The 144,179-nt window shown below is 39.6% G+C and overlaps 2 protein-coding genes, 1 long non-coding RNA gene and 1 pseudogene across 6 annotated transcripts; 3 read left to right on the forward strand and 1 right to left on the reverse strand.

Annotated features, from left to right (window-relative positions):
• Positions 1-3,897: 3,897 nt before the first annotated feature.
• Positions 3,898-15,308, forward strand: LOC114302339 (uncharacterized). Of its 3 annotated transcripts, XM_082899829.1 has the most exons (11): positions 3,898-5,861; positions 7,027-7,115; positions 11,266-11,566; positions 11,664-11,693; positions 11,782-12,038; positions 12,113-12,319; positions 12,399-12,488; positions 12,584-12,670; positions 12,767-13,107; positions 13,205-13,288; positions 15,066-15,308. In XM_082899829.1, the coding sequence occupies exons 3-9, from the start codon at positions 11,272-11,274 to the stop codon at positions 12,845-12,847; spliced, it is 1,047 nt and encodes a 348-aa protein (XP_082755955.1). In that variant the 5' UTR covers positions 3,898-5,861; positions 7,027-7,115; positions 11,266-11,271; the 3' UTR covers positions 12,848-13,107; positions 13,205-13,288; positions 15,066-15,308. The 3 variants fall into 3 exon arrangements, with proteins under 3 accessions (XP_082755955.1, XP_082755957.1, XP_082755956.1); XM_082899830.1 differs by lacking the exon at positions 3,898-5,861 and having other exon boundaries at positions 6,982-7,115; XM_082899831.1 differs by lacking the exons at positions 13,205-13,288; positions 15,066-15,308 and having other exon boundaries at positions 12,584-12,832.
• A 7,955-nt stretch (positions 15,309-23,263) lies between these two features.
• On the reverse strand, positions 23,264-103,984 carry LOC114302343 (linoleate 13S-lipoxygenase 2-1, chloroplastic-like; annotated as a pseudogene). Its single transcript, XR_014345577.1, has 10 exons — positions 103,939-103,984; positions 102,786-102,938; positions 30,619-30,887; positions 28,418-28,666; positions 27,821-28,141; positions 25,984-26,069; positions 25,502-25,601; positions 25,004-25,305; positions 24,538-24,799; positions 23,264-24,431 (listed from the first exon to the last, which is right to left on the reverse strand). The product of XR_014345577.1 is annotated as a linoleate 13S-lipoxygenase 2-1, chloroplastic-like (transcript).
• On the forward strand, positions 31,656-35,685 carry LOC114302344 (ERBB-3 BINDING PROTEIN 1). Its single transcript, XM_082898036.1, is given in 10 exon segments — positions 31,656-31,975; positions 32,101-32,212; positions 32,489-32,573; positions 32,715-32,864; positions 32,959-33,112; positions 34,135-34,350; positions 34,436-34,578; positions 34,796-34,926; positions 35,402-35,538; positions 35,680-35,685. Coding segments are annotated over 9 exon segments (1,113 nt in total). The 5' UTR covers positions 31,656-31,975; positions 32,101-32,121.
• A 36,318-nt stretch (positions 103,985-140,302) lies between the features above and the next one.
• On the forward strand, positions 140,303-142,076 carry LOC114302337 (uncharacterized). Its single transcript, XR_014345902.1, has 2 exons — positions 140,303-140,405; positions 141,850-142,076. It is a non-coding gene; the product is annotated as an uncharacterized LOC114302337 (long non-coding RNA).
• The last annotated feature ends 2,103 nt before the right edge of the window (positions 142,077-144,179 follow it).

Consider the following 144,179-nt stretch of genomic DNA (forward strand, 5'->3'; position numbering starts at 1 on the left):
TCCTCTACTTCTTTTTTTATTTTATTTATTTATTTTTTTATTATATCCTCCCTAGTTTGTTAACGTGTAGCGGTGGCTTGGGCCAATGCTAAAGCTTGTTGTTAACGTCTTTGTAGTGGGAGTTTGAATTATGGAAACACTCCCCAAAAATAAAAGTAAAGTTGTTTTATGCTAATGTAAAGGGATTTGCACTCTGTTAGATCTTCCGATAACAATAATTTGGTATTTGAAACCTCACATCTCTATTACCTTTACAGCTTTTCTTATATGACAAACACATGCTTCTGATTTCACCAGTGATGTAATATGAACAAATAAAAATAATAATCTTAAAATGAATACAAAAAATGATGTAATAAAAATGCAAGTCTTATCACTTGGAAACAAAAAAAAATCCCAATAAGATGATTTGTATTTAAAAAACATCATGATTATTTTGGTGCCAAATTTTGCAAAAATAAATTATTTTTAATCAAAGATGCAAGAATGAAACTATCAAGAATCCTTTATTTATAAAAAATACTATGAATCTTTATAATAATAATTTTGGATTTTTTTTAATTTTAAATTTTTGTATGTAAAGGATACACAACCAATAAAAAAAATTTTTAAAAAAAAGAGAAGAGATGGTGTGACTTTCCTTTTCAATCACCTAAAGTAGACCACGTAGAAGAGGCACATATTCCTTTTCTTTTACAAAGACTAGCATACAACTATGGAACACACATTTTCTAAGGTCTTAATTAAAAGTGTTCAATTGAAATAAATTATTTAAAAGTAATGTATCAATTGTTTTTAAATGTATAGATTGATTATAAAATTTTGCAAATTATACCGGTTATAATTTTCTTTGGAGAAATATATATATATATATATATTTTAAACTTTTTAATCGAATATTACCTTCAATCAATCATATCACAAGAAAAATTGAATAAATTAGTAATGCGATCTAATATAAAAAAAAAGGTGGAAGATAAGATAAATTATATAAGTGCAACTAATAATTTTGAACCTAAACATGAGTGAAAAATAATATTTAAGTGATAATTTGAAATAGTTGATTTAATTTTTATTTAGTATAATTAGATTTTGTTTGGTATTTTATTTTTACTTGGTAATTTATATAGGCAAATTTTATGTAAAAACTAATGGATAGAAAATGGTAAATTACACTAACCTTCTTCAAAGTTAGAAAAAAATACATAAAATCTTATAAATTTGATATAATTGTATTGTGTTTTCTAAATATTTTAATTCACATAACATAAAACTCGCTTTCCATCAATTATTTGTTAGTTATATAAATAAAAAAATATTGTCAAATCACTTACACTAAAATGTATATGTTACTTTTGATTATTTTTATATGTATTACTTCAATTTGATTTTGCTTTCTTAAAGGAAGTTGGTGTATTATGTAAAATTGGTTTTATTGTATTTCTTTTGAATTTCAAGAGTCATCAATGTAATTTACCCATAAAAATTGTGAACATTTATATTTTAATATTTTTTCCCTGTGATTATATACAAAAAGTCTCATTTTGAAAGTTCGCTTAGGGCCTTAAAAATCTCATGATCTGCCCTGTAAATCAAATTTGATTTTTAACATGAATAATTTGTCTAATAAATCATGCAAATAAACAATTTAAATCATCAAAGTAGCAAGGTGAGCCCACCAAGCTCAACAAAACCACAATAGTTGAAAGTTCAATCAGAGATAATATGTTTCTTTTTAAAAAGTAGACATTAAGAAGAATAAAAAATTATTGTGAAATAAATTAAAAACAACAAAGGGTGTTTAGATTCTTCTTTTTTCTAGACCACTTAATAACAATTGAACAATCATTTCCTATCTATTTTTGTCAATTTTTTTTTTGAACGCATCTATTGTTGTCACTTGAATTGCATTATTCTTCTTAAATAACATAAGCATAAGCACAAAACAAGAAGCCAATAACAATGATGTTTGTGTTTTTGGAATAAAGTTACACTCCAAATCTAGCCCACTGATAGATTCTTATTCTAATCAAACGTAAGCACCATTATTGGTGAAGAAAGAGGAAGCTAAGCTAGCTCTATTTAAGGTCTTGAATGAGCAGAGATGGACTCAGAAGTGAGGTGTTAGAAGCTTATTTTTCTACTGTTAGAGACATGGTTGTTAGTGGTGCAATGGGAGACGCCGAGTTGGCTCCGTTATAGGAGTAAAGTCCGGCGTCGTCATTGCACCACCGACAGCTATGCCTTGTTTCTGAATAAAGAGATGTGCATAGTAGATGAGTGAGGTGAGGTGAAGAGTTGTGCAAGGTTTTAGAAAATCAAGATTTTAAATACTTACAGTTACATATTAGGATTTTAAATTTTTGATAGCTATATTTAATAGTATTTTAGTCAATTCTATCCGATATTGGCTAATATATGACTCTATTGGAAGAAAATGCATGTAAAATTATGGGTAAGCCTAGTCTTTTATAGGAAAGATAGCATCACAATCCAATCTAATTTAGTCCAATGATTTAGATTTTATTCAAATATTTATGGTTTTATGAAGATTCTATTTTAGTAATTTGAATTGAACTTGTATGGGATAGTTTTTTCTTTTTTTTGGTACATCATATAGGATGGTTAACATGGGCTGTAAATCAATAAACATCAAGATCCTTCGTCTAAAAAATATTACATGGGTTTAGAACAATAATAGTTTGTGGTTTGTTCATCATGTTCATTTTTTTGTTTTTTGTTTTTTTGGAAACTATGCCAACAGTAGGAATTTTTATTTTTGTTATTTTTTTATCTCTTTGTACAAAAACGCTCGCAATAAATATAAATTTTTGGGATAGAGAAATAAAAAAAATTTAGGACATAATTATCTCTGTGCCATCAATAAAAAAAAAGTAAACAAGTTTTATCTTTTGTGAAATTGTAACCAACAAAATAAAAACTGCCAAAAATAGATTGCCAAAATCGTTCATTCAATATATCCATCCACCTTCCTCCTAACCAAGCGGAGAGAGTTCTTTCTCCCTCCCTCTTTCCTTCATTTTACTTTTTTATTTTTATTTTTTCTTTTTGAAAGACTTACGTGAAGGTTTACGTAAAAATGACTTCACGTATACCCTTTTTATTTGCCTTTACACTCTTTTTCACTATTGTATTCTTTACATTCTCAACATCGATGGCAACTGCCACCACGAAGGTGGCAGATATACGGCGGAGCAACATGGAGGAAGACGTGGCAAAGGATTTGGCTGCCTATGTTGCCAATTTATCAAATGAATATATCAAAGAGACAAATAAATTTACTATTGCGGTGGTCGCTTCGGTTCTCTAATACATACACTAAGGTAACAAATCACCTTGATCGACTTTTCAATTTTTTTTTAGGGTTAAATTATAAAAATAATCTTTAAAATTTATTTAAAACACGAATTATTCTTTGTAATTTCGGAAAATATATTTCATCCTTTCAAGTTTCTAATAACATAACAAATGAATGATTTGATTAATAAATTATTAAGTCAATTAATAATTTTTAATGATATCAGAAATATATTTTAATTAACAATTCATATAATTTTCTTTTGCGTCAGAGTTATAAATTTTATTTTTATTTTTTGCTAATTCGGCTAAATAAACAATTATGATAAGAGAGGATAATTCGTATTTTATAACTCTTATAATTTACTTTTTTTTTTTTCTAAAAGAAAAACAAATTTGGTAAAAAAATAAAGTAAACACTTGTAACACTATATTTGGTTTCGATTTCAAAATAAGTTTTCTATTATTATTGTTATTATTATTTTTAAATAGAAATCAGATTGGCTAAAATAAATACTAAAAATATATATTCTTTTTATATTATTATTGAGTTGTTACAAAATTATTTTTATTTTTATTTTTTGTATATCAATCTATTTCAGGAAATTACTTGAATAACCATATCTTCATTCGGTGAATTGGAGCAAATGGCACGTGTTCTGCGCAGACGAGAGATATGTTTCTAAAGTTATGTTTGGCAATGGATTTTTTGGCTAAAAAAACACAAAAGATAAAATTGACTACATAAGTCAATAAGATAAAATGTTACATCTAAATCATAATTATTATACTTTTTCTTTCACAAAATTTAAAAAAATCAAAAATAAGAACTAAACGAGACTAAAAAAATCATCTTAAAATAATAAAAAAATAAAGCTATTTTAATTCTTTCCAAAGGAACACTATGAGACTAATATCAGAAAGTAATTATTAGCTCGCCCACGACCGTTTCCTCTCCAGGGTAGTATAAAAATTATAGATAAATTCTACTTTGCGCTTCATATTTGATCATTTTTTCACTTTAATCCTTAAAATTTATTTTTTCTCACTTTAATTTTGTTATATTTCAAACTTTTCTTAATTTATTGTTAAAGTTAATTTTGATTCAAAATTAGACAAAAAATACCACTATAATTGTCACATAATATAAAAAATATATTATTACATTGCCAATTGTACTCGTGTTAGAGACGTGAGTTATATATAATAATTTTCTTATACCATGTGACTGTCAATGTGATATTTTTTTTTATCTAATTTTGAAAATATATTAATTTTAAGAATAAAATGGAAAAAATTTGAAACATGAAGGGTCAAAGTGATAAAATAACCAAACATAAAGGGGCAAAAGTGTTGCTAATTAAATTATTTTTTTGGATAAATTACAGTAAATCTTCTTAAATTATTATCCATTTGTATTTTGTCTCTCTTAAGCTTTAAAACTCAGTAGATCATCTTGTTACCATTTACTCTTTTTGTTAAGATACTGTTGGGGACTTGCACAAAATCAGATTATATGAAAAGTATATAACATGTTTATTGAATTTTTAAGGCAATAACGTCATTATCTAGTGATCTCGTTTGCACTTTGCTACTAAAATAAGGGAGACAAACTGCAAATGAGATCATACAAAAAAGGGTGTTATTATGTTAAAAAAAATCAATACCGGGTATTACTATCTTAAAAACTTAATAAGCGTGTCATGTGTTTCATACATGACTTGATTTTGTTTAAATCTTAACATAATCTTAATGAAAAGTATTAAGTATAACAAATAATAGCTTGAGGTGGTCAAGTGTTGAGTTTTAAAATTTAAAAGACAAAGTGCAAGCGAGTTATAATTTAAAGGGGTATACTGTAATTTAACCTTATTTCACTACAAGAAAAGGAGGCAAAAAACACGGAAGCTTTTGCGACGGCTCGTTTCCCGTCGCAAAAAAAGACCTTTCGCGACGGCAGATTAACCCGTCGCTAAAAAGGTCTTTAGCGACGGAAGTTTTACCGTCGGCAATAAACTATACGGGGAGTGTCATAATACGGGAGTATTAGCGACGGTGTTACACCGTCGCAAAAAAAGAAATTTTTTGAGATGGCAGAATGTTGCTGTCGCAAATATTTAGTCATTTGCGACGGCAAATGTCCGTCGCAAAAAAAAAAAAATATCAAAATGACGCCGGTTTTAGCAATACGTATTTACCATTTGCGACGGTTTAAAATTTACTGTCGCAAAAAAAGTAATAACAAAACCTTTGCCTGCTCTCCCCAAATTTTTGGCGCTCGGTCATTTCGATAGAAATCCCTAATTCTTTGAAATCCCTAAATCTATTTGGATCGATTTCCCCAAACTTTTGCCTCGCTCTCCCCAAACTATGAATAATTTGGATCGAAATCCTTAAATCTTCGACTTCGCCTATCAACCGCCGCCAGCCATCTTCGACCCAGCTTTCAGAGCTTCTTCTCTGGCGAAGTTCTTCGGTTTCGGCGACCCCTCGACCTAGCCATCTTCGACCCAGTCATCTTCGTTCAACTTCACTTCGTTCAGGTATCTGTTCTTCGGCTTCGGTTGAACTCATTTTTTTTTATTACCTGTGTTTTATATCATGATCCCTTATTGATATGAAGAGAAGATGAAGCTCACTGTATATTAATCCTCCATAATTTTTTTTTCTTTTTTCAAAGTTTCGTTGTTATTTATTTTATTTATTTATTTTTAATTCTTCTTTCTAATACTTTTACTATTCTTTTGTTTTTGTATTTTTGTGTTTTTTTTAACTTCAACCTACAGTATGTTCTAAGGGTTGGGTTGTTTCGCCCATTAAAGTGGTGCGTGAGTTGGGTTCATAACATCATAAGATAGTTTAGTCTAAAGTTTTATTACTCTTTACAGACAACATAAGAAAAATCACAAGAAATCTTTACCAATGGTGTGAATGTATGAAAATCAAAGTATATATGTATATATTCTTTAAATTTACACCTATATATTTTTGTATGCCATTACACTGAATTTTAAATGAGTAACAGAGACCAATCGGTTGAATGCATTAGACTACATAGATGGGTTTGACTTTTGTTGGTTTCAATATTAGTGATTGAGTTTTTATGCTTATATTATTTTTTATTTAAATATTTTAAAATTAAAGTAGGTATATATATATTTTTCGTATAACATAACACAATTCTAAATAAGTTGTAGGGACGAACTAACTGGATATACATTTAATTGTAACAAGGACATGTTAATAGAGTACATGTGAGAAGTTCTAAATCTGTCGCAAATAGTTAGTAATGATCTTTGAATGTTGTTTATCTGACTTGTATGTTTGGAAATGGTGAATGTTTGTATGTTGGGATATGGAGGCCACGTTGAGGCCATAAGGGCATTGATGTTTATTTTGATAGGATACATTTTAACTAATTTTTTTTTAATTTTATTTGAGAATTTCTGGTGGGACCTTCTTGTATAATCGTTTACGAATACTTCAAGCTTTTCAAAAGATGATCTATACTAGTACTCTTCTTTAGCTTGTAGCATAGCTCAAAGCTTTGATGTCATTCCCTTGTAAGGTGAATTGGGTGAAAAATATGTCACTAGCACTATTTATTTATTTTTTTCAATGTGATGCCTCATGTCTCGTAATGATGTTGTAATATTTCCATCTAAAATTGAAATTTACATGTAACTCATTTCTGGTGCATTTGCGCAGACATTCTGTTGGAAGACTAGCCCCAGCTAGATCCCTTGATTTGAAATCATCAGCTTTTGATCATCAGATTACTGCCCATTGGTTTTTAGGTTAGCTACAAGATACATATACTTCCATCGTACTTTTTAAAGTTCATTTGCATGTGTCCATGCTTCTCTGTTGGTATTGAAGACATTAAAACTCAAGAAGATCCAATCTTCTTGAGTTGAGCTACAGGATTTTCTCTGTTGGTCTTGAAGACATTAAAGGCCATCTGTAATATCTGTGTATTATTTAAGTTCATTTTAAAATTGATTAACATACTTAATTGACTAAGCATAAAAGAAAGTATTATGTAATAGGTAGTTTCAGAACCTAATAAAAAAAATGAGTTAATATTTTTTTTCTTAATTGATATTTATATTCCGTTTCAAATCAATTCATTTTAGATCCTTAAAATTTAATGAATAGCTATATTCATTGCTATGGAATGGAAGTGTACTACTTGTTTTGAGAGATGAGGGTGTAATACGTAGGTATTATATTTAGAGTTACTTTGATGAGATATTTTTGTGGATGTGTACAAATGATGGATAAGAGTTGGATTGATTTGCCAAATAGGATGTCGAGCAAATACATTAATAGGATTGATGAATTCCTTGTGTTTGCCTACACCAATAGGGTTGAAGGTTCGATGATCAGTTGTCCGTGTAGGAAGTGTGAGAATCGATATTATTTTGTACGAGAGGGTGTACGGGAGCATCTGATTTTGAATGGTTTTTTAAAAAAATACAAACATTGGATTAACATGGGGAATCTTACGTATCTCTGCATGGTAATCGAGAGAATGAAACATTAGCTAATTTAGACATTGGGGATGATATGATTGGAATGATACAAGGGGCTATGGGAAATCCACATGCCGGTACAAGTGTTGAGGGTGATGAACCACAGGGGCCTGATCCTCATGCATCTGAACCCCAGCTCGGTCCAAATGCAGATACTGCAAAGTATTTCAAACTTCTTCAAGATGCACAAAGTGAATTGTATCCGGGTTGTCAGAAGTTCACATCTTTGTCATTCATTGTTAGATTTCTACATTTGAAGGTGCTTAATCAGTGGACAGACAAGTCTGTTGACATGTTGCTTGAGTTATTGAATGAGGCGTTCCCGTTGGGTGTGAAACTCCCGGACTCATATTATAAAACTCAAAAGGTCACAACAGATTTGGGCTTCACGTATGAGACGTGGGATGCATGTCCCAACAGTTGCATGTTGTTTCGAAACGAGGACGCCAATCTTGATTAATGTGTCATATGCAACAGTTCTAGATGGAAATTAAATGGTGATGGTGGTTCAAATGGTTTTAACAAAGGTGGCAAACAAATAGCTGTAAAACAAATGAGATATTTTCCTTTAAAGCCAAGGTTGCAGAGGTTGTTTATGTCATTCAAGACGGCCAAGTTCATGAGATGGTATGCAGAGGAACGAACTGATGATGGTGTCTTTAGGCATCCTGCTGACTCCCTTGCATGGAAAGATTTTGACCGTCGGAATATTGACTTTAGTAATGATTGCCGAAGTGTAAGGCTTGGCTTAGCATCTGATGGTTTTAACCCATTCAGGACGATGAACATAGTTCATAGCACTTAGCCTGTTGTGCTCATTCCATACAACTTACCGCCATGGATGTGCATGAAGCAACCATTTCTAATTTTATCTGTGCTTATTGACGGTCCGAAAGGACCTGGTGACAAGATTGATGTGTATATGCAACCGTTGATTGAGGAGTTGAAAGAATTATGGAATGATGGTGTGTCAACATTTGATACATCAACAAATCAAATGTTTCAAATGCATGCAGCTTTACTGTGGACAATTAGTGATTTTCCTGCATACGCAAACTTGTCAGGATGGAGCACTAAAGGTGAATATGCATGTCCTTGTTGTAATAAGGATACTACATCGTGTTGGTTGAAGCATAGTAGGAAACAATCATACTTGGGTCATCGCAGATTTTTACCTACTGGCCATAAATTTCAGAAGGATAAATTATCATTTGATGGTAGTCGGGAAGTCAGACTCAAACCAAAATTGTTGTCTGGAACTGAGATGTTGCTACAATTAGAATCTGAGGGTATTTTAACCCAATACAAAAGGGATGACCTTAAGGAAAGGCATAGGAGAGAGGTAGAGAAAGAGAAAGTTAGACATCACACTCATAGTTGGAAGAAAAAGAGTATCTTTTATGAATTGCCATATTGGGAGCACAATCTAATAAGACACAACCTCGATGTGATGTATATAGAGAAGAATGTTTGTGACAATGTGTTGTGGACAATATTAGGGGTTGTAGGAAAATCGAAGGATGGTGTTAATGCTCGGCGTGATTTACAAGATATGAATATTAGAAAACCCCTACATTTGCAGTTAAGAGGGTCGAATAAAGCCTATTTACCACCAGCACAATTCACGATGACCATGGATGAAAAGGATTTGTTCTTGATAGTGTTGAAGGAAGTAAGAGTTCTCGACGAGTATTCATCCAATATATCACGTCGTGTGCGCTCACATGATAGAAGTATTGGGGGTCCTAAGAGCCACGATAGTCATATTCTGATGCAACAACTTATTCCATTGGCTATTCGAAGATCGTTACTGAAGAATGTAATTGAACCCTTGATTGAATTAAGCAATTTCTTTAGACAATTGTGTTCGAAAGTGAATTGTGCGACGGATTTGCAATATATTGAAGATCGTATCGCTGTAACACTTTGTCATCTAGAGAAAATATTTCCTCCGAGTTTTTTTGATATAATGGAGCACTTGCCTATACATCTAGCTGATGAAGCCTTATTGGATGGAGCGATTCAGTTTCGATGGATGTATCCAATTGAGAGGTATCTTCTTACTTTGAAGCAATATGTGCGTAATAGAGCTCATCCTGAAGGATCAATTGCTAAAGGATAGCTTATGGAAGAATGCATGAATTTTTGTGCACAATATCTCAATGATGTGGAAACCAAATCTAGTCGACCCGTGAGGAACTATAGTGGTGCTGATAATTTGGGTCATGCTATTGGTGAAAACACAAGCTTTTATCTTGATAACACTTATTGGGTACAAGCTCATCGGTACATCTTATTCAATACAAGCGCGGTTCAACCATTCATAAAGTAGGTTAAGTCACTCACTCAATATTTTATTATGTTTTATTGAATTTTCAACAAAATTTTTTGTGTTGCTAAAATTTCAATCTACACAGCAAGCACCTTGAAGTACTTAAGCTCAAAATGCCTCGTGTCGACGATCATCAGCTTCGGCGTGAACATTTTGAAACTTTTCACATTTGGTTCAAGGAACATGTATGTATTTAACTCTATAGATTCTAGTTACTTAAGTCGATCTACATTTTAAATTTTACATTTTCGTATTAAATAGGTCCAAACTTTGCGAAGGACTACTGATGTCATATTTTTTGAAGAGATTATTCTATTGGTAAATGGTCCTCATAACCTGACAAGGAGGTTCAACGGGTATATACTGAATGGGTTTCAGTATCAAGTAAAGGCCATGGATGATCGTCGAGCCACACAAAATTGTGGTATAGCTTTGAAGGTAGATACCATAAGTTATGCCAGTCGAAAAGACAAGAATCCTCGTGTGGGGTCTGTGTACTATTATGGACAATTGACAGATATTGTTGAGATTCGATATTCCAATGAGAAGAAACATGTGTTGTTTAAGTGTGATTGGATTGACAACATTCACGGAAAGAAATAAGATGTCTTCAATTTCACGTTGGTGAACTTCAATCATTTGTTGTACCGAGATGATCGAATTACCAATGAACCTTTTATTTTGGCGTCCCAAGCAGAGCAAGTTTGGTATGTTGCAGACCCGTTACAACCAGACTGGCAAGTCGTGGTGAAGATGTCTCAAAGAGGTTTATTTGATATGAGTTTGACTGATCCACAAATCGAGCCATACATGAGCCAACAATTGGAAGAAAATATAATGCTTCGTGATGAAGAAGTTGGTTGGGTAAGGGAAGCCGCAGAAGGGGAAACAGTTGATGTTCAAATAGGTTGATATTTAATCAACATTAGTAATTCAATTAAGGCCAAGGTTGTAGTTAATCATTAATTTCTTAATTTACTTTGTCTTTGTAATTATATTAGTTCAATTAATGTCATACTATAGTTAATGACAAACCATTGTCTATGTTTCTAATGTCAATTAATATTATATTGCTTGCAGATTATTATGGGAAGGAAGAGAAAGCCTGATCATCCCCAGCGTATGATGTCTGATGTGCTACATAATAGGACATCAGTAGCACCACCATCAGAGGAGGCATCACATCGGCCACCATCGGAGGGGCCATTAGTGCCACCACCATCTGAGGGGCCATTAGTACCACCGCATCGACCACCATCAGTGGCACCACAGCAGCTACCATGTACTCAGCCTCCATGCCTACCATCGGTGCGTCCACCATCAGTGGCACCACAGCAGCTATCATCCCGACTAGAGTCATCAGCTTATGAGCCATCCGCAGGTATATAAATTTGCTTTGATTTGTATGAAAATTATTTAAACATACATTTATTTATGCTCATCATATATAACTTGTTTATTCTCGTTGTATTTTGCAGACCCTTCGACTTCTTCACAGCCTACATCAGGTATAAGAATTTGATTTGTATTCACATTATTTAAATTTGCATTTGTTTATTACTATTGCATATTGTTTATTGTTTTTGTATCTCGCAGGTCATGTTAATTCTTCATTAACCTCGACTAGGCGTGGTAGAGGATGTGCTAAGGGCATAAAAGAGTGGGGTACTGGTAAAAAGCTGGACATACAATTTGATGAAAATTACTGCCCAATAGGGGATAACGTCGCTAAGTTAACTACTCAACTTGGCATCATTGTGCGGAATGGTAACATTGTTCCTCTTACTTTTCTTGACTGGAACAATGTGTCTGATGATATTGTTGATGCTATCTGGAAGGATGTGAAGATAAAAGTATATTTTTGTCCACAAATTCGAATTCCAAAATTGTGTTATTATTATTTACATTTTGAAATTGTGTTTTATAGGACAATTTGAATATATGTCCAGAAGAGTACAAGCCAATCTGCATGAAAAACTGCAACAACATATGGAAGGATCACAAGAACAAGATTAAGGCTAAGTATTTCAATCCTAGAAGTTCTGATTCTAATATGAAGGATGATGTTCCTTTGCACATTGTGCCAAGCCAGTGGGAAGAACTTGTGGAGTATTGGCGTACTTCCGATGCTGAGGTATACAAATAAGTTATATTTATGATATGCAAACATACAAATCATATTTACATACTTACATTTGTTGAACCTGTTATAGAAAATTGCAAGTAAGAACGCTAAAAATCGGCAAGCTCACGGCATAGCTCATACCACAAGGCGTACTACTTTCTCTCAGATACGGCATGAGGTTTACATTTTATTATTTTATTTTTGTATATAAATAAATATTGTATATTTGCAAATTATTTGGATTCTAATTTTCATTTTTCTAAAAAAATGTAGATGACCAATAAGGGGGAGTCTACTGATAAGATGAATGTTTGGCTTATGACACGTAGAGCAGATGACCCAGAGGCTATCCAGACCTTGGTAGTTTCCAAACACCTTTGATTGTATTTAAAGTTTATTTTTTGTGTGTCAACCATCTTAATTTGGCATATACTTGTATGTCTTATTCAATACAAGATGAGTTTAATCGTCAACTCTCTATGCTACCTGAGGATGGTCGGACTTTGGAGGCTAGGAATGCCATTTTTCATGAGTTGATAGGTCATGACGGACATGGATATTGTCGCACATACGGGAGAATTGTGCCTCGGAGAGCGGTGTATAAAGATGGTGCTGGGCCATCACAGTCAACACCCCAGCCATCGACTATTAATCAGACCACGTAGCAGGTTCGTGCAGAGCTAAGGGATGAGTTGAGGGAGGAGCTGCGAGCAGAGTTCTCTACACATTTACAGCAGATGAGAGCTGAGATGATGGCCTTTGTGTCACAGGGGGCGAGTGTGGATCCCAACAGACAGGTTCGATATACATTAAATTGTTTGATAGTTCAATTTTCACACAAGATTATGTATAAAATTCGAATATGATTAACACATTATGCATTGACTATCATAGGTTCTTGATGCATCGAGTGGCCATCGGGCATTTAGGGAATCTGCAGAAGACGAGAATTCATATACACCACCACCAGAAGATCAGGTATAAAATGTATCTTTGCATTCTAAGCTAAAATGTATCTTTGCATTCTTTATATTGTAAGTTAAGAGATTTGTGGGAAAAGACGAGACTCAAATCGGGTTCCCAGATTGGGAGTTAGAGCCGGATTTAGCACGAAAGTTGGCACACACGACCGCCTAGTTACGAGAGACTTGTGTGGGAGAAGACGGGACTCGAATCGGGTTCCCGGTTTGGGAGTTAGAGTCGGATTTCACTTTAGGCAAATTAGTTCCTTAAGAAACTTGAATTCGAGGTGTTAACGCCCCAAAATCATCAAACGACGTCGGTTTAGCACGAAACTTAGCACACACGACCGCCTAGGCACGAGAGACTTGTGGGAGAAGACGGGGCTCGAATCGGGTTCCTAGTTTGGGAGTTAGAGCCGAATTTCACTTTAGGCAAACTAGTTTCTTAAGAAACTTGAATTCGAGGTGTTAACGCCCCAAAATCACCAAACGACGCCGGTTTAGCACGAAACTTGGCACACACGACCGCCTAGGCACGAGAGACTTGTGGGAGAAGACGGGGCTCAAATCGGGTTCCCGGTTTGGGAGTTAGAACCGGATTTCACTTTAGGCAAACTAGTTCCTTAAGAAACTTGAATTCGAGTTGTTATTATCCCAAAATCACCAAACGGCGTCGATTTAGCACGAAACTTGGCATACACGACCGCCTAGGCACGAGGGACTTGTGGGAGAAGACGGGGCTCGAATCGGGTTCCCGGTTTGGGAGTTAGAGCCGAATTTCACTTTAAGCAAACTAGTTCCTTAAGAAACTTGAATTTGAGGTGTGAACGCCCCAAAATCACCAAACGGTGTCGGTTTAGCACAAAACTTGGCACACACGACCGCTTAGGCACGAGAGACTTGTGGGACAAGACGGGGCTCGAATCGGGTTCTCGGTTTGGGAGTTAGAGCCGGATTTCACTTTAGGCAAACTAGTTCTTTAAGAAACTTGAATTCGAGGTGTTAACGTCCCAAAATCACCAAACAACGTCGGTTTAGCACGAAACTTGGCACACATAACCACCTAGGCACGAGAGACTTGTGGGAGAAGACGGGGCTCGAATCGGGTTCCCGGTTTGGGAGTTAGAGTCGGATTTCACTTTAGGCAAACTAGTTCATTAAGAAACTTGAATTCGAGGTGTTAATGCCCCAAAATCACCAAACGGCGTCGGTTTAGCACGAAACTTGGCACACACGACCGCCTAGGCATGAGTGACTTGTGGGAGAAGATGGGGCTCGAATCGGGTTCCCGGTTTGGGAGTTAGAGCCGGATTTCATTTTAGGCAAACTAGTTCCTTAAGAAACTTGAATTCGAGGTGTTAATACCCCAAAATCACCAAACGGCGTCGGTTTAGCACGAAACTTGGCACACACGACCGACTAGGCATGAGTGACTTGTGGGAGAAGACGGGGCTCGAATCGGGTTCTCGGTTTGGGAGTTAGAGTCGGATTTCACTTTAGACAAACTAGTTTCTTAAGAAACTTGAATTTTAATGCCCCAAAATCACCAAACGGCGTCGGTTTAGCATGAAACTTGGCACACATGACCGCCTAGGCACGATAGACTTGTAGGAGAAAACGAGGCTCGAATCAGGTTCCTAGTTTGGGAGTTAGAGTCGGATTTCGGTTTAGTCAAAATTATTTACTAAACTATCTTTGTAATTATATAGTAGTTAATTTTTTTATATTTTTCTGTAATTAAAATATTAACACCATTATATTGTTATTAATTATTTTTATTTTGTTTTTTTCAGATATTTCCTGAGTAGCAGTTTGCTTCTTGTAAAATGCGGGTGTGTAAAGATTATGACCAACTTTTATTTTTGTAACCCACGAAAGAATCAAGACGAAAACTTTTGGTTTTGATTTATGTTATTTAAATTTGTGAACAACATTATGTATGTATTATGCGACATTATGTAGTGGCATAATTTTTATTGTTATGAATTTTTATTTATGTATTGTTATGAATGGAACAATATTATGAATGTTCATTATGTGCCAACTTTTGTTTATGTATGTATTTATATTATTATGTAATTTTTAGATTTTTTTTAGTTATTTTTCATTTAATACAGGTTATTTTTATATTTTTAATAATTTTAATACAGGGTTTTTTTTTTAAATTTTTTTTTGAGACGACAGAGCACCCCGTCACAAAAAGAAAATGGTAGCAAGCTTTTTGCGACGGCACCAATACTGTTGCAAAAGGTAGGAATTAAATTGAAAATAAGGCCTTTAGCGATGGCTCAGGTTGCTGTCGACAATAGTCATTAGCGACAACACTTTTAGTGACGGGATTTTGGCCGTCGCAAAAACCTCTTTTAGCGACGGCAATACTGTACCGTTGCAAAAAAATCCAGATTTTCGTGGATCATTGGCGACAGAAATTTGCCGTCGCAAAAAAAAAATTTTCCCGTCGCAAAAACAATGGCGACGGCAAAGCCCTTTTGCAACCCCTTTTGTTGCGACCTCCACTTACCGTCGCAAAAAACCATTTTACTGTCGCAAAAACCTTTAGTGATGGCGTTTGGGGTATTTGCGACGGCGTTTGGCCGTCGCAAAAAACAAATTTTTTTGTAGTGTTTTTATATGCATTTCTTAAGAAGAATAAATAAAATTTATTGCATATGTATGCATAGCATAAATATTTTGTTTATGTTTTTCTATCTGTGTGTATATTTTCCAAAGCCAATACATAAAATGGGTCGGGCCATGTAAGTGAAACGGGCCAAAGACGGTTCTATTGCATTTGCATTTGCATTTGGTAGACATTACCTAAGTAGTGAATGAACAAATAAAATAATTTTTTTTTAAAAAAAGTAAGTAGTGAATGGAATTATAATTAAGGTGATTGTTGAATTAGAGATATTTTTGCCAAATTCAAGTTGTTTTAAAATAAAATACTCAAATCTTACCTAGTTTTCAAAAATTTTGAAAATTTATTATCACCTTTGCATTTTATGAGTATTGCAGAATACTTAATTGGGATAACTCTGAATTTTATATAAGAAAATAATATTTTACTAACTCTTTATTTCATTAGTATGATTTCTAATTTTTTTTACATGTTAATTAATAATATCAATTTATGTAAGTCAATCTTATTATTAATAGAAAAAAAATATCACTTTTTTTATAAAAAAAAATAAAAAAATATATATTTTGAGTAATGTTAGAAAATTTTAAAATATTACCTCTAAATTTATCGACAAGCTTAAAAACTGTTTTTTGAAAATAATTGTTAAAAGAATATATTTGTTTTCTTTTTTCATAGGTACCCATTCCTTCCAGCATCATTCAGTGAACACCACATTGAAAACAGTAGAAGAGGTTGTTGACGATTATAAGGCTCAAATCATTACATTGATGGACAACAAGATAGTTGATTTTGCCAATAATCGGTTTCCCATATTAATTAGTAGATCTAATTCTAATGGGTATGGGTATAGACAGACATGTGACTTCTCTGTTCCCAAGAAGTACACTTCTCCGAGAGAAACATAGGTTGATCGTCGCTGTGATTGACGCACCGGGGATTCCCAAAGAGAGGGTTACTCTCGCATTTCCAACCATCAACGCCGCCGCTAATGTTGGTTTTGTGATCACTGCTAGTCCTTTTCCGACAGTGATTGGCAAACAATTAGTAGAAACAGTGCAAATGGGAATCCAAGGTGGTTGTGGTGGTGTAAAAATCAATCACTGCTTTTAGTTTGAATTTTTTGAATTAAATTTTTTGAAAATTGATTTTTTTGATCTTTGTGTTTTTTTATTTTTAGTGAATATTTTTTAAATTTTAAACATTTTTTTTACTTTTTTAAATGCACCTTACTTAGATGTATCTAAAAAGTAAAAAATTTATGAAAAAATATTTTAAAAAATTAATAATTACATAAAAATACAAAAAATGTACTGAATTCTTGTATTTTTGGTATTTAGTAAATTTTTAAAAGGTTTTTTTTATACAAATTTTTTACTTTTTAAATGTATTTATGTTAGGTGTGTCTAAAAAGTAAAAAAATTGTTTAAAACATTAAAAAAATTCAGTAAAAACAAAAAAACATGAAAAATATAGGAAACTAGAATTTTCTGAAAAGTGTTTTGGAAAACTGGAAACCAAGCGAGGTGAATATTATTTGTTACCTGTTCAACTAATTTCACTCCAAAAACAAATCATCTGGTTCTTGGACAAGCCAACCGCCGCAAAGGTTTAACAATACAGAAACTGATCACATCTCTTTCATAGGTGTGAGATTCATAAAAAAGTGAGATTTACCTTATGTGAGAGGATTGTGTTTAAATTGGCGATCATTTTTTATCTTTTTAAACCCTTCGGCCTCGTTTGGGAACATGCTAATTTAGTAACTTTTTGGCTATTTGGCTAAAATATGAGCTAAAAAAAATTAGTATGTTTGGGATGATTTTTTAGCTTTTTACGAAAAGATATGCAAAAAGTAGAGAGAAAAAAGAATCTTTAACTTTTTGATATGAGTTATTGATTTTTAATTTTTTTTAGTGACTTTTTGATTAAAAAAATCACTTACCAAACGAGACCTAACATTCATATCATTTAATTGTGAGTTCGACTTTTATTGTGAGTAGAGGATATAAGTTGGGTATGTCCACTACTATTTATTTTCGGAAAATGTTTGGTAGCTCAAATTTTTGTGGCTCAAATGGCTCAAATCTGTCAAAACGACGTCGTTTTACACTCAAAATCTGTCAAAACGACGTCGTTTTGACAGATTTGAGCCATTTGAGCCACAAAATTTTGAGCTACCTAGTATTGTCGTTTATTTTCAAGTGTTGTAATTGGGAGGTGTATTTTGAAGAAGGAATGAAGGAAAGATTGAAATAATATTCTCTCTATTGTTTTGCTAACATGTGTTTGAATGACATAAAAAAAAAAAAATGATAAAAAGTGAAAATTACAACTTATATGAGACTTTTAACTAATTTAAAAATATTTTTAAATGAGTTTAAAATTATTATTTTTGAATATTTTACTATTTTAAAAGCATCGTTTACACAAATTGTAATTATATTTGTGATTTATTTATTTATTTATTTTTAACATGTAGCACAAATACCAAACCAAACCGGTGCCCATTTGGATTGGGCCTATTTGTCAATCACGCTAATCTTTAAGCGGATCAAATTATTCAAATGTGAAATCAAACTTTGTAACTTCGGCCTAAATTTTCAACAAAATGGCAAGGCATTTCATAAGTATGTTAAATTTGTGATAATTTGGACAATTTACACTCACATCTCCTCCTGAAATTTTTTAAAAATATTGTTAATTCCACACTCTGGGGTCATACTCGCGGGTTCTCCAAGAGATTTATCCGATTCATATGGAATGGGCACTTTATATGAGTCTCTGGATTAGTCAAGTTATGCGTAAGTTGGCCTAGACATCCCGTCATTAAAAAAAGAGAATATATATATATATTTTTTTTTTCATTCATACTACTAATGAATGATTAATGAAAAATGATATAATTAATTATGTAACTTAAGACCTTAAAGAATGTTAGTATAATTATGTAAAAAATGTAAGGCTAATTTTTGTTTTAAAAAAATTTCAATGAGGTAAGTATAATTTATTGTAATTTATTGTAACCTTTTTATTATAAAAAATTGTAAATTACAATAAATCTATTTAAATTATGACTCATTTGTATTTTGTCTATTTAAATTTCAAAATTCAATAGTTAACCACTTCAAAATATTTTCTTATTATAATTAATCCATTCCATTAGGAATTTGTTAGAAATTTATACAAAATCATGTTATGTATGAAGCACAGGACACACTAATTAAAATTTTATGATAATAATATTCTTATTTAGAAATTTCGTTTATATTTTCTCACTAAGATGAGAAAGACAAAGTAAAAGTAAAATCATCAAATAAAAATATTATTATTCTTAAAAATCAATAAGTGTATCATACCCTTTATATATGAACTGTCATGTCCCAACAATTTAGTGTAATAAGATAACATTTGAAATGATTTACTGTTGAGTTTTAAAATTTAAGAAAATGAAATATAAATTAATCTAATTTAAGGGGTTAAATGTAATTTATCCTGTAGAAAATTCAAAGGAGGTTATTGCAAATAACCCTTAATTTTACTAGGAGTTGAGTGCAATAGATTTATACACAGAATACAGACTACACAGACTGCGGAGCCAATCAACAAATATCTCTTAACGCTCTCTCTCTCTCTCTCTCTCTCTCTCTCATCCATCTTCTGTTTCATCTGCCTTTGCGCACTTTTGGGAGAGGAGGGTCTCTCTCTCTCTCACTTCTTTATCAGACGAACCAACCCTCAATTTCTTGTAATCTTTCTTCTGATTCTTGATCTGGGTTTTGAACACTTTCACATCAGATCATAGCTCTTCTTGTTTAAATCTTTCTTTGCTTCTTTTAAACTTTCCAAAACCATCTATAAAAATACAAAAAATCCATCTGGGTCTTGGTTCTGATTGACTCTCTCTTCTCATGCTTTTAACAGATTTGCACTCATGGTTCTTCTGATGCCTCACCTGGTTAGTTTAATTCCTATCTTTTTCTTTTTCTCTCTATAATTGTTTTTTTATTGTACTGTCCGTCGATTTTGTTGTTGATAGTTGTTGGTGTTGCAGGTGAGAAAAGCTAACTGTTATCAGTTTAATTAATTAATTAATTTATTTCTTTTATTTAGTTCGATTTAGTTCATCGTTGCTTGGATCTAAACTTGCATTCATCTGTGGCTTTTCTATGCCCTGTTATAGATCTTATTGGGTATATGTCAGATTGGGTTTTTTCTTTTTCTTTTTCTTTTTCTTTTTCTTTTTTGGTTTGTTTTTTAATCTGAGTTTTTCTTGGGATAATACCAGTATTGCTTTGATTATCAAGTTGTCTTTGATTCAAATTAGTTTAATTTCAGACTGTACAAGGAGGAATTGGGTAGTGTTCTGATTATCAAGTTGTCTTTGATTCAAATTAGTGTAATTTCAAACTGTATAAGGTGGAATTGGGTATTTTTCTTTTTATTTTTTGGTTTATTTGTTAATCTAAGCCTTTATTGGGATAATACCAGTATTGTTCTTGCTACTTATCAGAAAAAAAATTCCAGTATTGTTATGGTTATCATCGTCAAGTTATCTTTTGTTCAAATTGGTGTAGTTTCGAACTGTTTAAGGAGTAATTGGTATAATTTTGATATACATGAATGGAATTTTGTTATCTGTAGTTGATTTTTAATTGGCTTTTGGCACATATATAAGTTTCTTCTTATCTTCAAGGTCTTTGGGGGAGGGTTTTGGAGGCTGCAGTGGGGAAGGGTTTTGGGCGGATTCTTATTTCCAGTTGCTATTTCAATTCTTGCTTTTGCTGTTGATTTGATCTGGTTATATTTATGCATCTCATAAAAATTGAACCAGTCCTCTTTGTCTTCTTAGCACAGTCTAAGCAAGATAATGAAGAAAATGAAGTTTTTAGGTAAATAAATATAGCCCTAATCTGTTTGAAACCATTATGTCAAACTAATATCCAATGTCTCTAATAAACCAAAGTCATCATTGTTTAATACCTATTTTACTTCAATTTTCTGTGGAAGACTATGTCAGTACTTCGTTCATTCTTCTTTTTGTTTTTTGTTTTTTGATATTGTTACACTCCATGCATGTTTCCAGTAGACCTTGTACAAATTGAGCTAATTGTGCTGTTCAACTTGCAACGTTTAGTGTGAAAGTTGAAAACCAAATACAATGATTTTATTGTCCCAGGATGTTGAAAGACTTAAAAAACATGCCATAATTATTTTGTTCCTACAAAACATCTTTTTTGATTTTTCAACTACCCTCTATCTTTTGAGTTCTGTTGAGTATTACTGAAAGCAGCACAACTAATTCAAGTCTTAAGGTGTTTTTTTGTTTGTTTTGCAGAAATCTTCATTTGTTGTGTGAACTTTTCTCTGTTAAGGTTCTATGATAATGGGTAGAGGTAGGGGAAAGGGAAAAAAGTTTTCAGCTGCTAATCATGAAGATGCTGGAAGTGGTGAAGAAGAAAAAATTCCGGTACAGAAGAAAAGGGGAAGGCCACAAAAACCATTGAAGGATGAGATTGACGAAGAAGAATTTGAAAAAGTTGAAGAGGAAGACAGTGAGAATACAAAAAATGGTGTCTTGAGCAAAGAGACGAAAAGTTCAGTAGCAGCAGAGAATGGAAAGAAGAGGAAGCGGAATTTGCAGGCAAAAGAGAAGCCAGATTCAATCAAAGTGGAAAACGGTGTTGGAACGAGATCAAGCACTGATGACTCGACAAAGTCCAATGGTTTTCGTCATAATGGAAGCAGGCGGAAAAGTAAGCCTCGCCGAGCAGCCGAAGCAGGTGTTGAGTGCAAGTAATATGATTGATGGCTAGCATTTGCAGTTGATTTCGTCCTTTTTGCGTGTTGGACAAATCATGGGATGAGTGAAGCGCCTAGTGAATCTCTAGTTTCGTTTTGTTGTTTCGTTGTTGCTCCTCGTTTTGGTAATTCCTTTTTTTGAATTCCTTCTTGATTTTAGTTGGAAGGTCTGGAAATGATCATACTGGTTGCAGTCTTCCTTGATCTATTATATTTGATACTTTCACTAGTCTCTTGTATTACATTTTTTACATGCCATGCTTATGCAGTTTCTTTAACTTTCATCCTTCTTGAAGTTCGCATTCTGTTATATTCCAGTATGACTACTAAATTTTAATATTCGACAGAACCCTCTACAGTGATGTGCAAACTATAACTCTGCTGATAGCCACATAACATCACATCTTCCCTGCAGTTATGACATCCTTGCTTCACATTTGCATTTCCGTCTGGACTGGAATGAAAAGATAATTTCAATGAATATGATAGACACTTTGTTTTGTTGTTAAGGGGCTCTGTGTCGAAGGGGAGTTTCAAGGATTCTTGGTAATTATCATTTTTCCTTGTTGTGTCAAGGATTCCTGGTTAGTGTTGAGGAAATTTTGGCACGGGCCCAAGATGATATGACACGAACATGACCAACCTGACATAATTCTCCCATCTTAGTTGTTTCCTTTTGGTCTTTTGTGAGGATTGAGTACAATTGCATGCTGAGGCATTTTAGTAACTAGGGCTAGGAAAGAGAGCATCATGTCATTAATGACAACTATGAATTGGTGTTATATTTTGGTTCATGAATGTATGTTCAAAATATTTGCAAAATACGAAAAGTACAATGAAGGACCGAGATGAGAAGAAAGGTTGGAGATTTGCCTTGCATATGCAGATGATAAGAAGATTTTCAGGTAACACCCACGATGTCTTCCCTTAGCCTTTAAGATTTAAAGATTATTGATGGATACTACTTGCAGAATTTAGGGCTGGAACAAGTTGATATGTTTTGTTGTGAATTTTAGGAAGATTGTATGTTTAAGGTTTGCATGCAGCTCTGTAGAATTCAGTTGCAGGTTTATTTAGGTGGTCAAGTGATCTAAATTTTTTTGATAAATTCCAATGCAAAACTTGAATGATCACCTTGAGATTGGACAGCCTTGGATAACTTTGAACAGTACTGCCTACAACTGGTACTGGTTCTAGTTCTTGGAAAATTACCTTTATTATCCTTTTGTTTTTTTTTTTTTTTTGTTTTTTTTTTTTTTTTTTTTATCTCTTCGTGAAGTACAGTATATCTATAGCTTACTCTTAAAGGTATGAGGAAGGGAGTTGCTATGTGGTGAGGACAGGTGAATCTGCAACAGGTGGCATAGATAGGGACTAATGAAGCTCGGATTAGGGTTGATTTGGCTGATGGATAGGGTTTTGAGATTGAAAGAGGGTCTATTCGAGCTTCTAGGGTTGTGAATAGTAACTTGTATTTTCTTGTGAAGCAGGATGAGACGAAGAATTTGAAGAGCTTCACCCTTGCAAGTTTTAGGAAAAACCAAATTAACATTAATCTATAAAATTCTCATAAACTCGACTTTATTGAATAACAAGATTACATTGATATCACTACACTGTCATATTTCAAATATTAACATTAATCTAAAAGTTCTTATAAACTCGACTTTATTGAATAACAAGATTACATTGATATAAAAAAACTGCCAAATTTCAAATATTAACATTGATCTAAAAATTCTCATAAACTAAACTTTATTGAATACCAAGATTACATTGACATCAGTACACTCTCATATTTCAAATAGTAATTCTTTTATCTTAGTCTTGCAAAATGATTGATTGTAATTCTCAGTGTCAATCTCTTAGCCCGCTTCCTCATCTGCTCAAAATGCCTCATTTTAGCTATAGGTTACATCCAAACCAATTAGTTGTTCTCAACTCCGTTGATGAGTTCTCAAATTGAGATGCTATTAGGAACTCCCTTTCCTGTCACTCCAGGCTCCGAAAATGGCTTCAGAAGCTCATAAGGCACCACCCCAGCTCCAACCCTATTCTTCAAACTCATGTTTGCATTTCTATCATCAATCACTCCTTCAAGCTCCTTCAACTTCCCATTAAACCTCTCAAATGCTGCCTTCAAAACCAGATTCTCAGTCCATGCTGGCTCCATCTCTTTCCCTATATACTCCTCGTCTACCGAAAGATTTGACAAAACATCCAAAACTGCCATAACTTTGGTAGCTTGAATCTGCGAAGGAAATCAACAGTTCTACCTCCGGCTTGTTCAGGAAATTCTTCAACTCTTGCTCCGATGGATCTTCTGTTGGCATTTTCCGCGTGGCAATGCTTGGCCTGTTTGGGCAATAACCTGCGAAAGCGTATTTTCCAAAGTTGACTGCAGAGTGGTGACCGGAGGCTACCCAGATCATGGTTGTGAGAATGCCGATGAGGTCCTCAGGGGTTTTCAAAGCCGGCCACCATGGATCGTCCTTTTTGTCTTGGTGACTGACTATTCGGATCTCAGTCCACCATGATTGAAGCTCTTCGTCGGAGTTTATGAAGCTTGGATCTGGGTAATAGTGTTTGACATAGTCTGTAACCTATTGTTTGATGGCATCCCAGAGAACAAGACCATCATTGGCAAAAGGGTAGTCCTCTATTGTTAGCTTTAGGCCATGAGGAGAGGTTGGATCATCCACAGCCATTCCCTAACATTCTAGCAAAACAAAAAAGTTAGCAGAAGATTTCGGCCCCTATTGGGGATGTATTGGAATCAAAATACTAAAAATTTGATGTAATGAAACAACTCTGTTTTTAGTTACGTAAAGTAAATTACCTGCTAATTAAGTCAGCTGGAAGAGCCTGGAGGTCAAACCACCATTGTTGGTCGTAGGCAACAGAGCTAACCTCCATGCAGTACTTGGCAGGGGAGAAAGATGTCTCGATGATTCCGTTGGCATTGATGAGAGCTTCACGAGCAAGAGCATTGATCTCCATCGTGTACCGGAAATGAGGGTGCAGTAGTCTTTAAATAGGGTGCATCGCGCTCAGCTGCCTGTTTCTGTCGCACAGTTTGTTCTTAACCTGCAAAACTCAATTGCAATGAATACAATACTACCAACACATCTGCAGATATGCATACTACTCCACATATTACTGTAAGATTGTGTTCAATTCAAGAATTCAAGAGGAGATTTGTGGAAGAAAAGAAAAAAAGAAAAAAAAGATGTAATATAGATGGTGCAAGACTGAATCAGAATTGAGAAATAGGTAGTGGAGTTTACTAACCAGTGACTGACAAGCTGGTGATAGCCAGAATCATGAACAAGAACATGAGTCTTAGCAAGCCTCCACAGCCAGCAACCAGTAGCATCCCATGTTGGAGTGAACACTTGCTTCCACTCAGCCTTACCATCCATGGGCGGCTGAGTTAACTCAATCGCTAACGGCCTCAACGTGCCGTTTGGTGTCAGGAAGAACAATGTCCTAGATCCATAGAGTGTAGTCCCTTCTATCTTTCTCACTTTCTTCACATATGGCATGAGCAAGTCATGGTAATCCAGCATGAATAGCTTCTTTTCTTGCAATGCCTGCACACATACATTCATTCATATCATCAAATTTGACACCTTAAAAAAAAAAAATAGATAAAAAAAAAAATCATGAAAAAAAATTATGTGACTACGTTATGAATTTGCAGGGGTGCATTTATAATTTACTCAATTAAGAATTATATATGTATTTTTTTTGGGTGAATTTGCACGGCATTATTATTAATAGTAATACCTCTTCAAGGGTGATCATGCCTCTGATTTCTCGCTCAATAAATAGCAGATTCGGGAGTCCCATAGATCTTAGGGTCGAGTTTACTCCTCAATGGCCATTCCTGCATTTAATCAAATCAAATCAAATACATACCTAATTCTTTGGAAAAATTACCACACATGATACTGTCAAAACTTATTACAATTTCATGGTAAAAATAATTATTTTAATAATTAATATTTATTAAATTTATCATTTATTTATAATTATTTTTTGGACTTTAAACTGAATTGTAATTTTCCCTAATTCTTTTAGCATTGGGTTGCCTTGGAAGGTGCCATAGGCCCCAAATTTTCTATCAAATATCTCACATGGACGTGAATTCACAAAATTGCGGATCCCACACTTATGTGAAACATTTGATCATTTATCTGGAAGAAAATTTGGTGTCCTTAGCATTACCCGGTTGCCTTTTGTTAAATACTGTTAAAACATCATCATACCTTGACCAATTGTATGCTATATGGGTTCAGACCAGCCAACGTCTGTCGTGAGAATTCCTCATCCCTAAACCATGAAAATTTGTCTTCTGCAATTCCGAATAATAATATTAAATAAAACAAAGAGAAATTTTGTTAGATTTTTTTATATCAACTTATTTATATATATTTAAATTTTGGATTTCAGATAAACACAATTGGACAATAAATACATATGAATAAATAAGATTTTATATATTAGTACGGTCTATTTGAAAAAAATAATAATAATATTGGTTTATATAATTTTGAATTTGATTTTCTAATCGGTTTATGGCGTTGTTTGACATCCAGTTAAAAGAAACCACTTTTTTTATAAACTTTTTGCTTATAGTGGCCTCGTTTGAGAAGTGACTATTTTAGTAGGCTATTTGATTTTTTGACTATTTTAGTAGGCTATTTAAGGGCTGGTTTGGGATGTCGTAAAAAGTGCACTTTTTGTCTTTTTGGACTAAAAAAGTTGAGAAAAAAATATGAAGGTTTGGGTTAACTTTTTGGATTTTTATGAAAAAATGTGTATTAAAAAATTGTATAAAAAAAATGTGTAAGAGATGATTAGAGAATGGTGGGCGCCAGCCGTACACAATGCAGCCGTGTATTGGGGTTGGAAATTATTGGCTAATTTTTGTACAAAACATTGGACGGTTTTGTTTGGCCCATGGGGGTCATCACGGGTCCCATTTTAATAATCTGAACCGTTCAATGTGTGTAACTCGTCGAACACTATGTACCTACAAAAAATCATGTTAATCGGATATCGATAGCTATCTGATTAGATTTATTTATGTTTCAATTATTAATTATAACACCATCCATTTGTTGTACATAACTGATTTGATCATATAGTTATCGATATCCGATTAATGTGATTTTTGGCAGACATATATTACTCGACGATTTCTACATATTGAACGGTTCAGATTATCAAAACGGGACTCGTGATGGCCCCATGGGACGAACAACGGTGTGTATAAAAATCACACCCAATCATTTCTTTTGCTCTGCACTGCCGCACACAGCCGCTAACTATTTGTCAATTCCGTGTGTACCTGTTTTGAAAGAAATTAATTTTTTAATTTTTTTTTTGGATGAATAGTGATATCTTTTTGGATTTTGGAGTAATTTTTTGACTTTTTGGCTGATTCAGGTTACCCCAAACCAGCCCTTAGTTTTGTGTTTGGGAAGGTGAGATGAATTTTTAGTTGAGTTGTTGTATTGGAAAGTGTGTTGAAATGATGTTTAAATTTAAAATGACAAATTTATTCCTAAAAATATGTTTTTTTAAATTGATATCAAGGGGTAAAATCGTAATTTACTTATTGATGGAACAAGTGCTATAGCTGACAGTGTAGGCTGTGCCTACACTGTCGGCTGTGCAACCTATATTTTTTTTTTTTTTGGAAAAGCATCCAACAGCGTTGTTTTTGGGTTTTTTTCTCAAAATAGGCTATAATAGCCTCGTTTCTGACTTTCCAAACGGCGCCAGTGATTTTTTTTTTATTATTTAAAAAAGTGTTGAATTATTATTTTTGAATCTAAAAATTTAAAAATAAATCAAAAAATTCAAGACAAAAGAAAATTGTTTTTTATTTTGTTTTGTCTTTAAAAACTTTCTTTCCTTTTTATTTATTTATTTACTTTTACTTTTTCTGATTTATCTAATTGAGCAGTAGTTCTAAAAGTTTAAAATAATTCACTTTTAAAAAAAATAAATCCCAAATCACTTGTTCATACAACATCGATATGTATTCTAATACCGTTATTAATTAATAAAAAAACATGCTTGATTGTAGGTTCTTACTTTCTACGAGTGCAGGGGTCTCAAAGCGCAAGATGTCTTCTTGAGAATCATTAATGAACTTGACAAGCCTGGGAAGCAGATCTTTCAAAAATCCATTCTTGTGGAGTGGTGGAAGGTTTACTCCTTCATTGGACAGTGAATCTAGAGTTGTGAAGTATGGAAATCCGAGGTTTGTGTCAACAATGGCGGTCTCCAGAGACGGTACCAGTGCGTGCAACACTGAGTATACAGTTTTTGCTGAGAATGTAAGTTGTTTCACCTCTGAGAACGACTCCTCCCTCGGCACATAAATGGTTGAACTTCTTGACACTCATAATGAGTCTATAGAGGTTGACGATTAGAGACGATATGAGATATTTTAATAGACTGTTATCTTATTGGGTTTGGAAAGTGAATATAACTTTTAGACTAGAATAGCACTATGCACTCTATTGAAAATGATATATGAAAATGATATTTTTTGTCCAATTTTCTTCTATAAGTAGATACAAAGATAGTGAATAAGACTCGTGATGAAATTCTATTGACACAGAATTGTACTAAAAAATTAATGAAATGAATATATTCTCCTTTAATTAATGGCTACATCATTTGTACCTGTCTTGCATTGAGGTCGACTTGTTCTGTAACGTCTAGGGTGTGAATGTTCTTTACCACCAAGTACGGGTCTCTTCAATTCAAGATTACTGTCTGAATCATTAATATCATTATAAATATCGTAATCGTAAATCCTATCATGTGTCATGCGCTCTCCTCGCCATCCTTGTAGATTTTCTAACTCTTTCTTTCTAACTCTTTCTTTCTAAGCCTCTTCAATCCACTTGGTGTTTGGCCTGGCAGGTATGACTGCTCTTATAAAACACAAAAATTGAGTTACAAAACACTTCCATGAATATATATATATATATATATAAATAGATAATTTAAAAAAAGTCTTACTAATAAATTCTATAAAATCTTATTCGTTTATATATGTTTGTGTCTAATTTTGCCTGTGTTTGGCAAGTGGGTTTGTAGGCTTTTTTGGCTATTTTAGCCACAAAAAACAAAATAGGCTATTTTAGCCATAACAAACAAAACATCACATCTAACCCATAATCATTACATTCTTCTCTCACAAAAAAACTCAAAAAAGCCAAAAAGCCAAAAAGTTCTTCCCAAACCAAGCTTTTAAGCCCAGGCTAAAATAGCCAAAAAAGCCAAAAAACCAAAAAGCTAACCCACTTCCCAAACGGAGGCTTTATAAGCTCAATTTCTTTTTTTTTCTTCTTCTTAAGAATGTGAATAAATGGAGCCGAATTGAAGAGCAAGTTATTCAAGTTTAACTTGAAAACTTAATTGTTGGATTTCAAAACATGTTTTAATTTGTCTTGTTTATTTTTTGAGCTAATGTTTAACAAACTTTTATCTAAGTCAAATTCGTGTCATTTGATTTTTTATAATATATATTCCGAGTTAATCAAATAACTTGGTTCATTTTTTAGGTTTGGCTAATGAACATTATTTAGGATTTGATATGCTTGTTAAAAATGTCACGTAGACAGAAATGTCAAAATTGAAAATTAGAAAATCTATGTATAATTCATAATAATAATAAAGAGTAAATATGACTCTTATATTATTATTTATTTATTTATTTATTTATTTTTGATGAGACTCTTACATTGATTATTCTATATAAATTTTAGGATAAATTACAAATATAACTCTTGAAATTTGATTAAAATACGAATTGCCTTTATAGTTTTGAAAATTACATTCTATCTCCTAAGATTTCTAATTTTATAATAAATCTTCCCTTTTATTAATAGATCATTAAGTAAATTAATAATTTTTAATAATATTAAAAATATGTTTCAATCAATAATATAGGTAATTTTATTCATGTATAGGAGAGTAATTATGAATTTTATTTTTCTAATTAATTCTGTTAAATAAAAAATTTTAACAATGAAATATTTGTAATTTTTTAAATTACAAGAAGTAATATATACTTTAAATAAATCTCAGAGACATATTTATAATTTATCTTAAATTTTATGATTTTTTTTTTGGTTGTACATGCAGTAATCAGTGGATGCCACGTGGAGATGAGAGCGCGATGTCAATTCGAAAATGAAATATGGATAAAAATAAACTTTGGACCACCTACAAATTGTATCTTACAATGGAACCGTACGATAATGGCGGTAATATTGGTATGGACCGTCAACATCAACGTCAACAACGCTTGGATTAGTGGTTTTTGTTCAATAATTAGTCAATAGATATATATGTATATATATATTTTGGATTTCGGTGGTAATGTTGACAAATAATATTTAAGAAAATTAAAAAAAATAAAAATAAATAAAGGTTCGACTTTTGTAATAAAATGAATGTTGAATTTTTAATTTTATTAATTTAAACTAAGGGGTTTATAATATTTTGATTGGTTTTTAATCTAATTCATTTGTTAACTTTGTTAAGTATAACTGATGGAAAAATAATATTTTAAATATTTTATGTATACTTATATTGAGTTTAATAGTTAATTTTTTTTGTCAGTTTATTTAACAAAAATAGACAAATGATTTGGATTGAAAATAAATTAATAAAATAAAAAATTAAAAAAATTATTTGATTACAAGGGTGAAACCCTAATTTATTTATTTATTTTTGTAATTTCTCCTAATATCTACTTCAATTTTAATTGGAACAGTTAGATTATAAACTTTATTAATGCTGACTTGCTATGATAAAAAAGGAACGCAAAACAAAATTATAACGGAGAAACTAAACTCGGGTGTGTTATTAACCTTGTTGGTGAAGAAAATTCTCTTTCTCAGGATTATCAAACTTTGAAGCAACCCATGAATTGCATGTAACACAAACAGGACCATTAGGGAACCCATCAAGGCTATGTTCTTGAGGTACATCTCATTGTGATGTTCATTCTCAACTAACACAGCTCCAATCTCTCCAAACTCTTCTGCAACTTCAAAATTCCATTTGTATTTCACTTCATTCTCATCTTGGCTCATCCGACGCGCATACCCTTTAATTGTTTCTTTCTCTAATCCAGTCTCTGATCAAGATCATATGAGTAAAACATGTTGTTTAAATTGGGTAATTGAAACAAAATAAATAAATTCATGCTTTATTAAATTAACTAAAAGAATATCAAATAAAACCATACTTGATAAATTACATCATAGAGCATAAACATGAAACAAGACTAATATAAGAACATATTTAATTTGAATATGAAAACAGGAAATCAAACTAAATTCTGTGTGATACTACAGTGTCTTTAAAACAGATTAGCCGCCTCACTGTGGGTGCTAGAGGAACGTCGACTTCTGTCATTACAACAAAATGCACCTTTGGCGACTAAAAAAAATTTAGTCGCCAAAAGTTGTGGAATTGGCGACTAAAATTTTTTTAGTCGGCAAAAGTACAATATTTAGCTACTAAATTTTTTTAGTCGGGGTATATTTACTATTGGCGACTAAAAAAAAATTTAGTCGCTAAAAATACCACAATTGGCGACCAAAAAAAAACTTAGTCGCTGTATATTGACTTTTGACTACTAAAATATTTAGTCGCCGAATGAAAAATAAAAATATTATTTTTTCTTTTTGGCGACTAAAATTAGTTGCCAAAAACTTACTTTCAGTGACAAAATTATTTAGTTGCCGTATATTGATTTTTGGCGACTAAAATATTTAGTCGCCGAATGAAAAATAAAAAAATTATTTTTTTCTTTGGCAAAAACTTACTTTCAGCGACAAAACATTGTTTTAGTCACCGATTATTATTATTATTATTTTTTTACCTTTCAATGACTAAAATTTAGTCGGCAGATGTCTTCAAAATTTTACTGGAAAACATTTGATATTGGCGCCTAAATTTTTGCCCAAATCTATTCACACGGTTCTCTCTCTCTTGCTCTCCCTCTGATCAGTACACCAAACCAGATGTACGCTCAGTGACGGTCACCACCTCACCGTCACACGTTGCCACCGCTGCACGTCGCTACCTCCACTGCTGCAAATCACAGGTTCTTGTCCCTCTCTCTCTGTCGCTCTCGGTCCTCTCCCTCTCTGTTGATCTGGATCTCTCTCTCTCTCTCTCTCTCTCTCTTTATACAATCCATACCTTGCAAGTTTTGTGGTGAGTAATTTTTGTTTTGCTCTATTCAATTTGTCTATCATTTTCAATTTTGGGTATGATTTGAGCTAGTTTTTTTGGATTTTTTTTTTTAAAATTGTAATTATTTTTAATCATCGGAGTCTTAGGTGTTTGTTAAGTTCGCGTCGATGTCGGAAGATGAAAGAGAAGAGAAGGAGTTGGATGTCTACTCTCCTGAAGTTGTCACCAAATACAAGAGCGCTGCTGAGATCATTAACAGTTATTCTCTCTCTCTCTCTCTCTCTCTATATATATATATATATATGTATGTATGTGTGTGTATGTATCTATGATTCTGTGTTTCTATATACGTAGCTTAAAAGTAACGCCTTTTGTTCGAGGACGAAAGAGAAACCAAAAAAAAAAAAAAAAACTGGGAATTGAAATGTGGTTTTTGGTGGGTATTCATTAAATGTTGTGTTTGATTATGCATGTATGCATTGTTTTTTGATGACCCAGTTCTACAAATTTATGGAACAAATTGAAAATATGCAGAGGCTTTGCAATTAGTACTGTCAGAATGCAAACCAAAGGCTAAGATTGTTGATATTTGTGAGAAAGGTGATTCATTTATCAGAGAGTAAGTTATCTCTCTCTCTCTCTCTCTATATATATATATATATGTATATATATGATTGTGTATATACATGGGTTTGAGTTTACATTTTAAATTTTAGGGTTCTTTTGATTCTAAGTAGTTGCAAATATGTGTAATATACAGTCAATTTGGGGATATGTACAAGAATGTCAAGAAGAAGATTGAAAGAGGGGTTGCATTCCCCAATTGTGTTTCTGTGAACAACACTCTTTGTCATTTCTCTCCACTTGCCAGCAATGAGGTAGTGCTGGAAGAAGGTGATATGGTGAAGATGTAAGTTTTATTTGAGCACCATCTATCTATATACCATGAGAGGAGCTAATGTTACTGTTTGTGAATAATGACGTACTTTTATGTTTAGATGCAGTGACATGGGGTGTCACATAGATGGTTTCATTGCTGTTGTAGCACACACCCATGTCCTTCAGGGAGGACCAGTGACTGGTAGCCAAGCTGATGTTATTGCCGCAGCAAATACTGCAGCAGAGGTTGCCTTGAGGCTTCTAAGGCCGAGAAGAAAGGTAAAAATATATTAGGCTTGCATTTTAATTTTGTCTTAACCTAATATGAATCATATGATACCATTTTGAGTTGTAATTGTTGAATGCTTAGAGTGAGTAATGGCTTCTGTTTTTTTCTTTTTGTATCATAGACATTTGCCTTAATTTTTTTGGCCAACAATATCTACAACCTTGCAATAAAAAAAATAGATGATTGATTGTTTTGTGGATGGTTTGGAAAAAAATATATGAAAGCTTTTTATTGTTTGTGTGGTTGTGCCTTGGTGTGACTTGTTATGCCAGCTCAGAAATCCTTCTAGCTTCCCCTAAATGAGGAATATTCTGAATAAGCTATGGATTAACATCCAGATGAAGCTTTTGTCATAGTTACTCTGATAGGGGATATTGCTTTTATGCAAGTTAAATAAATTCTTTAATATCTTATTTTAATTTCTAAAAACATGTTGAATCTTTTTCTCTATTTTTTTCCTTTGTAGAGCCACATGATCTGTATTGGGTGTACTTAGCATTCTCCTTGTATGTTGTCACAAGACACAAATTTTATAGAATATTTTGAGATCAGATAAACTATCTATAGAATAGTAATATAACTGCGTACACAATCTATGAAGAAGGCAACTTTGCTGAGGTGATCAATCCGTTGTTGATTCCTTGTTTTCTCTGTTGCCTATATTGTACTATGCCATACTTGGGATGCTGTGGGTTGATTTGTTGCTGATGCTTACAATTCTTGGAGGCAAAATCTTTTTAATCAACAAAAAAAACTTATGTAGAGTTGTTCTAGACCTTTAGGATTTAGCTTGGTCACTTCAATGGGTATGGCAATTACTTTTCTTTTTCACCAAGTTGCCTTATTTGGTTATATTGGATCACATACTAACTGTATTGGATATGCTTTTGAATTTTACAAATGCTGAAATTGAATTGTATACTTCACCTGAGTTATGATTTATATTCATGAAGAAGATAGCCAAAGGCTATTGGTTTATCTCTGTATAGCTGAATCTCTTTCTTTATGGCAGAATAAAGATGTAACAGAAGCAATTCAGAAGGTTGCTGCTGCCTATGACTGCAAAATCGTTGAAGGTGTCCTTAGTCACCAGCTGAAGCAGTTTGTGATTGATGGAAACAAGGTTGTATTAAGTGTCTTGAGTCCTGAGACTAGAGTTGATGATGCAGAGTTTGAGGAGAATGAAGTTTATACAATTGATATAGTCACAAGCACAGGTGAAGGCAAGGTAATTATGCTTGCCATGTAGACCTACCTCGATATTATCTATTCTTGTTTTATTTCTGCTCATATTTTTGGTGTCAAATTTGCAGCCTAAGCTATTAGATGAGTAATAGACAACTATTTACAAAAGAGCTGTTCACAAGAACTATCATTTGAAGATGAAAACGTCAAGGTTCATATTCGGACTCATAGAGGGATTGGTTAGCAGGCCTGGGGTAGAGTATTTATGCTGGTGATTTTGCTTTAGGTTTATGCGGACATTACTTGTTTTTGCTATACAATCTTTTATACCATTTCCTAATTGCATGTTTCCATACCCATTTAGGCTTTAGTTATTTTAAACTTTGTGTCAATCACTTCTACACCTATATAAGCTCATATTAAACAATCTAAATTTTTTTATATGGTTGGGATTGTTTGTCTTATTTTTGGTTGAATTTGGATTGAAGGCTTACCGAGCATGATAGCAATAGGGACTTCAACATGCAATGGTTTCATGACAAAAGGAAATCTGCTCGAAAGGTTGAAGACTTTGTGAATCTTGTTTTATCCTCTTATGATGATAAAGAAGCCTTGAGAAGTAAGTTGATGATGCCACTTATGATTATAAAGATGCCTTCCAAAAATGATATTGATTTTTCCTTTTAGTCTTTTTGTTTGTGATTATAGCCTTCTTGATGTAAAAGCAGTTGTGATTTATTATGTTCTGTAGTCATTGGGAAGTCAGCTTTTATTTCACATATTTATGATGATAAATCTTTTAAAATGTTGTGGAATTTTTTGGAGGTTGGAAAATGACTGCACTGATGGAGAATGCATATGCTTCATTTTATCTCATTTTCCCTTTTCCTGAACTCTGATCTCCCCATGTTGCTTATTGTTTGATTTCTTTGGAGAACATGCATATACTTCATTTTATCTCATTGCTTTGAAGTTCAAAAATGTCAGCTTCTCTCTTATAGTTTTTAGGTGGATTGCTGCCACATGTTGAATAAGCTTGCTATACTCTTATTTCTTAACTTCTTTTATTTGTGGTTTGCTCAATATCATTCCAGGCATGTACAAGCAAGAGTTCATTTTCTGTGTGCACATGAAGGAGAGGTTGCATAGTTCAGATGATTATCAGGCATTCTTGAAGTGTCTTCATATTTACAGCACAGAGATAATCACAAAAAAATATTTACAAAGTTTGGTATGTGAGATCCTTGCTATCTATCCTAGTGGCAATTTTATTCTTTTGCATCTATAGAACTACTAACTGTTCCATTACAAACAAGAACTTGGGTTAATAACCCTTATTGAATTTGCACTATTGATTTCATATGGTGTTCAGTTGTAAGTTTTTAGGTCGATGTTTTTAGTGTTTTCACTAGGAATGCAATGTTGTTATCATGGCTTTTCAGCACTTAATGTTAGACTCATTTTTTAAACATAATGATATGACACTTTATTAAAATATCTAAATTAATTTTCTCTTATTTATTCTTAAATCATCAATCAATCATCTTACTTACACATCAGTAGACATAAAAAGTAGATCTAAAAAGTAGATTTGTATATCATTTTTCTTAGACATTCTTGAAACATCAAATGTGTTTTAGTAAAAATTTAGTGAATGTAGTATTGCTCTCATATTTTTGTCATGTAAATGCTTGATTAACCTCTCAACCAACACTACAATAAATTAAGGTTTTAGAGGAGGGAAAAATACAAAATAGCCACCGAACCACCGCATGGACGTCACAACCAGTTTCCTTACGTCAAATAAAACTTGTGATAACAGACGGAATGACATTAGCACTTGTAGGTTGAGAGTTAGAGCTGAAAATGGCTTAAACTTAACCGAAAAAGGGCGTTAAGGGGGTGAAAATGCAAAACAGTCCTCGAATCACCGAACGGACGTCACAACCAATTTTCTCACTTCAAATAGGGCCTGTGACAATAAACGAAATGTCATTAGCACGTGTAGGTTGGGAGTTAGAGTTGGAAACAACTTAAACTTAACTTAAAAAGGGCGTTAAGAGGGCGAAAATGCAAAACACCCCCGAACCACCGTATGAACATCACAACCAGTTTCCTCATGTCAAATAGGACCTATGACAAGAGACGGAATGTCATTAGCACGTGTAGGTTGGGAGTTAGAGCCGAAAACGGTTTAAACTAAACCGAAAAAGTGCGTTAAGGGGGTGAAAATGCAAAACAGACCTCGAATCACCGTACGGATGTTACAACCACTTTTCTCATGTCAAATAGGACTTGTGACATCAGACGGAATGTCATTAGCACGTGTAGGTTGGGAGTTAGAGCCGAAAACAGCTTAAACTTAATTGAAAAAGGGCATTAAGGGGGCGAAAATGCAAAACAACCCCTGAACCACCGTACGAACATCATAACCAGTTTCCCCACGTGAAATAGGACCTGTGACAACAGATGAAATGTCATTACCATGTGTAGGTTGGGAGTTAGAGCCGAACACGTCTTAAACTTAACTGAAAAAGGGCGTTAAGGGGGTGAAAATGCAAAACAACCCTCGAATCACCGTACGGACATCCCAACTAGTTTTCTCACGTCAAATAGGACCTGTGACAGTAGATGCAATGTCATTAGCACATGCAGGTTGGGAGTTAGAATTGGAAACGACTTAAATTTAGTTGAAAACTTTGTCAAAAAATGGCGTTTCGGGGGCGAAAATTCAAAACAGCCCCCGAACCACCGTGTGGCCGACACGGGCAGCTTCCCCATGCCAAATATGACTTGTGACAATTGACGGAATGTTATTCGGACCCGTAGGTTGGGATTTAGAGTCGAATAAGCCCAAAACTTAGTCGACAAAAAGGCATTTCAGGGGCAAAAATTCAAAACAGCCCTTGAACCGCCGTGTGGCCAATACGAACACCTTCCCTATGTCAAATAGGACTTGTGACAACTGACGGAACATTATTCAGACTCGTAGGTTGGGATTTAGAGCAGAATACGCCTAAAACTTAGTCGAAAAACGACGTTTCGGGGGCGAAAATTCAAAACAGCCCTTGAATGGTTGACACGAACACCTTCTCCATGCCAAATAGGACTTGTGACAATTGATGGAATGTTATTCGGACCTGTAGGTTGGGATTCAGAGCTGAACACGCCCAAAACTTAGTCGAAAAAGGGCATTTCGGGGGCGAAAATTCAAAACAGCCCCCGAACCGCCGTGTGGCTGACATGAACAGCTTCCCCATGCCAAATAGGACTTGTGACAATTGACGGAATGTTATTCGGACCCGTAGGTTGGGATTTAGAGACGAATACGCCAAAACTTAGTCGAAAAAGGGCGTTTTGGGGGCGAAAATTCAAAACACCCCTTGAATCGCCGTGTGGCTGACATGAACACCTTCCCTATGCCAAATAGGACTTGTGACAACTGACAGAATGTTATTCGGACCCGTAGGTTGGGATTTAGAGACGAATACGCCAAAACTTAGTTGAAAAAGGGCGTTTTGGGGGTGAAAATTCAAAACAGCCCTTGAACCGCTGTGTGGCTGACATGAACACCTTCCCCATGCCAAATAGGACTTGTGACAACTGACAGAATGTTATTCTGACCCGTAGGTTGGGATTTAGAGACGAATACGCCCAAAACTTAGTCGAAAAATGGCGTTTTGGGGCAAAAATTCAAAACAGCCCTTGAACCGCCGTGTGGCCGAAACGAACAGCTTCCCCATGCCAAATATGACTTGCGACAACTAACGGAATGTAATTCGGACCCGTAGGTTGGGATTTAGAGCCAAATTTGCCCAAAACTTAGTCGAAAAAAGGCGTTTCGGGGGCGAAACTTCAAAACAGCCCCCGAACCTCCGTCTGACTCTCACAGGCAGCTTCCCCATTACATATAGGACTTGTGACAACTAACGGAATGTTATTCGGACCCATAGGTTGGGATTTAGAGCCGAATACGCCCAAATCTTAGTCGACAAAAGGGCGTTTGGGGAGCAAAAATTCAAAACAACCCTCGAACCGCCGTGTGGCTGACACGAACAACTTCCCCATGCCAAATATGACTTGTTACAACTGACGGAATGTTATTCGGACCCATATGTTGGGATTTAGAGCTGAATACGCCCAAAACTTATTCGAAAAAGGGCGTTTCGGGGGCGAAAATTCAAAACATCTCTTGAACCGCTGTGTGGTCATTATGAACAACTTCCCCATACCAAATATGACTTGTGACAACTGACAGAATGTTATTCGGACCCGTAAGTTAGGATTTAGAGCCGAATACGCCCAAAACTTAGTCGAAAAAGGGCGTTTCGGGGGTGAAACTTCAAAACAGCCCCCGAACCTCCGTCTGACTCTCACGGGCAGCCTCCCTATTACAAATAGGACTTGTGACAACTGACGGAATATATTGGAGATGTATAGTAATGGAAAATTATGGGAAAAATATTCAGAAACCAATATGAACTCAGTTTACACCTTGTTTTAAACTTGCTAATTTTTTGAACGTACATGTTGCATACAAATAAAAGATTGTTACATTAGCTTTATGTTACTAATGAAAGATTTAGTAATGATTGTTCTGCATTTAACAATGTTCCTTATAACAAAAGACTTTAGAAAGACTGTAGAATGACTGATAATTGATTCATCATGGAAGGTTGCTTCTCACTTATTTTTGTTTGTCACTTGTTGCCAAATTCATTCATGAAGTTGGGCATTTTTGGGTCCAATTCTAACGTTTTTTTTTTGTTTTTTGTAGGTGACTTTGTTGCGTTGACTTTCAGAGATATTTTGGTGTATGGAGAAGAAATTGTACTTTTGTATAGAAGTAACATAATACTTTTGTCGTCTCCAGCTTTTGTGCAGTTAACTATTACTGATGGCAGCGAACAGATAATTACTGACATGGTAGATAGATCACTTTTTGTCATTGTACAGATATATAATTTTTTGTCGTGGTACATAAATGTACTTTTGGCTTGTGTAGACATCCTCGAACGTCCCAGGAGGGAGATCCCGTTTTGTTCATTTGGGCTCACTACAGTTCAGGACTCAAAGTCACGGTCTTGTATCTAATCTCACAGAGTGCAATGCAAGACCGATGAATCATCAAAGAGTCCAAATCTGGCAAATCATTTTTGAAAACAGATTTTTTGAAAGAAGTGCCAAACATGGATTGCTTTGCCAGATATAGAGTTGCCACCTAAATATTTTATTTTGGAAAATTTAGGAAACCCTGACTCGTTGCCTAAGGCCACGTGTCCGTCATCACCAAAGTTGTCTCGGCTCGGGAACTTGGGTACGATTGGGGAAGGTCACTTCGTGAGCACCCCCGCTTGCTCGATCAAAGATCGGCCTCTACTAACCATGATATCGAGTTTTGAAAACATTATGCGTTCTTATTCCGGTTATTAGCCTAGATTTACTATGTGATGCGCACAGCATACAAATATAGACTGGATCGCCTGAATTGGAACAAAACATTTCATGTTTGTTTTTTAAAGTGGTTTGATGGTGCTACTCGCAAGTAGGCTAAGACGTGAATTTGCCACCCTCAAGTGGGTTTAGAAAACATGGTTTCGCCACTATTTAGTGGGCTTAAAACTCACAATCGATGAATTGTTCCAATCTAAATAACCAAACCTTCACCCACAGGCATTCATGAAGATCTATCACATAAGCACATAGCCTCATGGTAAGCATGCTATCATGGCAGTCACTCACACACATGCGAGGATGCTGAAACATAAACATTTACCGAGTACTCCAAGCCAAAATAAAAACTATGTTAGAAATCCATGCATGATCCTAACTATACAGAAATGCTTAATGTAACACATGCAAAATGCAATTATAGTAGGCTCGGCTATTCTAAGGATGGCATGTGAAATGCTACAACTAACAAGTATTCAACTCGGAATTGAAATACAATGCAGTTAGTATGATGCGCCGAGCCCAGTGCACACAATACAGATGAATGATGCAAACATGCAAGCATAAGTATGCTAATTGAAACATGCCCTAATCTAACCATCATAAGCGGGTAAACAAAAGGGAGAAAGACGTGGGGTTGGAAGACATACATCACACGCACGCACACTTATTACAATTGTGCCCTCGCTTGGGGGGTCCGAATAAATAATACAGTCCGAATAATAATTACAGTCTGAATAAGTACAAAACCCTAATTAATTAACAATTTAACTAGGAAAGCAAGTAAATTAGCATGCAAATCTATGGACCGCCTCAGCTCTGTTCCGAATGATGAAAGATGCATGCTCGAGTTGCCTTGTGCGGAAATCCATTGTGATGCCCCGATTCGCCTCTGTTTGCAATTAATGCCAGAATGCTGTGCAAGGCTTTAGAAAGCTGCTGATTTCTGATTTGCTGCAACAGAGAGCAAGAAAGGGGCACACCAAAGTATTTTCACATATGTATGCATGACTACTCTTCAGGGAGTGTAGTCCTCGATCCTCGTGCCACCAATCACGCATTTTGATGCATGATGGCCGAGGAGTCGAATTGCACGACTCGATATGAAATGAATGCACATATAAACACAACAAGACCTAAACTCCATCATGGGTAATCCGGAGTGTCGGCGACCGGGAATTGAGACACGTTCCGTCACTCGGAGTACGAAACGTCCCTCGTTTCCCATGCTTAGACTAACTCCTATCCCAAACACAATGCAAATGAGATGGCATACACAATGCGACTAACATACAACCTAGCATACGCAATGCTATGAAATGGCATACAAAATGCTCGATGTAACATAGCATACACAATGCTCTAACATGCAACTCAGCATACACAATGCTATGGACTGAAATGGCATACACAATGCACGATGGACTTACACCAACATGAGTGGACCTCAGCCACACTCACATTAGTGGCCATATGATGGAAATGAAACAACCGAAACACATGCAAACATGGACGGATGCAAAGTATCGATCCTAAGGCATAACGTGCAACTCTAACTAAGCATGGCAGAGGATGAAATATGGCATACAAACACACAAATTCCAGCTCTAAAACATGATACAAAATGGTCCCGAAACATGCAAACATGGCACACAATGCAAGCTAGGAGGCCCGAGTACTGAAACTAGTGAAGTGCGTTACTCTAGAAGTACCCAAAACAATGCACTAATGGCAAAGTCAACCCTAAACAGACCCTAGGCAGGTCTGAAATAGTGGAAAAATGGCCTAAAATGATGGCTCGGAATGCAACAAAATGGAGCTCATTCAATGGTTCGAAAACAAGGCGTTCATGGACAACTCTCAAGCACACTTAAGGAGTATAAAACATGACAATATGGCATTGATACAAGCTCTGAAATATGATATATAATGGACTCAAAACATGAACACACCTCAGTGTATGCATGGAATGAACCTCGAAACTCAAAGCTAAGCATGGACCTTGAACTACAAGTATGCAAAACTAACATCCTTCGACCACAAGACCCAAAAACAGAGCTAGGGCAGTCCAAAATAAGCACATTATCAGTTTAAGGCATAGCCAAAATATGCTAGAATCAATGGCCTATAAAGCATGCAAAGAAAGCTAGTGAACCATGAGTTGTTCTACAACTATATGAAGCGTATGAGGGCTCACCCAACCAGCTAAAAAAACAAGTATTTCATGCCAAAATATGCCTAAATAACCACTGAAACTTAGTCAACACATGTAAGAATGATGAGCCCCTTTGGAAAGCCATGCGAGGGGTTGTTCTATACATACATGATAGGCAGACAAAAGAGGAAAATCACCTCTGGAAATAAGTTATGACAGCCCTAAAACTCACCAAAAAGGCCCTGAAATTAGTCTAGGAAGCATGCAATGAAAGACCCCTTTGAAAAGCCTTGAACGGGATTGTTCTACACATGCATCATAGACATAAAATATGGACAAAGGGGCTCTAGAAAGAGCTAAGGAAGACCTTAAAACTCACAAAATAGGGCCTAAAATGTGACTTCACAACATGCAAGATGGAGCCCCTTTGGAAGGCCAACAATGCTAGTAAAGAGAACAAGGGGTGAGAGGGTCACCCCTCTCTGATTTTGAAGCTCAAAAACACATATAAGCCACTGAAAATCTATTGGATTTTAGTGGCTAAAAGGCCAAACCAAGGCCAATGCAAATGCTCAAATACAAGGCTCAAAACATGGGGAAATGAAGCATGCAAAGGGGAAGGTGACCCCAAACAGAAAAGTGAACTTAATCAAACATCAAGAGGGGCTCAAAATAAGACTTTTTTCAGTTTATGACAAATCTCAAAAATGCTCACAAGCAAGGCTAAAATATGATGCAAAATAAGCCTACAAAGAGGGATAGAGCATACAAGGAGGTAGATGGCCTCAAACAGAAAAGTGTCCTCAATCAAACTTCAAGAGGAGCTCAAAATAAGACACTTTTCAGTTTATGACAAAGTCCAAAAAAGCTTGAAAATAAGGCTAATCAATAGAGCAAAATAATGCAAGAAAAGGGGAAATAGGGACTCACCCTTGAAGAGCAGATTTCCAGCAACTTCTGGACCAAGAAAGGAGTTCTTCAACCTCTAAAAATCAGCTCCAAGATGCTTGGGTGGATGGTAGAGGTGGTAGGCTATGAGGTGTGGTGCAAATGGTGCAAGAATATTAGGGTTTGGAGCTTGGAATAGTGAGCTATGGAGGGAGAGGTGTATAAGCCTTAAACAAAATTGTTCAATCTCTTTAATGGAAGAGGAGGGCCTCTCTTATAGAGAAGAGAGGCCAAAGCTTCTCTTGGAAGCTTCAAATATCCTCCATACACGTGTATGGAGGATGGTCCAAATGCCCTCCAGCTGGCACAGTTGTGATGTATTCAGAGAGAGCAAAAAGCAAGAAGCAGGCCGACCAGTTAAGGTGGTCGGTCGACTAGGGGTCAAAAGGATCAAGGAGAAATGCTGGCCGGCCACCCCAGAAAGGTGGCCTCCCAGATGAGTGCAACACAGCTGTATGGTGGAAAACCAGAAAATGTGACCTAGGAGAGAGAAAAATCAGCTTTTTAGCAAGGTTCAAAAGGGTCAAGAAGAATTACTGGTCGGCCTACCCATATTGGTGGCCTTCCAGATGAGCACAACACAATGGTGGCATGAAAAATCAGAAATTGTGGCTCAAAAGTGAGAAAAACCAACTTTCTGTCAGAAAAATCAGCTGGAGGAGAGAGAAAAAGAGAAAGCTAGTTTCCAAGGGTAAAAGGTGTCCTCCCACCATACTACCACCTCCCTAGCAATGAAAATGGGGTCCCTACCAAAAATGGACCAAGACATATGCAAAATGAAGGTTCAAGGGCCAAAACGCGCTGTCCGGGGCCGCGAAAACAGGCTGTTAGGCACTGAAAGTGGCGTATGACCACGAAGGTGGTCTCCTGGGCCACAGTGTCCCTCTAAAGGGAGGAAACAAGGTGTGTGCCAAAAACCAGAGCAAACGGAGGTAGTCAAGCGGTCCCGAACCGAGGAACACGGCCGACGACTTTGAAAACTAGAAACCGGACTCCAAACGGGAAAAATGGCCTACGACTACGAAACGTAACCTACAGCCACTGAGAGATGGTCTACGAGACCTCTCCCTCCCTTCGGGAAGAGAAAACAGGACTTGGTTCGCAAACCGAGGCAAAGCACAAAAGAGCCCCGAAGTTCGGAGGCAAGGCTTGCAGCCGAGACTCGGCAACCTCAGAATGAGCACAATATGCAACATCACCGAGCGCTTAGTTGGTGACGTTTGAGTCTTAAGGTCGGTTAAAAATGGGGTGTCTACAGTTGCCCCTCTTTGACAGAACTCGGAAGTCATACGTGACGGGAGTGAATGTTAAAGCCTAGAGACGACCCATTTTTGACAAGGCCGAAGACTTAGACAAACAGGCGAGATAAACAAAGATGTGCCCGCAGGCAGGGGGCAAAATGCAAAATGATATGCACAAAGCCGGACGTAACTCATGATCATGCAAAGCAGCAAGCTGTAATGAAGGGCACACGCAACAGTTTTAAGCAAGAATGCAAAGCAACAACTACATTTCATGCAGAAAGGATGTAAGAAAATTATGCAATCTTAGCGAGCATGTGCGATAGATACACAAAAGTGAAGAGAGTGTGATGGATACACTATACGAATAAAATGTGATTGATACACCAAATGAAGCAAAGTGTGATAGATACACTAAGCGAACGTGTGTGATGGATACACGAAGTGAATGTGTGATAGATATACTAAATGTGAACACGAAGTGTGATAGATGCACTAAGTGAACAGAGTATGATTGATATACTGAATGTGAACACAAAGTGTGATAGATGCACCAAGTGAACAGAGTATGATTGATATACTAAATGTGAACACGAAGTGTGATAGATGCACTGAGTGAACAGAGTATGATTGATATACTAAATGTGAACACGAAGTGTGATAGATGCACTAAGTGAATAAGTGTGATGGATACACTAAAGATGAACACAGAGTGATAGATGCACTATGTGAACAGAATATGATAGATATACTGAAGGTGAACACAAAGTGTGATAGATGACACTAAGTGAACAGAGTATGATAGATACACTAAAAATGAACACAAAGTGTGATAGATGCTCTATGTGAACAGGTGTGATGGATACACTAAAAATGAACACAAAGTGTGATAAATGCACTAAGTGAACAAGTATGATAGATATACTAAAAGTGAACACAAAGTGTGATAGATGCACTAAGTGAACAAGTATGATAGATATAGTAAAAGTGAACACAAAGTGTGATAGATGCACTAAGTGAATAAAGTATGATAGATATACTAAAAGTGAACACAAAGTGTGATAGATGCACTAAGTGAACAAGTGTGATGGATATACAAAAGATGATGAAATGTGCTGGATACACTAAAGTAAATAAAATGAATATGTGCATGATAGATACACAAAATGAGGATGTGTGTGATAGATACAGAAAACGAGAATATGTGTGATAGGTACAGAAAATGAGAATGTGTGTGATAGATACAGAAAATGAGAATGTGTGTGATAGATGCACTAAATGAAGTGAGTGTGATTGATACACTAAATAAATGAAGTGTGATTGATACACTAAGCGAATGAAGAAAGTGTGAAGGATACACTAGGGGTGAAGAGGTGTGATTGATACACTAAATAAATGAAGTGTGATTGATACACTAACTGAATGAAGTGTGATTGATACACTAAATAAATGATCTCAAACGAAACTTCTTTGAATGAACCGTACATACAATATCATGCATGAATGAGAAAGAAACTTAATGGGTACAATGCAATACAATGCATGATGTTTAAGGAACGCAATAAACAAGCGTAGCGGCGCTTTAGAAAGCACCTCATAGGGTGAGTGGCGATGAACCGCTTTACTCTGACGGGGATCTCCCCTTGTGCTCTTCGAACACTTACCTTCAACTGACAGTACAAAGGCTCTGGAATACTGACAAGGGTTCTTCACGTAGAACACTTTGGATGCTGCCTTTCTTCTTGATCATATTCACAACTTTCCCTATTCTCCAACGGGGTGACAGACTAGGTTGGTTCAGTATCCAGAATTGAGGTGCATACACACTATCTCAACCTATGGGGCTTCCATACAGATTTGAAGCCGGGGATACACCCCTAGGTATTTAAACCAGACTTTAGTCCCTGAAATCCCGAACCTTTATGTTCTAGGCATCAGCCATTCGAACTCTAGTTTCCACCGTCGTAGTTGGTCTCCTAGGAACTCATTGCAAACACGGCCAAGATGTCCCTGGCACGAAACGGTACTCAAGGAGAGCACTTCTGATCGCCATTTTGGCTTGAAGCAGACTTGATCTTGAGTTTGAGGTAGAGGCACACTCATACTTTGGAGCATTGGCAAGACCTGAATAGGTACACACGGAATGTAGTCTCGGAACTTACTGATGTTGAAACAAACTCAGATACCTAACATTTTCCCTCTTTTCTTTTGCTTTGTAGTCTGGAACCCATATAGCTTCAAATAGGTCCTGGTTTTACTGTTCTGACATGACCTGGGTTGAACCCTGTGGTTTTACAAAAGAACGAATCTTGTTTTGCACAGATGTGGAGAACGGCACGACACTCGGAGCGCAAAATGATTTTATTTTTGAAATTGAGAGATGAGTTTTTGACCGGGGTATTGAGCCTACGACTGAACACAGCGCACCACGACTCAACAAAGGAAAACGAAGGCAAAACAACCTAAACACAAACACAGACACTCAAAAACGACTCAAGACAAGAATCGAGGTAAAACAAAAAGATACGACACTCAGACATGCACAGGGAGCCTGTTTCTCTGGGTATTATTTCCCACCCTTTCTCATTTGTGATTCTCACATCACTCGGCCCTCAAGCTCGATTTTTCTCTCAAAACCCTTTACTCGCTTTTCCTCTCAGCGCACATCTCTTTATTCTTTAATCTCTCATTTTTTTATCCCTCCCCTGAGTGGTTGATGGATAAACAGGAAGTTGCGGGCTCTTGCCCCTAGCATTCTGCTAGATTCTCTTTCTTGTTCACAACAGTGAGTTTCTCCCACAGAGCGGTTGCAATGCGACCAGACGTGCAGCAGATCTGCAATTGACATCGGTTGACGATGCTGTGCTGGGGAGTTTGGACGTGATCAGATTTGTCTGGATGAGGAAGTGGAATACCTTGCTCCATTCTAGTTCGTGCTTTGCACTTGGCTTGATACCTCGCTGCTCGGAGGATGTGAGAGCTTTCTGCCCTTCATTGACAGCTTCAGTTGTGCCATTTTCTGGCAGGAAGAGTGCCCTTCTTGGCAAGTATGGTGCCCTTTCTGGCAAATGCACTGACAACGGGGGAAAGATAGGAAGCCCGACTCAACTGTGCCCCTAGTTCATTATTTTGACCATTTTTTGTTTTTGACGTTCTGCTAAAACAATTTTGACCAACATGAGAGTTAGATTAACATGCTTGTTCGATTTTCTGATTTAAAATCATGCAAGTTAGGTTATGAGTACTGAAAATTTTCCTTTTTGGGCCCAAGAAATGGTCCAGTTTTGGAAAAGTGGAATAATTTTCGAGAGAATAGTCAACCTCAGTAAAAATTCTCAAAAAGTGTTTTTGCAAACGGCCACTGCTTAACGAGCACGGAACCTACCCTCGAGATGCACAACCTCAGATTCAAAGGAAAATTGCCCTTTGCTTGAAGGACACTACATGGCAACGGAAAGTTGCCCCTTGTTTGAATAGCACCGCGACACACTATATGGCAACAAAAAGTTGCCCCTAGTCTGAATAGCGCCGCAGCACATGGCAACCAGTCCTCACTAGCGCCTCAGCACATGGCAACCAGTCCTCACAGTGACAATCACAACCAAATTCTCGGATACAGAGAAGACAAAGATGACCAGAACCATCACATGGACATAGTCAGATTTAAAGTGTTTTACGGCTGGACTTCAGAGTGAAGTTGCCTACATATCCTAAAGATGGAAATCAAGCCTTATGTAGTTCGGGGTTAAGGTACACTCAGGTATTAACCTCTCCTTTTGCGCTCTAACTTTTGCCAAGGCTGCCCTTCTGGGTTTTCAACCTTGCGAGCTTTGTTCTTCATTTCTTTTCATTTTCTTTTCTTCAATCTTTTCAAGATTTTTTTTATTTCTTTTTCTTCATTTTTTTGCATTTTTTTTTGCATTTTTTTTTTGCTCTAACTTTTGCTTGGGTTGCCCTTCTGAGTTTTTGGCCCAACGAGCCTCTCAAGGGTAAAGGTGTAGCTTTGTCCATGTCAAATGGTTTTGAGATCCTAAAGTCATTTGAATCCAGGAGAATGGCTGCTGTTCGCTGACAATGCAGCAGTCCACCCAATGGGGGGCTGAATTTGCCCCTAGTGTTGTGGGTAGGAACTCAGTTATCCTTCAGCAATACTTTCTTCTTTCCTTCCCTCTGGGATTTGACATTCTTGTCGATCTTCGTCTTTGACTCTTCGAGCACATCTGACATTTTTGCCTTTAGTTCGAGGGGTGCTTCTGATCTAGCTTTGCAAGCTTTTTTAGACGACATCTGATCTTCTTGATCTGATTTGCCCATAGTTCGAGGGCTGCTTCTGATCCGACCACACGGGCTTTACATGGTGGTTGACCGTTGAACATTCTGAATCCAAGTTCAAGGTTTGAAAGTGAGGGGTCGAGCTTCGAGGCTGAGAGCGATCCTAGGCTGCACAATCTCAAGAGCGATTCCACACAAGTCTTCGTAGGACCGCGCAAAACATTTTTTTGAAATCTTTTAAGAAAGCGACAAATCGCTCGCGCTAAAGACAGTGTAGAACCAATCTGGATCAAGCCAAGATCCTTCCCAGTACTCACACTAATAAGCATGATCTCATTCATTAAGGGCTTGGCACGCCTCTCTTTCTCTCCATTGATCAAATTTTTTTGCAAATCCCGAGGAATTCCTTCCTCTTTGTTTTCATCACAATGTTCAAAAAGTTTTGAAAAACTTAGGTCCATGCAATGAGTTCGAGGCACAGAAAAGTAGGCAAAAAGTACTACTATTTCATTCAAACTTTTTGGCACAACTGGCGCAAGGCAGAAGCAAACATAAGGGTGTGAAAATCACTGCCGTTTCATTCAGATCTGTTGGCACAACTGGCTCCCCGGCAAAAACAGACTCAAAAGAAAATAAAAGGACAAACACAAAACAAAATAATGATATCCGAAGTAACACCCCCGGAATCACTCGACTTCTATACAACAGGACTGACTCGATACAACAAGACAGACCGTTAATCAAAAAAGACTGACTCAAAACAAAGAGACAGACTCAAAACAAAACCACAGAATTGACTCAACACCCAAGTCAGAAGCTACAAAAACCAGCATTTACAAATGCTCAAAACGGTGCGTGCCACACGCCACATCTGGAGTAAACTGAGTGCCGTCCATAGGTGGTTCACCCCTAATCACATCACATTATCCCCCACTAGTTCAGTGATCAAGTGCCTATAGACTTTGCTGAGTTGGTGCGGCGATGACCTTGTTGTCAAACAGATCTTGTACATCCTGGCGCAGACGAAAGTAACTGTCAGTGTCATGACCGGTTTGTTGATGGTAGGCGCAGTACTTAGTTTGGTCATGCTTTGGAGGGAAAGGATCAGGTAGAGGTCGTTGTTCCAACGATTTCAGATATCCTTTCCGGAGTAAGACCTCTAGAGCCTTTGACAGGCATATAAAGTGGGGTAAAAACCCTCTTGACTCGATGTGGATATTTGGTTTTTTGTGAGCTACTTCTGGACGCATCGGTGAATGGGGTAGCTATTTTTGATGCGGTGGTGGTAACCATGCCCACTTCAGAAGATATTGCAGCTGCATCACCACTGGTGGTCGCATTCGAACTGCAGGAAAACGCCCTCCTGGGCTGCTCTTTTTCCTGGTCAATGAGGCCCTGCTTCATAGCATCCTCAATTTGTACCCCCATCTCATGTAAATCTGAAAAGGTGGGGAAGGGGAGAACAATCATTTTCTACATAAGCTTGGGCTGGAGATTGCGCACAATCATCCGAATCTGATCTTTGTTAGTGGGCCTAGTGGTCATCATTGAGGCCTTGGCCCCTTACTAGGTTACGAAGTCAGAAAAACTCTTCTTAGGCTCCTGCCTAGTCGTCTCGAGATCACGGGTTGTGACCTCGATCTGTGTATTATAGAAGTACTGAGCATCAAAATCCTCGGCCATCTCATCCCAATTCCTCTTAACATCGTCTTCCAGTTTTGCGTACCAGATGGCCGCCACACCCGACAGGGTCCGGCCGAATAAAGAAAGCTTCTGTAGTCTGGTGAGGCCCATCGGCCTGAATATGTCTGAAAACAGCCGTAAGTATACCATGGGATCCCCGGACCCGTCAAAGCGGTCAATAAGTGGCATTTTAAAGCGGTATGGCAGCGTCACGGCCGCATCGGTATACCCATCCTCAATGTCCGGGATGGACTTGACGCCCTGAGATTTCTTGAACAGCTTTTCAAGCTTGCTCACCTTCAATGCTGTGGGGTCCACCTCAGACTCAAAGGGAGAATCCGGCAGGTTGGTGGGTGTTTTGGATAATTGGGGTGGGAGCGGAGGCGGAGCCGGTCCTGTCGGAATGTCCGTATCTCCCTGGACATTTGGTGCCTCCTCGGGTGCTGGAACTCCTGGTGGGGGAGGGGCCTGATGTGAAGCAGATGCTCCTGTTTGCTGCTACAGCCGGGCAATTAAGTCTGCCTGTTGGGCCATGATCTCAGCCTACTGTTTGCAAATTCTGCTTGACGAGCAGCATCCTGTTGCATGGTTTTCATGCTCTCTTGGAGTTGACGCATCATTTCCTCCATTCCTGCCATACTGCCCTGCTTTGACTGAACTACCGGTATATCTGTCTCTGCAGTAACCTCGGGAATCTCAACCCAACTGCTCTAAGACCACTGATCTGGTAGCTGCTGCACTGGTAGTCTGCGCCTGACTAGTCTTCTCTGGCTCTGATTGCCCTTGAACTGAGTCTCTGACCTAACAAAGTCTATTAACACAAGTCCGGTGTACTCGGGGGATATTGGAGCCTTCTGAAGCTATGATTCCAGGACTACCCCTAGCAAAAGAGAAAACAGGCAGCATCTCAGCCCATTTTTGCCAAAACAGATATGAGCGTAACTGAATGACCGTGCTCTCTACCAAATTCTGCCCAAAAGTCCGCCAGAAACTGATACCCTTAGGTAAAATTGATTCCCAAATACTGATGCCTGCAGGCCTGATACCCAGACTTGCAAATTGTTACATGCATTCCTGTAGAGACACACCCTAAAAGCACATACCAAGCAAGTAAGAGCCAAAACACCCCTATGTTGGGGTAGGGTTTTCCTGTCCTATTTTGTCAGGAACTAGGGTTTCACTACGCACACAGCGGTTTCAAACAACCTATGATCGGGTAAGCAACCTGTCCTAGTTTGGAATGGTCACTATGGATTTCGAATATGCACTAGGTCGAATGGTCAAAAGGGCGCCCCGCTGAAAATCGGGGTTTGTGTTCCCGTCGTGGCAGAGCCCGCAACCGGTTAGCCTTATGGCACGCATCGCAAAGCGAGCCTCCGGCAAACCGTTCAGGAATAGCATACGGCAAACACGGTGTCCTAGGCACACCAATGCAAATGCAATACAAAGAAACACATAAGTGTAATAAAAACCAGATATCATGAGTTCGAGTCAAATTCTCTAACTCCCTAGCAGAGTCGCTAGAAACTGTAGACGTTCTTGAACGTCCTGGGAGGGAGATCCCGTTTTGTTCATTTGGGCTCACTACAGTTCAGGACTCAAAGTCACGGTCCTGTATCTAATCTCACAGAGTGCAATGCAAGACCGATGAATCATCAAAGAGTCCAAATCTGGCAAATCATTTTTGAAAACAGATTTTTTGAAAGAAGTGCCAAACATGGGCTGCTTTGCCAGATACAGAGTTGCCACCGAAATATTTTATTTTGGGAAATTTAGGAAACCCTGACTCGTTGCTTAAGGCCACGTGTCCGTCATCACCAAAGTTGCCTCGGCTCGGGAACTTGGGTACGATTGGGGAAGGTCACTTCGTGAGCACCCCCGCTTGCCCGACCAAAGATCGGCCTCTACTAACCATGATATCGAGTTTTGAAAACATTATGCGTTCTTATCCGGTTATTAGCCTAGATTTATTATGTGATGCGCACAGCATACAAGTATAGATTGGATTGCCTGAATTGGAACAAAACATTTCATGTTTGTTTTTTAAAGTGGTTTGATGGTGCTACTCGCAAGTAGGCTAAGACGTGAATTTGCCACCCTCAAGTGGGCTTAGAAAATATGGTTTTGCCACTATTTAGTGGGCTTAAAACTCGCAATCGATGAATTGTTCCAATCCAAATAACCCAACCTTCACCCATAGACATTCAGGCAGATCTATCACATAAGCACATAGCCTCATGGTAAGCATGCTATCATGGCAGTCACTCACACACATGCGAGGATGCTGAAACATAAACACTTACCGAGTACTCCAAGCCAAAACAAAAACTATGTTAGAATTCCATGCATGATCCTAACTATACAGAAATGCTTAATGTAACACATGCAAAATGCAATTATAGTAGGCTCGGCTATTCTAAGGATGGCATGTGAAATGCTACAACTAACAAGTATTCAACTCGGAATTGAAATACAATGCAGTTAGTATGATGCACCGAGCCCAGTGCATGCAATACAGATGAATGATGCAAACATGCAAGTATAAGTATGCTAATTGAAACATGCCCTAATCTAACCATCATAAGCGGGTAAATAAAAGGGAGAAAGACGTGGGGTTGGAAGACATACATCACACGCACGCACACTTATTACAATTGTGCCCTCACTTGGAGGGTCTGAATAAATAATACAGTCTGAATAATAATTACAGTCCGAATAAGTACAAAACCCTAATTAATTAACAATTTAACAAGGAAAGCAAGTAAATTAGCATGCAAATCCATGGACCGCCTCAGCTCTGTTCCGAATGATGAAAGATGCATGCTCGAGTTGCCTTGCGCGGAAATCCATTGCGATGCCTCGATTCGCCTCTGTTTGCAATTAATGCCAGAATACTGTGCAAGGCTTTAGAAAGCTGCTGATTTCTGATTTGCTGCAACAGAGAGCAAGAAAGGGGCACAACAAAGTATTTTCACATATGTATGTATGACTACTCTTCAGGGAGTGTAGTCCTCGATCCTCGTGCCACCAATCACGCATCTCGATGCATGATGTCCGAGGAGTCGAATTGCACGACTCGATGTGAAATGAATGCACATATAAACACAACAAGACCTAAACTCCATCATGGGTAATCCGGAGTGTCGGCGACCGGGAATAGAGACACGTTCCGTCACTCGAAGTACGAAACGTCCCTCGTTTCCCATGCTTAGACTAACTCCTATGCCAAACACAATGCAAATGAGATGGCATACACAATGCGACTAACATACAACCTAGCATACGCAATGCTATGAAATGGCATACACAATGCTCGATGTAACATGGCATACACAATGCTCTAACATGCAACTCAGCATACACAATGCTATGGACTGAAATGGCATACACAATGCATGATGGACTTACACCAACATGAGTGGACCTCAGCCACACTCACATCAGTGGCCATATGATGGAAATAAAACAACCGAAACACATGCAAACATGGGCGGATGCAAAGTATCGATCCTAAGGCATAATGTGCAACTCTAACTAAGCATGGCAGAGGATGAAATATGGCATACAAACACACAAATTTCAGCTCTGAAACATGATACAAAATGGTCCCGAAACATGCAAACATGGCACACAATGCAAGCTAGGGGGCCCGGGTACCGAAACTAGTGAAGTGCGTTACTCTAGAAGTACCCAAAACAATGCACTAATGGCAAAGTCAACCCTAAACAGACCCTAGGCAGGTCTGAAATAGTGGGAAAATGGCCTAAAATGATGGCTCGGAATGCAACAAATTGAAGCTCATTCAATGGTCCGAAAACAAGGCGTTCATGGACAACTCTCAAGCACACTTAAGGAGTATAAAACATGACAATATGGCATTGATACAAGTTCTGAAATATGATATATAATGGACCCAAAACATGAACACACCTCAGTATATGCATGGAATGAACTTTGAAACTCAAAGTTAAGCATGGACCTTGAACTACAAGTATGCAAAACTAACATCCTTCGACCACAAGACCAAAAAACAGAGCTAGGGAAGTCCAAAATAAGCACATTATCAGTTTAAGGCATAGCCAAAATATGCTAGAATCAATGGCCTATAAAGCATGCAAAGAAAGTTAGTGAACCATGAGTTGTTCTACAACTATATGAAGCGTATGAGGGCTCACCCAACCAGCTAAAAAAAGAAGTATTTCATGCCAAAATATGCCCAAATAACCACTGAAACTCAGTCAACACATACAAGAATGATGAGCCCCTTTGGAAAGCCATGCGAGGGGTTGTTCTACACATACATGATAGACAGACAAAAGGGCAAAACCACCTCTGGAAATAAGTTATGAAAGCCCTAAAACTCACCAAAAAGGCCCTGAAATTAGTCTAAGAAGCATGCAATGAAAGGCCCCTTTGAAAAGCCTTGAATGGGATTGTTCTACACAGGCATCAGACATAAAATATAGCCAAAAGGGCTCTGAAAAGAGCTAAGGCAGACCTTAAAACTCACAAAATAGGGCCTGAAATGTGACTTCACAACATGCAAGATGGAGCCCCTTTGGAAGGCCAAAAATGCTAGTAAATAGAACAAGGGGTGAGAGGGTCACCCCTCTCTGATTTTGAAGCTCAAAAACACATCTAAGCTACTGAAAATCCACTAGATTTCAGTGGCTAAAAGGCCAAACCAAGGCCAATGCAAATGCTCAAATACAAGGCTCAAAACATGGGGAAATGAAGCATGCAAAGGGGAAGGTGACCCCAAAAAGAAAAGTGACCTTAATCAAAAATCAAGAGGGGCTCAAAATAAGACTCTTTTCAGTTTATGACAAATCTCAAAAATGCTCACAAGCAAGGCTAAGATATGGTGCAAAATAGGCCTACAAAGAGGGATAGAGCATACAAGGAGGTAGATGACCTCAAAAAGAAAAGTGTCCTCAATCAAACTTCAAGAGGAGCTCAAAATAAGACACTTTTCAGTTTATGACAAAGTCCAAAAAAGCTTGAAAATAAGGCTAATCAATGGGGCAAAATAATGCAAGAAAAGGGGAAATAGAGACTCACCCTTGAAGAGCAGATTTCCAGCAACGTCTGGACCAAGAAAGGAGTTCTTCAACCTCTAAAAATCAGCTCCAAGATGCTTGGGTGGATGGTAGAGGTGGTAGGCTATGAGGTGTGGTTCAAATGGTGCAAGAATATTAGGGTTTGGAGCTTGGAATAGTGAGCTATGGAGGGAGAGGTATATAAGCCTTAAACAAAATTGTTCAACCTCTTTAATGGAAGAGGAGGGCCTCTCTTATAGAGAATAGAGGCCAAAGCTTCTCTTGGAAGCTTCAAATATCCTCCATACACGTGTATGGAGGATGGTCCAAATGCCTCCCAGCTGGCACAGTTGTGATGCATTCAGAGAGAGCAAAAAGCAAGAAGCAGGCCGACCAGTTAAGGTGGTCGGCCGGCCACTCCCCCTGGTCGGCCGACCAGGGGTCAAAAGGTTTAAGGAGAAATGCTGGCCGGCCACCCCAGAAAGGTGGCCTCCCAGATGAGTGCAACACAACTGTATGGTGGAAAACCAAAAAATGTGACCTAAGAGAGAGAAAAATCAGCTTTTTAGCAAGGTTCAAAAGGGTCAAGAAGAATTACTGGTCGGCCTACCCATATTGGTGGCCTCCCAGATGAGCACAACATAATGGTGGTATGAAAAACCAGAAATTGTGGCTCGAAAGTGAGAAAAACCAGTTTTCTGTTAGAAAAATCGGCTGGAGGAGAGAGAAAAAGAGAAAGTTGGTTTCCAAGGGAAAAAGGTGGCCTCCCACCATACTACCACCTCCCTAGCAATGAAAATGGGGTCCCTACCAAAAATGGACCAGGACGGATGCAAAACGAAGGTTCGGGGGCCAAAACGCACAGTCTAGGGCCCCGAAAATAGGCTGTTAGGCACCGGAAGTGGCGTATGACGACGAAGGTGGTCTCCTGGGCCACAGTGTCTCTCTTAAGGGAGGAAACAAGGTGTGTTCCAAAAATCGGAGGAAATGGAGGTAGTCAAGCGGTTCCGAACCGAGGCACACGGTTGACGGCTCCGAAAATCGGAAACCGGACTCCAAACAGGAAAAATGGCCTACGACCACGAAACGTAGCCTACGGCCAGTGAGAGATGGTCTACGAGACCTCTCCCTCCCTTTGGGAAGAGAAAACAGAGAAAACAGGACCTGGTTTGCAAATCGAGGCAAAGCACAAAAGAGCCCCGAAGTTCGGAGGCAAGGCTCACAGCCGAGACTCCGCAACCTCAAAACGAGCACAATATGCAACATCACCGAGCGCTTAGTTGGTGACGTCTGAGTCTTAAGGTCGGTCAAAAATGGGGTGTCTACAGCTTGGTACATACATCACCTTTTGTCGTGGTACAGATTATGATGGTAATTTGTACCATGCCAAATGGTCATTTCACATGGTATAGTAAATGCAATTTCAGTGTATGGAGGGCTTTACTTTTTGTATGATTCTATATGTTGTATGGAATTATTATTTTAGTTTGGACAATAGTTAGTTTGTATGTACTTGGACAGCTAAAGTAATTTATTTTTTATATACGGATGCAGATTGTGGAATGATTGATAGTTTATGTATCATTTTATTTATATACGTATTACAGGTTGCATGAAATACAGACAGGTTATGGACACATTATAATATTTTCAATAAAACATAATATCATGTTTTTGCCGACTAAACGTTTTGTAGCAAAAAAAAAAAAGGAAAAAAAAAAAAACAAACATTTGGCTACTAAAAGTTTTGTAGCCAAAAGAAAATCAAACATTTGGCTACTAAATTTTTTGTAGGCAAAAGAAAAACAACCATTTAGCTACTAAATGTTTTGCAGCCAAAAGAAAATCAAACCTTTGGCTACTAAAAGTTTTGTAGCCAAAAGAAAATCAAACATTTGGCGACTAAAATATTTCGTAGCTAAAAACAAAAGTTGAAGAATAAAAATACTTTTGGCGACTAAAAATTTAGTAGCTAAAAATGTGGGAGTTTAGGCGACTAAATTTTTAGTAGCCAAAAGAAATAGTATTTGCCGACTAAAATTTTAGTAGCCAAAAGAAATAGTATTTGTCGACTAAAATTTTAGTAGCCAAAAATGATTGACTTTAGGCGACTAAAATTTTAGTAGCCAAAACATCAGTATTTGCTTTAGGCGACTAAAAAATTTAGTAGCTAAAAATTTTTCTGCGACTAAATCATTGGCTTTTGGCGACAAAAAAATTGGTCGGCAAAAATGTATTATTTAATTAATTTTCCAACCTATTGGTGACTAAATATTTAGTCGGCAAATAACACATTTGGCGACTAAATTTAGTTTAGTCGCCAATTAGCTTTCCTGACTACTCTTCGGCTACTAATTTTTCGACCAAAAAATTTAGTCGCTAAAGGCTATAGGCAACTAAAAAATGACTTTTGGCGACTAAAAATTTAATCGCCAAAAGTGAAAATTCTTGTAAAGCACCTTCTGTTAGCTTTGGCGAACCGACATTGGCAGCACTCTCTCACAGTAAGAAATTTCTAGTAAATTGACTAAAGAATGGAAGAAACAATTTTTGTGTTTGAGGCTTAACAGGAGAGTCTCAATTTATACATGTATAGGGGAGAGAGAAGAAGCCTCCAGCCTTTATGGCTAGTCACTAATGCATCATTAACCTCTACAATAAAGGCAGGAGTTACAAACCCCATTAATGCACTATTAAACTCTGTAATAAAGGTAGAAGTTACAAACCCCATTAACTCTTTCATGAAGCTAACTTCGTGGGGCAATTTCTCATTCAATTCTCAATGGTTTTTGGCCATTCTATTTGTGGTGTAAAGATTTCATTGCAAAGTATCTAGACTCACTTGGACCCAACACAATAGATGGTTGGGACCCACTTTAATATTTAATTAAAGTCACCAAAAATCCATTTTTTCCAACAAAACATACATCTAATTAGAAATTTCGTGTGGGTTTTTAAGGTTATTTGAAAACAAATGAAGAACAATAATAATTTGTACAAAGAGAAGGAAAATATATGCAGTGTGTTTGGTTTCAGTTTCAAGCTTTGTTTAGTTATAGTTTTTTAGCCTTTTTTTTTTAATATTTGATGTTTTGAATGGAAACAACTAATATATATATATTTTGAATTTTTTTTGTCTTTAGGTCCTGTTAGTCTAGGATAATTTAAAAAAAAAATTAAAAATCTATATTTTTTTATGAAAGACAAAAATAAATTAAATTTTTTTTTCCGATTTTAGTGAATTTTTATTTAATTTTATTTATAAAATATTTAGAGTCATCTTGTCTGGTAGGATCTAAAAACATGAGTTTTTATTTTTATTTTTTTTTATTTTTAACTCCATTAAAGATGTAAAGAAGTTAAAAAAAAAAAAGTTGTTAAAGAAGAGATTGCTAAACTAGTCATTATATGTTTTAAGAAAAATACTAAAAATGAATTTGGTGAAAATAAATACTAAAAATTTATTTTTTGAATTTTCAAAATTATTTTTACAAATAAAATAAAGTAAATGCTAAGTATTTTTAATTTTTTGTTTAAATTAATCTTTAATATTTAGAAAAAAATTCCTGAAAACGAAATGACATAGTTGCAAATGTCGACTGTGGGGGCCGAATATTGATAGTCGTAAAGAGGCCGAATAGTTGAACTTGGAGAGTCGAAATATATATAGCACTCAGCTCCGTCTCGTACGTTCAAATCCTACCCTATTCGGCCAAATAGTCGGTTGAGCAAGGGGCCGAGTGAAAAGCAGTTTGCTACAAAAGAAGCCAAATGGCGAATTGAGAGTGGGCCCAATCCCGAGGCCTAAGAAAGAAAAGATATAAATAGAAGAACATCAGCTAGAAACAGGTATGTGAGAATCAATGTGCTTAACTTAAAATACAAGTAATCCAGAGAGAGTAGAGACTAACTTGCCCGTCGGAGTGCTAATTCCGGCACCCCCGACCGGAGTGTTCATTTCTTTTCAGGTGACAATCTGAGGATCGCGAGCGTCCCCCAGGATCTGAAGAGTATTTCCAAAACCACTTCCCCACAATTGGCGCCGTCTGTGAGAATACTCAAATACATCCATGGCGGGCGTAACAGAAGACCCTCCGATAGTCACTGACGAAACCACACAGAGAGACGACCTCACTCCAACAAACATGCTTGGACCGGAGACTATCGCCGCAAGACGCGCCTTGAACTTCGCCTCACCCTCGACTTCAGCTCATGAGACAATGCAAGCGATTATGGAACAAGCAAAGCAAAATGAACAGAGGTTGGAGAACATGATCGCTGAGAACGAACATCTCCGTCAGGATTTGGCCTTGGAAGTGGCAAAGTCCAAACAAACTGTACGCCAAGATCTGGAACGACCTCTGAGGGCAGGTGGTCGACGACCTCGAGCCTGACAACAAGACACTGATAGCGACTCCGACTAATTATCCTCGGAGCCCAAGAAGAAGGGGCGACCCGAAACTACCAGTTCCTCTGAAGAAAGTCCACGTATAAGGCATAAGCGAAGAAGAAACAGTTCAGATGAAGAAGACCAGTACGATCCCTTTGTACGACAGATTGCAAGGGCAGTGCTACCTAAGAAATTCAAAGCACCGTCATTCACCTTATACGACAGTAAATCAGACCCCATCGATCACATTCGCTATTACAAGCAAGCCATGACGCTGCATGCAAACGACGAGGCTCTCATGTGTAGAATATTTCCGAGCAGTCTGGGACCACTAGCTGTCAGGTGGCATTATAAACTGGAGCCGGCTTCGATCAAGAGCTTCCACCAACTCTAAAAATCCTTCAGGGCAAGGTTTATCACTAATGAGGTCCAGCCAAAGCAAGCCGATTCCCTTTGGGCAATGCAGATTCAACCGGGGGAAACCCTTCGTGCGTATTCGACGCAGTATTGGGAGTGCTTTAATCTGGTAGATAATGCTTGCAATGACTCCATAGCCATTACCGCCTTCAAGATGGGACTGCATCCCAACAGTGCCCTCCTCAGCTCTTTGACCAGACGGCCCCCCCAAACAGTCTGGTCGTTGATGAAGAAAGTTGAAGAATACTGTAAAGTGGAATATGACGCCTTGCGGGTTAAAGCTGGAAATGTGACCAACAAGATGGCTCCTTCTGAAATTACTCATCCATTAAATTCTGTACCACCTCAAAGCCCTGAACCACGGCATCGGGCTAAATGAGATAAGAGGCGGGATTCTCGCCGATCAAGCGACCAATGCTCCCACCGAGCAAATGAACAATTGCAAGTCGATAGCAGGCACGCAAGGCGCGCCGACAAGAAACATACGGAGTTGTCAGAGCTGATCAGCACGGTCATGTCCAAAATCCAACATCTTCCATTCTTCAAATGGCCGTCAAAAATGGTGGGACCTCCCGGCACACGAAGACGAGACAGGCGGTACGAGTATCACAAGGATCATGGCCATGATACTGAGAGTTGTTATGCATTGAAGGATCACCTAGAGGAATTGGTACAAGATGGTCGGCTACAACAGTACGTCCAAAAGGCAACTCAACCAAAGAAATAACTTTAAGACAAGATTCACCTCCACTCGGCGTGATCCACATGATATACAGCCTGCCAATGTCATCCGCGGTGCATACGATTCAGTTGAATCTTGACCCTCAAAATCAACTCACTTCGGTTAAACGGCCCCATGAAGCTGCGAGCATTGCTTTTGATGATTCAGATTTGGCCGGTGTGACATTTCCCCACATTGATCCCTTGGTAATCGAGTTACGTGTAAATCGATTCACCGTTGAGCGTATACTCATTGACCCAGGAAGCACATCGAAAGTTATGTATTACAAGACATTCACCAAACTCGGTTTCACCGAATCGGATCTCTCTCTGGCTCTTTATCCACTATTCGGCATCAACGCCAATCCAGAGTACCCGTTGGGAAAAATCACATTGCCCATTCGAGTGGGCTCTCGAACAGTGGATGTGGAGTTCTTAGTCGTCAAACTGCCATCGCCATATAATCTCATCATGGGGTGAACTTGGCTGCATACTATGCAGGCCGTGCCAAGCATCTATCATCAGCTGCTACGCTTCCCGACAGAACGCGACATTGAGTAAATCCATGGCTTCCAGAAGTCGGCACAAGCATGCTATCTCCTTGCCGGAAAGACGCCAAAGGAGTTACAAGTGAATTCTATCGAGATGTCGGATCAGGAGATCCTCGACGATGTTGGGCGGCTCCCAAGTGAAAAGGCCACGGAATCCCTAGATCGAGTTGAAATCGACGGAAACCCAAACAGGTTTTTCATGGTCGGTGCCTCCCTGAATCAAGCCGACAGACAGCAACTAATTTCTTTCCTGCTTAGCAACCTTGAAGTCTTTTCATGGACTCCATACGAGATGCCGGGTATAGATCCGTCTGTTTCGCAGCGCCGTTTGAATGTTGACCATAAATGCAAGCTGATCATTCAGAAAAGCCGATGGTTAGCCGCAGAGCATACAGTCGCCATTGTTGAAGAGGTCGATAGGTTGCTTGACGCCAAGGTAATCAGGGAAGTGACCTACCCTACATGGCTCTCTAATACTATGGTTATGAAGAAGACAAATGGGACTTGGCGAGTATGCGTTGATTTCGCGGACCTAAACAAAGCCTACCCCAAGGATTGTTTTCCCTACCCAGAATTGACTAGCTTGTAGATGCGACGGCACACCATCTGTGTATGAGCTTCCTTGATGCTTATAGAGGCTACCATCAAATCGCCATGCATTCAGAGGACCAAGACAAAGCTGCATTCCTTACCCCAAGAGGAACCTACTGCTATAAGGTTATGCTTTTTGGGTTGAAGAATGCAGGGGCAACTTACCAAAGACTGGTCACTGCCATGTTCAAGGAGCAACTCGGCTACACTATGGAAGTGTACATTGATGACATGATGGTCAAGTCCAATGAAGAGCAAACTCATCTAGCCGATTTGGAAGAGACATTCGGCATTCTACGCAAATACAAAATGAAGCTGAACGCTTCCAAATGTGCGTTTGGGATCAGCTCTGGAAAATTCTTAGGTTACATTGTCAACCACCGTGGCATCGAAGCCAACCCGAGGCAAATCACAATAATCTTGGAGCTCGGCTTTCCTCGTTCAGTAAAAGAGGTTCAAAAGTTGATGGGGATGACCGCCGTACTCAACAGGTTCATCAGTCGGTCTACAGATCGTTGCCGACAATTCTTCCATACACTACAGCAGGGCAAGGGCTTTGAATGGTCCACCGAGTGCGAAGCCGCTTTCAACGGCCTCAAAACCTACCTCCGATCAGTTCCACTCTTGACAACACCATCGGCTGGCGACCCGCTCATTTTGTATCTGGCAGTTTCTGACCGGGCCGTCAGCGCCGTACTGATAAAGGAAGAGCTGGGGGAGCAGCGGCCAGTGTATTATGTGAGCAAGGCAATGGTTGACGCCGAAACACACTACCTTCCGCTGGAAAAACTCATCATAGCCCTAGTCATGGTGGCAAGAAAACTGATGCATTACTTCCAGGGGCATAGCATCGGGGTGCTAACAGATTATCCCCTCCGATCAGTACTACGTAGTGCAGAAGCATCAGGACGTGTTTCAAAGTGGGCTCTTGAACTCGGCCAGTACGATATTCAGTTTCTACCTAGAACCTTAATCAAGGGACAAGTGCTTGCCGACTTTGTTGTCGAATTCACTGGGGGTTTTGCCGACTTCAAGTCTGATGAAATTCGACCGAAGCCGAACTGGAGAATTTATGTTGGGGACATTTGGCAATTGTACTGTGATGGATCATCCAATCAGTGGGGCAGTGGAGCCGGAGTAGTAATCATGGCTCCCGACGGCGCAATAATTGAGCAGGCCATCAAGCTCGGCTTCGAAGCTTTAAATAACGAAGGCGAATACGTAGCTCTTCTGACCGGTTTGCGGAATGCACATCTTCTGGGTGCTCGGTATTTGCTTGTATTTTACGATTCAAAACTGGTGATCAATCAGCTAAATGGGGAGTACGAGGCAAGAAATGACCGTATGGCGGCTTACATGAAAACGGCTAACTCCTTGCTGGCAAAATTTGACCATCACGAATTGAATCAGATAACACGTGATCAGAACACACATGCAGATGCCCTGGCTTGCCTAGCCTCTGCCATTAACTCATAGATTAAACGAACCATCGAAGTAGATTTCATCCCGGAGCCGAGCATTGGTCCTTTGGAGGAAATCAAGGTGAATGTCATAGAATCTGGACCGAGTTGGATGGATCCCATTGCTGCATTCCTGTCTTACAAACAGCTCCGAGAGGACAAGAAAGAAGTGCACAAGCTGCGAAACAAAGCCCTGCGATACTACTTGGATCCGCAAGCAAAGCTTTATAAAAATCCTTTCTGGACCATATTTGGAATGTGTGCATCCGGACAAAGTCGAAGAGCTTCTGACTGAAATACATGAAGGCAGTTGTGGCGCCCATTTTGGCGGGCGCTCTTTGGCTCATCGAGCCGTGACACAGGGGTATTACTGGCCGACAATGAGAGTCGATGTTGAATGTTATGTGAAAAAGTGTGAACAGTGCCAGAAGTTCTCTCCCTTGACCCACCTGCCTGCTAAAGAGTTAAGCTCCATAACCAGTCCTTGGCCGTTCGCCTAATGGGGACTTGACATCGTCAGACCATTGCCGAGGGCCCCAGGGAACAAACGATACCTGATTGTCGCAACAGATTACTTCACAAAATGGGTCGAAGCGGAGGCATTAACGTACATTCGAGATGCTGATGTTAAGCGCTTTGTATGGAGAAATATCATAACACGATTCGGCATTCCAAGAGTACTTATCTCAGACAACGGCACCCAATTTGATTGCGGCGTCTACTGAGATCTGTGCAGCAAGTATGATATCCGGCCTTACTTTTTCACGCCGGCTTACCTACAAAGCAATGGTCAAGCTGAAGCCTCTAACAAATCCATCTTGGACGGCATCAAGAAGAGGCTGGAGAAAGCTAAAGGCAAATGGGTAGAAGACTTGCCGAGTGTGTTGTGGGTTCATCGAACTATGCCGAGGTGATTCACTTGGGAAACGCTGTTTGCTTTATGCTTTGGAACCCAGGCGATTATACCTCTGGAGATCGGCCTTCCAACCTTGAAGTCGAAAGTTTTTGACATGGGCTAAAATGACATGATGCTGGCCTTGGATTTGACTCTGATTGAAGAACGAAGAGACCGTGCCCTTGCATCCATGGCACAGTACCAGCAACAGCTTGCTAAGTCGTATAATTAACGTGTTCAGCTGCGCCGCTATACACCAGGAAAGTTAGCCCTGAAGAAAGTACTCCCAGCTGCTAGAAAACCAGCTGATGGAAAATTGGGTCCAAACTGGGACGACCCATATCAGGTCGATTCGATCATTGAAGTAGGGGCATATCGGCTCAAAGACATGTATGGAAGGAGCCTGCCACGGCCTTGGAATTCAACGCACTTGCGTAAATTTTATCATTAAACCTGACCTGTGGGGAATGATACTAGTTTTGAATGGTTCACCATGTGTATATTTCACTCTTGCAATGCAAAGTCTCCCATTTCCTCATTGCGCAATTCAGTTCAAGAGTCTCCGGATTCGGAGCCCCATTGGTGCATGACACCTTTGGGCTGATTAAAGCCTTCGGATTCGAAGCGCCCTTCGTGGATATCACGATTGGCCAAATTAAGTCTTCGGATTCAGAGCCCCTTCAGTGAATGACACCCTTGGGCCGATTAAGCCTTCGGATTCGGAGCGCCCTTCGTGGATATCACGATTGGCCAAATTAAGTCTCCGGATTCGGAGCCCCATCGGCGCATGACACCTTTGGGCCGATTAAAGCCTCCAGATTCGGAGCGCCTTCGTGGATATCACGATTGGCCAAATTATGTCTCCGGATTCGGAGCCCCTTCGGTGAATGACACCCTTGGGCCGATTAAGCCTCCGAATTCGGAGCGCCCTTCATGGATATCACAATTGGCCAAATTAAGTCTTCGGATTCGGAGCCCCATCAGTGAATGACACCCTTGGGCCGATTAAGCCTCCGGATTCGGAGCGCCCTTCGTGGATATCACGATTGGCCCAATTAAGTCTTCGGATTCGGAGCCCCTTCGGTGAATGACACCCTTGGGCCGATTAAGCCTCCGGATTCGGAGCACCCTTCGTGAATATCATGATTGGCCAAATTAAGTCTTCGGATTCGGAGCCCCATCGGTGAATGACACCCTTGGGCCGATTAAGCCTCCTGATTCGGAGCGCCCTTTGTGGATAACACGATTGGCCAAATTAAATCTCTGGACTTGGAGCCCCATCGGTGAATGACATCCTTGGGCCGATTAAGCCTCCGGATTCGGAGCGCCCTTCGTGGATATCACGATTGGCCAAATTAAGTCTCTGGATTTGGAGCCCCATCGGTGAATGACACCCTTGGGCCGATTAAGCCTCCGGATTCGAAGCGCCCTTCGTGGATATCACGATTGGCCGAATTAAGTCTTCGGATTCGGAGCCCCTTCGAGGAATGACACCCTTGGGCCGATTAAGCCTCCGAATTCGGAGCGCCTTTCGTGGATATCACGATTGGCTAAATTAAGTCTCCAGATTCGGAGCCATATCGGTGCATGGCACCTTTGGGTCGAATACGACTTCGGATTCGGAGCGCCCTTCGTGGATATCACGATTGGCCAAATCAAGCCTCCGAATCCGGAGCCCCAGTCGTGAATAACACGTTTGGGCCGATTAAGACTCCAGATTCGAAGCACCCTTCACGACGAAGGTTAAGGCATATAAATATTCAAAGTGGAATGTTTTGTTAAGCTAAGCCGGAAAAAACCGTTTACACTTTAAAAGCATACAAACATTGAAAATGAAATGCTTGAGTAAGTTGGGTCGGCGCAACCGCATAGACAAAATTAAAACATGCAAACATTCGAAACGAGATACCCAATCAGGCATGTAAACATTCAAAATCAAACATAAACATTTAAAATAAAATATTTTATTAAATTATCCATTAGATACATAGTTGACGCCCAATCTGTGTTGGGACATTTACAATATATGTTTAGTTCTATTCGCTATCGCCCTTGTCATCGCTCTTCTCAATTTCGAAAGCGTCAAAAGGAAAGTCGTGACGATGATATAATGGCAACGCCGATTCAACTCCTGCTCCTTGGAGTGCCTCTGAGGCTTGGAGAACCTTAATCCACCCATGCCTAAAGCCCCGATTCTCGCATCGGCACACCTCCTCTGCGAGTTTCTCCTTAGTCTTGTCTATCCCGACTCTTCGGCGGTCGTGGAAGGCTTTTTCATAACCCACGGTCCTTGCATTTTCCACGGTAAACATGCTTGCCGTATCCCGATTGGCTATTGTGTGACTTAACAGCCGTTGGGTCACTCTCACCTCCATGATCTAGTTAGATTGACCTGCCGTACGCGGCTCGGTGGTTTGAGCTTTCCTAAGTTCCCTAAGCTCACGCTCGACCTTCTCCGCGCGAGCCTCCAAGTTCCGAATTCGTTCGTCCTTTTTCTCTATTTCTCGCCGCGCGGCGCGCAGGAGAATGCCGACTTCATAAGCGGTATACAGCCCTTTCACCGCCCCATGGATACCCTCTTGAAATACTTCAAAATCCTGTCAACCAACCATCGACTGTTGGACTTCCAGTGGAAAAATTTGTCGAGCAAACTCGACCGCTACACCTGGGTCGTTGACAATGGAGTCCACCTCCGTCATCGGTTTATTCCCCACAAAAATTGCAAAACTCAATGGTCGCAGCGTCGTGTCGACCTCATTTCTCAGTTGCGGTCATGGGGAGCTTCCCCGTTGCTGTTTTTCCTTTCGGGGTGAGCTACTACAACGACTTGGAGGCTGACGTTTTTCCCGTTCTTTGGATGTCCTACCTCTCACACGGGTGGGTTCGCTGCTGCGATTCATTGCAGTGTCAAGCTCAGCTAGTGTTCGCGCTTCTCCTTTGCTGTTGAAGAACAGTCTATTTGACATTCGCACTTATCTAACCTTACGCAACAAACTGTTTTAAATTGAGTCTGAACACAATAAGTGGAGTCACTGGCACGAAGAGTCCATCCCATTTATTCTAATGTTTGCAGCGCCCCCGAGGCGATTTCATTAACTCTAAACTCCAAAAGACTGATGCCGATCGATGTGTGCCACAACCACTCCATGAACTATTAGCATTTGGCTTTTTGGAGTTCATGCATTGGCTGGGGCAATGGCAGATTTATCAATCTAATCGGCCAAGCATCTAAGCCCGATACCGATCAATGTGTGCCATAGCCACTCCATGAACTATTAGCATTCGGCTTTTTGGAGTTCATGCATTGGCTGGGGCAAGGGCAGATTTATCAATCTAATCGGCCAAGCATCTAAGCTTGATGCTGATCGATGTGTGCCACAGTCACTCCATGAACTATTAGCATTCGGCTTTTTGGAGTTCATGCATTGGCTGCTACAACGATAGATTTATCAATCTGATCGGCCAAGCATCTAAGCCCGATGTCGATCGGTGTGCCATAGCCACTCCGTGAACTATTAGCATTCGGCTTTTTGGAGTTCATGCATTGGCTGGGGCAAGGGCAGATTTATTAATCTGATCGGCCAAGCACCTAAGCCTGATGCCAATCATCGTATGCCACAGCCAGTCCATGAACTATTAGTATTCGGTTTTTTGGAGTTGATGCATTGGCTGGGGTAAGGGTAGATTTAGTAATCTGATCGGCTATTCAACGAGGATAAATTAAAATTGCCTAGTTATCTAATCGGCAAGTATACATGAATGTTTTACCCAAAATAGCAAAAAACAATATCATTCATCAATAACAAAATTTAGCACAAATAATAGCAAAGTACAAAGAAAATTTTCATTAGCAAATTAGGCACAAATTGTAGCCATTTTACATATGAAAACTACTAAACAAAAAGCTACAAGTTCGCATGAAAATGCCTAGCAAAAAACTATGGCTGTAGTAATACATGAAAACTACTAAACGAAAAGTTGTAAGAATACATTCAAAATCCTAAAACAAAAACAAGTGTCGCCCAAATTAATCCTCGCAGTCAGACTCCAGTGGCTCAACATCCACTTGCTTGTATGGAATCGGCATAGCCAATGTCACATCAGCAGCAACAAGGGCGTTGAGCTAGCTGTGTTTGAATCCCCGATTTTCAAACTTGGGGACTTCTTCCACATAGTTGGCAAGAGCAGCATTTTACTCGGCCTCGAACGCCTTGGAAGCCTCTGAGTCGGCTGCTTCCTTCGCTTTCTTTAATTCTTCCAACTCAGCCTCCAGTTTGGCTATCGCCTCTTGGGCTAACTTGAGCGCGTCTTTGCTCGCGTTTGCCATCTTCTCGGCGGCCAATCTTAGCTGATCCGCATTTCTCGCCCTCTCCATCTCGGCCTCGGCCTTGGCGCTTTCCATTTTCGCCCTCGCTGCCTCAAAATCAGCCCTGCTCCTTTGGCCCTCTACTTCCGTTTGTAAACGGCCAAGTTGTTCGACGGCGTCATGCTAGAGACGACCTATCTCGGCTATTCTCCCGACCGTCTGCGAAACAAGAAATTAAAACCAAAACAATATTTGTATAAAAGGGAAAGACAAGGTCAAGGTATATACCAGGAGAGCCGATTGAGCGGCTAGCGCTATTGCCAGTAGATTCGGCTTCGTCCGAAAAGCCGCCTTATCAGCCGGCAATGAGACGGACATAACCATGCTGAGTGCGACGGCTGAGTCTTTAATTGCTGAAGCATCAGAGGAGATTGGCGTGTTTTTTTATCTTCGGTTGAATAACGAAAGGTACAATCACATCCGATTCCTCTAAATGAGGCCATTTGTCAGCACGATTTTCTTCTGAGTCGGCCTCGACCTCGGTAGGGCACTTCTCTGCCCTTTGCTTAGCCTTTTGATCGGCCTGCACAACTACCTCGGACTTGGCACATCGGTTTTTTGCCGTTTCCTCCTCAATAACAGGCAAGGAGGGTTGAGATTTGGCAACAGGTAGGGAGGGTTGAGATTCGGCGACAGGTGGCACTTCAGATTGAATGGCCTCTTCTCTTCACCGCGCGGCCATCCTTATCGCGTTTTTCTTTTTTGCAAGTAGTGTGAGGCTTAACCTAGCCATGTCTTCGGGGTATGCGCTGGGAAGGTCCTCTAAACCGTTAAAAATGTCGTCAAATGGAAGGTCCCCTCGGCCCGAAGTGGACGGAGGGTCGGCTAAATTGAGGTCGGTTTCCTCAAAGACCAACTTCAAAGCCTCGTCTACTTCCGCTTCGGACTGTTCTGACTCGGCGACCTCAGCTACTTCTGCCTGCTCTAATTCGGACCCTTTGAAACCAACTTGCCACAAGTTTTTGAAGTCGGTCAAAATAAGAGTGGTAAGAAGCTCTTCACCCTTAGGAATTGGGATGCTTTCTGCCGCCGAGAAGGTCGTATATGTCGGCTCGTAGCGATGTAGAACATGGGCCGCCCTCTCCTGTTTCTGAAGACTTGGATGGCTGAAATATTTGAGCGCGGCTTTGATTTCCGAAAGAACGGCGTCGTCGGTTGAAGTCAGGACTTTCTTCAAATCGTTTCCTGCGCAAGCAAAACCACGAGGTCTCAAAAATGAAGCTTTATAAATATAACAAAAAAAATAAACACAAGAAGCTATACGACCACCTGGTTCGCCCCTCCGTCTAGGAATAGGATTGAGGCGATCCTCGCCTTCGCCAAATTCCCAGTTACCTTGGACAACGACCATAACATCATCGACTCGCTTCCCAGAACTGGAAAGCATAGTCACTAATTGACGGTCGGTGTCCTTGGCCCTAAGAAAATAACGTCCGTGCCGACCAGAAGACTTAGCCAAGGCATAACAATGTCGAATAGCAGGAATGCCGAGGTTAATCCTAAGGCGACGGTTTAGCTCTATAATCCCGATTACAATTCTTAAAAAGTTGACATTGGGTTGGGAAGGGATTAGACCCCAATGGCGAAGCACAGCCTTAAGGAATGGGTGAAGGGGAAAACGGACTCCACCCTCTGCGATTGATAGGAGAGGGAAGATGATCGTGGTTTCATCAGCCCTCTCTATATCGAGGGTGCCGTCTGTCACGAGTGACAGACGGACGTCATCAGGAATGGAAAAATGACATCGAAATCCAAAAATTCAATTCGAGGAGAGGAGATCTTTCAAATGTTTTGCCATTTCCTTCAGCCTATAGGAATACGCTAAACCAAAAACGAACCAGGAAAAAGGATTCAAAGCAGAGAGGGAGAGAACTTACAAGAGACGAAGATGATAGTGAAGGAAATGAAGTTGCAGAGGTAATTCAGAAGGCAGTCCAGCGACGAGCACCTAAAAATGTGTATGTATTTGAAAAGACATCGAAATTTTAAATCACAATAAATAAAAGTGTACAAAGGGGCGGGAAGTTGAAATGATAACCGAGAAGCATGTGCTTAGACATCTGCGTTGGAATGAGGTTAGCCGCCAAATTTTGGCTCTGACTTTTCGAGTTTGAAACCAAACACTCCAGCCAACTGTCGTTAGTGGAGTGCTTGGGGGGCAATTGTGGGGGCCGAATATTGGGAGTCGTAAAGAGGCCGAATAGTTGAAAACTTGGAGGGTCGAAATATATATAGCACTCGGCCCCGTCTTGCACGTTCAAATCCTACCCTATTTGGCCAAATAGCCGGTTGAGCAAGGGGCCGAGTGAAAAGTAGTTTGCTACAAAAGAAGCCGAGTGGTGAATTGAGAGTGGGCCCAATCCCGAGGCCCAAGAAACAAAAGATATAAATAGAAGAACATTAGCCAGAAACAGGTATGTGAGAATCAATGTGCTTAACTTAAAATACAAGTAATCTAGAGAGAGTAGAGACTAACTTGTCCGTCAGAGTGCTAATTCTGGCACCTCCGACCGGAGTGTTTATTTCTTTTCAGGTGACAATCTGAGAATCGCGAGCGTCCCCCAGGATCTGAAGAGTATTTCCAAAACCACTTCCCCATACCGACTTCAACTAGCTGGTAATATGTCAATATTAATTTTGGTTAGTGTATAGGGGTCCATTTTGATACGGCACCAATAGATATTCAATTCGGATCCCCACATTTAAAATTAAATATTATAGTTATGAGAGGGGAGTTTGCGCCAAGCAAATAGGTCGAGCTAGTTGTGACTTGAGCCTTGTCGTTGGATTACGCGACCGAGTTGGAATAGCCGAGGGCAGTTTGGCCGAGGTTCTAGATCATGTGGCTGAGTTAGCCCAAGGTCTGGAAGTTAGACCGGGCTAAGCCGAGCTAGGTGAAGTGATGGTTCAAGGCCGAACAAGGTCAGCGGAAACGAATGGAGTTGGGCAAACCGAGTTAGTTATTGAGCTTGACCCTGAGGTCGGCCGAAATTGAGGCTAAAACTGACCGGGCTATGCCTAGCTCGGTGGAAATTGCTAGGTGGTCCAATTGGAGTGCGACAAAAGAAACTCGCCAATGGTGTGCGTCAATATTGTTTGGTAGTTTGGCCAATGTTGTTTGGCGGTATTGAGGGGTACACATGTAAAGAATAGAGAGGGCAGTACAGCCACGCGTCCAGGAAAAGACGAGCAGAATAGCGCGCGCAGAGGCTATATAGACTGAGTGGCGCCTCCATAAAACAAGTTTGAATTTCTGGCTACCCAGAGCTTTATCTCTCTTCTTTTTCTCTCTCTCTGTGTGTGCTGACTTGATTGTTAGAGGGGTTTTCCGGTATCCACCCGTCGGGTAGTCCACTGTCGTTGTGTTCTCAGGTTAATTAGAGTAAAGTAAAGCTTGGACACAAGAAGTACGAATAACGATGAATATTTGCTCCTCGTACAATTGGCGACGTCTGTGGGAATCTGACAGACAAAACCTTGTTCTCTAAGCTTTTTTGATCATCTTTTATGGCGAACAACGACGACATTCCGCTGTCCGCCATTGACGGTATCATGCTAGAGTCCGTTCGGCACAGAGATGGCCTGCCCGCCATTCCAACGATGGTTGGTTTGGAGACCTCTGCGCAAGGACTTCCTAGATATGCGCAAGATAAGTGCGTAAGAAGTTCTAGGCGTTCTGTCAACCTAGAAGAGCGTCGCCGACAGCGAGACTCACAGACTCAGCACCTGGAAGATAAGCTGAGAGACCAAGATACCATCATCAAGAAGATAGTGATGGAGATAGAGTCCATGAAACGCCAAACGAAGGAAAAGGGCGTCACTGGAGTGGGGAACCATAGTGAGCATACCTATTCTTGCCGTTTCGGCAGTCAGAATAGACGCCGCACCCTTTCACTCTTTATTATGAGAAGCTTCAGAGCTGGAGACTACGTTGTGCCGGCGGCGACATCTCATGCACAGGACAGCAGTTACCACCCTTCACGTCCGACGACGACGTTGAGATATTCATGCTCCGACTGTTTGAAAGACTTGAGGGATGTGTCGGAGGAGCGCTCTTGTCGGCGAGAAGCACAGAAGGTGTTTGCACTGGAGCGGCTAGCCCTTAGAAGGCGAGCCATTGTGGAGGTCGTCATGCTACCACTACGCTTGGCGGCACATACCCCCACTAGACAGAGAGTTGGTAAGGTTGAGCGCCACCCTTTTTTTTTGTAGAGATCGAGAACGCACTACTCCCCCCCGGGTTTCATCAACCAAAGTTTACGCTCCATGACGGAAAGACCGATCCGTACATGTACATAAGCCACTTTCAGCAGGTTATGGATGGGTACAGGCGAAACAATGTGCTCATGTGCCTTATTTTTCCATCGAGTTTGGGTGAGTTGGGCCTGAAATGGTTCGAGAGGCTGCCAAAGGAAAGTATCGAGAGGTGGCAGCAATTGGCGAAGGCATTTGGGACACACACCAAAACACCCAAAGAAGTCGACCATTTTTTGGGAATCAAGATGGAAACAGGTGACTTCTTGAAGGCGTACAATGCCAAGTATTGGGAGACATTCAGTAAGATTCTTGATTGCCCGATGAACCTAACAATCACTCAGTATAAGCGTGGTCTTCCAGTCAAACATAGACTGTGAGACTCGCTCACAATGAATCAACCGTTGGCCATGAAACGACTCATGCAACACATTAATGCGCACATTGGAGTTGAAAATGATGCAGCCGCAGCTACCGTGAAGGCAAGTCCGGTAGTAGAGGACAAGAAAGTAGTGAGAAAGATTCAAGCAGTTGGACAAGAAGATGGCCATGCAAACAACCATGGAAGAGATCTAGGGAGCTCGATTTCAGAAGACGTCAGTAAGAAGGTCGAGGAAAAGGGGCATAAAACTCGCAAAATATAAATGATCGATCTATTTCCGGAACAACGAATACTGTCAATATGAAGTTTTATTCTTAGTTTTACTTTTGTAACCCTTTCTACTATTGACGTAATGAAAGAAGTGGATCGTTTTTGAGAAGTGCTATATTTTCATCCCACCAAGCAGATTTAGCACTGTTCAAGGGACAACTAACAATCATTTTGATGGAAAGATCAAAATTCCTTGCCAGGCGGATTTTGCTCGGCGAGAGGTTTGTTGATGGTTTTGCTCAACTTTGGAATTCCTTGCCGGGCAAATTTTGCTTGGCAAAAGGTTTGTTGATGGTTTTGATCAACTTTAGAATTCCTTGCCGGGTGAATTTTGCTCAGCAAGAGGGTTGTTGATGGTTTTGATCAACTTCAGAATTCATTACCGAGTTGATTTTGCTCACTAAGAAGCAAGTTGCTAAGCTGACCTTGCTTGCTAACTTTGGAATTCCTTGTCGAGTTGATTTTGCTTGCCAAGAAGCAAGTTACAGAGCCGACTTTGCTTGCCAATGTTGAAATTTCTTGTCGAGCTGATTTTGCTCGCCAAGAAGCAAGTTGCCGAGTTGACCTACTCGCCAACTTTGAAATTCCTTGTCAAGCTCATTTTGCTAATCAAGAAGCAAGTTGTCGAGCTGACTTTGCTCGCTAACTTTGGAAGTCCTTGCCGAGCTGATTTTGCTTGCCAAGAAGCAAGTTACTAAGCTGATATTGCTCGCCAACTTTGAAGTTCCTTGCTGAGCTGATTTTGCTCGCCAAGAAGTAAGTGCCGAGCTGACCTTGCTCACCAACCTTGGAGTTCCTTGTCGAGCTGATTTTGCTCACTAAGAAGCAAGTTGTCGAGCTGACCTTGCTCACCAACTTTAGAGTTCCTTGCCGAGCAGATTTTTGCTCACCAAGAAGTAACTAGCTGAGTTGATCTTGCTCGCCGACTTTGAAGTTCCTTGACGAGCTGGTTTTGCTTGCCAAGGAGCAAGTCGACGAGCTGACCTTGCTCGCCCACTTTGGAGTTCCTTATTGAGCTGATTTTTGCTCGCCAAGAAGCAAATGGCCAAACTGACTTTTGCTTACCGACTTTGGAGTTCCTTGCCGAGCTGATTTTGCTCGCCAATAAGCAAGTGTCGAGCTAACCTTGCTCGCCAACCTTGGAGTTCCTTGCCGAGCTGATTTTGCTCGCCAAGAAGTAAGTTGCCGAGCTGACCTTGCTCACCGACTTTGGAGTTCCTTGCTGAGTTGATTTTTGCTCGCTAAGAAGCAATTAGCTGAGCTGATTTTTGCTTGTCAAGGAGAAAGTCACCAAGCTGACTTTGCTCGCCCACTTTGGAGTTCCTTACTGAGCTGATTTTTGCTTGGCAAGAAGCAAGTGGCCAAGCTAACCTTTGCTCGCCAACTTTGGAGTTCCTTGCCAAGCTGATTTTACTCGTCAAGAAGCAAGTCGCTGAGCTAACCTTTGCTCACTAACCTTGAAGTTCTTTGCTGAGTTAATTTTGCTCACCAAGAAGCCAATTACTGAGCTGACCTTACTTGCAAACTTTGGAGTTCCTTGGTGTAGACACCCCATTTTTGACCGTCCTCAAGACTCGGACGTCACCGCTTGGAACACTCGGTGATTATCCATGTTTGTGTTCGTTTGGAGTTCCCAGAGGTCTCGGCTCGCGCGCCTTGTCTCAGGATCTCCGAACTCGACTGTTTAGTGTCTGGTTTTGCACTAAACACTTGTGTTTTGCCTTGGAGGGAAAGGGAATGCCTTGTGAGGCATCCCAACACATCACCGGTAGTGGCTAGAGGCCACCGGCTGGTTTTTGATGCCATCGGCAATGTATATTGCCGGTCGGCACTCTTTGTTGCCGGTCGGCACTCAATTTTGCCAAAATGGCATTTTTGGCTGGCCGACTACTGTGCATCTGCTTTTGTAGATATTTTAAGACATCTGTCTTGCTTTTGGCTCCACTCCATACACGTGTATGGAGGGATCTCCCCCTTATGAAGCTTGTCTTGTAAGCTTTACAAGACAATAAGCTCTATAAGAGAGAGCCTTGTCTCTTGCCTTTAGGGTTGGAGACACTTGAGACATTTTAGAGATAAAAAAGACAGAGGAGAGCTCTGGTTTTAGGGTTAGGGTTTGATACATATCCTATCTCTCTTTCCCTCTCTTTAGTGTTCTAGGTATTTTAGTCCATACTATTGCACACAAACACCTAGTGTTTCACCTTCCTTTGGTTACTGAGGTTCTAAGGGACTGGTTTTAGTGTTTTGGAGCTGGATTCAAGCCAAGGAGGGCTATTGGAGCACCATTGTTGAAGAGGTCTTCAAGGGTGAGAATCTTACCCCTTTTTACCCCATTTTTGCATTGTATTTTGACCTATCTTTGAACTGTTTTTGTGCTTAGTGTATAACATAAAAAAGTTTTGTTTTTTATCCCTCTTGATTGTTTATTAAGAGTGTTTTGTGGTTCGAGGGTGTTTGACCCCTCTTAGGCCTTGAAAGGCCCCATTTTGAGCCATTTTGAGCAAGTTTCGAGACTTTGGTGTTTGGGCCTCTTCACCACTGATATCTTGAGGGATTTCAGTGGTGGAGATGGTGCCTTGAAGTCTCCAAAAGGAGAGGGCCACCCCCTCTCCTTGTTGTCCTTGAAAAGGACCATTTTTGGCCTCTTGAGGGAGCACCTAGCTAAGCTTCATGTTGACCATGCCTTGGCTGTTTTTTGTGCTTAATATGTCATATTATACCTCTGTTTTTACTTGGTTTTGGTACACAATGCATGCCTAGCATACCTACCATGTAATGCCATGATATTGCCTTGATATGCCTTAGGTTGTTAGCCTTAGTTCTAGCATGTTTTAGGCTTAGCCTTGTGAAGGTTTTGTGCTCATTTTGCCATGTTTAAGGTCTGTCCTAGGTTGTTTGGGTCGAATTTGGCATGCTTAGTATAGCTCCTTTGCATTCCGGCTTGTTGGTCTTAAGTGTATGAGTGTATAGCATGACATTTTTGCATTGATTTGGTGATTTGGAATCATCCACCATGTCATTTCAGACCTTATAGTATCCTTGTATGCTTGCTTTAGTTACCTCTTTGATGCTTTGAAGGTTTGTGTAACATGTTCCATGTTTTGGTGATTATACATGCCTTTGATTTTGAGCCACTTAGATGCCATCTAGGGGGTCCCCTTTGCACGGTCTAGGTCTGCCTTGAACTTATTTTAAGTCCTCTTAGCCTTGTGAGGCTTGGTTGGCTTAGCCATGGTTCAACCCCCCTTGACTTGCTTCAAGTACTTGGACCATTTGCATGCTAATGTTTAGCCTATCTTGTTGCTTGGTTTGACATCATCCTAACATGATTTACAATGCTTACCTTGCATGCTATTTGTCCATGATTGCCTCATTCAAATGTGCTTAGAAATAGCCCTTTGATGCTTAAGCATTTGGGCCTTAACATGTGCATGCGTGTATGTGTATTTTGGTCCCTTGTTTTGGTCACTTTGGCTACTGTTTTGGGCCTATTTAGAGCTGCCCAAATCATGTTTTAGACCACCTTTTCATTGGTTGGTATTGCCTCATGTTTGCTTGTATGCTTGCATAAATGTCTTGCCATGCCATGTTGCATCCTTAGCTTGTATGTCTAGGTTGCATTGCATCTTGCATACATGCCTTGTTCCTTGAATTGGTGATGGGAATTGGGCCTTGGTTTGTTTGTATGGTTTGCATTTCATTTGACATGAAAGTTGCACACTTGACTCCATGGGCCATCATGCATGGAAATGCGTGATTGGTGGTCCGAGAATCGAGACACATGCCCTTTTGAGTCATTACCATGATAAAGGACATGATTGGTGCATATATGCCTTGAATTGTGCTGCCATGCTTTGCCTTGCCCTCTGTTGCTGTCAATTGCAGATTTTGTAGGAACACTTTGCCGACCGGCAGTTCCCAGTGCCGACCGGCAATCCCTTCTCTGCCGATAGCTTCACCAATGGCCGGTGGCCACATACCACTGCCGGTGGCAATTCCATTCAGCCGGCGGTGTTCCCCGATGTCCAAGGAAGCAGTCCTGAGGTTTTGACAACCTCCAGAGGAGTGAAGGAAGGAAAACAGAGGCATCCTATGCATGGCGGTGCATTTTCGAGCAGACCCGAGCACGCGCTACATCTGGCCCTCCTCCCGAGGCGGTTTACTGCTTTTCTTAGCTTATTTAATTTGTTAATTAATTAGGCAATTTGTAATATTAATTAGCTTGCGTAGTTAATTAATTTATATTATTTATTTGGTCCCTCCGAGCGAGGGCAAATCTGTAATAAGTGTGGGTGAGTAGTGTGTATGTCTTCCAATCCCCACTTCTTTCTTCCCTTTTATTTACCTGCTTTGATGGTAGATTAGGGCACGTTTAAATTAGCATACCTCATGTAATGCATGCGTGCATTCATACATTTGCTTTGCATGCACCGGGCTCGGCGCATCATTCTAACTACATCTGTATTTCAAATTCCAAATTGAATACATGTTGATTGTGCATTTTCACATGTCATTCATAGAATAGTCGAGCCTACTCTAGTGACATTTTGTATGCGATGCATTAGGCACTTAACATGGACTTGGATCATGCATTGATTGCTAACATGTTCTTGTTTTTGGCACGGAGTACGATGTAAGTATTTATGTTTTAGCATCCCGCATGCGTGTGAGTGTTGCCATGACAGTATGCTTACCATGCGGCTAAATGCTTATGTGATAAATTGTTTGAATGCCTGTGGGTGAAGGTTAGATTGTTTGAGTTGGAGAAACTTGTTGAAATCCGTATTTTAGCCTACTTGTGAGTAGCAAATTCCAAAGTGTTTTCTAAAACAAACGGATATGCAATGCTTATTTCCAAATTAGGCAATCTAGTCTATACTTGTTTGCTGCGCGCATAACATAGTAATTCTAGGCTAATAAATGGAATAAGAACACATAACGTTTTCAAAATCGGATATCATGGTTAGTAGAGGCCGGTCTTCGGACCGGGCGAAAGGGGGTGCTCATAGCTGACCTTTCCTGATCGTACCCAAGCTCCCGAGCCGAGACAACTCCGGTGATGACGGACATGTGGCCTTCGGCACCGAGTTAGGGTTTCCTAAATTTCCCCATTAAAAAATATTTAGGTGGCGACTCTGTATCTGGCAAAGCAGTCCATGTTTGGCACTTCTTTTCAAAAAATCTATTTCTCAAAACGATTTGCCGGATTTGGACTCTTTGGTTCAAGATTAAGAACTGACACTAATCGAGTCCGAACTGTAGCGGGGTCCCTCGAGGACGCGTCTACACTTGGCGAGCTGACTTTGCTCGCCAAGAAACAAGTTGCCGAGTTGACCTTGCTCACCAGTTTTGGAGTTCTTTGTCGAGCTGATTTTGCTTGCCAAGAAACACATTGCCGAGTTGACCTTGTTCACCAACTTTGGAGTTCCTTGTCGAGCTGATTTTGTTCGCCAAGAAGCAAGTTGCTGAGCTGACTTTGCTTGCTAATGTTGAAATCTTGCCAAGCTGACCTTGCTTGCCAACTTTGAAGTTCTTTGCCGAGTTGATTTTGCTCACCAAGAAGCAAGTTGCCGAGCTGACCTTACTCGCCAACTTTCGAGTTTCTTAGCAAGCAAAATCAGCTCGTTAAGAAACAAGTTGCCGAGAGCTGACCTTGCTCGCCAACTTTGAAGGTCCCTGCTAATCTGATTTTGCTCGCCAAGGAAGTTGCTGGGTTGATTATACTCGCCAAGAAGCAAGTTGCTGAGCTGACTTTGCTCGCCAACTTTGAAGTTCCTAAACCGAGCTCAAGTAGAGTAATCCCATTCATGTTACAACATAAGGGATTTAAGGCCAACGACCGAGCAAAGTGAACCACCGAGCAAAGAGTCTAGCCTAGCCTAGTAATGTAATTCTGGTCACGCAAATACAGACGGAATTAAGGGGCAATTGAGAGGGGAGTTTGCACCAAGCAAACAGGCCGAGCTAGTTGTGACTTGGGCCTTGCCATTGGATTACGCGATCGAGTTGGCATAGCCGAGGGCAGTTTGGCTGAGGTTCTAGATCATGCGGCTGAGTTAGCCCAAGGTTCGGAAATTAGACCGGGCTAAGTCGAGCTAGGTGAAGTGATGGTCCAAGGTAGAGCAAGGTCAGTGGGAACAAACGAAGTTGGGCAAACTGAGTTAGTTATTGAGCTTGACCCTGAAGGTCGGTCAGAATTGAGGCTAGAATTGACTGGGCTATGCCTAGCTCGGTGGAAATTGCTAGGTGGTCTAATTAGAGTGCAAGAAGAGAAACCCGCCAATGGTGTGCGTCAATACCATTTGGTAGTTTGGCCAATGTTGTTTGGCGGTATTGACGGGTACACGTGTAAAGAATAGAGAGGGTAGTATAGCCACGCGTCCAGGAAAGGACTACCAGAGTAGCGCGTGCAGAGGCTATATAGATTGAGTGGCGCCTCCATACAATAGGTCTGAATTTCTGGCTGCCCAGAGCTCTATCTCTCTTCTCATTCTCTCTCTCTCGGTGTGCTGACTTGATTGACAGAGGGGTTTTTCGGTAACCACCCGCCGGGTAGTCCACTGTCGTTGTGTTCTCAGGTTAATCAAAGTGAAGTAAAGCTTGGACACAAAAAATATGAATAGCGACGAATATTTACTCCTCATACAAGTTAGTTTCCTAATTTTGCTGACAGTTGTAGGAATCTTTTATAGTACTAGCTAATACATAATTTATGTTTATAAAAATTAAAAAAGAAGTTGAACAATAAAAAATAATTCTTTTGTGGGTTAGTAGGGTTCCCAAATCCGGCTTTTAGGAATCTTTTATTATGATTCTATTTAATTTCTTTAACATATATTTATTTTATATTTTGCTAATAAATGGTTCCAAAAATTCTCAAAGGGATAGACCACCAATTTTTTCTTCTTCAAAAGATTAAAGCTTTGTTTGATTTGATTTTTCAAAAACAATTTTTAGATGAGTTTTTGTTTGTTTTTAGTGATTTTTTTTATAAATATTTTAATCAATTTCTCATACTTTTTAGTTCAATCTAATCAAGATGCATCTAAAAATAAATAAATTGGCTAAAATATTAAAAAAAACCCACTAAAAATGGGCAAAAATTCGAACAAAAAATGTATACATTTTTGTTAGGGTTTTTGTTTGTTGTTAGTGATTTATTTTCATATTTCAATTAAATTTTTTTACTTTTTAGATGCATATAATCTTGATGTATTTACAAAATATATTTTTTTGACTAAAATATGAAAAAAATTCAATAAAAATAAATAAAAACCATTTAAAAATAATTTTTGATAATTCTAATCAAGCAAAGCCAAGTCATTACAAAATTGGCCTAACAATTTATCTCGTTTGGCATGTCGTGTGTTGAACAGATTAAGGAAATAAAGTGTACGAAGACTATCAGAATAGTAAAATTACAACACAGAGTGCATGATATGACCATCTCTGACGTTTTTTTTTTTTTTTTTTTTTGTCTTTTGATTTTTGGTTTTATTTTTTTATCAAATTTAAATAAAGACTTGATTTGATATCAAACGTTTTGACGGAGTTTTATCAAATCATTAACTGACCGAGAGGACATCTGACCGGTTGACTAGTCAATGTAAATTTTTACTGTAAATTGTAAGGAAGGTAGACGTCTTGGGGGACAACCGGTCAGACATTCGGCCGGTCGTTTGGTACTGCTACTGCTCTGCATCTGTAATGGCTATGTATGGTATTTTGATGAAAGCTCCGGCCATCCTCAATTTGATAAAAAGCTAAAGATATTATCAATTTAATACTGATTTGATAATAGCATTAGAGTATCAAAATTGAAGTCTTTTCACCAAATTTAAATTTAATGAAAGAAAAAGTTACAGCGTTGGAAACGCTCCAACAGAGAAAAAAAACATACCAGACTTCAATCCATGACCTCTTGAAACGAATTCTGATAATCTATTAGTTCACTAGATATCGTAAAAACTTAAATAAATAAAAAATGAACCCAACAATACACTGGATTACTGCACATCCCACGAACGCGAGTCTCATACACATCAGAGAAAAAAATTGCACAAAAAAGTCGCGTGATTTTGCACAAACCTATCTCCGTTTACGATTGAAAGGGAAATTTTGTCAGAAATTGTAGAGTTGTAAATTGAGAGAGTTTGTAAAATTGTATATAGAGGAGACCAAAAAAAATAAATAAAAAATATTGTAGTCAGCAGGGTGAGAGAGAAGTGAGCTCGTTTTATGACTCAATTAAAATAAGGATTATTTCAAAATCAGGCATTAGTGTTGAATTTTTCTAGATGTTTTTTTATCTTATATTTATATTCTCCATAGAATATCACTCCGTGTGGGGGTGATTTATAGGGGTATACACGGTCTAGATTGATTCGGTTATAAGGAAATCTAAAAATTAAATCGATTTTAACTATTTTGTGATTTTAAGAACTAGATCAGATCATTATACTTGTAAAATCGGATTAGAACCAAACCGAAATAACAGTTCGGTTGCGGTTTGGTTCATGGTTCAAAAAATTTCTATTTATAAGAATAAATTGTTAATGTTAGCAAAATAATTACTCAAACTGATTATATTTAATTCATGATAAAAACTAATAATATTAAGGCATTACTCAACATTACATATCTATATCTTCCTAATATCATTAAAATTACAAAAAAATCAATTAATAAAAATAAAACTTGATATGATAATATTAAATATTATATATATATATATATATATATATCTTATTAAATAACACTTATGCATGGTTCAAGGACTGCTGTTGTTTATTAAATATTATATATATATCTTTTAAAATTCGGTTTGGTTCGGTTCGGTTCGGTTTGGTTTGAACCGTGATTTTTTTTCATAAAATCCATTAACCAAACTGTTTTTATGGTTCTCAATATTTCTTGAACTGAAACTGATTCGGTTCTTAATAGAACCGAACCAAACTGTATGATTCGATTTGGTTTGGTCCGGATTACCGGTTTGAACGGATTTTTGAAAAGCCCTAATGATCTGTCTCTCCACCGAAAGTAGCCGAAAGCAACCGACATAAGGAGCGCTTCTCGAGACACTGAAAGAGGAAACAACTGGCCATTAGCTTAGCCAGCCAATCTCTTCATATTCTTTCTTGGTGTATAAATAGAAGGGATGGAGATGGTTCAGATATACAAGAAAGGGAAGAACACAAGGGATACACGGAGAGTGAGAGAGAAAAATCGGAGAGTGTAAGACAGTAGAAAGTGTGTGAATTAAATGAAAGTATCTCCTCCTCTGTGTAATCTTTATTTGTTTTAGTAAAAATTTTCAATTCTCTTTGTGAACGTAGGTATTGAGACTGAACTATATAAATCTTGTGTTTATTATTGTGGGTTTGATTTATGATAGTTTAGGACGGTTAGTCTTAAAGCACAACCCTCTCTATCGATTATAGTGGATTTTTCAATCTCACTCAACGCGATATATGTATATATATGTATAGGATCGGCTCAGACTTTTTGAGAGTCTAAAGCAAATTTTTAATATGAGGCCTTTATATATTGTAGGAGGAGCTAATTTGAGTCCGCTAAATTAATTAGGCCTAATAGCCCAAGATTGGTGGGCCCGGATTAATCACCATCAAACAGGTCGAATCGCTCTAAGCCTCGAAAAGGTTCGGATCCACGAACTTAGAGACTTACTCGGGCTCGGACTTGAAAGGGTTTGGATCCACGAACCTAGAGATCCGAAGCACTTGGCTTCGAACGAATTCAGACACAATCTAGAAGCCGCTCCATTAATGAGTCCCAGAACACTTGCGGGCTCGGAGCTTTCCGGGATCTATGCACCAGAACCATGGGCGTAATGGAGTTCGAACAAAGGACCCGATCCCGAGGACGGTGAGTGGAGATAAATTCACTCTTCGGTTAAACTAGCCTATACCTAGGTCGAGGTGGCACGACCCCGGGGGGGGTCAATGAGACTCGACATTATCTAGCGGCGGGGAGTCCTCTAGGACTACCTTGGCCCTTTGGGATGATTGGGGATCATTGGTTAGGTGTGGCTAAGAAGAAGGGTTCGCCGAGAGGTTGATCTCCTCTTCGAGGGTTTTCTTCATCCTCGGAGAGGCCACCTCCTTGGACAAGGTGGTTAGAGAGAATATTTTTCATGTGCCTTGCACATGGGCTTGATCCTACATCATGAGGTGCTTATAAATAGCACCCACCCATAGCTTTACAAGGGATGGATTTTGGAGAGATAACTTTTGGGAAAGAACTAATTTCCCTTCTCCATTATCAACCTTGAGAGTGAAAGTGGGAGATCCATGGGAGAGCTTTGCCATTATTCTCTCTCTAGCTACTTTGCCTTCTTCTTCACCCAATCTCTTATCTCCATCATCTCTTTACTTTTGTGTTCTTAGTTGAGACTATTAAAGAATCTAAGCCTCTCATCATCTTCTAGAGAATTCGAATTTTTCTTCAAGGATCTTCGAAGATCTTCGAATTTTCCAACAACGTTCTTGAACCCCCTCATACATTTGGTGACTTCACTGGGGAGGAATTGGTTAATGGTCTTAACGAGATCTAGAATCCACACAACTCCAACAAGGATGGCGGAAGAAGATGAAGTTCACAAACAAGGATTCTCTAATGGTGGTGATGACAGGACCATGGCTCCAGATCAACCATTTTTGCTCAAAGCCATTCAAGGACTTTAAAATACTCAACAAGAGATTCTTACCACTCTTCAGAATCTCACTCACACTATGTTGGTGATGATTTCTAATTTTGCACCGGCACCAAATGGAAATCATACTGGCGGTGGAGTTATTTTCGCCGGAGTGCAAAAGCAAATCCAAGGAGAAGTAGGCCCCAGTCAGCCTGTGGCTCATGGAAACACGGCCACAGTAACACATGCTCAAACCACAGTAGGCGGCAACAGTTTGCCCGTGCCCGGGCTCCATGGCGTGCCAAGCCAAGATCCAATAGTGACTAGGGGAGATACTGGTGTAATGAATGGCGCTCTGACGACTGTTGGTGTCCAGGCAAATATAAGGGGCATGATGGCGCAAAAAGGAGCTCTGCCTGTACCTAATCTTGTTATGCCACCAGTAAATGTTACTCAAGCACCAAGCGGGCCTCCTATGGTGCCAACAACAAATTTGCAAGCCCAACCCGGTATAGTTGCGCCTTGTGGTGGACTTTACGGGCCTCAATTCAATATCCCATCACCAACTGGCTTGTCTATAGGCGTTGATGGCCAGTATCGTCAAATGTCCTCACCAATGATAAATTCATAGCACCAGAATGGCCGAGTCGCCCCTAGCTCAGTCTTTGGGTCCATCAAACTCTCTCCCTTAACAGTTTCTCACTCTCGCCGATGTGCAAGCCATGTTCGATCTCGAATGGGGCAAGAGGACTTTACCCTCTTTACCTGATCCGGATGTCAAGCCGCCTTACCCTATTGAGATGCTGAGCTATCCATACCTTGAGAGGTATACTGTGCCGAAGTTCATCAAATTCGATGGCAAACAAGGAAATGCTTGAGAACATGTTGTGCCATTCATTGAGACTCTGGGTATTCATGGTTCAAACCACGTCCTCCGACTGAGAGAATTCTCTAAGTCCCTCACTGACCGAGCATATAGTTGGTATGTTAATTTGGCTCAAAACTCTGTCTGAAATTGGAAGGAAATGGTTAACAAATTCCACTCCAAGTTCTTTCAAGTGGCGGAGAAGCTGACCACACTTACATTGTGTAAAGAAAAGTAGCGAGAGAGTGAAGACATCCTTGACTACGTCAAAAGGTTTCAAGACAAGGCTGTGGATTTCCATGAAGCAGTGAAGGAGAGTTATCTAGTTCAAATTTGTCTAGAGGGGGCATTGAGCAGGTACAAAATGTTTCTAGTTAATCACAAGCTACCCATCTTCTCGGCACTAATAGAAGCAGCTTGGAACATTAGCACTCCTCAGGCTCAGGAATCTGGATTTAAGGCCAGTTACAAGACTAGCTTCAAATCGCCTCGTGGACCTATTGTTGCTGCTGCCTCTACCCCAGATATCCAAAAGTCATAAGGAGGGGGTCATAGAGGCCAGAAGAGGAAGCAATATAATGGTGAAAAGGGCAATATTTCTTATCCATGTGGAATCGAGGAGGTAAAAGCTCTAGTTAAGGAATGGGTGGCCGATGGAGAGCTAAAATTGCCTTATGTCGAAGAAATACCATCAAAGAAGGACCGCGAGAGCCCCGAATTTTGCGTCTATCATCACACATTGAAACATCCGACAGAGAAGTGTTGGACTCTCAGGAAAATCTTCAGAGATAAAGTCAAGGTAGATGAATTGAGGTTCAAAAAGCAAGGGACTCAAGACATCCGAGAACAACCATATCCTCAGCACCGAGACAAGGGCAAGAATGTTGCTATGATAGCTTATGAAGGCTCGATGATTAAGGCTATTGCCAATCTCAATGACAATGATTGTTATCTGGACGACATCCTCGAGCTCGAGGGTGAGCAAGTTTACTATGGAAGTGCTCTCGATCCAGAGGGTAGAACATTTATGACTCATGTCGAAGATCCCTTTGATCCAAAAGGAGGAGAAGAGTACTACGGAAGAGGAGGACACCATGTTTATGTGGCATCTTATTTTGAAGAGATCGAGGAGATGGTTAACTATAAGCCTCCAAGAGTGGAAAAAGATCCGGATCACTATGCCAAAACCTTGCAAGACTGTGTAAAGTTCAAGCAATTCTTCGACCAGCTTGGACTTTCCAGGGAGGCAAGAACATAAATCACCAAGTCTATCATTAATATAGCCGAGGCACGCCATGAGGAATGCATGCTGACTGAGGGACCTATCCCGAGGAAGGCAAAAGAGCAATCTAGTGCCATTACTTTCTCCAAGGCTGATCGGAAGTATCCTTTTTCTCACAATCGCCCGCTTTATGTGACAACTTTTATTAACGGGGTTGAGTTCAAAAGGGCCTTTCTGGACAGCGGAGCCTCTATCAACATTATGACTCGCGTTACTCTAGAAAAGGCTGGAATCTCTAAAGAGTGCATTATGAAGCAATTGATAGTCATCACTGGCTTTGGTGGAGAAATGAGAGTTACTATAGGATGGGTAACAGTTGATTTAGCCGTTAGAGAGATTCGCTCAGCCACCAAGTTCCATATTATCGATTCTGAGGCAAATTATCACATCATTTTAGGGAGGACCTGGATGCATAGATCCATCGAGTTATCATCAATGTGTTAAGGCTAAATGGGGAAAGAAGACGGTGACAATTCAGGCTACAGAAAGGCCTTTTGAGACCCATGAAGCTCATTATTTTGATGCCATCTACTTCACCGTATTGGTTGTCGAAGAAATTCCCACCACCTCTAAGCCTCAGGGGGTCAAAATTCCTCGCTGGGAGGATATCAAAGATGACAAGGAGCCAAGGGCAGAATCAAGTAAACGGACGATATCTCGACCATAAAGTTCTCCTATTCCTCTTAAGGTGATGAAAGTTCGAGAAGGGGGCAAGATGGTGTACTATTTGTGAAGGTGCGGGGAGTCGGTTTCTTCAGCCATCGACTCTGAGTCAAAAGAAGAGCCTCCTAACAATGACATAGTGATAAAGCCTGAAGTGGCTCCAGAATGCATGCAAGATGGGCCTTAGCCTCAGCCCGAACAACTTATCGAAATAGATCTGAGTGATGGACAAGATGCACCGAGGCCGATATTCATAAGTTCGAGCCTTAGCCTTGAGAAGTGGGAACTGTTGTTAAAATTGATAAGTCGTTACTCAGATGTGTTTGCTTGGTCATATAAACAAATGCCCGGACTAGATCTTGACCTAGTTTCCCATTATCTTGATGTGTTCCCAAACTCCAAGCCAATCAAGCAAGCTGCTCAAAAATATCATTCAGATCTCGAAGAAAAGATTAAGGAGGAGATTGAAAAACTTCAATAGGCTGGTTTCATTCGGCCAATACAGTACCCCACGTGGTTGGCAAACATAGTACCAGTAAAGAAGAAGAATGGTCAAATCAGAGTATGTGTAGACTTTCGAGATTTGAACAAATCTTGCCCAAAGGATGAATTCCCTCTTCCTCACATCGACACCCTCGTGGAAGCCACCTCAGGACACTAGATGTTCTCATTCATGGATGGATTCAGCGGATACAATCAGATCAAGATGGCTGAAGAGGACGTAGAAAAGACTGTTTTTAGAACACCTCTCAGAAACTTCTTCTATACAGTTATGCCTTTCGGACTCAAGAATGCCGGAGCAACTTACCAAAGGGCTATGACTGCAATCTTTCATGACATAATCCATCATGAGATGGAAGATTATGCTGATGATCTAGTGGTGAAATCCAAGAAAGAAGAGGACTATCTCTGAGACCTTGAGAAAGTATTCAGGAGGTGCCAGAAATTCAAAATGAGGATGAATCCTCTCAAATGTGCTTTTGGGGTGACGGCTAGGAAGTTTCTTGGGTTTCTTGTATATAGGCATGGTATCGAGGCAGATGAGGACAAGGTCAAATCTATCAGAGCAATGCTTTCCCCTCATTCTTAGAAGGAGTTAAAGAAGTTCCTCGGGAAGGTGTCTTATATTCGGAGGTTTATCCAAGCACTTGCAGAGATCTCTGCCCCTTTTGGCTCGTTATTAAAAAGAGATGCCAAGTTCGAGTGGAACCAAGAGCACCAAAAGGCCTTCGAGAGAATCAAGGCGGCCTTGACCTCGCCTCAAACCATGATAGCCCCGCAGCCTGGGGTGCCTCTAATGTTGTACCTAACTTCAACCCCCAAGTCCATAGGTGCATTATTGGTCCAAGATGTAGATGGAGCAGAATGCCCGGTGTATTACATCAGCCGGAAGATTCGAGGAGTAGAAGTCCGATATACTCCGGTAGAGAGACATTGTTTAGCTTTGGTATTCACCGCCCAAAAGCTCAGACATTACTTCTTAGCATATCAGATTCAGATTGTTAGTAGAAGTGATCCAATCCGATACCTCCTCAGCAAGCTTGCTCTAACTGGGAAGGTGGCAAGATGGTTGTTAGCACTGGGTGAATTCGAGATCACATGTGTAGCTCCCTAGGCAATCAAAAGCCAAGCCTTAGCCGATCTCCTTGCCCAATTTCCAAGTGGTGACTATGAACCAGTGAATGAAGAATTAAGAGGAGAAGTGCATACAACTATGGTTTCCGAGGAAAGCTTTTGGACATTGAGCTTTGACGGAGTAGCAGCCGGAGGGAAAAGAGGAATCGGGATAGTTCTTACAAGCAAAAGTGGGGAAAAGTTATATTTGTCTTATAAACTGGATTTCCATTGTTCGAATAATGAAGTCGAGTATGAGGCTCTTATTTTAGGCTTGATAGCAGCTGAGAAGCACAGTATCAAGAAGATTCAGATTCGGGGGGACTCAAAGCTGATAGTGAAGCAAGTTTCAGGATTGTTCATCTTAAAGGAGTCTGCCTTGGCCACATATCGAACAACAGTCCAAAGGCTTCTTGACAAATTTCAAAAAGTTGAAATAGAGCATGTGCCTTGCTCCGACAATAAGTTTTTAGATACCCTCGTAACATTAGGGGCAATGGTTGACATTCCAGAGGAGGAGGCGAAAATTGTTATCAAGAAGAGAACAGAGCCTTCAATAATACCGGAGGACAAAGACCTTCCGGAGGACTGGAGAAGAGAAGTCTTCAAACAACTTAGAAGCAAAGTTGGAAAATTGACTATGGCCAAGCTTGCCAAATTCATAATTATTCAAGGTGAACTTTACTTCCGAGGAGGTACTAGATTCCTAGCCCGGTGTGTTGGCCAACCAGAAGCGAGCTTCCGACTACAACAGATTCATGAAAAGTCCTGCGGGGATGGGGATATTAGTTTGTACATAAGGATCCAAAGACAAGGCTATTATTGGCCCGAGATGGAGAAGGCCTCGAATCAACTACAGAGAGAATGCCTTAAGTGTCAGTTATACATCCGGGAGGATGAGAGTTGCTTTGAAATTGATACCCATGACTGGAGACAAGTCTACATTGACTATCTCAGAGAGGGAACACTACCTGAGAGCCCGAAAGACATTGCACACCTTAAGAGGAGAGCAAGGCGGTACTTTCTTGATCAGAACAAGCTTTACAGAAGAAATATTGAGGGCACTCCCCTGAGGTGTCTCTCCAAGGAGGAGTCGGATCTAGTTTTCGGAAGAGCCCACAAAATTGAGTATCAAGGAGGGGCTTGACTGTTCGAGTAACTTATACACCTTGGGTATTATTGGCAGGCCATGGAGTCAGATGCGTTTCATCACGTGAAGAGGTGCCAGACTTGTCAGAAACACGGAAATTTGATCCATGCTCCAGCTGTAGACCTACATAGCATCCGAATGCCATGCCTATTCCATACTTGGGCTTTTGATATGATAGGGCCCATCTCCACACCTTTTAAGGGGTACAAGTGTATTCTCGCAGCTACAAAATTGAGCACAAAGTGGGTCGAAGCAATCCCTCTGAAGAATGCTACAGGGCCTGCAGTCGCGAACTTCATCAAGGAAAATATCATTTGTCGGTTTGGAGTACCAAACACCATCCTCTCGGACAACGACACACCATTCTTAAACAAATATGTGAAGAGCCTCTTAGAGACTTACCAAGTGAAGCATCACAAATCCACACCCTACTATCCAAAAGGGAACAGGCAAGCGGAGGCCACAAACATGACATTGATAAGGATTCTGAGCAAGATGATGGATGAATTTGGGGGGACTTGGTCTGAACAGTTGATAGTAGCCCTATGGGCGTATCGCACTTCAAAAAGAAAGCCAACTCAAGCAACTCGTTACTCTCTGTAGACACCCCATTTTTTACCGTCCTCAAGACTTGGACGTCACCGTTTGAACACTCGGTGATCATCCTTGTTTGTGTTCGTCTTGAGTTCCCGGAGGTCTCGGCTATGCGCCTTGCCTCAGGATCTCTCGACTTGACTGTTTTGTGTTTGGGTTTGCACCAAACACTTGTGTTTTTGCTTTGGAGGGCACGAAATGGCTTCTTGGCCATCCCCACACTCCACCGGCCATGGCTTGAGGCCACCGGCTGTGTTTTGTTGCCATCGGCCAAATGTTTGGCCGACCGGCACTCTGGATGGTCGACCGGCCATCTATTTTGGTCAAATTGCATTTTTTGCTGGCTGACCACTGTTCATCTGCTTTTGTAGATATTTTTATGCCAGCTGTGCTAGCTGGCATACACTTTGCTCCCCTCCATACACGTGTACGGAGGGATCTCCCTCTTGACTAGCTTGTTTGGAAAGCTTTACAAGAGGGATTGTCTATAAGAAGGAGGCTCTTCTCCCTCCATTAAGGTGAGACAAAATTTTCAGAAGAGCTCTGAGATTAGGGTTTGAGTTTGTATTTATTCCATCTCTATATCTTTCTCTTTTTGCCTTGTGTGTGTGTTTAGTCTTACTATTGCACACAAACACCTAGTCCTACACCTTCTCTTGGTTGCTAAGGGACCAGAAGGCTGTTCTTGGTGTTTTTGGGTGGTTTTGAGCTTGAAGAAGCTGCTGGAGCATCATTCTTGAAGAAGGTCAACAAGGGTAAGAACTTATTCATTTTCCCCCATTTTTGCATAGCTTTTTCACCTATCTTGCAACTGTTTTTAGACTTTGTGTATAACATATAAAAGTCTTGTTTTTTCCTGCTCTAAATAGTTTTTTTAGAGTGTTTTGAGCTTTGGGGTTGTTTGACCCCTCTTAGGCCTTGTTTGGCCCCTATTTTGTGCTATTTTGGTGAGCTCCGGGACCACCTTGTTTGGACTTCCTCACAACTGAAATATTGAGGGATTTTAGTGGTGAGGATGGCAGTTTAAGGTCCTAAGAAGGAGAGGGCCACCGCTTCTCCTTTTGTCTTCAATAATGGCCATTTAAGCCTCATTAGTGAGCACCTTGTTTAAGTGTTTGTTGGCCATGCCTTAACTATTTTTTATGTTTATCTTGCCATGATATAGCATTGTTGTGAGTTGGTTTAGGTACACCATGCTTTCTTAGCATACATGTCTTGTAATGCCATGAATTGCCTTAACATGCCTTGTGCTTTGAGCTTTGTTTCTAGCATGCTTTTGGCTTAGCTTTGTGAAGCTTTTATGCTTGTTTTAACATGTTAAAGGTCCGTTTTTGGTCATTTGGGTTGTCCATGCTTTGCTTTGTATAGCTACCATGTAACCTCTCTTGTATGCCTTAAGCATTGACCCCTCTAGCATGCCATCCTTGCATCATTTTAGTGGTTTGGAACCACTTGTCATGTCATTTCAGTCCTCATGATATGCTCGTATGCTTGCATTTGATGCCCCTTTCATGCTTTAAAAGGTTGGTGTTTCTTGCTCCATGTTTGTGCCATTGTATATGCCTCTAGGATTAGATCATTTAGATTCCATCTAAGTGGTTTTGGGAGCTTACTTTGCATGATTTAGGACTGTTTTAGTTCATTTTGGTCATTTGCTTCATATGTCATATGGCCATGGTTTAAGTCCTTGGGCTTGGTGGCATGCCTAGCTTGCATTGTAGATTGGTTTGGCACCTTCTCTAGCATGATTTTCAGAGCTTATAATGCATGCCATTTGTCCATGTTTGCATCCTCTTAAGTGTGCTTGAGAGTTGTTTCTATATGCCTAAGTGTTGATCCTTGTGTGCATGCATGTTTGCATGTCATTTTGCCTTCATTCTTGAGCATATTGGCCACTGTTTTGGGCTTAGTATAGAGCTGCCCAAATTAGTTTAAGTCCATAGTTCGCATGTTGTTGCATGCTCACCTTGTGTGTTGTTGCATACTTGTGTGTTGTCACATGTTTAGGTTGTCTAACATGTTTGCTCCATGTGTCATGGCATGATTGAATGAAATCACATGCTTGCTTGCATGCTTGAACATCCCCATTGTATTTGGCATACTTATTGGTTAGCATGATCGTCACATGCCTTGTATGCTTGTTCGCATTGCTCATGTTGCATACTAGCTCATACGTCTAGGTTGCGTTGCATTGACATGCATGCTTAGCCTCTTGAATTAAGTATGATAGAGGTTGAGCTCCTTGCTTGTTTATGTGCATTTCATTTGAAATCAAAGTGCATAACTTGGTTTCTTGGGCCATCACGCATCGAAATGCGCGATTGGTGGTCCGAGAACCGAGAACCATGTCCCTTTGAGTCATAAACATGATAAGGAATGTGTTGGTGCACACATTTGCTTGGAATGCATTGCCATGCCTTGTTTTGCCCTTTGCTGCTGTCAAAACAGGATTCTGCAGGAAGATTTGGCCGGCCGGCTATCTTTAGTGCCGATCGACCAACAATAGGTGGACGATAGCTTAACCAGTGGTCGGTAATCATTTCCTTTGGCCGGTGACCATTTCCCTTGGCCGGTGGTATCCCACAGGGTTCATAGAGTGCACCTTGGGAATTTTGCAATGATTAGAGAAGGAAAACAGTGTGGACAGAGGCAACTTGTGCATGGCAGTGGACTTCCGAGCGGAGCCGAGCACGCATTGCATTGGGCCCTCTTCTCGAGGCTATTTACTATTTTATTAGATTAGTTAATTTGCTTAACTAGTTTAATTGGTCTGTAATATTTAATTAGCTTGTAGGTTAGTTAAATCTGTATTATTCTTTCGGTCCCTCCGAGCGAGGGTAAATTTGTAATAAGTGTGGGTGCGTGTGTGCATGTCTTCCAACCCCCACTTCTTTCTCCCTTTTACTTACCTGCTTTGATGGTTAGTACTAGGACATATTTAATTTAGCATCCTTATGCTATGCATGCGTGCGTCATTCATCAGTATTGCATGGATCGGGCTCGGCGCATCATACTAACTGCATAGTATTTCAAATCTAAACTTGAATATGTGCATCAAATGGTTGCATTTCACATGCCATCCTAGGATTAGCCGAGCCTATCCTAATTGCATTCTGTATGCGTTGCATTAGGCACTTAACATGGACTTGGATCATACATTGATTACTAATGAGTTCTTTGTTTTGGCTTGGAGTACACTGTAAGTATTTTGTACTTTAGCATCTTGCACGAGTGTGAATGTTAACATGACAGCATGCTTACCATGTGGCTAGATGCTTATGTGATATGAACTGCCTGAATGCCTGTGGGTGAAGGTTGGATTGCTTGAGTTGGAACAACTCATCAAAATCCGTGTTTTAGCCTACTCGCGAGTAGCAAATTTCAAAACACTTTCCAAACAAACAGATATGCGATGCTTTGTTCCAAATTAGGTGATCTAGTCTATACTTGTTTTGCTGTGCGCATCACATAGTAATTCTAGCTAATTAAACCAGAATAAGAACACATAACGTTTTCAAAATTGGATATCATGGTTAGTAGTGGCCGATCTTCGGATCAGGCGAGAGGGGGTGCTCATAGCTGACCTTCCCCAATCGTACCCAAGTTCCCGAACCGAGGCAACGTTGGTAATGACGGACACGTGGCCTTAGGCAAACGAGTCAGGATTTCCTAAATTCCCCCATTAAAAAAATATTTAGGTGGCGACTCTATATCTGGCAAAGTAGTCCATGTTTGGTACTTCTTTTCTAAAAATCTGTTTTCTCAAAACGATTTGCCGGATTTGGACTCTTTGGTTCCGACTAAGAACCATGACACAAAAGGGAGTCCGAACTGTAGTGGAATAAAGCCCGAGGGCGCGTCCACACTCCCTTGTGTATGGGTCTGAGGTAGCGTTACCTATAGAGTTGGAAACACCATCTGCTCGGATGGCTCTCTCCTCGAGAATGGTACTAGAGCCTCGAACCACCAGATTGGAAGCATTAGAGGAAAAGCATGACAGAGCTGCAAAGTCATGGAAATGTATTATGAGTCCATTGCCCGAGCCTCTAATGAAACTGTGGTGCCAAGAAAGTTCGAAGAAGGTGATCTAGTATGGAAGATCGTAGACCCAATCATGTGAGGACAACCCTTGCCCAAGTTTTCTCCAAAGTGGAAAGGGCCCTACAGGGTGGTTCAAGCAAGCTCAAGCGGGTACTACAGGCTTGTAAAGGTTGAAGATGGCTTCCGAACTGGCCCGCTCAATGCAAAGTTTATCAAGCATTACTACCCGTAGATAGACTCATCTATGTTGAAATTCATTTTCATTTTTCTTACTTTGTTTGAAAGTTGTATTTCTGTTATGTATGAAGAAACTGGTTTTCTTTATGGTGTATGTTTATCCCATCACTTGCAGTGAATTTATTATACTTTAGTCAAGAAAGTTGAAGAATTAATGAGAATATTTTAGCTTTTATAAACATGTGCATATGATTGTTTTTTCCATTGTATCATTTGAAATAAATATTTTATCAAGTAGAATGAGAAAACAATGCGAAAATCTCCAAACAGCAAAGATTTCGTCATTTCATTGCATTATCCTAGATAAAACATTTTTTATCGAAAGGGGCAAGAAAGTAATACAAAAAAAAAACCTCAATCTCTCCTAAAAACACCCTCGAAGAAGCTGTCCGTTACATTTACATCTGGACGACAAATAGCAGAGTGTGCCTCTAAAGTCTCCAAAGCCCGAGCATAGCCCGACTCAAGTTCACGAAGAGTTGCCTTTGTCTCATCTATAGAGGTCCGATAAAAGGCAAGCACAGACAAAATTTCCACCCGATGACTGGCGTTCGATTCTATATCCAGGCACTTCCGAAGCCATGATAAATCCACTTGGTGACGCTCCATGTCAGAGATCCCCTGATACGCTGTCTCGACTACTTTCCCATTAAGGCCACACAGCCATTGCCTGTCCAAGCTATATAAGATAGTGGCAAAAGACTCGAGAAGAGCAGTCTGAATGAGTGGACATTGGCAAGCAAATAAAGCAAAGGTCTCTGGGTAACTCGAATGCACAAGCTGTAGAACTGAAGCAAACTCAGGAGCTACCCAATAATGGAGAAATGATACTTTGCCAGAAGCCGAAGGAGGAATTGGGGCCGGAAAGCTACTAGTCTCAGGAATCTCCCCAATGTCTATCGGGTTAGATGAACCACCCGGAGGGGTAACTTCCGGTAGAGGTCCCAAGCCTGAGAATACGGAGCGATAAGGGGAAAGACCAAAAGCATCACTATCAAAATGGAAATCACTAAGATTCAGATCTAAAACATTCGAAGGCACTTGAGATGAAGAACCTCTAGTAGTCATCTCAAAGGCAGGTGTCTTCCCTTGAGAAGGAGAACCATGAAGAGTCACAAAAGAGAGTCGGAGCAGAGTCCGAGGCAGGTGAAGGCAGGACCACGGTAGCAGCTAACACTGAAGAAAAGATAAGGAAGTCTTGTTAGGGGTACAGTAAAGCCATTTGAGTAAAGATTTCTCACAGATAGAAGTACGTGACAAACTTCAGAAAGAAAGATTACTAGAGGGAGAATCATTATGCAAAGCCAGAGCAACTGAAGGGCTCCTAGCATCAACAAAGTCGCTTGGCCGTATAGGGAGCACCTGATCGATCTCAATGTCTAATGAAGCCTGAACAGTAGCAGTCATCCCTGAAGAAGGAAGGAAGGCTAGAGGATGAGAATCACCATAAGTGCCAGAACGAGTCTTAGAGATTTCTAGCACATCCACCTCCACACCATTCCTAGAGGTACACCTCATCTGTACATTGCTTCTAGAAGCATGGCCTGCGGCATCAATTTCTGTGGCATTAGTCCCTTCAACAATCTCAACATCAGAACGGTGAGCCCCGATAACCTCGTGACCAAGATAGCGCTCCTCCTCAATTATGGTAGGACGGTGACGATGCATGCGTGGGATAAGGTCACAAAAATGATCGGAGGATTCAGCCTCATCATCATCGTCATCTATAACTGCTATACGAGGGGTGCGCATCTTCACAAGTCTTGCAGACAAAGGGAGGGTGTCGTCCAAGTCTGAGTCTGGCCTGGTGAAGGCAACATGGCCAATAGTCACAATACTGAGAACGTCAGCAACCGCAGGGTCCTACACAATAGGGGCAAATAAAAAGTGTTTATTTAAGAAGGTATAGTCGCAAGAAGGAAAGTAACTTCAAATAAAAAAATTCTGGGTACCTGAAGGAGCCTTTTGGAAAGGCGAGGAGTGGAAGGACTGGCATTAAAAGCCCTCTTATGAGCTATCTTCTTAAGGTGGGTCGTCCAAGGACCAAAGGCCTTATTCAAAGGAACTGGCTCTGGAGAAGCAATTGCCAAGCTAGAAGCAGACGCCCGAGCCGGAGGGTCAGTTGGAGCAGATGAAGTAAAGAAACTCTCGTACATGTGATCAGATTTCCGGCTCTCAAGCAGCTGAAAAGAAGAGTCCTTCTATAGATCGGCGGAGGCAAACATATGGTCGGTTTGTTCTAGACAAATTCAATAAATGCATCGATATTCTTTCGCTAATATCATCTGAAAGAGGGGGTGAAACCCCTTACTCGGCTCAAGCCTGACATCGTCAAAGAGTCGGATATAGGAAGCATGGTGTGTACAAGTCTGCGAGTAAAGTGCTCGTACCTCTCCGAGAAAGATAATGAAGGAGGTGCTGGCCCTGGGACACACTGGTCAAACCTGAATTGGCATGCCACTCTGTCAGGTCTGTAGACAGCATTATTAACGCCCTTCTCATGCCATACCGGTAATGAACTCGGACGAATCATTATCAGCATATCAACAAGGCTTGTAGAGATACCCTTGGGCAAAGGAAAAGACACCAAGCAAGAGGAACCATGATAGATAAACTGTGTTGCCACACCCACCGGTGGGCATACATAAGGGCGTGCCACAAAACGCCAGGGATCATCCACCAAAGTATTCAAGGATAAGGTGGAAATGGCATGTGACCAACGTGTGATCAACGACTGGAAAGACTTCACTTTCTCAAATGTGTGAGACTCGTCAGTACCGAGCACGGGGATACCATCTTTATCCACTATCTCCCGAAGAACCTCTTCCTCGAATACAGTCGGAGTAGGGGCAAACTTTGAGAACCTCTCAAAGAAAAAACAAAGTAGGAACTAGCTGTGGATGAAGGAGACAGGCTCATATCGACCCACGGAACAAACCATGTCTCGATGTAGTAGATCCAGCTGGTAATAAAGATTCCAAAAGAATAGCGGAGCCAAAGGAATCTGATCCCCTCTAAAGAGCCTAACTGCCAAGGGGAAGACAAAAGGATTGAGAGAATCCGGAGGTGTGCTCGGAAGAATGAAGAATGAAAGGAAGTAAGCCAGAAATCCCAAAAAATAGAGTCTAGAGCCATATATCAGGCCGACCTCATACTCCCGAGAATCAGGGTCAGCATCTCTAGCCAAGGGCTGAAGATCTCTAAAGAAGTGGCGGATCCATGCGGTGTAGGAGGCATAATTCGTCCTCACTCGATTGGTTCTTCTTGCTGAACCATCAAATACGGAACTCCACCGACCACAAGCTTGAAGATTTAGCTTTAGAGATTGGATCAAAGAATCATCCTCAGAGGGTGTCCACTCAGGGCAGAAGGCATCAGGGCCAGTCACTTCCAGATGCAGCAACATGAACACATCCTCAAGGGTGGGCCCCATCTCGTACTGGCCAAGTATGAAGGTGTGTGTCTCGGTGCTCCACCGAAGAGCCATGGCTTCAAGGCTAGCATTGTTGCAACGGATGGATAGGGATTAAGATATTTTCACCAGGACCAATAGCTGGGCCTCCTGAAGTCGCTAACAGAGGCTCCTATCCGAGAGGACATCATCGACCCACTCCTGCCAACCAAAATGAGGGTTTGAGAAGGCCTTGAACTGGGGATAGCAGTATGGAAAGTCCCCTCGCTCAACCCTAAAATGTAGCATCGAAGAAGGGGAAATGAGGGCCTCATGACTGGAGTCAGTGTCCTTAGAGAGACATAATGGAGCCCTCTTCGGAGATAGAAGAGAAGTGGTGGAGGTAATCGCTCGTCAGAACGGGTCCTTTCAACCAAACTAAGGAGATTTCCTCCACTCAGATGCCGGAGGTACATCCCTCTCTTCCATGAGAGTTAGTTCTGATGACCTGGGGACAACAGATTTCTTTTGAGAAGACATATAGCTGAAATAGCAGGTATAAATAGCAAGGAGTCGTTCGTATTAAAATTCAGAATATTAGAGTTGAAGCAACACATTCAAACAAAATTTCGTCATTAACTATTCGTTTCTCAGAGAATCCATAAATTCAAGAAATTCTATGAGGAATTTTTACATCAAGAATTCAGGCTCGATGTCTACTATTCTAAAGGTTGCAACAATCACTCATTTGATAATAAGATTTACATGCAACATGATGGGTTTATTAACAAATTTAACCTCAGACGTCATCAGCAATTCATTTTCTTGGGGTATTCACAAGATCAACAAACAGCAATATGTTGCTCTATTCTGTGCTACGACTTTTAAGTCTCGCAAGGAAAGTGTTCATAAGGTTCAAAGTGTCAAGAGTATTATTCGCCAAATATATATGGTTTGAGTATGGCATTATTTTCCTCGAAACTACAATGATCAATTGCTCAACAACAAAATTTATATTCAACAATATGGGTTCAAGATTCACTTAACATCTTCAAGCTCAACAAATTGCAGTACCAATGTGTGTATCATCAACATATAGATTTAAAGTTTATGTCATCAATAAGAGGTGCAATGTCATAGACCGTTTTGTGATGAAATGCAAGCGGGTCATCTTCTCAAAATTACTGTGTTTCATATTAAAGATCCAATTCACATAGGGCTAAAAAATTTGGATAGAGTGAAGTTCAATGGCAAATTTCAGATCCAAGATCAGAAGTATTTTATATTTCTCATCCGTAACAAGATTCAGTAAATTGTCCTACAAGTTGCAAGAATGTTCCTCTCAAGTCAATGGTCAATAGCACAAAATTCTATGGCAAATTTCAACTCAAAAATAAAAATCATTCATGGCATATTCCAAGAATGCAAAGCCCAAGCAAGTGTTGATTTATCCAAATTCTTGAATTAAAAAAACATTCACCCTTAGGCTTAACAATTTTAGCATGAGTGGAATGTAACTTCATAAGCATTATGGTCTAGTAGATCTAAATTCATAAACACAAAAGTCCATCAAAGCAAGAAGAGAATGTGGATTTGAACAAAGCCAATAGCAGGTTTGAAGCAATAATGGACAAGAAAGAATTTGGGAAAAATTACAAACTGGAGCTGGAGCAAGCCGCGGCTAGATGCAGTGACAGAGTGATAAATATGAGACAAGCACACACAGGGCCGACAACAAGACTGAGCTAGGCTGGGCAAGACCACACATGCTGCGTTGAGTGGGCGAACGTGTGTGGTCGGCGTCGGACAAGTTGAGGCCGGAGGCAATAATGGTGTCAGAAAGAAGTTGGCAACCACACACGTCGCGTTGAGTGGGCAACGAGTGTGGTCAGTGCTGGAATAGTTGAAGTCGGTGACGAACTTCCAGCAGAGCGAAGCCAACTATGTTCAACGTTGGACAGCCGAGGCCGGCGGCGTAGATTGCAACAGAGGGAAGCCAATAATGGTAGAACGCTGATGGTGAGGTGGAGGGGTCAACGTCACAGTGATGTTGCTGTGACGTCATAGAGGAGCAGTATGTTACCGTTAGTGGCTCGTGAAAGATGGAGTTCACAAATTCGAAATGTATCAGAGCATGGATTCATTTTTTTAAGCACAGAAGTTCATTAAAATAATAAGAGAGAATAGGTTTTCCCCAAAAAGCTTCCACCAAAATTAATTTTTTTTTTGAAATGCTCACCTACTGGTCTGAGAAAGCAAAGAGCAGATGCAAAGCAAGTAACAATGATCAAGAAAGAGATGGTGAGTAATGTAAACTGAGGCTCAACGGTGCTAGGCAAGACCACGCACGTCGCGTTGAGTAGGCAAACGTGTGTGGTCAGCGTTGGACGATCGAGTCCATAAGCGGCGTTGGTGCCGCAGAGGAGCTGGTGACCACATACGACGCGTGGAATGGGCGACGTGTGTGATGGGTGCTGGAACAACAGTCAAGGCCAGCGGCGAGGTCGCAACAAAGAGGCCGACAGTGAGTCGGTGATGAAGCTGGGCAGTCGAGGTCGGCAGTAGCAGCGGCGTTAGTGCTGGCTGATGGCTGGGTTGCGATGCTAGGACAAGTCGGTGACGGGTCTGTAACGTCTGTGGCAGATCGGTGGCGGTACCTGGAGCAACCACTGTCGGTGTGCAAGCGTTGGTGGTCCTCAGTAGTCACAAAGCAAGCTGGTCGTGGTGGCCTTTGTGTTTAGCAGCTGCGGGCTTTGATTGAAGAAGAATAGAATTGGTTTAGTCTTGGGGAAGAAGAAAATTGGTCTCTCGGTTTAGAGAGAGAGAGGGCACCGCTGTGTAACAAACACAAATAAAAGGTGAGCTAAATAGGGTTTTGGCCCTTTTCTTTAAATAGAAAAAGAGAGGTGTGATCCTTGGGATATTCCTTCATATATTCCGAATATATATCCATACATATAATGGGCCTGCTAACTCCACTAACTTCCCAAACAAGAAGAAAGTATATATGAGCCTTATCATTTCATATTTGTTAAAAAAAAATATATATATATATATATATATATATAGGTGCTTTATTATTCTTTGGTTGGAATAAAAGAAAATTTATATATATATATATATATTCTCAGATGTTATAAAGATATATATCAGTGGGACAAAAAAAAAAAAGAGTAAATTTTTTTTTTTTTTTTTTTTTGCTTTGCCAATTTTATCCATAAATTACAATGCGTCATCAACTTTATCCATAGGCTTCGTCAAGACAACATTTTTTTTGGGGACGTGATACGAAGCAGGGCCGAAGAAATGACAATATGCGTGTCCGAGAAATTTAAAATTTCTCATACACGCAAGGGGCAAATGTAAGAGGAGCTAATTTGAGTCCGCTAAATTAATTAGGCCCAATAGCCCAAGATTGATGGGCCTGGATTAATCACCATCAAACGAGCCGAATCGCTCTAAGCCTTGAAAGGGTTCGAATCCACGAACTTAGAGACTTACTCGGGCTCGGACTTGAAAGGGTTTGGATCCATGAACCTAGAGATCCGAAGCACTTGGCTTCGAACGGATTCAGACGCAATCGAGAAGCCGCTCCATTAATGAGTCCTAGAACACTTGTGGGCTCGGAGCTTTTCGGGATCTACGCACCAGAACCATGGGCGTAATGGAGTTCGAACAAAGGACCCGATCCCGAGGACGGTGCGTGGAGATAAATTCGCTTTTCGATTAAACTAGCCTATACCCGAGTCGAGGTGGCACGACCCCGGGGGGGTCCATGAGACTCGGCATTATCTAGTGGCAGGGAGTCCTCTAGGACTACCTCGGCCCTTTGGGATGATTGGGGATCATTGGTTAGGTGTGGCTAAGAAGAAGGGTTCATTGAGAGGTTGATCTCCTCTTCGAGGGTTTTTCGCATCCTCGGAGAGGTCACCTCTTCGGACAAGGTAGTTAGAGAGAATATTTCCCATGTGTGGGCTCCATCCTTCATCATGAGGTGCCTATAAATAGCACCCACCCATAGCTTTACAAGGGATGGATTTTGGAGAGATAACTTTTGGAAAAGAACTAATTTCCCTTCTCCATTATCAACCTTGAGAGTGAAAGTGGGAGATCCATGGAAGAGCTTTGCCATTATTCTCTCTCTAGTTACTTTGCCTTCTTATTCACCCAATCTCTTATCTCCATCATCTCTTTACTTTTGTGTTCTTAGTTGAGACTACTGAAGAATCTAAGTCTCTCATCATCTTCTAGAGAATTCGAATTTTTCTTCAAGGATCTTTGAAGATTTTTGAATTTTCCAATGACGTTCTTGAACCCTCTCATACATACATAAAAAAAAAAAAAAATTCCAAAATAAATTTGTAATGTTGATAGTTTAACCATGTTTTTTCACAAAAAAAAAGTTTACTTCTATATAAAACAATTAAAATTTTATTTAAACATACAACAAAATTTGTAATAAAATTTACCAATGTAATCAAAATTAGAGTAGTACCCAAAAAGAGAACAAACTATATAACTTACTTAAATATCAACATTCTTGCATGTTTAATTGTAAAATTACTAATCAGGCTTGCAAAATTAAAATTATAAATAAAATTCATTCAATATTTCTTGTGACATAGCTGATCAAAAGTAATTTTCTTTTTCCAAAAGCAATTGTAATAATTATAGTCAATAGTATATTATACATAATTTATATATTTGATAAACAACTATACATAAAATAATTCACCATCTCAATCAAGTTTTTTGATTTCTTTTTGTGGGCCTTTTTTAATGAGCAAGTATAGTAGTTGATATTTTTTTGGGACCTTTTCTCAACCAATTTTTCGGAGCCTAAAACGGCTGCTTGCTCAGCTTTTCCTCAAATCCGACACTGTATATGTAAATACTTACTGGGATCAAGGTCAGCACTAACAAGCTCCAAGAGGATTGATTCGAGTACACCAACGGTCACTTTAACTGTAACAACAGCTTTAACACTTGTGATTGTAGTCTGTTTTGAAGAGGTTGATGATGATGATGATTGTGCGAGCACGAAATAATGTTCTCATATAATCCTGTTGATCAAGTTTGTGCTCCTCCAAATGTCGTTGCTTTATTCCCTGAAAACACAAACATGAGCTAGCCAGCGGGTGTGTGCCGGATACCTCTTCGATGCCTAAGTTAGCAAAATAGACAAATAGACAAAAGCTCTGTGTATTCCGAAAATCAAAGTTGTGTTACCTTCACATAGGCTATGTTGTGAGGTTTTATAGTTTTTGCCTGACATAATCCTAGTAGGACTTTTATTCCTCCACGTAGAGTCCTCCTAGGAATCACACTCCTGAAAGATAATGTTTATCCTTCAATACCCCCTCACTGCTTAAACCAAGTGAGATGGTTTTGCTTCAGTTGGATGAAAGTATGACTGAGCTAACACTAGCACTTCGTCATACTTAATCCAACGCCTTCACATGCAACTCATAGCTTGGCTCTTGTTCACTTGTACCTCGATTTTGTCTGTTGAGACCGAGCTAACTACAACAAGTTTTGACCGCGCTAACCAGAGCAAAGTCCACCATAAGAAGCCATAATACCTCGGCTCCGAATACCTTGATCGAGCTAATTATCACCACTCCGACCGTGGTGACTGTAATCATACTGGGACCGAGCTAATCACTAAGGTTCACTTACTAAGCCCTTTTCAGCACGGCCCATAGAACGGCCTATTACTACGCCTGGGCTTAGCTCGGCCTTAATGCTCATAAAAACTCCCTCTCAATTGCCCTTTAATTCCATCTGCGTAGCATGATTGGGATTATTGTTACCAGCTGAGCTAAAATTTCAGATCTTCAACCGAGCTAAATTATCACCGGGCTACTGATTTGTCTGGTCAAAAAACGTCTCTTCAGTCACACTGTACATCTGAATCGCTTGCTATTCCATAGACATGTGGCTGGCCCCTACTGGTTGAGTACAGCTGTCAACGTCGCCCTTGTACTCTGAAATTTTTGAATAGTCCCGCCTTTTCTTTGCCTTACACGAAAACCCTACATTTTGAACCAACCACTTTTACTATTCATCTTCTCTCTCTTGTCTGTTTGAGCCTCCATTTTTGTAACCATAGCACTTGTAGAGCCTGCGTTCTCATCACCATCTTCGCGGTTTTTGATCTACATCCTCTCATCCTCAAATCGTAAGTAGCTTAATCCTTTTTTTCTTTCTATTTGCATAGTCTAGAAACATGTAACATTGTTTATATGTGTTTTTTTTCACAACACTCTCAAATGGTTTTCATAATAATGAGCAAGAACCTTGTGAACTGGATTTGCAAACAAACTGAAATGGGACGTTTTTGATCCAAAATCATACCACGACCGTGATAGGAACTGGTTTGCCATAGGCGCGTTTTAGACTGAATTAGAAGCCTTACCCATCGACCGAGCTTAAACTTGGAACCACCCTTGCACTACGTCCGAACTAAAAAGCTTAACCAATGACCAAGCAAAAAAACTAGGAGCCTCCTCAGGTGTTACGACCGAACTAAAAACTTGTTTGTAGTTAGGTGTACACTCAGCCAAATAGATAGCTCCCCCAATAACCGAACTAAAACTTCACGCCACACCTGAAGTTTCAGCCGGTCTAAGAACCTTTTGTTTCCTTTGGCTGAGCTAAAGTCCTTCGCTCTAACCGAACTAAGAACGGATAGTATCCCACGTAACCGAGCTAGGCTTACATTTATTTTTTCCTTTATACTTAACACGGTCCAACGATCTGGGCTTAACACTTTTCATCTCCACTTTACAGACTCTGACTAGGTTGGCCAAACACTCCTTTGCACGATCAACCGAGATACTCAACATCATCTCACCACCGAGCTAATTTATACATAACTTAAGTCCACATGGGAAAATATCGATTCTTAGTAAACTCACTAGGGGCCATAGCTGAGTTCCGAAAGGATTATAACATCCCTGATGACGTCCATCTTTCACTAGCCGAGCTAGATACAACTCCATGGAGAAAGCAGGGCTTCGTTCCCTTCACCGTCCTTTCTATTGTAGAAGCCAGACTTCGATTTCCTATTCAGCTACTCCTTTGTGAATTCCTTAGGCAGACTAGAATATGCCCAGCCCAACTTAGCACCAATTCATACAGAATAATAAATGGCATTGCCGAGATAAATCGTCAGCTTGGCCTCAACCTTGGTTTAGTCGAGCTTTTTCACCAATATTCACTTGGCCAGAATGAAGATGGCTGGGTATACTATTTAAGAATAAGAAGACGCCGAGAGAAAATAATAAAAAATACACCGGACAAAGATGTAAATAACGATGACTTTTTCTGGGTCTCGGGCAACTTCGAAGACCAGGAAGCCCAGATACCGGGCGACCGAATTAACTAGAATAAGGGAGTAGCTAGTATGAATACCTCAGCTCAATTTCGTGCGTTCTTTACTCTGTTTATAAGTTTTAAACTGTACTAACCATTGCCTTTTTCCTTTATGCAGACTTGAACCATTTAAAGTCACAGTACCAATACCCTAATCTTGATGCACTCCGCGCCGTGCTCCGGTACCGTGATAGAGGTTGGGCCGAGCTCTTCAACTTTGAATCGACATACAGATGTAGTAGTAGGAGGAAGACCAGGGTAACAGACTTCCTCCTGGAACCTTCCCCAGAACCTGATCCATCTCTTCCCCAAATCAACCTGGTTCCATTAACTGAAGAACAAGAAATGGTAAAGTGCCGCGCTGTCCGAGCCTTGATCACTGAAACAACTACTCAGGCTGAGGTACCACAAACCGGCCAAACAAATGAGGCAGTGGTAGCCCTTTCAACGGCCCGTGCCTCTTCAGCCCGGTCAAGCAAGCGTGCTCGAACATCTGCAATCGAGCCACAACTTGTTGATGAAGATGATGTCGTGCTTCCTCAATCCACCCGGCCGAGCCTAGAACCAGTGTGTTCTGACCGGGCTAGCCCTTCAGAATGGGTACCAAAGATCACATACAAGAACCGAGCTATTACCAACACCGACTCTGTGGTCACAGAGAAAGACCATTCGCTGGCTTTTAACCTCGTCAAGAGCGTATGCTTACCAGCTGATATAGAGCACCATGACCATCTCACCGAGCTGAAGGCCATTCGCTCGGCAACAAAATCGATGGTGCTGGTGAGTTTTCCCTTCGCTTGTCTTTTTGTACAACTGTTTGCGCGGTTTCAACTATAATTGTTATCTCTTCCTTTGCAGGCCATGCAGAAGAATCATGTCGCCCACAAGCATGTGTTGGAACTACGTAAAACCACACGGTAGGCCGTGGCAGAGGCCAATGCTAAGTCGGCCGAGCTAGAAGAGTCCAAGGAAAAAATGGTTGAGCTATACACCGAAGTAGCCCGACTCACCGGACTAGTCATCGCGACTGAAGCAGATAAGTAGAAGGCTTTAGCCGGACCGAAAGATCGCTATTTGCGTGAGCTTGCCAAGCTTGAGAAAAAAAAGGATACAGAGATCGCCGAGCTGAAGAAGAGCACGGACGATGCTGAAGACTGGGGTTATAAGGAAGGGGAGGCCACTTACATCCAACAATGTGAAGCTGCAAAAGACTTATTCTTCAAATGCGGATGGAAGGCGGCTGTGGTGAACCTCGGTCATGACCAAGAGACCGAGGTCTTTCAGAACCCTCCTCCACATATGCCAATGCCATTCAGCAAAAATTTCTTCAAGTTGATGAGGAAGAGGAGGCATCCCCAGAGCCTGACGACACCCCGGCTGTTACTACTGATCACGGTCTCCATACTGCTCCATCAGCTCAGGTTGAGTCACTGGTAGGAGACTTGGTTGAAAATGTGACCGAGCTATTTGTTGAAACCGGGCTATCGAGTGGTGCAGCTCGAGTTGACCTGGATGCGGATCTGGATGGCCTTTTTGCTTGATTCTGCAATTTTTCCTTCTCTTGGAAAGAATTTGTAACCGGGCTAAAGTCCCTCTTCTTGTAACTTTGTTTTGGATCTTAAATGAAATCTTCTTTTTGCTCGATTTATTTCATGCCTGCTCTTATTTTTCTACTGTGATTCGCATGAAGTATAACATTCTTTGTTTTGGATGAGATACTTATCTCGGTCTTGGAGCCTTATAATATACTTGGTCATTCCTGCCAACTCTCTTTAGCCTAGATTTTTATCTCGGCTGAAGAGAGATAAATGTTGGGTATCCCTGCCAACCACTTCAGCCTAGATCCTTATCTTGGCTGAAGAGAAATAAATGTTGGTTATTCCTGCCAACCTCTTCAGCTTAGATCCTGATCTCGGCTGAAGAGAAGTAAGTGTTGGTTTTTTCCAGCCAACATCTTCAGCTTAGATCCTGATCTCGGCTGAAGAGAAGTAAGTGTTGGTTTTTTCAGCCAACCTCTTCAGCCTAGATCCTGATCTTGGTTGAAGAGAGCTCAATGTTGGTTATTCCTGCCAACCTGGAGCCAAGTGTTTGGTTATTCCTACCAAACTTCTTCAGCCTAGATCCTGATCTCGGCTGAAGAGAAATAAATGTTAGTTTTTCCAGCCAACCTCTTCAGCCTAGATCCTGATCTTGGCTGAAGAGAGCTCAAAGTTGGTTATTCCTGTCAACTTGGAGCCAAGTGTTTGTTTATTCCTGCCAAACTTCGTCAGCCTAGATCCTGATCTCGGCTGAAGAGATCTCAAAGTTGGTTATTCCTGCCAACCTAGAGCCAAGTGTTGGTTTTTCCAGCCAACCTCTTCAGCCCAGATCCTGATCTCAGCTGAAGAGAGATAAGTGTTGATTTTTCCAGCCAACCTCTTCAGCCTAGATCTTGATCTTGGCTGAAGAGAAATAAGTGTTGGTTTTTCCAGCCAACCTCTTCAGTCTAGATCCTGATCTCGGCTGAAGAGAGCTCAAAGTTGGTTATTCCTGCCAACCTAGAGCGGAGTGTTGGTTATTTCGACCAACTCTGCTTTCATTGCCCCTAGCTTACTAAAATAACTCTTACAGAAGAAAAAGAATTGTGCTGAAAATGAAACTACTTGTTTTATTGAAAAAGGAAAAGTTACAAGTACTTTAATGAAAAGCTAAAAATAGAATAGTTTGAGATTAACAATGCTCTATGGCCTGGGAATGGCCTTGTTGTCACCATCTTCTAAATGATATGCCCCTTTTCTTGTTAAGCCAATCACTTTGTATGGTCCTTCCCAATTAGGCCTTAACTTGCCATCTCCGGGTACCAGAGTGTTTCCCATTACTTTGTGCAGCACCCAATCTCCAATCTTGAATTGCCTCAGATGTACTGTCTTGTTATATTTTCTGGATAACTCTTGCTGGTATGAGGCAATGTGAACTAGTGCTCTTTCTCTTCTCTCTTCTGCAAGGTCGAGTTTCAAGGCTATGGCTTCTCCATTTAAATCTGGGTCAAAATTTTCACTTCTAATAGTGGGGAGGCCTACTTCCAGTGGGATTACTGCTTCCATGCCATAGGCCAAGGAAAAAGATGTTTCTCCAGTTGACCGCCGAGGTGTGGTACGGTAGGCCCACAAAACACGAGGAAGCTCCTCAGCCCACTTGCCTTTTGCTTTCTCCAGCCTTTTCTTCAATCCATCTAAGACGACTTTGTTTGATACTTCCGCCTGGCCATTTGCTTGGGGGTATGCTTGTGTAGAATTGTAGAATTCTATCTTGTACTCCTCACAAAGCCTCTAAAAATTTTGCCATCGAACTGAGTGCTGTTGTCAGATATTAGAGCCTTGGCTATGCCGAACCGAGTGATAATATTCTGCTAGACGAACTTCTTCACATCCTTCTCCTTTATTGAGGCGAGTGCTTCTGCTTCTGCCCACTTTGTGAAGTAGTCTATTGTTGCAAGAAAGAACTTTCTGTTGAAGTGGTCCTCCTATGTCCAAACCTCACATTGCGAAGGGCCATGGGCTAGTTAATGGTAGAAGCTCTTTGGCTGGCTGATGTATGTGGTGCGCGAACTTTTGGCATTTCTCGCACCTCTTGACATATTTTTTTGAATCCGCTTGCATGTATGGGTACCAATATCCTTGTGAAATTGCTCTGTAGGCCAATGATCTTTCTCATTGGTGGCTTCCGCATACGCATTCGTGTATCTCGAATAAGAATGTTTCGACCTTACTGGGATGAATACATTTCAAATAAGGTCCTGTAATGATGATGATGATATAGCTTTAATGGTGGCACTATGATTATTATTAACGTAGCGAAAACAAACATTTGTTTTCGTAGGAAAGACTATTTTGGTCGGAGCGGCGAAGAGATAAGCGGCTTCCGCCAGGGGACTAGGTTTTGGGCAGGGTGAGGATGGTGGGTTTGAGTCAGCAACATGTTTTTTTGTTTTTTTTGGTATGGATTGGTTTATGTGTGGTTCTCAAGGATGCATAGAGAGGACTATGATGGTGATGATGAGGCAGGGAGGCTCTCCTTTACATAGAATTTTTGTTTTTGTTTGGTTTTTGTTTTGAGATACTATTTTAAAAACTTTTTTTTTGGAAAGAATTTAAAAATATTGAAAATTTATTTAGTTATATATTTTAAAAATAGTTTTGAAATTTTGAAATTTTGAAATTTGGGATGATTTGATTTTTTTTGAAGTTGAATAGATGCGTGTGAGAGAAAAAATGATTGAGAATGAGAGAGGAAAGAAAAAAAAATAATTGATTGATGTGTAATAGAGAGAAAGGTAATTTTAATTTTTCAAATTTTTTTTTAAACCAAACATATTTTTGAATTTTTTTTTGTTAAAAACATGTTTTGTTTGAAGGATAAATCAAACATGCCCATACTAGGAATCAAACATTGCTTGGTCTATATCTATTGAGTTACTGCATGCAGAAAATACTGTTATAAACTTGCAAAAAACATTTTCAAATAAATCCAAATGGGTAGTAAGTATTACTATTTGGACCGACAAATAAACATTAGACTTTCAGACCAGTGGGGAAATTATATTTTATGGATGAGTTATCTCATTACTAGGAATCTTATGTAATAGTTAGGTAATTTCATTTAAGGATTTGGATAATTCAAGAATCTTATCCGTATAAAGAAGGGTTTATTACATTTTATACCTTTAAATTATTATTAAATTGTCTCTTTAGTCTATAAATTATCAATAATATTTATTAGGTCTCTAAAATATATAAATCAAAATCTATTTAGTTCCTAAATTATTGATTGAATCTATTAAGTCCTAAAGTAATTAAAACTTATTTAGTCTCTAAAAAAATTATAAAAATAAAATATAAACCCATAAATATTATAAATTAGTAAAATACCATATGTAGTTAAAATTTTATTTCACAAAAAAACTTCAAATTTTTACTCTGTCTTTGAAAAGTGGGTGCCAATCTATATATTGAATTTTTATTTTTTATTCTGTCTTCTAAAATAGATACGTTCTTGCCTTAGTATCTAACATTAAATGTCAGATTTCGTTTATAATTTCTGATTGATTGTCTTTAAGTTTTTCGCTAAATTCTTTTTATTACTTAATTAATGTATTATTTTGTTCTATTACTATTTGTAGAGAAGTGTTATTATTTAAATTATCCAATTCTATTTTTTCAGCATATCTAATATTCATATAATCTATTGGTAAGACTGAAAAATCAGACTCTAATATCAATTTAAACAGACAACGAAATAAAATATCTTTTAAAGGCAAAATAAAAATTTAAAAGATTTTTCTATAATAAGATCTTAATTGGAGAGGGTTTTTTACTAATTTATGATACGTATGTGCATATATTTTATTTTGGGTAAATTATAAATACATCTTTTGAGGTTTGCTTAAAATACAGATTACTCTATGTGGTTTGAAAAATTATAAATACCCCTTTATTAAATTTTTTTATTTAACAGAATTAAAAAAAAAATTTATATAATTGCTCTCCTATACAATAATAAAATTACTTAAATTATTAATTGAAACATATTTTTAACATCATTAAAATCAGTTAATTGACTTGATGATTTATTAATAAAAGTAGCGATTTGTTATGAAATTAGAAACCTCAGGGGGTGGAATGTAATTTTCAAAACCACATGAGGCGATTCATATTTTAGTTAAATCTCAGGGGGTGTGTTTGTAATTTACCCTTTTATTCTTATAATCTTTTTAGGGACTAAATAAATTTGAATTAAATATTTAGAGACTTAATAGATTCAATCGATAGTTTAGGAACTAAATAGACTTTAATTTATATATTTTAAGGACTAAATAGATTCAATTAATAATTTAAAAATTAAATAAATAATTTGATAATAATTTAAAGATTGAAAGTATAATAAAACCTAAAAAAAAAAGCACATTTAAATGTTTAATTTACCTTTCCATACATAGAAATGAGAGAATACCACGGAGAAGTAGGGATTAAATTTCCTTTAATTTTAGAAGACTGATTCCACCTATTAAGATCAGCTGTCCTCCACACTTTTATTTATCTATATCATTTCATATATACCTCTGTCTTGGGAATCTCAATTCAAATCGTCTACTCCATAAGTCTTATAATAAATTATTTATATAAAAAATTAATTTTATTAAACATTTATAAATACAGAAATAAATCACATTTTGTATTATAAAATAAATTATTATAAACTTAAATCATTTATTTTATCAAATAAAATACAATTTGTTTATGTATTTATAGTTGTTTGATGAAACTAATTTTTTACGTGAATAATCTTTACTATAATGCCTACGAAATAGATGATTCAGATCATCTGTATATGTTCGGATTTGAGCCTACAAAAGGGATATGGAAAGCCTGGGTGAGCAACGGATATACTAACCCATCCAAACCAATCGAATTAAACCGATCCGTCGCATTTTGGACGGATGCGTAATGACGAGCGGACGGTTGCGGATTGATTTTTTTCAATCTATCTAGTTTTGGGCGGATGACGGATTTGGGGTTCCTTTGGCCGCAATCGAATCGCCAAACTGCGAGTACCCCTAGAATTTGTAAGACTTTGTGTTTTCAATTTGTTTAGATATTCTATTTGTGTTTTCGATTGAAAAAGAGTTTAAATATTTAATTGAATATATTATATTGAAAAAGAGTTTTTAACTTGAATATATTTTTTGAATTGAAAAAAATAAATGTATTATTTATAATCTAACTCTAAAAATAATAAATAAAAAAGATAATATATGTTGGTTGGCTTTTGTTTTCAAAAACAGATATAGATATAAGAATACAGAGGCATACAATCTCTATTATTGTTTTGTTCATGATTTTGGTGGTTTGAATTATTTTTATATTTTAAAAATCACAGATTGTAATACTTTATGTGGATGATACATGCTATGATTGTAATATGTGAATGAAATATGCATTGATTGTAATATTTTAAAGTTTCAAACGTTCTTTTTTTAGATGAGACATGCAGTGATTGTAATACTTTTTTAAGTCATTGACTGTAATACTTTTTTTTTTTTGTTGAGGAAGTGCACAAGTTGAATTATGTTAAAAATTTATAAATTTTAAACCGCCAAACCGATTTGCATCCATCTGCTAATCCGTTCAATCCACATCTGTCAGATTGGCGGACGGATGCAGATTGATTTTCTTCAATCTGTCAATCTGGCGGACGGATGATTGATTAGAGGTTACGTGATCACAACCGACCCGCGCTCACCCCTAATGAAAAGGTATGGAAAAATGAATTATGCTGGAGGGGAGTTTATCCCTTACCCAAAAATAGTAAATCAAGAATCACATTCTCATTCAAACCGCATTTAACGTTAAAATAATTAAAATTAGAATCACATTCGCATTCTCTCAAGATTATTATTATTTAAATATAATCTTATCTCATATTTGAAGGGGTTATTTGGAGTATTCTAAATAAGTGTATTTTTTTGTCCTTTTAGACTAAAAGTTGAGGAAAAAAAAGATGGATGTTTGGGTTAACTTTTTGACTTTTTACGAAAAAATATGTATTAAAAAATTGTATAAATAAGTGTATAGGAGAAGTTAGTGAAGTAGCCCATATACTTTGGGCAGTATAGTGGGCTGGTTAGGAGATGAGAAATGATTGTCTCCTTTTCGGGTTTGAATTAGACAATATTGTTCGGCTCATGGGGGCCCACTACGAGTCCTGTTTTGCTAATTGGAACCGTTCGATGTATAGAACTCGTCGAATACTATATGCTTGTAAAAAATCACGTTGAATGGATATCGATAGCTATCTGATCGTGTTAGTTTTTTTTATCAACTGTTTTCTATAACACCATCCATTTTTTATACAAAACTGATTTGATCATGTAGTTAGCGATATCCAATCAACATGATTTTTTATAGGCATATAGTAATGGACGAGTTCTACATATTGAACGGTTTGGATTATCAAAACAGGACCAGTGGTGAGCCCCCACGAGCTCAACATTACCCTCAAACTTAGTGAATATATATATGTAATTTTTTTTTGTTCCTTTCATTGTACCCTCCTTTCATGTCAGTATCTAGAGTGGTGTAAAGTTGATTTATATTAAATTATTATGTATATTAATTTTTTTATATTTTTAATTTGTGAATAGTGATGATTTTTTGACCTTTTTTTTTTTTTATAATTTTTTGACTTTTTAAATTTTTTTAAACACTCTAAACCAGGCCTAAATATAATCGTGGCGTGGACAAGGTAAAATAGAATGAGAGGAAAACTTATTTCCGCCCTACTTTTTCATTAGGATAATAAAAATCCATACAATGTGATGTAATGTGATGTGATGTGGATAGAGGAAGCCATAGTCGTGCGGAGTGAGAAGGAAAACAATTAGGACTAGGTTTCTAAAATAATTCCTACATAATAACTGAGTTAAGACAGTTTTTTTGTGACCCAATTCCATTTAACATTCCCTCAATAACAGAGCTTTTAAGAAGGCTTTAAACCATGTTGGTTTTGACTGTTAGGGTTGAATAGTTCTTAACAAGAATTTTAGTGTTGTTGAATTTGATAATCAGCTGTGCTGGGGACCCCCAGTGGGGGGTGACCCCCAGCACCCCCACCTCCACGTGGGAGGCTGTGGACCAAGGAAAAAAAAAAAAAAAAAATTCAACCAATCACACTCCACTGGGGGCCCTGGGGTCACTGTGACAACTCTCACCTCTGATTAATGCTAAACTGTGACTGAGAATGATAAGTAACTGATTTGACTGAAATTCTGAATTGATTGCAAGAGTATATTGCTTTACTTACATTTCTATCTATTAGTCATTAAATGATCTGTTCATGTTTTATCTTTGAACTGCGAATTGAAGGCCTTATCGGCGGCCGAATTAGAAATTGATTAGTGTTATGTGTTAGTTAGGATTTATGTGATTTTATGGTAGATTTAATTGAAATGTGATTTGGTATGATTAAATTATATTAAATAATGTTAAATTACATTAGTTTGGCTTTATTACCAAATTGCCACTTAGTGGACAATTTTAGGCCATTGTTTACTCTTCTTGTTATGTGTTGGCATCATTTTCATCCATCTTCCTAAGCCAAAACTGAAAAAAGAGAAAGAGAGATAAGAGAAAACTTGAGTTCATCAAAATTTGCTTGGAGAATTAGGAGAATTAAAGAGCATTTGCATATTTGAGCTTCCACACTTTGAATTCAAGACCTAAGGTAGAGATTTCATCCTCTCATTTGTGAATTTGAGTTGTATCTTGCATGGTTCATGGTAATTTAGAGTTTAAAGTCAAGAATTGGTGTAAAGAGTTGAATTCAATTGAAGTTTATTTGAAATTTGTGTTAGAAGCTTTGAATTCAATTGAATACTTGCATGTTAAATGTACATCTTGTTCTTGAAGTTTATTTGAAATTTGTGTTCAATTGACTTACCTTTGGGCTTTGACTTTTCAAAGTGATCTTCAAAACATGTTATATTATGGGTTTAAAGTGTTTTTCCAGAAAATTGACCCAAAAGGATCGAATTTGAGGCTTAAATGCTTGAGTTTTGTGCTTGGAGATTAATTTGAAAATTCCAGATTTTGGATCCACGCTCGAGCAGAGAACTTCACGCTCGAGCGTACCCTCTGAGTACATGCACTTCCGCTCGAGCGTGAAAAGACACGATCGAGCGTGAAATGCATACGCCCAGAAGTTCATGTGTTTTACAGTCCGCTCGAGCGAGAGAGTTCACGCTCGAGCGAGGACCTGAGTATCACGCTCGAGCGGAGGTCGAGCGTCCGTTGAGCGTGAATTGCCTGCATCTAGTACTTTTCATGAAGTTTACAGTCCGCTCGAGCGAAGGAAGTCACGCTCGAGCGGAGATCCTTTGTCTGCATGTCCGCTCAAGCGTAAAAAGCTATGCTCAAGCGAGACCCTTGTTTTCTGAAAATTCTGAAAAGTGTTATAAAGTGCATCTTTGCATCATCTTTCTATCCTAGGCATTCCTAGGCCATGTTTAAGGCATCTTATTGAGGATATTGATGTAGAACCACATCGAGTCAAGATAGGGACTAAGTTGTTGATTTCCAAGCGTGTAATTTAGTGTGTGTTCTGTGTAGGGTTGGCATTCGAGGACGCTCATTAGCTGCTTATAGCCCAGTGCTCTGTGAGTAACCATATTGTAAAGATATGTTCAATCATGAATATTGTTTGAATGATCAACTGTACTGCTTTCTAAAATGATATTTGTTACTGAATAAATGTTTGTCCTATTTGTGAACTGTATTTGTGGCATCCATAGCAATTTACTGTTACTATACTGTTACTGCTACTGTTATAGAGATCTCTGTCGGTTCCCATGTCTGGAATCACTACTGTTACTGTTATGATGGCCATCAACTGACTGTTTGGTCTGCTAAGACCTACTATATTGTTTTGTTATGGGATGCACCACATATGACTGCTATGGTTTCTAAGTGACTGATATGACTGTTTAAATACTGAAAGGTCATTCATTCTTAACCTCTTTACACAACTGTTATTCACTGGGCTTTAGCTCACTGTTTATATATATATGTAGGTGTCCAGGCACCGGACCGAAGCTAGGAGCGTCAGGCTAAGCTCCCGTTTTGTCAAAGCCAACCATTGTGCCTCACCTCGAGGTTCCGAGTGCGTCAAGCCAAGGCTGTTTTGGGGTGTTTTAGATTCCCCCATTTTTGCCTCTATTTTGTACTAAATGTTGAGACTTGCACTGTACTGTTATGGTAGGGATTTGGTCTCTAACCTGAATGTTTGTATATGATGTATGTATATACTGTTTTGGCTATCTATGTGGCATGTTTATAAAAAGTCCTTTCGCATTCAGGCTGTCACAGCTCATTGAACATCTTTTATTTACTGTTTTAGCTTCCATTAGCCCCTTACTCTGTATTACTGTCATTACTGTTAAGCAGGCCTTTGGTAATCACAGATTACTGGCCGGTTACAGTGCTAAACCCATAGGGATGGGTTTGGGTCGTGACAAAGTGGTATCAGAGCGATATCAAACCACGATTTATACTGCACATATGTGTCCAAATGAGCTATAAGATGTCCTAGAAGAGTGAATAGGGCATTGCATGAGCATTTGAAAAGTGTGTGTGGCCATGACATGAATATATGTGCTAATGTGCTAATGTGTCTAAGTAAACAATTCCTATGTTCATTATTACTGTATTGCATATAGTGAAATGGAGAATACAAGGAATGCCGATGAAACGGAATCATTTGATGCCAGGATGGTAAGATTAGAAAGAACAGTTGAACTGTTGACTGAGGCCTTGAGGCTACAACAGAACCAACAGCCCCCATCTCCTCCAGTTCAACCGGAGCAAAATGTTAATGAGGATATAATTGCCTTGACACAAAAGTTCAGTAAAATGAAACCACCATCCTTTCAGGGAGGCCTTGAACCATTAAAGGCTAAAGCATGGGTTCTAGAAACTGAGAAATTATTTGTAGTGTTTCCGTGTTCCGAAGCACACTAGGTATTGCTGGCTACCTTTACCTTACAAGAAGAGGCCAGAAGGTGGTGGATGCTTGTTTGTGACACCAGTACTGCTTTGACTTGGGCTCAATTTAAAGAAGCCTTCTTTGAAAAATGCTTTCCTCAGTGTGTCAGGGATCGCAAAGTGATTGAGTTTGAACAGTTGAAACAAGGTACTATGTCAGTGGCAGAGTATGAACCAAAGTTTACTGAACTCGCCAGATACACGCCATACATGGTTGACACTGATTACAAAAAGGCCAGGAAGTTTGAAGGCGGCCTTAATGTAGAGATGCTTGACAGAATCAATGTGCTGAAGTTACTAAAATATGTGGATGTTCTTGACCGGGCGATAATAGCTGAGTCGAGCATTGAGGCATTAAAACAGACCGAAACACCAACGACTGAATGGCGTGGTAAGAGACGAGGTTTTAAGTTTAAGAAAGGCCGAAATAACCCATCGAATAAAAAGTAAAATACAGGGTCAACGACCAGTTCTAGTCAGGGAAGTGGTTCCATACCACCCTACTCCGAATGTGGGAAAAGACATAAAGGGGTTTGTTATAAAATTTCTGGTGCTTGTTACAAGTGTGGCAAGGTAGGCCACATGGTTAAAGATTGCCCTTCCACATCTCAAGGCAATAGTAAAGCTATAGCTAGCGCCGTAGCATCAACTGCTCTACCAAAACCCAACCCCAAAGTTACCGGAAAGGAGCCTCTAAGGCAAGGCCGGGTATTTGCACTCGTACCGGGAGATGTGTAGAATACCGAGACAGTTGTGTCAGGTACACTCTCAATCTGTACTCAAAATGCTTATGTTCTGATTGATTCGGGGTCTATACATTCATATGTCTCGAATGCTTTTTCGCGAAAACTAAATAGACCACTGGAACCCATGAATTATTTGTTAGCTGTATCTTCACCTATTGGGGAATCCATGACTTGTGCTTATATGTATCCTGCATGTGAAATTATTGTTGGGGATGTGCATTTGTATATTGATTTACTGCCCTTGAATATCGATCATTTCGATGTGATATTGGGAATGGACTAGTTAACAAAATATCATGCTACCATAGACTGTGTAACAAAACAAGTTATTTTCCGTCCACCTGGATTACCTGAATTTGTATTTAACGGAGTTGGTGTAGTGCCTCCCCCATATCTGATTTCGTCTATGAAAGCTTTTAAACTAATTAGGAAGGGATGTAAAGGGTATCTATGTTGTATAATGACTGTACCTACTGATGCTAAAGCTAATGTGGACAGTATTCCTATAGTCAGAGAATTCCTAGATGTTTTTGCAGATGATCTGCCAGGGGATTTGATTGATAGGGAGATAGAGTTCACCATTGAAGTATTACCAGGTACACATCTAGTTTCTAAAGCTCCGTACAGAATGACACCTACTGAATTGAAGGAACTGAAAATTTAGCTGCAAGAATTGTTAGATAAGAAGTTCATCAGGACTAGTACTTCGCCGGGGGGTGCACCGGTTCTTTTTGTGAAAAAGAAAGACGGCTCACTAAGACTGTGCATTGACTACCGTGAACTGAACAAGGTAACAGTGAAAAACAAATATCCATTGCCTCGAATTGATGATTTGTTTGACCAGTTACAGGGTGCCTAAGTTTTCTCCAAAATTGACCTGAGATCTGGATACCACCAGTTGAAAGTCAAACCAGAGGACATTGAAAAGACTGCCTTTCGAACGAGGTATGGACATTATGAATTTCTTGTTATGTCTTTCAGAGTTACTAATGCACCTGCTGCATTTATGGACCTTATGAATAGAATTTCAAACCATTCCTTGATGAATTTGTAGTTGTTTTCATAGACGACATTTTGATTTATTCCAAAAGTACGGAAGAACATGAACATCATTTGAACATTGCCTTACAGACCTTAAGAGAACAGAAACTGTATGCAAAACTAACGAAGTGTGAATTTTGGCTAGACAATGTAATGTTTTTGGGACATGTGATCAGTAAGGATGGCATTTCAGTTGACACACAGAAGATTGAAGCAGTAGTGAATTGGCCCAGACCGTCTAATGTTACTAAAGTCCGAAGTTTCTTAGGCTTAGCCAGATACCACAGAAGATTTGTGAAGCACTTCTCCAAAATTACCCTACCGTTGACTCAAAAAGGGATATCATTTGATTGGACTGACCAGAGAGAATCAGCTTTTCAAGAGTTAAAGACTCGACTTGTGACTGCACCGATTCTTACCCTACCCTCAAGTACAGATGGATTTACCATATTTAGTGATGCTTCTTATAAGGGTTTGGGATGTGTTTTGATGCAGAATGGTAAAGTTATTGCATGTGCTTCTTGACAACTGAGACCACATGAAAAGAATTATTTGACCCACGACTTGGAACTTGCTGCAGTAGTGTTTGCATTGAAAATCTGGTGTCACTACCTTTATGGGGCAACATGTGAAGTGTTCACAGACCACAAGAGTTTGAAATATTTCTTAACACAGAAAGAATTGAACATGAGGCAGCGGAGATGGTTAGAACTGATAAAAGATTACGACTTGCAAATTTTGTACCATCCGGGGAAAGCTAACACCGTTGGTGATGCACTGAGTCGGAAATTAGTTGGAAATTTAGCCTGTTTACTCACCGGGCAGAAAGAATTGCTGTGTGACCTTGAAAAATTTGAAGTTGAGATTGTTTTGCGTGAACAAGGTGGAACCTTAGCTGCTATTTCTGCTCAACCGACACTGATTGAGGAGATTAAAGAGAAGTAGCAACAGGATGACTTTTTGAAAAAGGTCATTGACGAACGGGAGTCCAAACCGAGGCCAGACTTTAAATTTGAGAACAATGTATTGAAATTCTAGGGAAGGTTGTGTGTACCGAATGATTCTGAACTGAAAAGACGAATTCTGCAAGAGGGCCACAATTCGAAACTGTCTATCCATCCAGGAAATACGAAAATGTACCAAGACTTGAAACTGAATTTCTGGTGGCCGGGAATGAAGAAAGAGATTGCTGACTTTGTATTGAAATCTCTTCATTGCCAACAAGTTAAAACTGAACATCAACGACCCGCAAGCTTATTGCAGCCCTTACCAATATCGGAGTGGAAATGAGAACATATCATTATGGATTTCATTGTTGGTTTACCTCGCTTCAGTAAAGGTATGGACTCAATTTGGGTTATTGTTGATAGATTGACTAAATCTGCTCACTTCTTACCTGTCAAAACAATTTACTATGTGGACAAATTGGCTATAATTTATATTGATGAGATTGTTAGATTGCGTAGAGTGTTAGTGTCCATTGTTTCTGATAGGGACTCGAAGTTTACATTGAGATTTTGGCAAAGCCTATAGACAACATTGGGTACTGAACTGAGACTGAGTAGTGCATACCATCCTCAGACAGATGGCCAGTTAGAAAGGACCATCCAGACTCTGGAAGATTTACTACGAATATGTGTCCTTGATTTCCAAGGAAATTGGGAAAATCATCTACCTTTAGCCGAATTTGCCTACAATAACAGCTTTCACTCGAGCATTGGTATGGTGCCTTTCGAGGCCTTGTATGGCAGAAAATGCCGATCTCCTATTTGCTGGGTAGAAGTTGGAGATGGGCCTTTCCTTGGGCCTGAGATTGTAATGGAAACCACCGAAAAAGTGAAACTGATTCCGCAAAGATTGAAAACCGCACAAAGCCGACAGAAAAGTTATGCGGATGTCCGAAGGCGAGATAGAGAATATGAAGTAGGCGATCATGTTTTTGTTAAAGTGACACCAATGAAAGGGCAGACTCGTTTTGGAGTCAAGGGTAAGCTAGCACCGAGGTATGTTGGGCCGTATGAGATTATTGAAAAGATCAATCCGGTGGCGTATCAAATAGCGCTTCCTCCTGAAATGGAGCATATGCATAATGTCTTCCACATTTCAATGTTGAGGGACTACCTTCGGGATCCTTTCCATGTTATTGAGCCTACCTGTGTAGTGCTAAGTGATGACTACACTTATGAAGAACGGCCTATTCAGATTGTGAACCGACGGGTCAATAAATTGAGAAACAAAGAAATCCCGCTAGTGAAAGTTGATTGGCAAAACCATGGTAGCGTTTATGGCACTTGGGAAAGGGAAGATGATATGTTAAAGAGATATCCTGAACTGTTCCCTCTGGATCCAGTATTTTTCCAAAATGAAAGTAATCCGAGTTTGGAGGACCAAACTCTTTTTAAGGAGGGAAGACTGTGACAACCCTCACCTCTGATTAATGCTAAACTGTGACTGAGAATGATAAGTAACTGATTTGACTGAAATTCTGAATTGATTGCAAGAGTATATTGCTTTACTTACATTTCTATCTGTTAGTCATTAAATGATTTGTTCATGTTTTATCTTTGAACTGCGAATTGAAGGCCTTTTCGGCGGCCGAATTAGAAATTGATTAGTGTTATGTGTTAGTTAGGATTTATGTGATTTTATGGTAGATTTAATTGAAATGTGATTTGGTATGATTAAATTAGATTAAATAATGTTAAATTACATTAGTTTGGCTTTATTACCAAATTGCCACTTAGTGGACAATTCTAGGCCATTGTTTGCTCTCCTTGTTATGTGTTGGCATCATTTTCATCCATCTTCCTAAGCCAAAACCGAAAAAGGAGAAAGAGAGATAGGAGAAAACTTGAGTTCATCAAAATTCGCTTGGAGAATTAGGAGAATTGAAGAGCATTTGCATATTTCAGCTTCCACACTTTGAATTCAAGACCTAAGATAGAGATTTCATCATCTCATTTGTGAATTTGAGTTGTATCTTGCATGGTTCATGGTAATTTAGAGTTTAAAGTCAAGAATTGGTTTAAAGAATTGAATTTGAGAGTGAATTCATGCATGCATGTACATGTTCTTGGAATTTGAGGTTGTTTTCATAAAATCCTCACATGCATGTCCATTTTCTAGTTATAGTTCATGAATTCATCATGTTTTTGGAGGGATTGACTCATTTGATCATGTGTTAGAAGCTTTGAATTCAATTGAATACATGCATGTTAAATGTATATCTTGTTCTTGAAGTTTATTTGAAATTTGTGTTCAATTGACTTACCTTTAGGCTTTGATTTTTCAAAGTGATCTTCAAAACATGTTATATTATGGGTTTAAAGTGTTTTTCCAGAAAATTGGCCCAAAAGGATCGAATTTGAGGCTTAAATGCTTGAGTTTTGTACTTGGGGATTAATCTGGAAATTCCAGATTTTGGATCCACGCTCGAGCGGAGAACTTCACGCTCGAGCGTACCCTCTGAGTATATGCACTTCCGCTCGAGCATGGAAAGACACGATCGAGCGTGAAATGCATACGCCCAGAAGTTCATGTGTTTTACAGTCTGCTCGAGCGAGAGAGTTCACGCTCGAGCGAGGACCCGAGTCTCACGCTCGAGCGGAGGTCGAGCGTCTGTCGAGCGTGAATTGCCTGTATCCAGTACTTTTCATGAAGTTTACAGTCCGCTCGAGCGAAGGAAGTCACGCTCGAGCGGAGATCCTTTGTCTGCATGTTCACTCGAGCGTAGAAAGCCACGCTCGAGCGAGACCCCTGCTTTCTGAAAATTCTGAAAAGTGTTTTAAAATGCATCTTTGCATCCTCTTTCCATCCTAGGCATTCTTAGGCCATGCTTAAGGCATCTTATTGAGGATATTGATGTAGAACCACACCGAGTCAAGAAAGGAACTAAGTTGTTGATTCCCAAGCGTGTAACTTAGTGTGTGTTCGTTCTGTAACTGTGTAGGGTTGGCATCCGAGGACGCTCATTAGCTGCTTATAGCTCAGTGCTCTGTGAGTAACAATGTTGTAAAGATATGTTCAATCATGAATATTTTCTGAATGATCAATTGTACTGCTTTCTGAAATGATATTTGTTACTGAATGAATGCTTGTCCTATTTGTGAACTGTATTCATGGCATCCATAGCAATTTACTGTTACTGTACTGTTACTACTACTGTTATAGAGATCTCTATCGGTTCCCATGTCTGGAACAACTACTGTTACTGTTATGATGGCCATTAACTGACTGTTCGGTCTGTTAAGACCTACTGTATTGTTTTGTTATGGGATGCACCACATATGACTGCTATGGTTTCTAAGTGACTGATATGACTGTTTAAATACTGAAAGGATATTCATTCTTAACCTCTTTACAGAACTGTTATTCACTGAGCTTTAGCTCACTGTTTATTTATATATGTAGGTGTCCAGGCACCGGACCGAAGCTAGGAGCGTCAGGCTAAGCTCCCGTTTTGTCAAAGCCAACCATTGTGCCTCACCTCGAGGTTCCGAGTGCGTCAAGCCAAGACTATTTTGGGGTGTTTTAGATTCTCCCCTTTTTGCCTCTGTTCTATACTAAATGTTGAGACTTAGACTGTACTGTTATGGTAGGTATTTGGTCCCTAACCTGAATGTCTGTATATGATGTATGTATATACTGTTTTGGCTATCTATGTGGCATGTTTATAAAAAGTCCTTTCGCATTCAGACTGTCACAGCTCATTGGACATCATTTATTTACTGTTTTAGCTTCCGCCGGCCCCTTACTCTGTATTACTGTCATTACTGTTAAGCAGGCCTTTGGTAATCACGGATTACTGGCCGGTTACAATGCTAAACCCATAAGGGCGGGTTTGGGTCGTGACAGTCACCCCAAGTGGGGGTCCGAGGATTTTCTCTTTGACAATCCACCAAGGAAATCAGAGATATGTCAACTAAAAGCAATAAAAGAAAAATTTCTTCAAGAAATATAGTGTTGTTGAATTTGATAATCCACTAAGCATGTGTTTAGTTAGGGATTTAGGGAGGGATTTGAAAAAAGAAAAGAGAAACAATATATAAAATTAGGTGAAATATAAGTATACTAGCGTATGCCCGTACCTGAAGACACGGTGTAAATAATGTTAGGATTAGAATATAATTGTAATCTCAAAACTATTTAAATTTATTTTTTAATTTAATAAAATCACAAATTTATTATAAAATTTTGGAGTTCTCACAAAACTCTTCACGAAAACTCGCTTTTGCTTATAGAATATATAGCTAGATAGATAGATGTGCTTGGTATACATACAATTTTCATGGGCATACATATAATATTTCTGTTGCTTATATAATTATATAGAAATTGTATGTATGCCCATAATATCCTAGTGTATTACGGGCATATATACATTCTATGAAAATATGAATACAACTAAGTGAACAGAAAGGAGAAAAAAAAAACAAATAAAGAGAAAAATAAAAATGAGAGAAAATAAAAAAATAAAAAGAGAGGAAAGTGAGATCATGGGATCATGGAATGATGGGTTAGAAAAGGAAAAAGTAAGAGAGAGAAGCGGGAAAATAAAAAATGTACATGTAGGATATTTTTTGAAGAATATATCTCAACCGTTGTTTTATAATTTGAATAGTCTAAGCCGTCCAAATGTCCTAGTAGGACAAATTCAAAAACCATCCTACTTTATTATATAGATTTTATTCACATTTCACTACTGAAAATTCTGCATCTGGTTGCGTTTAAAAAACGCCGCTATTCTTTTTGTGATGTTTAGTACCAAATGCCAAAGACGCGGCCGTCATTGTAGCGTTATAACACTATAAAAACGTTGTTAGATTAGTATAGGTAGCATTATTAAAAACGCCGCTAAATGTGGTAAATAACGGTAAAATGACGTCATCCAATATTTAGCTACGCTTTAAAAATGCCGTGATAGATTTTTTCCAATTTAAAAATATGATCGTTGGCACTATAGTGGCGTTTGGGAAAATGCCATTACATTTTTATTTTTTTTTTGAGATTGTGCTAATTTTGTTAGATTTAACTAAAAAACATACCTGCAATAAAGCTGAAAAATAGCAATAATATGGACAAAGCTTTGCTACTATTTCAATAGATTGACTAAATTTAAGCAAACATTGCATGATTATTCTAAACTAAAATAAAAAAACAAACACAATCAAAAAATAAAAGGAAAAGATATTGTATCACACGCATGTATTGCAAGCCTAACAAATAACAAATTCAAAACAAGACAAGCAGAAAAATATGATTTCAACACAACTTCTACATCAATTTTCTACAATCTTGATTAGCACAATAATAAGCAAATAATTGTAAGGTGTTGTATAGATAGTCTCTCCGAAACATTTAAGTCTACTACACAAGGATAGAAATGATTGGCTCAAACCGATGATTTAATTCAAATCTTGGCCACAAAAATGATCCAAGTACCCATTAGTAATGACATAAGTCCAAAAAGCATTAGCTCTGTCAAAAGGTAAAGATAACCAAAATTAGAGTGATGAATTAAAAAAATAGAGAATAAACAAAAACCCATCTCTAAAACCCCAATACACCCAAAAAAAATGGAAACAAAAATAAGAATGATGAATAAAAAATAGAGAATAAAAACAAAAACTCCAATATCTCACCTTCCTTGATCTTGTCAAGAACAAAAAGATCAATGAAGGTGTGGGGGCCGAATATAATTAGCCGTAGAAAAGCCAAATAGTTGGACTTGGAAGTCGAAATGTACGCATCGCACTCGGCTCCGTCTTGCACATTTAAATCCTACCCTATTCGGCCAAACAGCTGGTTGAGTAAGAGGCCGAGTGAATAGTGGTTTGTAACAAAAGAAGCCGAATAAATAGTTATACGGAAAATAAAAAGTGGGCCCAGCCCTGAGGCCCAAGAAAGAGAGGATATAATAGAAGAACACTAGCCAGAAAGAGGTATGTGAGAACTAGCATGTTTAACTTAAGATACAAGCAATCAAGAGAGTATACACTGACTTATCTGTCGGAGTGCTAATTCCGGTAACCCCGACCGGAGTGTTAATTCTTTTTTAGGTGGCTAGTTGAGGATCACGAGTGTCCCCTAGGATCTGAAAAGTATTTCCAAACCACTTCTCCACAATTGGCACTGTCAGTGGAAATACTCAAATACATCCATGGCGGGTGTAATGGAAGACCCTCCGATAGTCACCGATGAAACCACGCAGGGAGACGACCTCACTCTAACAAACATGCTTGGACCGGAGACGATCCCCGCAAGACGCGCTTTGAACTTTGCCTCACCCTCGACTTCAGAGCATGAGGCAATGCAAGCGATCATGGAACAAGCAAAGCAAAACGAACAGAGGATGGAGAACATGATCACTGAGAACAAACGTCTCCGTTAGGATTTGGCCTTGGAAGTGGCGAAGTCCAAACAAGCTGTATGCCAAGATCCGGAACGACCTCTGAGGGTAGGTGGTCGACGATCTCGAGCCCGACAACAAGACACTGATAGCGACTCTGACTCATTATCCCCGGTGCCCAAGAAGAAGGGATGACCCAAAATTTCCAATTCCTCTGAAGAGAGTCCATGTATAAGGCATAAGCGCAGAAGAAACAGTTCAGATGAGGAAGACCAGCATGATCCTTTTGTGCGACGGATCACAAGGGCGGTTCTGCCCAAAAAGTTCAAAGCTCTGTCGTTCACTCTCTATGATGAAAAATCAAACCTCACCGATCACATTCGTCACTACAAACAAGCCATGACATTGCATGCAGACGACGAGGCCCTTATGTGCCGAATATTTCCCAGCAGTTTGGGACCATTAGCTGTTAGGTGGTATTATAAACTGGAGCCAGCTTCGATCAAAAGCTTCCATCAATTACAGAAATCCTTCAGGGCCAGATTCATCACCAACGAAGTCCAGCTGAAACAAGCAGACTCTTTCTGGGCAATGCAGATCTAGCCAGGAGAAACGCTAAGAGCGTATTCGGCGCGCTATTGAGAGTGCTTTAATCTTGTTGATGAAGCTTGCAACGACTCCATGGCCATCATCGCCTTCAAAATGGGTTTGCATCCTGACAGTGCTTTCCGCAGTTCCTTGACTAGAAGACCCCCCAAAACAGTCTGGTCGTTGATGAAGAAAGTCGAGGAATACTGCAAAGTGGAGGATGACGCCTTGCGGGTTAAAGCCGGAAACATGGCCAACAAGACGGCCCTTTCTAAAATTGCTCAGCCAATAAATTCTGTACTACCTCAGAGCCCTGAACTACGGCATTGGGCTAAGCGAGACAAGAGACGGGATTCTCGCCGATCAAGCGACCAATGCTCCCATCGGGCAAATGAACAATTGCAAGTTGATAGCAGGCTTACGAGGCGCGTCGATAAGAAATATACGAAGTTGACAGATCTGATCAGCGCGGCTATGACCAAAGTCCAACCCCTTCCGTTCTTCAAATGGCGGTCCAAAATGGTGGGCCCTCCCGACACGAGAAGACGGGATAGACGGTGTGAGTATCACAAGGACCATGGCCATGATACTGAGAGTTGTTATGCATTGAAGGATCACTTGGAGGAATTGGTACAAGATGGTCGGCTACAACAGTACATCTGAAAAGGCAACTCAACCAAAACAATAGCCTTAAGACAGGATTCCTCTCTACTCGGTGTGATCCGCATGATATACAGCCTGTCAATGTCATCCGCGGTGCATACGATTCAGTCGAATCCCGACCATCAAAATCAACTCACTCTGGCTAAATGGCCCCATGAAGCTGCGAGCATTGCTTTTGATGATTTAGATTTGGTCGGAGTGACACTTCCCCACATCGATCCCTTGGTAATTGAGTTACGCGTAAACTGATTCACAGTTGAGCGCGTACTCATTGATCCGGGGAGCACATCGGAGGTTATGTACTACAAGACATTCACCAAACTCGATTTCTCCGAATCAAATCTCTCTCCGGCCCCTTATCCACTATTCGGCTTCAACACCAATCCAGAGTACCCGTTGGAGAAAATCACACTACCCGTTCGAGCGGGCTCCCGAACAGTGGATGTGGAATTCTTGGTCCTCAAGCTACCATCGCCGTACAATCTCATCATGGGGCGAACTTGGTTGCATACTATGGAGGCCGTGCTAAGCACCTATCATCAGCTGCTACACTTCTCGATAGAACGCGACATTGAGCAAATCTGTGGCTCACAGAAGTCGGCACAAGCATGCTATCTCCTTGCTGGAAAGACGCCAAAGGAGTTGCAAGTAAATTCTATTGAGGTGTTGGATCTGGAGAGCCTCGATGATGTTGGGTAGCTCCCAATTGAAAAGGCCACGGAAGCCCTAGATCGAGTTGAAATTGACGGAAACCTAGACAGGTTCTTCATGGTCGACGCCTCCCTGAATCAAGCCGACAGACAGCAGCTAATTTCCTACCTTGATGTTTTTACATGGACCCCATATGAGATGCTGGGTATAGATCTGTCTGTTTCGCAGCACCGTTTGAATGTTGACCCTAAATGCAAGCTGATCATTCAGAAAAGCCGGCGATCAGCCGCAGAGCACACTGCCGCCGTTGTTGAAGAGGTTGACATGTTGCTTGATGCTGGGGCAATCAGGGAAGTGACCTACCCTATGTGGCTCTCTAATACTGTGGTTGGGAAGAAGAAAAATGGGACTTGGTGAGTGTGCGTTGATTTCACGGACCTAAACAAAGCCTGCTCCAAGGATTATTTTCCACTACCCAGAATTGACCAACTTGTAGATACAACGGCACGCCATCAGCGTATGAGCTTCCTCGATTCTTACAGAGGCTACCATCAAATCGCCATGCATCCGGAGGACCAAGACAAAATTACATTCCTCGCCCCAAGAGGAACCTACTGCTATAAGGTTATGCCTTTTGGGCTGAAGAATGTAGGGGCAACTTACCAAAGACTGGTCACTGCCATGTTCAAGGAGCAACTCGGCCACACTATGGAAGTGTAGATTGATGACATGGTGGTCAAGTCCAAAGAAGAGCAAACTCATTTAGCCGATCTGGAAGAGACATTCGGAATTTTACGCAAATACAAAATGAAGCTGAACGCTTCCAAATGTGCGTTTGGGATCGGCTCTGGCAAATTCTTGGGTTACATTGTCAACCACCGAGGAATCGAAGCCAACCCGAGGCAAATCACAGCAATCTTGGAGCTCGGCTCCCCTTGTTCAGTAAAAGAGGTTCAAAAGTTGATGGGGATGATCGCCGCACTCAACAGGTTCATCAGTCGGTCTACAGATCGTTGCCGACAATTCTTCCATACACTACGGCAGGGCAAGGCTTTTGAATGGTCCGCCGAGTGCGAAGCTGCTTTCAACAGCCTCGAAACCTACCTCCGATCAGTTCCACTCTTGACAACACCTTCGGCAGATGACCCGCTCATTTTGTATCTGGCAGTTTTTGACCGGGCCGTCAGTGCTGTACTGATAAAGGAAGAGCTGGGAGAGCAGCGGCCAGTGTATTACGTTAGCAAGGCAATGGTCGACGCTGAAACACGCTACCTTCCGCTGAAAAAACTCATCCTAGCCCTAGTCATGGCAGCAAGAAAACTGATGCATTAATTCCAGGGGCATAGCATCGGGGTGCTAACAGATTACCCCCTCCGATTAGTATTAAGCAGTGCGGAAGCATCAGGATGTGTTTCAAAGTGGGCTCTTGAACTCGGCCAGTGCAATATTCAGTTTCTACCTAGAACCTCAATCAAGGGATAGATGCTTGCCGATTTTGTGACCGAATTCACTGGGGGTCTTGCCGACTTCAAGTCTGATGAAATTTGACCTAAGCCAAACTAGAGAATTTATGTTAGGGATATTTGGCAGTTGTACTGTGATGGATCATCCAATCAATGGGGCAGCGGAGTCGGAGTAGTAATCATGGCTCCCGACGATGTAATAATTGAGCAGGCCGTCAAACTCGGCTTAGAAGCATCAAATAACGAGACCGAATACGAAGCACTTCTGGCCGGATTGAGGAATGCACACCTTCTGGGTGCTCGGCGTTTGCTGGTATTTTGCGATTCAAAATTGGTGATCAATCAGCTAAAGGGGGAGTACGCAGCCAAAAATGACTGTATGGAAGCTTACATGAAATTGGCTAGCGCCTTGCTGGCCAAATTTTACCATCATGAATTGAATTAGATAACACGTGATCAGAACACACATGCAGACGCCCTAGCTTGCCTAGCCTCTGTCATTAACTCAGAGATTAAACGGACCATCGAAGTAGGTTTCATCTCGGAGCTAAGCATTGGCTTTTCGGAGGAAATCCAGGTCAATGTCATAGAGTCAGGATCGAGTTGGATGGACCCCATTGCTGCATTCCTGTCTTCCGAACAGCTCCCAGCGGACAAAAAAGAAGCGCACAAGCTGCGAAACAAAGCCCTGCGATACTACTTGGATCCGTAAGGAAAGCTTTATAAAAAATCCCTTCTTGGTCCATACCTAGAATGTGTACACCTGGACAAAGTCGAAGAACTTCTGACTGAAATACATGAAGGCAGTTGTGGTGCCCATTCTGGTGGGCGCTTTTTGGACCATCGAGCTATAACATAGGGGTATTATTGGCCAACAATGAGAACTGATGCCGAATGCTATGTGAAGAAATGTGAACAGTGCCAGAAGTTCTCCCCGTTAAACCATCTGCTTGCTGAAGAGGTAAGCTACATCACCAGTCCCTGGCCGTTCGCCCAGTGGGGACTTGATATCGTAGGACCATTGCCGAGGGCCCCAGGGAACAAGCAATACTTGATCGTTGCAACAGATTACTTCACAAAATGGGTCGAAGCGAAGGCATTAACGCACATTCGAGATGCTGATGTTAAGCGTTTTGTATGGAGAAATATCATAACACGATTCAGCATTCCAAGAGCTCTTATCTTAGACAACGACACCCAATTTGATTGTGGCGTCTACCGAGAGCTGTGCAGAAAGTATGGCATCCGGCCTTACTTTTCTACGCCTGCTTACCCCCAAAGTAATGGTCAAGCTAAAGCCTCTAACAAATCCATCTTGGATGGCATCAAGAAGAGGCTGTAGAAAGCTAAAGGCAAATGGGTCGAAGAATTGCCGAGTGTATTGTGGGCTCATTGAACTACGCCGAGGCGATCCACTGGAGAAACACCGTTTGCTTTATGCTTTGGAACCCAGGCGATCATACCCCTGGAGATCGGCCACCGAACCCTGAAATCGCAAGTTTTTGATATGGGCCGAAATGACATGATGCTGGCTTTGGATTTGATTATGATCGAAGAATGAAGAGACCGTGCCCTTGCTTCCATGGCATGGTACCATTAGCAGCTTGCTAAGTTATATAATCAACGTGTTCAGCTGCGCCGGTACACACCAGGAGAGTTGGTCCTAAAGAAGGTATTTCCAGCTGCCAGGAAACCGGCTGATGGAAAATTGGGTTCTAACTGGGACGACCCCTATCAAATTGATTCGATCGCAGGAGTAGGGGCATATCGACTCAAAGATATGTTAGGAAGAAGTTTTCCATGGCCTTGGAATTCCATGCATTTACGCAAATTTTATCATTGACCCGACTTGTGGGGCATGATACTTGTTCCGAACGGTTCGCCATGTACACCTCATTTTTGGAATGCAAAGTTTCTCGTTTTCTCTTCGCGCAATTGAGTCTTAAAGTCTTCAGATTCGGAGCCTCATCGGCGCATGACGCCTTTGGGCTGATAAAGCCTCTAGATTCGGAGCGCCCTTCGTGGATCTCACGATTGGCCAAAAAAGTCTTTGGATTCGGAGCCCTATCGGCGCTTGACGCCTTTGGGCCAATAAAGTCTCTGGATTCGGAGCCCCATCGGCGCATGACGCCTTTGGGCCGATAAAGCCTCTGGATTCGGAGCGCCCTTCGTGGATCTCACGATTGGCCAAATAGTCTCCGGATTCGGAGCCCCATTGGCGCATGACACCTTTGGGCCGATAAAGCCTCCGGATTCGGAGCGCCCTTCGTAGATCTCACGATTGGCTAAATAGTCTCTGGATTCGGAGCCCCATCGGCGCATGACGCCTTTGGGCCAATAATGCCTCCGGATTCGGAGCCCCATCGACGCATGACGCTTTTGGGCCGATAAAGCCTCCAGATTCGGAGCCCCATCGGCGCATGACGCCTTTGGGCCGATAAAGCCTCCGGATTCGGAGTGCCCTTCGTGGATACCACGATTGGCCAAACAGTCTCCGAATTCGGAGCCCCATCGGCGCATGACGCCTTTGGGCCAATAAAGTCTCCGGATTCGGAGCGCCCTTCTAGATTTAGAGCCCCATCGGCGCGTGACGCCTTTTGGTCGATAAAGCCTCTGACTAAGACTAGATTCGAAAACTCATTAGTGGGCAATTATTAGCCAAATAAGACTCCGAATTCGGAGCCAGAGCCGTGCAGAAAACAAATTAAGCCATACAAACGAGGGCTAAAACATGTAAACATTCAAAATAAAATGGGGCAAGCCGTATAAACACGTGGTGAAACATACCGTATAAACGTAGGCTGAAACATGCGAACGTTCAAAATAAAGTGCGTCCTTAGATTAATCGATTGGCATGAAGTGTACTAATATAATTAGAAAGTACAATGACACTTGAAAACACTTTAGGAAGAAAGTGTACTATTATTCAATTAACCAATAATTACATAATTTTGCATTACAATGTCTACTATGTCTACTTTGAGCATTACGATGTCTACTTTTATCCGGCGTCTCCCTCATTGTCACTCTTCTCGACTTCGAAGGCGGAAAAGAGGAAGTGATCACTTTGGTACAGCGGCAACGCCGAATCAACGCCTGTTGCTCGGAGAGCCTCATTGGCTTGCAGTGCCTGGATCAAACCGTGCCTAAAGACCCGGTTCTCGCTTCGGCAAACCTCCTCTACAAGTTCCTCTTTGGTTTTGTCGATCCCAACCTTCCGGCCCTCGTGGAAGCCTTTTCATAACCCATGGTCCTCGCATTTTCTACTGCAAACATACTTGCCACATCTCGGTCGGCAATCGCGTGACTTAACAGCCCTTGGGTCACCCTTTCCTCCACGACCGAATTAGATTGACCCGCCGCACGCGGCTCGGTGGTTTGAGCCTTCCTAAGCTCCCTAAGCTCACGCTCGGTTTTCTCCGCACGAGCTTCCAAACTGCGAATTCGTTCGTCCTTCTTCTCTATTTCTCGTCGCGCGACGCACAGGCACATGCCGACTTCATAGGTGGTATACAGCCCTTTCACCACCCCATGGATGCCTTCTCGAAATACTTCGAAATCTTGTCAACTAACCATCGACTGCTGGACTTCCGGTAGAAAGATTTGTCGAGCGAACTCGACTGCTAGGGTCGTTAACGATGGAGTCTGCCTCCGTCATCGGTTTATTCCCCATGATAACCGCAAAACTCAATGGTCGTGGCGTCGCGTCGGGCTCGTTTCTCGGCCGCGGTCGCAGGGAGCTCCCCCTTTGTTGTTTTTCTTTTCGGGGAGACCTCTTTTTGACAACTTAGGGGCTGACGTTTTTCCCATTCCCTGGACATCCTTCCTCCTATGCGTGTAGGCTCGCTACTGCGATTCATTGCAGTGTCTAGCTCAGCCAATGTTCATCCTTCTCCTCTGTTGTTGAAGAACAGTCTATTTGACATTCGCACTTATCTAAAGCTAGTTTAAATCGAGTCTGAACAAGAATAAGTGGAATCACTGGCGCAAACTCACCCAATTTATTTCTAATGTATGCAGCGCCCCCGAGGCGACTTCTTTAATGCTAAATTCCAAAAGCCAGATGCCGATCATATTATTCGGCTCTTGGAGTTCATAAATTGGCTGGAGTAAGGGCAGATTTACTAATTTGATCGGCTACTCTACGATGGGAAATTAGTCGCCTGGGCGTTGTACCGATCAATTTATGCCACAGCCACTCCATGAACTAATTATATTCGGCCCTTGGAGTTCATAAATTGGCTGGGGCAAGGGCAGATTTACTAATCTGATCGGCTACTCTACGATGGTGAATTAGTCGCCTGGGCGTTGTGTCGATCAATTTATGCCGTAGCCACTCCATGAACTAATTATATTAGGCTCTTGGAGTTCATAAATTGGCTGGGGCAAGGGCAGATTTACTAATCTGATCGACTATTCTATGATGGTAAATTATTAAGATTGCCTAATTATCTAAGCGTCATGTATACACGAATGCTTCATCCAAAGAAGCAAAAAGCAATACCATGCATCAATAGAAACATTAAGCACAAATAACAGCGAAGTACAAGGGAAATTTTCATTAGTAAAATTAGGCACAGACTGTAGTCATTTTACATGTGAAAACTACTAGATAAAAAGCTAAAACAAAAATTACATTCAAAATCCTAAAACAAAAAGCTGTAACATTAAAAGCTGTAGCATTACATTCAAAATCCTAAAATAAAAATTACTGTCGTCCTCATCAATCCTCGGAGTCAGACTCCAGTGGCTCAATATCCACTTGTACATATGGAATTGGCATAGCCAATGTCACATTAGCAGCAACAGCAAGGGCTTTGAGCCAGCCGTGTTTGAATCCTCAAGTCTCGAATTTGGGGACTTCTTCCACGTAATAGGCAAGGGCAGCGCTTTGCCCAGCCTCACATGCCTTCTTAGCCTCAGAGTTGGCTACTTCTTTCGCCGCCTTTGATTCTGCTAAGTCCGCCTCAAGTTTGGCGATCGCCTCTTGGGCTAACTTAAGCGCAGCGTCGCTCACAGTCGCCCACTGTTCGGTAGCCAATCTGAGTTGGTCTGCATTCCTTGCCCTCTTTATTTCGGCCTCGGCCCTTGCAGACTCCATCTTCGCCCGCATCGCTTCGAACTCCGCCCGGCTCATTTGATCCTCAACTTCGGATTGTAAACGGCCAATCCGTTCGATGGCGTTGTGCTGGCGATGGCCTAACTTGGCTATCGTTCCGACCGTCCGTAAAACAGGAGATTAAAACCAAATTGTATGCATAAAAGGGAAAGGCAAGATCAAGATATTTACTAGAAGAGCCGATTGAGCGGCTAGCGCTATTGCCAAAAGGTCCGGCTCCGAGCGAAAAATTGCCTTATCAGACGGTAATGAAACAGATGAGGCCATGCTCAGCGCCATAGCTGGATTTTTCATAACCGATGCATCAGAGGAGATTGGCACATTTTTTTATCATTGGCTGAACCACAAAAGGCACAACCAAATCCGACTCCTCTAAACGCGGCCGTTTGTCAGCAGGGTCTTCTCCAAAGCCGGCCTCAACTTCAGCAAGACACTTCTCCGCCCTTCGTTCAGCCTCCTGATTTGCCGGCACGATCGGCTCCGACTCTGCATCTCGGTTTTGAGTCATCTCTTCAATAACAGACAGGGGGGGTTCAATGTTGATGACAGGTGGCACTTCGGATCGGATGGCCTCCGCTGGAATGGCCTCTGCTCTCTGCTGCGTGACCATTCATTCGGTGTTTCTTTTTTTTGCAAATTTCATGAGGAACAACCCGGCCATATCTTCGGGGTATGCACTGGGAAGATCTTCTAACAAAATAAAGACGTCATCGTAAACTTCCTGACCCGAGGTGGACGGAGGGTTGGCTAAATTGAGGTCGGCCTCCTCAAAGGCTACCCTTAAGGCCTCGTCTATTTTGGCCTCGGACTAGCCTGATTCTTCACCAACCTCTGCGACTTCCGCACGTTCCAATTCGGATCCTTCGAAACCGATCTGGCGCAAGTTCCTGAAATTGCTTAAAATAGAGCCGTAAGAAATTCTTCACCCTTCAGAACTGGGATGTTTTCTGATGCTGAGAAGATCGTGTATGTCAGCTTGTATTGAAGAAGAACATGTGCCGCCCTCCCTGTTTTTTGAAGGCTTGGATGGCCTAAGTATTTCAGCGCAACTTCGATCTCTGAGAGAACGGCGTCATCGGTCGAAGTCAAGACTTTCTTCAAATCGTTTCCTACACAAATCGAACCATGAGACCAAAAAGATAAAGTCTTGTATATGCAACAAAAATAAGTGCAAAGGGCTATATGGCCACCTGGTTCGCCCCTCTGCCTAAGAATGAGATCTAAGCGTTCCTCACCTTCGCCGAATTCCCAGTTACCTCGGACAACGACCACCACGTCATCAACTTGCTTGCTAGAGTTGGAAAACATGGTCACTAACTGATGGTCGGTGTCCTTGGCCCTAAGGAAAATAGCGCTCGTGCCGGCCAGAAGACTTGGCCAAGGCATAACAATGCTGAATAGCATGTATGCCGAGGTTGATCCTAAGGTGACGGTTTAATGCTACAATCCCCATTACGATTCTAAAAAAGTTGACATTGGGTTGGGAAGAGATTAGACCCCAATGGCGAAGGACAGCTCTGAGGAATGGGTGAAGGGGGAAACAGACTCCACCATTTGCGATTGATAGGAGAGGGAAGACGATGGAGCTCTCATCAGCCCTCTCTATAGACGGACGTCATCAGGGATGGAAAAATGACGTCGAAAGCCAGAGATTCGATCCGCGGAGAGAAGGTCTTTCAGATGCTTTGCCATTTTGAACAGCCTATAGGAGCGTACTAACCTAAAGGTGAACTAGGAAAAGGGATTCAAAGCAGAAAGGAAGCAGAGAGGAAGAAAACTTACAAGAAACAGAGAGGACAATGAAGGTTGAATGGAAGTTGCGGAAGTGAGTCAGAAGGCAGTCCAAAAAACTCTTAAGCATCCAAAGATGTGTGTTTGAAAAGACGACAAGATTTTAAATCACAATAAATGGAAGCGTACGAAGAGGCTGGAAGTTGAAATGATAACCGAGAGGCGTGTGCTCTGACATCCGTGTTGAAATGAGGTTAGCCGCCGAATTTCGGCTCTGACTTTTCGAGTTCAAAACAAAACACTCTCGCTAACTATCGTTAGTGGAGTGATTGGGGGCCAATTGTGGGGGCCGAATATAATTAGCCGTAGAGAAGCCGAATAGTTGGACTTGGAAGTCGAAATATACGAATCGCACTCGGCTCCGTCTTGCACATTTAAATCCTACCCTATCCGGCCAAACAGCCGGTTGAGTAAGAGATCGAGTGAATAGCGGTTTGTAACAAAAGAAGCCGAATAAGTAGTTATACGGCAAATAGAAAGTGGGCCCAGCCCCGAGGCCCAAGAAAGAGAGGATATAAATAGAAGAACACCAGCCAGAAAGAGGTATGTGAGAACTAGCATGTTTAACTTAAGATACAAGCAATCAAGAGAGTATACACTGACTTATCCGTCGGAGTGCTAATTCCGACAACCCCGACCGGAGTGTTAATTCTTTTTCAGGTGGCTAGTTGAGGATCACGAGCGTTCCCCAGGATCTGAAGAGTATTTCCAAACCACTTCTCTACAGAAGGTTTTTGTATAAATCAAAAAAATATTCGCAAACACGTAAATGCCAGTACATATATAAGTATGTAAATATGGGATTTTTGTATAAAGAAAACTTACAGATAAGATTTGTTTTGTATAAGGAAAATGATTTTCTTGGTTTGTTGTGCCATCAATTCTTGTTTGTTCGGTTTCATATGGGGATTGGCATCTCCAAAATAATTAAATTACCAATCAACAAAAATTACAGATATTGTTTTTGAGGTGCATACTGGCTTTCAATTTCTAAGAATGATAGAAATTGTCAAAAAAAAATATCAAAGATTTTTTGTAATCAAACATAGTAACTCAAAATCAAAATCACGGGTTTTATTCAATATTATTTTCACTGCTTAAAAAAATTCAATCAACTCGAGGACACGCAATAAACAGAACAAATGAAAGAAAAGATTATCATACCTGCTTCTATTGCTGCCACTACTTCCAGTACTTCCACTCTGCCACCGCATTTGCTCTCCCTCAAAATAGTAAATCTTTTCTTCCACCATTTCTTATCAACAGCCTTAAAAGACTTATTCGAAGCCTCAGGTTTTGGTGAAACAGAGTTTTTCTTCTTCTTCTTTGATCCAAATGAAATTGGAAACACACTTTGATTAATAACACTCCATTGTCAATGCTTCTGTTTCTCATCATCTTCTCTTTTTTTCTCACTCTTCTACTTTCTTTCCTTTTAATTTCCTTCACTCTTCCAAATTTTTTCTTGTGAACCAAACATTCTTCTGCTTGAGGTTCCAATCTAGTAGGGTGCCCAACAATATCTTTCAAAGATAGGTCATAACAAGACTCAGGCATGTTGTTTATTATCTTCATGAGCTCCCACTTCCCTCTTGAGCTCTTGAATTTGGAGATAGATACCGGTAATGTTTCCAGGGATGGCACATGTGCACTGGACTTGTGGGCTGACTAGCCCTCCACAAAGGCAATGAACAAACACTCTCGTCTTCCATATTTTCAAGTCTAAATTGGACACCCTCACCATTCCAATTCCTATGACTAGTCCTCCATTATTTTTTTGAGTTCTCTGGTTAGCTTATTTTCCAAAGAAGTTCTCTAGCTTCCATCATCACAAAAAGGCTTGAAGTTTTGTTGAATATGTGGAGCATCATTTGGTATGCGTGCATACAATAATGAAATAAATGAAAAACTAAGCATGTGCATATAGTAATGTTATTCAAACAAATATTCCACTAGAAAAAAATGAAAGTTAGGTTTCCAATTAACTTTTAGGCCAATAAAGTAACAAGGAAATACTCCACTAGAAGTTTAGGATTTGTTTGTTTTTCTTTCTCTTTTAGTTGCCTTTGTTTTTATGTTTTTCACCCTTCAATGGCAACAAGTTTGGTTCATAGAAGAAAAATATTAATGTTCACTCACTGTAAATATATGATTTGTGTGCTTTGATATGTTTTTTTTAATGAAGCTGTAAATATATTAATTTGTAAGGTTGGAAGCATTTTATCATTCATTATTTATAATCATTTTATTTGTTACTCATTGGAACAATTAATTTCCTTATTTATTTGTATGTAGACAGTAAGTTTCTTTTACAGTCGCATCTTTCACTCTTATTCCATGCTTAAAGCCCCTAATCTTGTAACTGGAATAAGTACAAAAGATTCACAAACTTAACTCTTAAAAATTAGCTAGAACCATTAAACTTTGCAATCACTAGTTCCACAAAGCAGATTTTGAACTTTACTAGTACTACTCTATTCCAAATACATTTCTAAAACCAAATAAATAATTACTGATCACTCAATAGATTGACAAATATATACTACCACTGTCCCATTTTTTTTCTAAAATTAAGTGCAAGAGATTAATGCATAAAATACTTGAAATCATTGTATTGTAATAGTTCAAAATTTATCATCAAATTACAACATCAACACATTGAGTTTACACATTAACACATGCAACATAGACAGGTAATTAGTGCAATTTACAAGTAGATAGTGGACTGTTAGCACAACCCTAATAACAATGCCATTAAGAAAAGTATAATATGTGCATACATCAGAATTGGGACAAAAAATCAGATCAGAATAGGAAAAAAAAAAGGCTAAAGTTGCGTTTGGTAGAGCTTTCTAAATATGATTTGAGAGTAGGAGTTGTATTTTGAGTTTGTGAGTTTTGGAATTATGATTTAAGTGTGAAAAATTTGTTTGGTGAAAGAGTTTTGAATTGAGTGGGGAAATTTTTGATATGACATATGATATTTGATACAAAAATTTACAACTCATAACCAAATATACAACTGAAAATTCTATTAAAAGACATAATTTTTTTTAAAAAACTTAGAAAATATTTTTTTCGAATATATAAAAATTAGAATATGTCAATTGCCAAATATATATATATATATATATATATTTTTGTACTGTTTTGGTCAACCGGCCGGACGACCGGTGGGACGTCCAGAGGGATAACCGGTTAGGCCAAATTTCAAATTTTTTTTTTTTTGAAAATCACACCTCATACAAAGCTTTCTAAATCTTGTGGAAATATAGTTTGAATAACCTATCCAAGCATCATATTAGAATGTGTAGGTAGAATCATAGTTTGGAAATCATTCCAAACACTGCCTAATATTGTTGATGCTAATTTAGGGTTTAAAACAGGGTAATAAAAAACACAGAGTGAAAAATAGAGAACACTGATTGAAAAATCAATTTTGGTGATCTGGGGAAAAATAAATGAGATGTGTAAAACACTGATTGATCAATACAAAGTATAAACTTCTTTAAAACATTGATTGAAAACCCAAGGAGAAGAATCGAAGGGAAGGAAGTGTAGAGACCCTAATTTTTTTGTAATTACACTTCAAACCCTGAGCCTTAGGTTAATAGCATTTTAGCCCTAGATCCGTGAAAGTCTGCGTAAGGGCCCAAGTAAAGAATAATTTCTCCGTGTGTTACCATAATTAAATCATAGAATACCACTTTATGATTGGAACTATCCTAAAACTTGGTTTTATTTATTTTACCTCATAATTTCTAAATTAATTCACACATTTTATTTTTATTTCTATTTTTTTTTGTTTTTATTGTTCTTTCATTTATTATTTATTTGAATGGAATACTATTGTTTATTTGAATATATACATAGTTTAAATATATATATATATATATATATAATATGTTGGTGGAAAAGTTGATTGGATAACAACAAACCAAAAAAAAAAAAAAAAAAAAACAAATATCTAGATATTTAGTTCCCTTAGCCATTAAGCTACTCTTATGCTCTATAAATTGAGAACTTGTCGAAATCCATTCCCACGTTTTTCAACAGCCCAAGGAGAGGGTGAGAGAGGGAGAGTTGGCTCAAGGGAAGTAGAGAAGTAAGAAGAAGAAAGAAAAAAAAAAAAAAAGAGAAAAAGAAGGAATTCTTGAAGGTAAGAACACACCCTTCCATGTCTTCTCCAATTCTTTCACCCATCTCAACCTATTGTCTAGATACCCTCTTGTGTTGCATATTAATGGTATATAGGGTTTTTGATGTGTATGAAAGTGTGGGTTTGATTTAGTGACTTTGCCTTACAAATTTTTCAAATTATGCACTGCTGCAACTTCTCTAATTTAAAAGAAATATCAAACCTATTTATTTTTCAAATCTGAATTTAGTGTAGGCTATTTGGTGTGTTTAGAGCTTGTGATAATTTTACTAGCCCCTAATTATGTGTTTTTAGGGCTTGGATATTTTATTTAGAAATTTGGTCTTGAGTCTCTGAAAAACAGTCCACTTCTTTCAATTTTATAAAATTTCATAAAAATCAGCTCATGTTGATTCTTCTGTCAAAACTTAGAATTACGAGTCCTCTTTCCAATGGAATTTATTTGGGTGAAAATCATTGGGTAGATTGAGAGGAAAGTTAGTTTTCCCAAAGGGTAACAAATTTGGACAGGTTTTTGAATATAGCTTGTAGATGAATTTCTGGAGGTGCTGTGCAAATTCTGAGAATTGGGATTGAAACTAGACAAGCTAATTATTATTTCTGTGCAATTTCAGCCCCTAATTTGACCTAGAAGTATTTTTCCCAAAGCGTTCTTGTTAGCCCTGCAAAACCGAACAGTGCTGGAAATTGTGTTCTATTATGTTATTTGTTTCTAAGTATTTCAAAGCATTTCTAATGTTGTTTTCTTGCCTTACTATACTTATAAATGATGATCATGGACTATATTTCCTCTCGTATGTTTTTCTCATACTCTTTTATATGACCGAATTACCGAATGTGACTAACTTACCTAGCAAAAGATCTAATAAACGGGAAATAATAAGGGGCTGGCAATGGGTGACGTTCATCTTAGTGTTTTAGAACCATTTTATACATATGCATGACATGAATTATGATGGGATTAATATCAAATGAGTTAAGTCTTGTGTAAGCGTTTTGAGCGAGCCCCTAGGTTGACATGGACGTATTCAGACTCTATGCGGTGGTTTCAGGGTGTAAGCGAGTCCTTTGGTATGGTATGTGCAGGGTGTAAGCGAGCCCTAGGCATGATTTAGGGTGTAAGCGAGCCTACTTGTTTGGCCGTCCCTTTTAAGGTCCATCGATGTCGCTGACCGGTAAATAACTGGGAGGTGGGCATGAGTGGTAAGGTTTGCAAAGCAGCAAAAGGAGGAGTTCTGAGTAGTCCGGTGTTTAATCTTGTGGTTGGGTAGAAGGATCTCTTTGGGGGGTTCTAGATGCCTAGTCTAACTACTAATTCATAAAACCTTAACGTAAGTAAGTTATGTTTTCTGATTTGTTTTGTGTATGGTTGATTGATTGATAGAAGATATAGGGGTGTGTGCGTTTTTACTGGGCATTCCAAGCTCATGGCGTGTTATGCCAGGTGAAGAAGCAGCTTACGACGGGGAGGGTTATTTCGAAGACAATCAAGATGAAGTTTTAGAGCCGTGGTTCACTTGAAAAATTTGAACTAGTAGTTTGTTTTTTTGTTTTCTCTCTCTTTTTACCTTTTGGTTTGACAGTGTTTTGTAAACCTCTAGTGGAACTCAAATCAGTTATCTATGTTATAACTCTACTTATACGTGTATATTAAAATATTGTGGTTATCTCTTTTGTTTGAATTGTACTTTATATATTTCTCTTGTGGTCTCAAATTTTGGGGCGTGACAGGAAGAACTTGAGAGAGAGAGAGAGAGCTTGAGATTTTCTGAAGCAATGGTGCTCATCTTAGTAGACGATGGTGTTCACTTCCTTGCCGATGCAAATGGTGATGGCGGTGGCGCTTTGAAATTGAGAGAGAACTTTGAAATCACCGAATGAATCTGAGATTGAATCACTGAACTGAAGAAATGTTGAACTTCGCAATCACCTAATCTATTTGACACAAAAATTAGGGTTTAGAGAGAGTTAAGAGAGAGAGAGAGAGTGGGATAGACATTTGAAGGCGCAAAACAGTACCGTTTTAATTTTAAAAAATAAGGCAATAATACAACACCGTTAAATATTAGAAATAACGGTGTTTATATAAACTTCGTTAATTTAATGCTGTGAAATCCCATATTTTTTGCAGTGCTTTTTTCTTTTTCTTTTCTCTTTCTAAATCGCTTTTCAAATGTCTTAATTAAACACAATATAAAGAAATCAAAGACATGTCAACTTAAACGAATAAAAGAGAAATTTCATCAAGTTGGGAAAGTATTACCAAACAATCACATGAAGAAAGAAATGTCAATAAATTACACTTGCTTTACACTATGGAAAGGGAAATTACATGAAAGAAAAATATGTTTTGAACGTTATTCTTTGGCTGATCACTTCAGTTTCATCTAATAATTATATTTGTGATTGTAGTTATTAGATCATCTTCAATGGTTTATTAAATTTATCATTAAATTTAAATTTGATAAAAAAATGATACTTTTTGTTCTTTCAACGGTTCATCAAATTCATCATCAAATTTAGGATTTCACTTTTTTTCATCAAACTAAAGACTAATGTGCATTTTATCAAATCACTGTTAATTGCCATTGGATTTTTACTACCGGATATCCTCCAGATGACTACCTCAAGGCAAAAATTTGTAAAAAAATTACACTGATTGGTCTACTGATCAATCAACCGGTGATTTGATGAAGTTACAAAACTCTCTGTTAGAGCACTTGATATCAAAGGAAACTTTTATTTAAATTTTTATGGATAAATTATGTAAATAGTCCCTGTAGTTTATACGATGTGTCAATTTGGTCCCTGTAGTTTTAATTTGTTTAATTTTGCCCCTTAATTTAACAAATTGTGTCATTTTAGTGTAATAAATAACGGTTGTTAAGTTAATTTAACAGAAGGTCAAACAATGTATCAATTTGGTCCCTATACTTTACATGATGTGTCAATTTGATCCTTATAGTTTCAATTTTCTCGATTTTGACAGAGACTAAATTGACACATTGTGAAAAATATAGGGATCAAATTGATACATTATTTGATTTTCCGTTAATTTAACAAACATTATTTATTGGACTAATAAAATGACACAATCCGTTAAATTAAGGAACAAAATCGAACAAATTGAAACTATAGGAATCAAATTGACACATCATATAAATTACATGGACTATTTACATAATTTTCTCAATTTTTATTTAAATTTAATAAAAAAAATTAATAAACCGTTGAAAATGTGCTTAGAGATGCAAAGACGTTATCCGAGTTAGTCCTCATCAACTGTGTCAAAGCCGCGCTAACAGAAAAAAAAAAACAAAAACAAAAAAAATGCTTTATTTAGATTTTGCATTTGTAGAAAACAAAAGAAAAAATTAAATGAAAAGGAGAAATGAAGTAAATTTTCTTTAAAAATATTCTTTTCTTTCCTTCTTTTTTTTTTTTTTTTTTGTAAATTGTTTAGTCTTCTCTTTTTCTCATGATTCCAAAGGTTCTATTAAAGTGAAAATTACACAAAAAGGATAGTCACTTACATGTTTGAGTTTAATTTTTTAATGATAAAAGTAAGTTTTTTCAAATATAAAATTACACATTTAGACAATTCGCACTATAGAGGTTTTGGATTTTCTCTCCTCATGGAACAAATCTCACATTACGAATAAAACGTAACACTCTAATAACGTAACACTCCAATGTAATGCACTAAAAACTCCTTAGTATATTTTTTCTAAACGTAACAACGTAACACTCGAAAAAAACTCTTTAATGCATTTT

Source organism: Camellia sinensis, chromosome 12 (assembly GCF_055761805.1).
Source record: "Camellia sinensis isolate YWXY chromosome 12, ASM5576180v1, whole genome shotgun sequence".
NCBI lineage: Eukaryota > Viridiplantae > Streptophyta > Magnoliopsida > Ericales > Theaceae > Camellia > Camellia sinensis.

Excerpts from the sequence above, each read along its gene's own strand:
- LOC114302339 (XM_082899829.1), top strand. The coding sequence starts at position 11,272 with ATGGGAAGGAAGAGAAAGCCTGATCATCCCCAGCGTATGATGTCTGAT. Across the intron at positions 12,039-12,112 it reads GGAAGGATGTGAAGATAAAA|GACAATTTGAATATATGTCC; the intron begins GTATATTTTTGT and ends TGTGTTTTATAG. Across the intron at positions 12,489-12,583 it reads TCTCTCAGATACGGCATGAG|ATGACCAATAAGGGGGAGTC; the intron begins GTTTACATTTTA and ends AAAAAAATGTAG.